Raw genomic sequence first — 144,179 nt, 5'->3', positions numbered from 1 at the left:
CGTAGGTGCGAACCTGCTAAGAGCAAAATTATTATAACAAGACGTCTTTACATACAGTCGAATCCCGTTATAACGAACTCCAAGAGACCGGAGAAATCACTTTGTTATAACGAAATTTCGTTATAAAGGAATTCCTGGTTTCTCGCATTGTTCCTTATGTAAGCTTGTTCCTTCCGCATGTAAACTTATCTGGGGGATTAGAAAAGTGTTCGTTAAAACGGGATTTTCCCTATAATAGTATTCGTTAAAACGGGATTCGATCATTTTGATCATTTTCGTCGCACCACGGTCATTTTCTGCACACGAGGGCTAATTAGACCGGGACCTACAATTTATTGCCGAATCCGAACGGCAGGCTTGTTTTTTATACTCATCGAGAGGTTGGTGCGTTAACCCACTCGATGGGGACTCCCTGCGGTAGAGCAGGATTCGACTGTATACGTGTATACATACAGGGTGATTCCAAACTCAACATACAAACTTTTGGAGGAGGTAGAAAACAAAACAGAATCACATCGGAATGTAAAACCGGAAACCAGGCCCGTAGCCAGAAATTTCATTCGGGGAAAGGCCCTCGATATGGCCTTGGCGGAAACCTCAACCTGATCAGCTGGAGGATAAAGCAAGGTTTTCCTAGGAGTAGGTTTTTACAGCGCGTGCAGCGGGAAAACGCTGATTGGTAAAAATCATGATTTTCGGGGAGTTTTTCTCCGATAGGGTTGTGATTAAATGAAATAGCTTACCTCTGGGAGTCGGGAATTCTAACACGATTGACGCGTTTAAAAAATATACGATAAACATATTGGGATAAATTGAGAAGCTATCCGCACTAAGATGAGACAACCATAACCTTTTAAAGTAAGTATGTTTATATTTTATCATAATTATTGGTTTTGTTATTAGGTTACTGTATTTTTGATACAGTGTAGATATATATTCAACATGAAAATTTTTAATGGACATTTTTTTATTCAGCCACCTTGTTAGCCCTTTGTATGTCTGCTGTGTCCTTTGTAATGTTTCCAATACAATGGATGCGTATGACTCACAGATGAGCTATTCGAGCTGATACAGCGTTTGAAGACTCTTGATCCAAAGAGTGACCTTCAAATGACCTCACATAAAAAAGTCATTAGATGAAACAACTTTGGATGCCACCTATAAGTTGAAATTGCAACAAATTCGTACAAACTTTTGTAGTTAAATTTCCAGACCTGCCCATCAAGCTCACCACTTCTATCTTATTTAAAATTTAGGGTGTTCTTTCTAAAACACACCGAAGTAATATAGAGAATTTTTTTATAAATACACTTTTGAAAAAAATCCATCAATATATCGGAATCGTGAAATCATCAACATATGTTTCATGAATAAAATTTAATGTCCATTCAAAGCTTATATAAAACAATACATATTTATACTCTTGTAACATATAGTAACTTTTTATTATTACTTTCATTATTTTCTGACGAAGTCTGTATATTAGCGTAACCTATTTAAAAATATCAACTATCATATAAAGTTGGTTTTTTTTCAATTTTTATAATTTATTGGTTCTTAATAATCAAATCAATTTAATAAAAATGTAAAAAATGAATGTGTACAAGAAATTTAAATTTGTCCTATTGTTATAAGTCCTATAATTTCCATTATAAATAACCTAGGTGAAAAAGAAATTAAAAAGACTGATCTAGAAAAATGTAAATTTTCCCTATTGAAAAGTTTCATTATAGATATGACCAGGGTAAAAAATTACTGCATTCATTCATTAGTGTTCAAAACTTTAATAAGCATGACGAATAAGAAATTATCAATAATGACACACACGAAAGGGTTTCCATGTATTTTTTAATTATAATTATACAATAAAAAAAAATACATAGTCAGTAGAAAAAAATTCTTTGAATGTAATTAGTTTGTACATGTATCGCGATCGATATAGTTAGTTATATTCGTACTTAATTAATTAAGTGGTTATATACGTATGTGTATCAATTAAGAAAGTTTTCGATGAACTAGAGGGAAAAAAACACTTATTTATCAGTGTTTCTTTCTGAATTTGCCACTATTGAACCATTTTGAATCAATAGATCGGAGAAAAAAATCAGTTATTCTCCGATGAGGAGAATTCGTTAGAACTTTATCAGCGATTAATCAATTACACATTTTTTTTTTGTTTTTGCATTAGATTAAATAATCGCTGAATCAAGGTGAAAAGCCAAAAAGGAGCAAATAATCATCGTATTAAATTAACCGGAAAGAGCAAAAACAAATAAAAGTAAAAATAAGTAAGTAGTATATAGAGAAAATTGGATGTGAGTGAGAAAGAACAAGAGCTAAATTAAGTGGATGTAGGAAACAGGATATTCGGATCAGGAGTTCTGATTAGGGAATAAAAAGACATAAAACGGGAGTAAGCAAAGATAATGATGCCGAACGTGTCTTTTGATGCAACATTTTCTATACAACATGCTCTTGGAACTATTACTAATTGCGATTCAAACAACATAAATAGCTTTTACGGTAAAAATAAAATAAGTTTACTGCTTTATTGGGAAAGTTCTAAAAATACAATTATTTGAAAAAAATACATATAAATGTTGGAAGAATAATTAGAGACGATTTTACAGTGAATACTGAAATATTTATTTCGATTCGGATGTGTTTAGAAATTTCTAGGATTACATTCTGGCTAACAAATTTTATTGAATTAAATTTTTTGAAACAATTTTTCTATTCAAAGTGAGTTTCATGTATGTTATCTCTAAACGGATGTTCCTTAGTAAAACATTTTCTATGCAACAAGCTGTTAGAACTATTACAAATTACAATTCAAACATCATAAATAGCTTTTTACGGTAAAAAAATAAATTATAATTACAGTTATATTGAGAAAATTCTAGAGATGCAATTCATTTTGGGGAAAAAATTGTCGATAGAATTAGCTTTCCGATGAAATTTTAAAAAAATATTTATTTCTATAAAAGAAAGAAATCGGACTTTTCAGAAATTTATATTATTCTGGCTAACACAAATTTAATAAATTAAATTGAACTTTTTATAGAAACAAATTTTCAATTCGCAGTGAGATTTATTCATATTTTCTGATTGAATGTTGCATTTTTGTCTTCGGATATTAGTTCGGATATAATTAGTTTATAAAGATATTGTAAAAAACAAATTATAATTCCCGTTACTTTAAGAAAGACATAGAGATACAATATTGAAAGAAACTCACGAAAGAGTTGTTGATGGAATAATTGAAGACAATTTTTTCGGGGAATCGAGCAAAATATTTAATTGTAAGACAAATAAATTCTTTACAAGTTCGGATATACGTACATGGAAAAAATTCTATGATATCATTATCGCTAACTCTCTCTCTCTTAAAATTTTATATAATTAAATTAAACATTGTTTATGATAAATGCATTATAAGTTATGTATATTTCTATACATATGAAATTTTTCCTACTTTTTTATGCAATATACAGTACTTTATGTACATTTCTTTATGTGCATATAGTATAACCTGTCGCTTTAGACATCTCTATATCCTTTACACCCTCCTATACAAATACAAATACAACGCCACAACAGGCAAATTGCCCAACGAGGTGGCTGACTTAAGAACATCATGGATCCCCGAGCCATTATATAGGACAGTTTTTAGTAAGAATAGCTGTAATAGTATCTTCAAGGCACGAATGCGAGCCGATTTCCCCGTTAAAAAGTGACGCATTTATAGATCACTCAAATAACACGCGACACAGTTACAGTGCATTTAAGTGGCCCATGGCGCAGTTCCACATCACTCTTGTTATCCGAGGCACAGTTCCAGGTCACAGAAACAGCTGGCGACACATTTCCAGATCACTCAAGTGATCCGCGGCACATTTGAAGATCACTTAAGTGACGTGCGGCACATGTTAAGATCACTCAAATGACACGCCGCATATTTACAGATAACTTAATTATTGTCATCCGCGGCACAGTTCCAGGTTACTGAAACAGCTGGCGACTCATTTACAGATTTCGAAGTGGCCTGCGGGACATTTGAAGATCACTTACACGACCCGTGTCGTTTTTACAGATGGCTAGTGACCTGCGGCACAGTTTCAAAGCATTTACGTGGCCCTCGGCGCAGTTTCACATCATCATCACCAGCACATTCTCAGATTATGTAACGAACTTTCGGTGCTTCTTCAGATCACCAAGTGGCCCGCGACACGCTTTTCAAACCAACGAAGTTTCCCGGGGAACGTTATTTTCAAACCAACGGGAGTGGCTCGCGACACGTTTTCCAAACTAATCTCTCATAAATCTTGAGAGCACCCTTTCTCTATCTCAAAAGACATATAGAGTTTAAAAAGTACGTAAGAAGTTCTTTCATTTTCCCCCATGAATGAATTCAATTCCCTACGCGTTCAAAGCCCGGAAAAACTCGTAACAAGGCGTCCCGGGCATTATTTTCCCTCTCGTCCGTGGATTTTTAAAACTTTTTAAACCGACGGTGAAACGACGATCGAGTTTTCTAATAAAACTTCGAAAGAAGTCGCATTAGTTTCACTCCAGAATCCGAATGTAAATTTGCGCGATCAATTTCTCGTCCGTTTTTTGAGGGTTTGAGGGAGGGAAAAATCGGGAAAAGTCTGTGTGCGCTGTTTGGCGAGAGCCAAGATTCATCTCGTGAAAAGAACCCGGAAATTTTTTTCCCCCAAAGGGGGTAAAGAAAAATAATAATAAAAAAATAAGGGACATCTCCATCTTATTACCTTTTCCCGTACGGTGGGATATAAGAAAAACGGGACTTTTCTTTGATTCTTTGTTTGATGTCTCTGAAATACGGTTGGTTCTCCAGCAAACGATACTGAGGAACGACTGATTGCGTTCGTTCCCAATCTCCAGGCTGTTACATGAGTTACATGGAATATGTGTGTGTGTGCATGTGTGAGTCGCCAAAGGCATGTGTGCTCATTTGGACGAGATGAAAGCCGCAGACTTACCGGGAAAAAAACAGGCATATTGAAAAGCTTTTTTTTTCCCCCCACAGCATCGGGAAAGGTGGGATTCAGGATTTCACCTCAGGAACTTGTATTTTATCCTGTAAAAAGAAACGGAATTTTTTCTCGTCGTGATATTGTTATTACAGTAGAAAGATTTGTTTTGTTGCCAGTAGAACTTTTGAGAATAAATCGCTGAAATTGTAAAACGTGTTTATACAATCTTTTATACAGCAGTGATATTGTTGATAATCTAGAGCAGTGGTTCTCAACCTGGGGACATATACGGTCCGCTTGCGGTCCTGGGATATCCTTGGGGGGGGGGGGCACTGGAGAAAATCAGAAGAAAGGTGATCCACGACATCTGGTGGAGGGAGTCATAGTGAAGAGAAAAGCCTTAAAAGTGAAACACGATTGAAAAATATCACTACTTTCAGAATCCATCAGATCCGTCCCTAGAACCAGGGGCATCTTAACCTTTGGGTCTATGTGGGCATGACCCGGGTCTTCATATCTATAATGGAGGGACGGGGACACAGTACCATATGGGATCTGGTACTATGATTCTCATATGTAATCTGTTACTTCCAGCTAAGTATGGAGGGCCGCCAGAGCAACGGTTAGTGGGTTGGGAGGGTCGATTTATCGTGCAGGTTCGTTGGATCGCCCCGTATTTTACACAGACTGTTTTTACCATATAATTTAAATCCTGGGCATTGGCGATAGCAAAGAGTGGGGGGAGTTTGGGGTTCTAATCAGTGGCGTAGGAAGGCGGGTGCGGGGGGGGGGGCGTGACCCGCACCAGGTACCAGCTCAGAGGGGTGACGGATTTTAATTGAGCCGTAGGTGTCCAACTTAGACAAGCTTTATTGCAAATAGGAAACATATGAAAGGAAATAAGCATAGATGATGATGCTGAACGTGTCTTTTGATGTTACAGTTCCAATACAACATACTATTGGAACTATTATAAATTGCAATTCAAACATCATAAATAGTTTTTTTAAGGTAAAAAAACAAATTTACAGCTTTATCGGGAAAATTCCATACATACAATTCCTTGAAAAAAAATATATAAATGTTGAAAAAAGTTTTCTGCGGTCGAGACGATTTTATAGTGAGAGAATACTGCAATACTATAAGATTCATCGAAAGACTTGTTAATAGTGGAGATGAAGATTACAAGGAAAGAAATTCATCACTGCCCCCACGGGGACTCGAACCCCGGTCTCTCGCTTGCCGGACGTGTGCTCTACCATCTAAGCTATGGCAGCAGATAGAATATTTCAACCTTGGAGCGTACAAGTGGAGAGGACGTTTCTATATCCTATATAGTGCAATATTTGTTTTAACAAATAATGTTTTTTTTCTAAATTCTGATTTTTAGAAACTTTACGATATTATTCTGAGTAATTTAAATTTTACTGAATTCGAAGAGAAATACATAAAGAAATAGGAAATATATGTGAAAGCATAGATAATGGAAAAATAGATGTAGAATAGACATATGCGAATATAAAAATAAACATAGATAATGATGCTGAACGTGTCTTTTGATATAATATTTGCTGTGTAACATGCTATTGGAATTATCACTAGCTGCAATGAACTTCTATTTCCATCCTGTAAAAAATAAACGAATATTTTTCTCGTCGTAATACTGTTATTAGTGTAGAAAGATTTGTTTTGTTGCCAGTAGATTTTTTGAGAATAAATCGCTGAAATTATAAAACGTGTTTATGCAGTTTTTATACGGCAGTGATATTGTTGATAATCTAGAGAATATATGTTACTATGCGCAATCGCCAATCGTTTCGGTAAAGTTGATGTAAATGTATTACTTTTACTGGTGATTATGCACAATACCCTACTGTCGTTAGTAAATTTGATAAATTAATGCTAAAAAAATTATACATAATGATGATTTGATAAAATGGTACCTAAAATTGGGGAACGATCGCTACATTTGTTGAATAGGAGTTAATTATATCGGGGTACAAAAATAAAATTTGTTAAATAAGAGTTCATTGCATCGGGGTCCGATGTTTAGAATTCGCCAAATTAATGTAAATTATATCATGGTTCGATTGCAGAATTTGTTATATAGGAGTGTGACTGTATACTGGAGAACTGGAGAAACCTCGAGTCACGCAGGCTCTGTCGCAAGAAGCAACGTAAGCACTTCGCCCCCCCCCCCCAGAGAGGGGGGGAACAGGGCATCGCCGGTAAAACCAAAATTTATTAATACGTCAAAGATTACATATAGTGCAAGGAAATCAAAAATTATGTAAATCGAATAATCAAATTAATCAAGTTAAAGTGCAACGGGCACGGATAATAAATAATCATAGAAATAATAAAGTTGTATAAAATCGTATCGCAAAAGGCGCAATCAGAAATTTGTTTGATCAAGGATTGTATGACAGAAATTCAGAGCACCCAATTGCGCTCGGGCAGTTCAATACAGTTCAATACAGTTCTACAGTTCTACAGTTATACAGTTATACAGTTCAATACACTTATTTGTGACTGTATACTCACAAAAAGGTGTAAAAATTCGATTCGTTACATCAGAGGTGCGATCATAAATCTTATTAATTAAGAGTTAACTATATCGGAGTACGATTGCAAAATTTGTAAAATTAGAGACTACTTTATCGGGGTTCGATCGTAAAATTCGAACTGTGAAAAAGTCAATAATTAATAATAAGTTGCACTTCTCTTAAAAATGACATTCAAATTTAGATTATATTAATTTTGAATAAAAATCTATATTTTTTTAGCTATTTTACCTATAGGTATCATTTCAGTCAGTTTAAAAGGTATATTCATCGTCTTTCCTTCCTGGTTTAACAGGTGAGCGTAGGAGAATAGGAAAGGGTATCTCATGTTTGAACAACGTGTATTGCATGACAAACACTCTCTGATATCGATTGAGTTGGTGCTACATTTGCATACGTCTGTTTGCGTTTGTCTAGCGGAATTGGCTTTAAATCGCCGACAGAAGAAGAGAAATTCGAGTCTTTTTTTGAAACACTTCAAAAGAATACGGGCTTAATTCCTAAGGCTTAATTCCTAAGTCAATAATTTTTACTGTTAACGATACTTGCGTTGGTGAGTGTGAAAAATGTTGATGCTAAGGTTCATTACTATTCGTGTAAATATAAAAGTTTTTATCCTTGAATTTTTATGGTTTTTCAATTTATTCTTTATTCAGGAAATTCTCCGTCTTTCTTTAACGTGAATGTGTCATTGGGATGTTAGTTTGAAAAGTTGAATCTGAATATAAAAAACCCTCTTAACGGTCACCCCGTTTTAAAGTAAATGAGAATTTTAAAATTTAATTTTATATGAAAATAATGTATTTCGAACTCCGGTTTAACGGTCACTCTCAGATACGGTCGCGGGATAAGTTGCGGTTTTGGTTTGCATTATGCTCACTAGATGGCAGCGAGACTTTTAATATTTGATTAACTTTTTTTACATTTGGTTGCTTTTGACTGCAATTTTGGCATGAAGTTTACTAATGATTGACAACTCTGATGTCAGTTTACAATCTGAAACTAAGTGTTTCTGGTTGTTCTAGTATATTTTACGCATGTTCCAGGCTGTTCAACATGGCCAGCTCTAATAATCATGGCTCTCTATCACTTTCCCAACTTCAAGGCGCGAATGCGAGCCGATCTCCCCGTTAAAAAGTCTCGCCACAGAGAGCAACAGGCCTACAACGTTACAAATAATCAATCATTACACCTCACTCACAATTCGAAGTATAGATGGCAACACTGAAATATCCTACTCAACACTAGCTACACACTCAGACTGTTAGGTGTACACACTCACTTTGTTCCAGACTCTGCCTCGAAGCTGGGCTGGAAGAGATCTCGGCAACGGGATAAGTCCGGTGGCAGAGACCCTGACGTTCATCATGGCTCTCTATCACTGAGAAAAAAAAAATGTCTCGAATACAGTGTAAAAAAACGGAAAATTGGAGTTTGTGCTTTTGCAAATGAATTCAATGCATTGATTAAATACATTTTTTTCTGTAAACACAGTGACGGGAAGTCATTGGGTTTAGTCTCGTCACTTAAAATACATTTTGTAGAAGTTGAAAATAAAATCCACCATACAACGATTTGTCAATTTTTCCAAACGAGGTAAATTCAGCATATAAACTTTGTGTACCATTTCCATTTTTTTTCAATTTAAGTTACGTATCTATACAAATATTACGTATTTTCAGTGACTTTAAACGCACCTCATATTGTCAGTATTTCATTCATATTCAAATAAAGAACCATTTCATTTATTAATACTACAGTAAAACCTCTCTTTTGCGGACACCGGTGGGACAAAAAAAAATCATCCGTAAAAGAGGGGGTGACAATTAATCAGGGGTTTGAAATGCATACTTTTATTATATGAGGGGAAATTATTATTTGGCCGTAAAATAAGGGTGACCTCATCTGGGGAATGACCGTTATATATAACAAGGGTTTTACTGTATATAATACAATTTCAACAGGAACTCCTTCTGAAACGGGCACCCCTCTTTTACGGACAATTTTTTTTGTCTCGCATGTGTTCGAGAACGAGGAGGTTTCACTGTACATGCTAAAACAATGTTGAGGATCTCATTATACAAAAAAAAGAAGGCACGCGCGCACGTGCACACACGCAAATATACATATAATAACATAATTCTGACGCAATAACATCGTATTACGTCATCGGATGACACAATGGTGTCGCAAGCATGAAAAAATAAAATTTTCTTGTCACACACGTTGAAAATTAGTATGGCTTCCTGTCGTGCTATCACGTTAATGACGAGATAGTACGCCGGGGCACAGCACTATAAATCATTAACACGTGAAATCAGAGCCGGGACCAGAGGGGGCGGGGGGAGAAACTGCCCCGGGTGGTGGAAATTTTAGGTGGGAACAAAGAACACCCTCATAAAATTATCGAATTTTAAAGTTGTTGGGGGGGCGGCGACGGCGGCAAAGTAATGTTTACCCTAGGTGGCTGCGAATCATGGTTACTCCGGGCAGCAAAAATCCTAGTTATGGCCCTGCGTGAAAGTACTATACATCATTAACATGACGTTCTAAATTTATACAGAGTATGTTTTAAATTGTATCTTCGAATTCTGAATTATAATTTTTAATTTGCATTTTATTTCTGTATTTTAATTTTGTGTTTTAATTTTCATTTCGAATACCTTTTTTCGATTTGCATTTTAAATGGCGTTTCTCAATCTGAATTTTAATTTTATATTTTAATTTCTCGTTTTATTGTTCCATTTTAATTTTCTGTGTTAGTTTTGCATTTTAATTTCGCACCTTTTATATTGAATTCAAAATTTGAATTTTTTATTTGGATTTCAATTTTGCGATTTTAAATCTGCATTTTAATTTCGCATCTTTTAATTTGTATTCTAAATTTCCATTTCGATTTTGTACCTGAATTTGGCATTTTTAATTTTTTCCCCCTAACTCCAGTCTGTACATTTTAAATAAAAAAGTTAAACTAGCGTCGATAAGAATTTTAATCCCATGTATTTTCCGCAAAAATTTCATAATGCGAATTTCCTAATGTACGTACATCGTATTTATTCTGTAATTTATATTATTTTTTTTGAAACTGAGAAAAGAGGAGAAATGCTTCTCTCAAGAGACTCCGTTTAAAGAAGATTCCGATCACAAAGATGATAATTGCGCTTCAAAGATAATATAAAATGGTTCCTGATAATTTTTTAGCTCAAAAATTTTTTTAGACAAAAAAGACAAAGAAAATATTTCCCCGGAGTTATACTAAGATACTTCATTTTTTGAAGGTCACCATGAAGAACAAAAATACATAATTTGCTTAAAAAACGGTTAAAGCCATCACCGAACTTAATTTCGATTATATTAAACGGGTGTCTCCACCGAAGCTGATAATTATCTAAGAGTGCTTACTAATTAAGATCAGTGAGGTGAAGAGTAAAACGAAAATATTTTCCTTAGAGAATAACTCGATTTATATTCGAATTAAAGTAACGAGGGCAAAAGAAATAATATTCGTAAAATTGGAATATCAAGTTGCTTTAATGCCCAAACAAATTATTGTTATAAATGCAATTTATATTACAAAAGTTGTATTTTTATTCGTTATTTGCGGTCAAAATTGGTTATAACGATTTTCAAAATGAGAAATTTTGTCGTCGTAGTAGAGTTTCACGATTTCAAGACCTTTTGTAATTTAAAATATATTCATAAAATATTATGCACGGTTGTTGTGTTATGGTGATTATGATGGCAATATTCTACTGGGAAAATTTATGATCATAAATACAGGAAACTCGCTCGGAATATGTTATTCACTTATCGAAAAAAATCGCCAATTATTGCTTATTAATAACCTTTGAGAGGAATTAAAGTGTTACAGGTCGCTCACTTCAGGAAGCACTGCTGTAATACATTAAAATGATTATAGTATTACAATTCTGCAAGGAATTAAAATATAGTTTATGAAAAAAAAATGAACATGGGCAAAAATACAGGGTCCAAGAAAAATTCGTAAATAATTTTAAAAATCATAAAAATGGCAAAATGCGGCTGACGAAAGAATTATTCTCACTAAAGTAGATGTTTTTTTTTTTTCTGAATACAGTAAAAACTTAGTTCAAAATATTGTCGATAGAGGGTGCTGCACGAAAGTAAATCACTGTAAATATGCAGATCGCTATAAAATGCAGGGTGTACGATAAACAGCTCATTTTTGAATTTTACTACTTTATCGCACGGTTTGGTGTCCTCACCAATTCATATATCGCCATTCGGCAATTTTGAATTTTACTGACCAGTGTACTTCAAACTTTTTAAAACTACAGATCGGTGAAAGTCATTGAACAATTTCATGGACCGGTAGAAATAGAAAAAAGTTTTTTCACCTGCGGAAAAATCGCAGAAATAATTTGCTTATAAATTAACTAAATATTATAAAACTGAAGAGTTGAAGTGATCGTCCAAGATCCGGGACCTTCATTGTTCCTGGCGTTTAATTATAATATTTCCCACTTCGTCTGTACAACTACTACTTATATACGCGTTGATTATCTAAGTCATTGAAGATTTCCAATCCGCCTACGAATTGCGCAACTTGAACGGGACAGTCTTACAGAATCGACAGATCTATATCAACTACCAGTGCCCAAGAGTAAATCGTTCCTGATGAACATTGACACCAATAATCCTGTGAATGCAGCTATTCAATTTATACTTGTATCATAACCTCCTTGGATAAACATACGGAACTGTGGGTTTTCAGGTGGACCATAACTTGTCCACATCAGATTACGTTAGGGCCATCACAAGCAATGGAAATCCCGTCTCTTATTCGATAAGGAAGTGCTATAGGAGATGCGACGGTGAGACACTTATGTCAGCTTTTAATGCCATCATAGGGCACGCGTCGCCGGTATGATGTCCACACGTGGGCTTGTGACATCGATCTGTTTGAAAGTGCTCAGAGACGAATCAGGAACTTGCTTTATTTATACTTACGATTATATGATCGTTCATATTGTGACCGTCTGAGGATTTTGGGCGGACATTCTTTGGAATGTCACCGTCCCGTCATTAACTTATAAGCAAACGTCACTGACAAAATAAATGAATAGGGAAACTGATTTGTGGACCGGCGAAAAGTGAAAGGGAGGAAATAATTTGAAAACAAATGCTAAAAAAATAATAATAATTGGGCCACAAGTGAGGGAAAAGAAAAAGAGCAAGAAATAATTTGCGGACCGGCATAAAATAAAGACCGTAAATAGAGGAAATAAGTTTCAGACAAAGGAAAAAAATAGTTATAGATAATTTACGATCCAGAAAGGAAAAAGGAGAAATAATTCGCTTATCTGCTGACGGGCTAAGATTAAAATAAAACCAATATCCTCTTTGCCCGTACTCGTATGTTGTACCTCTAAAGCTGTACCGATATTGGTATTGACTATTTAATTGAAAGATTTTAAGTGGTTTTACTGATTCTTTTTTCAAGTCAAGGCGGAATGTACACATATTTGCACCTAACTCAAATGATCCGGATAAAAATATCGACCGAAATTAATTAATTAATTAACCCTTTAAGCAACAATTAGGAATCACCGAACCCCCTCTTCAAAATACCATATCTTTTTTAATGGAGTAGGCTTTCCCCTGATTTTCAGCAGGTGCAAACGCGGGGTATAGGGAAGAGTTTTTCATTGAGAAATCAATAATGCAAAATATCTAGGCCAGTGAATGTTGAAATAAGAGGCGTTTACGGAGGCGAGATATCTCGTCATTGCCACATAAAGGGTAATTTTAACATATAACAAAGACAAATCTCAATCAAAAAAAAAGTTTTTCAATAGTCAGTGTGAAGAGGCTCAGGCGTGAAGAGGAGATGCAGAAGGTTGAATACATTTGTATATATAAAACTTAAAATTATTTAGCCACTATATCAATTGGACGAAATGTCTCGTGCACCAACGAGAAATTAACGCCGGCCGGCATCAGTAGGCGGACCAGCGGTTGAAGAGAACACCGTTTTACATTATCTCATTTCCCTCAACGAGAACGCGTTACAGATGGTAAGAGAAATATTAGGATAATATTCGTTCCATCTTTCAAACACTTGAAAAAAAAATTTCATAAGATTTAATAAGAATTGGGTGAATATTTAGAGTAATGCACTATTTGAAAATTAGACGAAGAATGTGCATAGCTAATCGTATAAATTTAAGCTTTTTATGATCTGACGTTACTACAAGTTCTTAAATCTGTTTCCAAAGATGACGATATTCACGTAATGGATGCTTTGATAGACATATCCTGCATTTCAGTTCCGAAATTCCACAGAATGCGTAGTCTTTTTATTCCATTATGTGGTGAAATCGATATCTCCCGGAAACTCCGAATGTGCCGGTGCTAAAACGAGGAAAGTTTCTGAAATGTTGAAAATCGATATAGGTTTATAGGTCCGGAAAGATTTTCCTCTGACTGAAGTAAGCCATTAAATTTGGATATTTGAAGATTGAAATATTTAATAAAGACATATAAAGATATGTAATTTTCAAAATGAAACTTTTTTAGAGTTTCACTCCCTATAGTTTCTTAAGAAGATATCTCCACTGGAAATTTTTTATTCGTCGCTATGTATTGTGACGAAAAAGTTTTGCGTATGTAAAAATGATGGGACTGACTCACCTGCGGACTGGCGAAAATGGGAGAAATAATTTGCGGACCGGTGCAAAATTAATAACTAGGAGAAGTTATTGTGGAATAGTAAAAATTAAAAAAATAATTTGGGAACAGGTGAAAAATAATAGGAGAAATAATTTGCGGACGGCGAAAAATAAAATAAATAGGAAAGAGAACTTTTTTGGACTGACAAAAATGGAGAAAAAGGTTAAATAAAATTAGCGGGTATATTATAGGCAAAAAATAAATGGGGAAATAATTAGCGTACCGAAACAGAAGGGACAGTTTGCGGACGGTAAAAAATAAATGAAGAGGAAATAACATGCGGACCGCCGAGAAATAAATGAATTGTTGAAAGAATATATGGACTATCAAAAACTAAAAGGAAGTGAAATAATTACCAGTCCGGAAAAAAATATTTAGGATCAATAATTTACGGACAGTTCCTCCTTTTCCTACCCAGATCATGGCTCACCGATCTGTCTGAATGAGGAGAATGATCGAAGAAGACCTGGGTCATTCTGGTAGCTGTGAGTGTACGTGCTGCGTGAACTTAACATTTGTATCGGAGTTCTCATCGGTGCAATGCTTGTTATAGTGCTGCCATCTATACTGCGAAACATTAAGGAAGAGTGGTGATTGAAAATTGTACCGTTGTAGGCCTGCTGCTCTCTGTGGGTGCGACTTTTACCATGCAGATTGGCTCGCATAATTTTGCGGACTGGCAAAATACAAATTAAAAGGAGAAATATTTTGTGGATCGGGAAAAAGATGAAATAGAAGTAATTTGGCAAAAGATTAAACAAATTAGTGGAATAATTTGGGGTTTGGCAAAAAATAAATAAATAGGAGAAATAATTAGCAGACAGCTAAACCGCTAAGATGAGAAAACAAAATATAGATAGATGCCATTTTATTTAATCAATTTAAGGGGAGTTGATACCGTTAACATGGTGGAAAAACTAGGCTCTAATAGAAATATCATTAAAAATATTAGTTAACCATTGATTTATTTCAAATTTTTACATATATTCTTGACTGTATCTGCTATCCTATGCTTATGTAAAGTTCCACATATCTCTGATACTTAATTTTTTGTAAATTTTAAAATAAAATTCATAAAAAACACATTTCACGCATGATAAAATACCATGACATGAACGTAATTGAATAAAAATTGATTCAGAATACAAGGAACTGTTCAGTTTATTAAATAAATCAAAAGATTGACATGTCATTGACTCAATCTTATTTAAATCTTAAATTTCAAAACTTTAATTTCAAAAAAAAATTTAATTGAAAATTTAATTTTGAATAAGATTGAGCCAACGAAATCTCAATATTTTACTCCATCTCATGAAATGAACAGTTTCCTTTATTTTGAATAAATTTTTATTCAATTACGTTCATGTCATGATATTTTATCATGCGTGGAATGTGTTTTTAATGCATTTTGTTATAGAAAATTTACAAAGAATTAAGTATCAAAGATATGGAGAACTTTATGCCAGCATAGGATAGCTCATACAATCAAAAATATTTGTAAAACATTTGAAATAAATCGATGGTTAGATAGTATTTTTAATGATATTTATATTAGAACAGTTTTTCTATCGCGTTAAAGGTATCAACTCCCCTTAACATAATGTATTAATTACGTGCAGGACCGCCCTTACCAGACTCGGGGCCCGGTGCGAAAATAACGTGGGGGCAGAGGTGTTTTGACAATTTCAGGGCCCCCCCCCCCTTAGCCCAGAATGTTATACTCTGTAGGAAAAGGTAATCGAAAGTTCAGGAAATTAAAATCATGGAAGTTCAGAATGAATGCAAGAAATAGTTCCAGCACCAATAAATATTCAGAATATAGGCGAAAAATAATTCCAACGTCCACCAAAACTCAGAATTAATTTCAGCGTCCATAAAAAAATCAGAATAAATGCAAGAATTGACGGAAATTCCAAAAGATTTGATGAAATTGATGAAACTTCAGAATTCTATAAGTGAAATGATTGAAAATTCAAAATCAATGAGAAAAATATACGAATATTCAGGATAAATGAAAGAAATAATTCCAGAAATTGATGAAAGTTCAGAAAATTCCAGAATTATTTCTTTCTAGATGAAAGTACAGAATTCCTAAATTCATGAAAGGTATTATTATTACTGTAAGGGCGGAGTCCGGTTCTACCGCTCCTGTCGCACACCCACAAGGGCGGCTATGGTTACATGAATCGGGTGAAATCTTTCAGATTATAGAAGAACGCGGCAGTAATTAAAAAAAAAACATATCGACATTATTCTGACTCAAACAAAACAAAATAAACTATAAAATATTTTTTTTTAGATTTATAATAAAATTTCAGAAACAATTAAAAATACATTCTATAAACGCAATCATTAAAAGCACAGTTACAAAAAAATGTTATGCCAGTATATGCAATCAGACTGAATCAATAATAAGAATAAATAGAAATTAGTTCTGCTATTTTGGAATCTTTTTATAAAATTGATAAGAATGCAAAATAATTACCATTCTTATTTAAAGCATCGTAATCATAAAAATAAGAGAAGCAAGGATGTTTTTTTTTTTTTTTAAAAGATGCTAATTAATCTGATTTTAATGATTAAAAAGGAAAGTTTACCATAATGAGATTACGAATAATGTTGCAACTGCTCAATGGAATATATTAAATACGAATTAATTATAATTACAGCTATGAGAAAGTTAATTATAGCCTACTACGGTAATTAACAACTAGCTGATAATTTAGATAACATTGCCAAATTTATTTTAATTGCTGTAGCATTTATTTTCAGAATATAAAACATCCGTTAAATTTTTTAACTAGTAAACATATAATCTGAAAAAAAATAGAATATTAATATGAAAAACAGAATAGTTTATAAATACGTATTGCCGTAATTCTCAATGCGTATAATCCATGGATTTTATCGACGGAAAATAATTGGGTTTTTCTTCCATCTTTAATTTAGAAAACTTGAAGGATTCTAAATTTTTTCTTAGGAAAGGATTATTGGCAACTGTCCGTTACCTGCAGCTTTTTATCTGAGATTGTTGAATAGAAATAAATGTACAGGGTGTCCCATAATTTCGTACATATTTAAAAAAAAATCATAAAAATTTAAGGAAATCAATTCGGTTTGAGAAAAAGAATTATTCACACGAAAAGGGATTGGTTTTGATACAGGAAAAAAGTTATTTTAAATTTTTGTCACTAGAAATCACTGCAGGAAAGCAAATCACTTTAAATATGCAAATCAGACTCCAATGAAATGCAATGGAGCAGATCACTGCTCATTCTCGATTAACAGCTCATTTCTGTATTTGCCTGTTACTAGCGCTTGCATAAGGTTTTCATTGCGGTGTTGGCACTGGTGGATAGAAACACTATTGATGAAGTTGTTCTACCTCAGCTACGAATCACCGGCTGAAGCTTTCTGAATACTTCGGACACAAAGATGATTGAAAAAAGGTAAGAAATTCTGTGGTTTTCTTTTATGAAGCGTCCTCTATTGACGAAAAATTTAACTATTTTTTGTACCAAAAAAAAAGAACAATCTCCGTAGTAAGAATAGTTTTTTTTGCAAATCTCATTCACATATATTGACCAATTTCTTTAATATTTATGAATTTTTAAACTATTTTGAATTTATAGATACCCTGTATATATTCATGTTTGAAATAACCTACAAAAATTTATTTTAAAAATAACATTTGGAATTTGTAATAAAAATTTCCAAGCCGGCAAAAATAAGTCGCCAGGCAGTGCAATATGTTCCCATTTCTCCAATATGTATGTGCTTATTCATCCACACCATCAGTAGAGTTGGTGATGCAGATTAGTAACTTGCTTCCAGAGCCACCCGTACGGGCGTGTGACAGGTCCATCATCAGGATCCGCACAGATATTGATGGGAACTTAAAGAAATTGGCATGATTTGATTCTTTTTTTAGTAAAAATATCAAAATAGTATCAAGGTGGCTGCCCGTCAGCAATTAAAATGCTTATATGATAACCTAAGTGAGATAGCTAGAGTTATTCGTTTCACGTACTGAAGCGTATTAACGATTTCTGCGTCCCGGGGCCCCTTATGTTTTTTGAGGTCCCCGCCTGAGTGATATTTTTTGTGGGGGGGGGGGGGGTTGTTCATCCAAATACGTTGTTACAGAATGTAACCGTAATGCTGAAATATATGTACTCGCTATTAGATTCGATTCGCTCACGAAAGTTTGAATTAACACTAAAATCACTGAAATATTCCGAATCGTTGAAAATCTAATACGAGATATCGATGAAAGAACTCCGAAACTGATGAAAATTTTCAGATTTGAAAAAAGCAATAGCCTAAAACTGAGAAGAGAAATCTTCCAGAATTGAAGAAAAAAGTGAATTGATGAAAATTTACGGCCTCGAGTTTTTAACAAATTATAGAGATAAAGAAAATTTGAAAATAATGAAAACATTTCAGCACTAATGCAGCAACTAATTCAGAGCTTTTTGTATGTTCTAGTTAGAAGAAATGGCAACAAAAGATCAATCACTACAATAAGAATAATAATCAATTTAAATTCCATAATGTGAGTTAATAATTTCTTTTTTTCATTATTTTTCCTTGTTACTTTTATTTTGCGAAAATTTTCCTAAATATAATCACATTTCTACATAAATTTAACAACTATTTTCCTTTTTACAGATTTAAAATTGTAAAGCTAAATTGTTTTGTACGTTTTAAAGCATTGGAAAATAAAATTCTTGGTCATATAATTTGGGTTACGTTAATGTAAAATATATAATTTATTATTTTACATACGTAAATATCATAAATAAAAAATATTGACCGTCTATTGAATCATTGAAAGGAAGTTAGTTAATTTGTCATTGATACTTCCATTCTATAATTTGCACCATTTCTGCCCATAGATTCATGGAGATGAAATGCTATAAAAAATTTATTAATTTGAAAATGTGGATTTAGGTTTTTCTGGATAAATCTTCGAATGTAAAATAAATATATTTTCATGTTTTTAAATATTCTATTCAAATAACACCTATGTATGAAATAAAGACGGAAACATCAACGGGTTCTAGTATAAAAGTTATATTTTTCTCAGCACCATTGGCGCTTTTTTTGGATTTTAAAATATAGTGAAAACCATTTATGTATTCTTTTTCAGCTAAATATTTATCTACCGGGAAAAGTTTCACTGTTTTTTTTTCTTTTCTTTTGGATTTAATGCTTTGAGGATCAAAGAGGATTTTCTGATATACAGAAAGAAAACTCTCCAAGCTTCTCAAAAAGTTCCTCTAAGTCGGAGGATTATCAGACTTGCAACTGAATTCTAAATCACCCTAAAATACTTATTAGCATGAGCTTACCCGATGTGTTTGCATTAAAAATAGAAATAAATTATTCATCTACTTCTATCTGTCTCCATAATAATATCTTATAATAGAATTCGATTCGTTAAATGAGTGGCATGCTCGAAAAAAATGCAATATACAGCCAAAATAATTTTTATCTTGAAAATTCTTTTCGAATCTCTCATTTACGTGAATTTAGCCTTATCCAATTCAAATATCCAGTTCGCATAAATGTGATTTTTTGGTTTTTGAATTTATTCATTCCGAAATGAACAAGAACACGTGTCTGTTCCATTATATGTAATTTTTTGCTAACAATTCATACGAGACGTAAGTTTTAATATCAGTAATATATTTTAAATTACTTTTTTTTTTGTCCGTTTTAAGAATAACAGATTTTCTCACTATATATGAGAGAAAATGAATTAAATAAAAAAAATGTAAAGAACTCAAATGCGTTAACGTAGTTGAATTAGAATTGAAATTCAGTATATTGAAATTTCAATATTCATTTTATTTCAATCATTGGAAATGAAGCTCAGTATCGAATAGTGACTGTCTCTATCTATGCTGTGAAACACGCTACTGTATTCTCTTCAATAAATTTCCCATGAAATGGAATTGCCCATTCTTGAGACTCACAATCTGAAATCGAATTTTGAAATTCGACGGCTGAATAGCCATAAAGTTATTTTAAGAATTTTTTTTTCGAAATGGTGAAAATAATTTGCCATAAAAGCTAAATGCATGAATTTGCACTCTATTTACACGCAAATATTTATGCTATTTATTCGCGATATGCATGAGTTATTGGCTATTTATGTTTGATGTACGCTAATTTCTACACTATTCATATTCAAATTTGTACGCCATTTATTCGCAATGTATGAGGAATTTGTACGCTATTTATACGCAAATTTGTATACTATCTACGTACGATACATACAAATTTGTGCACTATTCATGCCTGACATAAGCACAATGCTACTTTAATTAAACGTGAATTTGTACGCAATTTATACGGAAATTCGTACGCTATTTATGTGAAAATTCGTACGCTATTTTTACCCGTTTTGTGCGCGAATTCGCATGAAATTTATATGCACTAGTGCATATTTATCTCAAAGGATTCACCGTAAATTTTGCAATTGATTTTTCAAAAGAAGCATGCATTTTAAAAATTTGAAATTTGGATTAGAATCAACGAATTTCATTCCGAATAAATTACTTATTCGTGGATAAGTGTGTGTGGATCAGAGTTTTTGAAATTTTTGGTTGTCGAGAATTCCATGAGCGATTTAAATTTGTAATTCTGCCTACCTTCCTAAATCGGCAGTCTGATACCTCACGCATTGCGCGTTTTCTATCACGTTAAAGACATGATCACGATCTATGTTTCTCGATGTGTGTGCTTCGCATCTCCCAGGGACGTTGCCAAACTTTGTGAAGAGTGTTGCATGAAGACAAGGATGTTAATGGTTGCCAACACACTGATAAGTGAAAATCAATCTTTACCCGGCACCTTGCACAATCATCATAAGAGCATGGCGAGTATAAATTACTATCAAAATTTACGACCAATGAAATGGCGATTAAAATATCAAAACTATATTGCATAAAAAATAATTAACTCATTGAATATCACAACGATATAAATAAATAAAAAATGCAAATTATGAAATATTTTAATAAAAAATGCTCGTGAATTTTCGCATAAAATTTCATGACGAGTTTGCTATATGCAAAAAATTGCAATAATGCTCAATTAATATTTATTTGTACATTAATTTAATAAGGTTTTTAAAACATGTGTTTTTAATCAGTGTCAATAAGTAAATTTTTCAATTCTAAAAATTATTAAAAATCGTCGAAATGAAGTTAAGAAATTTCCGTAACATGAAACAACATAAGAAATGTTGTCTCTCATGATTTCACTATTCGTTCATTTATATATTTTGTGAATGCTCGAGTATATAATTAAATACTTGTCTATTTTTTTTTCTTTCCAGGTGCCAAAAGTTTTGACATCCATCATTAATTAGTTAACGTTTTCTGTCGGATGGCGAATTTGTTGTGCTAACAGATGAAAATATTTTTCATTAGACACGGAGAAACATCTTTTGTGAAAATCTGTCGGAGAAACATCTTTTGTGAAAATTTGTCGGAGAAACATCTTTTGTGAAAATCTGTCGGAGAAACATCTTTTGTGAAATCTGTCGAACAAAAGACAAACGGTGAAAATGTCATTACGTATTAATGATCGACAAAGGCTTGGAAAGCACTTTGGAGATTAACTTACGAACGTGTCGAAAAGATGAATGATACATCCTACGTTACTTTTCGAGGAGCTTTTCCGTCGTATTCTTATCTTACGCTCAAACAAACTATTTTACGACCGAAAACTTTGACTTCAATGAGTTTGTTTCACTTTTTTCTCAATTTTCTATCGTCTAACAAACTTTTTCTTTTCTTTTTTTTGTTTTGGTTTTTAATAGCTTCTGTCAAAAAATAACAAATTTTCGTAAATTAAGAGAAACCTTTTTTTATTCTTCGTTTGTTACAAGCAAGTTGAAATTAATTGAGAAAGTTAATTTTATAGTTGTGATCGCACTCTACGAAGATGTTCGTTAAATAGTGTACTTCAACAAAAATTGTATATCAGATGTAATCCGAGCCAAAAAGAACGTTCATATTGCAATGTGATATGTTTATTTAACGCAAATTGTCATAAACATTAATTATGCCCTTTGTTTAAATTTAAGTCTTATGTCAATTTTTTCGTTATACATTACAGCGCTACCTGTTAGTAAAATTTTAACTTTTTTGAATTAACAAAACGAACAGAATAGAAAAACAAAAATACTCTATTCCATGACAAGTATTTCAGGACACACCGCGCATTTATTTGCCAATCGGTTGATGTGTTCTTAATTTTCAAAATGTGTCCAGGACTTTTCGTCCACCCTGTAAATTAAAAATCCATAGTATATAATAATATTTAAGAAATATCATAAGTGCTCTAAAATCCCCTTAATTATGAACAAGGAATTAAGAATAAGGAGTCCATAAATTTCTGGATCTGTACGAAAATCTTCTTACAATTTTGAGTTTTTGCTATAATTGCTATAATGTACTATCAATGAAATGGTGCTTAATATAATACAGCCAGATCACAGAAAAAAAGCATTTAAATGTATAATTTTATATTACAGCATTACAATTTTTAGAAAAAAAATGCAATTTCATGGATTTATATGTGAATAGCAATGGCTTGTAAAAAATTTTCGTATAAAAGTTTGTAACGAGTTTGCTTTATAACATTTGAATTGAACGTTAATGGCCATATTATAAAAAAATATGAGTAAACAAGAAAAAATTTAATACTCAAATGTTTATACAGTATATTACGAAATATGGGACGTATTAAAATACCTGAAATGATAAAATTCAAAAAATATAAATGATTCAAATATTCTTTCAGAATCAATCACGTGTAAAAACAACATTCTGTAAATTTCTCGAACAGTAGGAAAATTTCCATAACTTACAATAAAATTGCTACCAAAACTCAAGACCAATGAAATTATGTTAGAAATATTAAAACCATATTGAATAGAAAAATATCTAACTAAACCATTAAACATTACAACGTTATCAATAAACAAGAAAATACAAATTCTGGAATATGTTTGAAATTCTAGTGAATTTTCGCACCAAATTTCATGATGAGTTTGTTATTTAAGAAAACAAAATGCCAACAGTGCTCAGCTAATATTTATTTTTACATCAATTTAATAGCATTTATATAAACTCTCTCATGATTTAACTGTTCCTTCATTTATGTACATTGTTGAATGTTTGAAAACGCAATTAAATCCTTGTCTCTCTTTTTTTTCTCTCTTCAAGCGCCAAAAGTTACGACATCCATCATTTATTTAACGTTTTCGGTCGGATGGCGAATTTGTTGTGTTAACAGAACTTTCGAGACGGAGAAAGATGGAAATATTTTTCATTAGAGGACACGGGGAAACATCTTTTGTGAAAATCTGTCGAGCAAAAGACAAACGGTGAAAATGTCATTATGTATTAATGAGCGACAAAAGCTTGGAAAGCACTTTGGAGATTAACTTACGAACGTGTCGAAAAGATGAATGATACATCGCACGTTACTTTTCTCGAGGAGCTTTTCCATCTTATTCTTATCTTACGCTCAAACAAACTATTTTACGACCGAATACTTTGACTTTAATGAGTTTGTTTCATTCTTTCCCTCAATTTTCTATCTCCTAACAAACTTTTTCTTTTTTGGCTTTTAATAGCTTCTCTCTCAAGTAATAACAAATCTTCGTGAAGTAACAGGAGAGTTTTTATTCTTTTTTAGTAACAAAACAACTAGAAATAGTTGAAAAAAGTTCATTATAGTTGATCGTACTCTATATAGGAAGATGTTCGTTAAATAACGTACTTAAAAGAAAATTTTTACACTTTTTTCCTTTACGATGAATGATAAAGTTTTTGCTTTTACTGCTCGTAATTTATTTTAGATGAATTAATTCTCTTCGTTTTTATGCAGTGATTGCATCGTACATTTATAACGAGTATATACTTCCATGCAGAATATATTTTTAAGCAATTATAATCTCTTGTTGTAAATTTTTATTTGTAAGATCTTTTATGTGATTGTGTATCATCATAGGGATTTCATTTCCTTTATTTTATATACATTAGTTGTTATTGCTCTCGGGAATTGATGTAAATGGATGGATAAATACAATTTTATGTCTGTCATAAAATGCGTGAAAAACTTCTAAAAATTGTCTGAATTATTTTTCTACGGAATTTATAAAATTCTCTGAGGCATTCTTATCCGTGCGTTTAGAATAATTCCTAAAAGCACCTTATGTATATTTAAGAAAATTTTAAAAATAGTACTACATTTAAGTACTATACATATTTATTATTACTGTTATACAAAATAGTATTATTTATTATTTGGACTCGCCGAAAAATAGAGTCAAGCTTGATAAAAACTACACTAATATTCCAAGAAATTTTATCATTATACTCAATGTGTTATTAGAACCTAGTTTGGCGTTTCCAGTATATGGTGATATTGTAGCAAGAGCGTGATAGATATTATGATTATAAATTGACAATTCTCGCAAAACAGGTTACAAATTCTTGCCAAAATATTGCGAATTCTGAACGAAATGTTTTGAATATTTCGCAAACTGCTGGTAATTTTCTTGAAAATTTTGGTAACTGTTGGAAAAATTGTCAATAATTGCATATAAATAAACCCTTTCAAAGGAACGCCGCTGTTCAAAGGAACACTGCTACAACAAGTCTGCAGTGAATTAAAATACATGCCTTGAAGAAAAATAATTCAACATGACAAATACGTAAGATTAATTTTTATACTCTAATCACATGTAATTTATAAATTTTAGATATTATCTCCATCTGCAATTTCTGTAAAGATTATGATTTAAAGTAAGCTTCATTAAAAAACGGAAAATTTTCAAAAAAGGTTGTGTAAAATTACAGGAAGATAATGGACTGTCCCGTGTACGGGTCATAACAATCAGCAAGTCGGAGCGTCAAACATGCAATTAATGTTTTCATCGGAAGGTATCGACAGAGCGGTCAACAGAAGAACATTCCCTCAATGTAATGAGCTCTAATTTTAAGAATTTCTTGAAACAACTCCATAAAAAAATAAACAGAACCGTTTAAAAATTGTCGTTATATCCGAGGTTGTTCCGCTTGCATCGACGCATGGACCGACGCGGGAACGGCCAGATGCTTCAAGTGCTTGGGGGGCCTCATGCAGGACGCATGTACATTGCTAGGCAGTCATTTGGCCAGGTAGGGGTTCTCAGAAAAATCAATTCGCCCCAGGGCCCATTATGCTCTTTATACGGCCCTAGTAACAAGCTGAGGCTCCTTTTCATAATTTTCAATTTGAATCAGCCAGAATCGTCTATTGATGTTACAGCCGCGGTGCTGAAACAGCCGAAATCGTTATAACCGAGTTTGCCTAAATGTTAGCCCGTTCGGGTTTGAGACCGTTCTCGTAAGTGCGTAAGCGAATACCGTTCGCAGGTGTACATTGCGTTGTGTTTAAAAAAATATAAATAAAGTAAAACCCAGGCAAAGCTTACACAAAGTAGTCATACACGAGATGCTGGAAGTTAATTAGTTTATTTACAATGTAGTTAATTGAATTAATGCAAATTTTATATCTCCATATCATCATCCTTATTTAAAAATATATTAATACACATTCCATTCAAAAATACTTAACAAAATCTTCGGTTGGCCCCCAAAACAATTAAGCTCTTGGCCCTGAACATTATATGACCCGTGATTTTCCATTACACCTCAGTTCGCCCCCAAAACAATTAATTACTAGAACCTACACTATAATTCACATATGGGAGAGAGAGTATAATCCATGCATCACTCACCAGGTGAGACCCTTCTCCAGTCTTTAGCTTTAGCCCCTTAGACACTCATCGCAGCCAAGAAACCGATTCCTCTGATTACAACTCTCGTCTTCCCAAGTCATCTCCCTTTCAGTCTAGTTTCGTTACTCCATTCTCTCTCACTCTTCCATTCTAATACCCTCGTATCCAGATTTTCTCTTCCCTTTTAGATTTCATTTCGGACGTCCCCCGTCCCTTGGAAAACTCCACCCATTTATTTTGATTTGATATTTTACCCATCATCTCTAAGTTCCTATTCGTTTCTTGAAGGTTTATTCATAAGATTGGCCACTGCCGATCCATCCCTAATTTCTTTGTCCAAGCGACTCTCCCTTCAGGACCCCGAGAACCCCAACGGCCATGGCCTAACCTACATCGAAGCTTCCCATGACTTACACTCGGCATTTTAGATCCTCTGTCATACTTTAATTGCACCCCCTAAATAAGGGATTCTACTTCTACTTAAATGGCCGTCATCTATTCTCAATCTTGAAATTTGTCTATTCATTCGTTGGTCCCCTTTATTTTCTTCGATTCCCCGCTTTTTCTCCAAGAAAACACTCCTCGGACGATCCCTTTTGCCTAAGGCACCCCTGAAGTACAACCGACCAGATGCTTTGTGACGGTAACTAAAAGATTCCCTAATGAATGGCGATTGCCCCATCTACTTACATCGGCCTGTGATTGTATTTCATTTAATTGGGACTATGTTCCCACCGCTTGGACAAAGCTTCTTCCATCGACATGACGCCGCTTACTTTAAACCCTCAAGAAACATGTTTACCATCCATAGACAACCATTCTTATTTACGTTCATATTGTTCAATTATTTGTTTGCTGTACATATAGTATATCGGTTACTGTCGCCTGCTATCGGCGCCTGGAGACCTACAGCTCAAAATAGTTAAATCCAAAAACAAATTTAAAATACTCCAAACTATCAATTTTAAATATATCTGAAAATAATAATTTTAAATATTCCCTCTATTCTCTATTTCTATTTTAACTAGCACAAGCTAGTTAACATTCCTCCCCTTTTTCTAAAAAAAAAATCCATTTTTTTCCCCCCTTTCCATGGTGAGCGATGATGATGATGATACTCTCATTCCCTTACAATGTGTCAGCATATTAGCGAACTACCATTCATGTTGCTGGAAATGAACATTCAAACAATCTAATATTCTCTTCATGTCAACTCAACTTCTTTCTATTGCATACGTTAATAACGCATGTTGAACATTCCCAGAAAATGTAAACAAATATCATGATACTTCAATTGAAATGCACTAAGCAGTACCTGAACTAATAAAACAAAATAAATGCACCAAATCTGTAAGAAATAAATATAACATAATATATATAACACAGTAAGACATATAAACACACATATTTCAACCTATGCTACTTCTTAGTATATTATTCACTGTTTGCTATCAGAAAGATGTAGCTTATACAGTATATCGTATATAGGCACTTGAAGAACACCTGATGTGTTATTCGGAAATTCTTGCTGAATTTTCTACTCGCAAAAGTATTTATCTTCTTCATATGATTCCAAATCTGAAAACCGTCCTGAACGAAGCACTAGAATGTCACTATTTCGACGTTCAGTGTCTCTTAGCGTCACACAGTCACACGCGAAATAGTTCGTTATTTTCTTTCATGATGAAATGTACCAAATGGACAACACTCCAATTAGGGAACAACTGTCAGCCGGCATGGCTCCAGCTGAAAACCCAATTGAAAATTGAGATGCTGCTTTTCCCAGTGCACCACTGTTATTGGAAACTACACGTTACAGTTTGTCTTTTCTCCGAGGTGAGGTAAACTTTGAACACACCTGTTGGCTTCATCCACTACAACCCACGATAATCGCAGATTTCTAAGGTATATGAAGATTCACTGCTCACTGGATTCGATTATAAAAGTTCGGAACACATTTTAGGCTGGGCGCTCTCAATAATCTCCCAGCTGCTGGTCTGGTCGCATTCATCGAATACAGTTCATATTGGCCGCGTAAAACGTAGGACTCCATGCAAATTCGTGATGGAATTACCCATCTGATGTATGTCCCTGCTATTAGGTTTTACCTAGCAGTGAACTAGGCACCGTGTACACAGGTTATCCACTGCATACCTTCTAAACCCGTGCATCGTGATCCTTTAGACGATAGGCATCAATACCGAATGAGCCACCGCTGACCAATGGAAGGCTTGGATGATCTGGAATCTTTGCGCTTCCCATCATGACGAGTAGCTGCCCATCTGCTGATGCAGTTGCAATGATAATGAGAGTTTATTCATCGAACTACGCTCTTATTTTCGGCTACTGTTCATTGTCACGTGTGGCGCACACCCAAATGTGGCACCAGGTGAATATAGATGGAGATACTTCGGTCTCTTCCGGTCCCTCGTGAAAAGCATCAGTGCTCTGGTCGGCACTATTACACTGTTTACAGTACTGCATGTAACTTATAGACAAAGTGATTAACATGATATATCTCTCTCCCAATTGTTAATATGTTACTTATACTAGGTACACAATTACACATTAGTTTATACAATTGCTCTTTTTTTTTTTTTTTTTTAATCTATATACAAGTGATATATATCTCATATTTTCCATATTTACATCTTTCTTCGAACTCTCGCCTTGAGTGTTTAAATTTATACTTAGCTAATCACATTAACTAATTTCTCAGCTAACCTATCTGCTAATCGATCAAATAACGTTTTCTCAGATTCAGGTATGTTTACTGGTTTAATCATCCATGAATATATTCTGTCAGCTAAATTCTGCTCTGTTCTATCGTCAGTGGTCTCTGCATGACTACTCTCTGGTAAATTTTGCCGCACCGGAACACTTGAATTTTCGGCGGTCCCATCTACAGTATTTAATTTCTGTACTTGCCCTCGTTCATTTCGGGTTCTTAAATTATATCGAGCTTGGGGTAAATTTTGACCTTCCCTATTTTCACTTTCGGATTCATCCTTATCAGTAACAATGTCATTAGGTTCGGAATGAGCATCATCCTGGAGCAACGATGTATTTACGACATCGGTATCTTCTGTACTTGTCACTTGGCTATTGCTATTATTCTGCTGGACAAAGGGACATAGAAGGTAGGGTGGCAACACAAAACTTTCTTCTTCTTCCTCCTCCTCTGCTCCGAAACTGTCGGCTACGACTTCTTCTCCCTCACTTTCAACGTCTATTTGTGCACCCTCCGGGGTTTCTTTTTCCCTCGAATTTTCACCTCCTCCCCTTTGTGGTGGGAAAGGCTCGTACGGTCTTTCAAGAGAAACTTTTGCTAACCTATCTGAATGAACTAACTGTGAATCCTTTGGATGCGCTACATTCCGTATGCGAAACAAAACCGGAGATTTTCTTTCAATTACCCTGTAAGGACCTGTGGAAGGCCTATTCAACTTCGCACTCTGACCTCTCTTTTGCCTTCCGGGGTTATATAGGTATACCAAATCGCCTAGCAATATGTTCTTATCCGTAGCTGTTTTCTCCCTATATTTCTCTTGTTTCTCCGCTGCCTCTACCATACTATGTTTCACATACTCATGGGCTTTCTCCAACTTGGGTAACAACGATTCAACGTAATTCTCATGGGTATAGTAATTAAATACAAGGGGTTCTTTTAAGAGATCACCCGCTGTTGACATGTCTCTACCGAATAAAATGAAATGAGGAGTTTCTTTCAAGACCGCATGAATGGCACTTCGGTACGACATCAAGACATGCGGTAGCATTTCATCCCACTCATCTGAGTCAGTGACCATACACGATAAGGTGTGCGTAATAGTCGCATGGCTACGCTCGTTCATGCTGTTGGTTTGAGGATGAAGTGCTGATGTCGCCAGGGCTTTTATCTTTAATTTGTCCAACATAGCCCTAAATACTGATTTATGCAAGTTTGACCCTCTATCCGATAAACAAAATTCGGGAAGTCCATATCTCGCTATAATTTCTCTAAAGAATGTCTTCGCTAGTGTTTCGGATTTTACGTCTGGTAATGCTACTGCCTCTATAAATTTTGAAAAGTTGTCCATTAATACGAATATATACCTGTTTCCATTTACAGTGATATTTAAGGGTCCCATAATGTCCACACTAACTAACTGAAACGGTCTAACGGGAATAAAATTTCGTTGCAATGGGGCCTTGCTCTTCGGGTTATGACTTCTGCGTTCGAGACACACCTTGCATGATTGGACATGTATTTGGCAATCCCGATAATATCCAGGCCAGAAATATTTGGTGCGCAACCTCTCGAACGTTTTATCAAAGCCCATATGACTACTGAGGGTGTCGTGGACTAATTCCAAAATTTTCCCTCTCAATACTGATGGTACTACCACTTGTTCAATGTAATCATCTCTAGAGGGGCGGATATCCTTAGAAGCGTAGTGGCATAATAACTCATTTTTCATAAAATACGCATCTGCTACCTTCCTAGTTGGTTCTGGTTGATCTAGAGTTAATAGATCAATTATCAGCTTTAACTGAGGATCTTTCCTTTGAAATTCTCTCATGGATTCTTCAAGATCATTGGTCTCTATATCTATTGAGCTTATCTGTCGGCTAAGACAATCCGCTACCACATTATCCTTCCCTGGTTTATGAACCACTTCGAAATCGTATTCAGATAGATTTAGAAGCCACCGAGTTAATCTCGGATTCTGAGTTTTTAATGAAATTAGATATTTTAGAGGCTTATGATCGCTCTCAACAGTAAATCGCCGTCCTACAAGATATGGTCGAAAATAACTTATACCCTCCATGATAGCCAATAGCTCTTGCTCAATGGCCGGGTACCGTTGCTCTGTTGGCTTAAATTTACGGGACATGTATCCTATAGGTTGATTTCCATCGTCGTTTTTCTGATACAAACAACAGCCCAGTCCGACCTTACTCGCATCTGCGGACATAATAAAATCTCTATCAAACCTTGGATAAACCAACACAGGGGGGTTAATTAGAGCATTTTTAAGATATTGAAATGCTTGTTCTTGCTCTGGACCCCAATTGAATATAACATCTTTTCTAGTCAGGTCTGTTATGGGTTTTGCGTAGTCTGAATAAAAATGTATAAATCTCTTGAAGAAATTACACATCCCCAAGAATCGGCGGCAATCCTTTAAGGATTTCGGCTGGGGAAAAGTTTGTATAGCTCTAACATTGTCCGGATGTGGACGCACTCCCTTTTCCCCAATTATGTGTCCTAGGTATTTTATTTCTTTCTTCAAAAAGTCACATTTCTTGGGTGCCAATTTCAAATTGTACTTTTCTAACAAAATGAAAACCTTTTCCAATTTACGCAAGTGCGTGTCTATGTCAGGGCTAGCAATGAGTATGTCATCAATAAAACAATGTATTTTGTCATCATGTAATTCCGATAATAAGGTATCGGCCAACCTTTGAAACGCTGCCGGAGCAGTCTTCAACCCCATCGGTACTACATTATAAGAGAAACACCCTTCTTCATTCACAAAGGATAATTTAGAGCGGTCCTCTTCTGCCACTTCTAACTGATAGTAGGCACTACATAAATCTAAACTACTAAAATATTTCGCACCATCCAATTGTGCTAGAATATCTTGGATCAAAGGCAATGCATACGAATCAGATTGAATGGTGTCATTAGTCTTTCTAAGATCAACACACATCCTATACCCTCCATTTTTCTTACGAACCATTAATGTAGGTGCTGGGTTACTGCTCATACTAGGAGATATGATTCCACTCTCTACCATGTCTGCCACTTGTTTCTTTAACTCAGTTCTTAAATGGTACGGGGTGCGATATCTGGGCGACCTTTGTATTTCCTTCCCATTCCAAGGTATTTTATGTTTTGCTACGTTCGTCCGACCAATTTCAGATATGTCTCGAGCAAAAACATGATCATATCGCATCAAAAGAGATAATAATCTCCTTTTCAAATGTGCAGGCATACCTTGAAGATCAAAATCATCTGCTTGCAACGGCTCCAAATTTTTCTTTTCAAGGGGTATCGGTTCCTCCCTCAATTCTGAGTCATCTGAAACTGTGACTGTACCCAATTTCGTACCCTTTGCTAAATATCTATTAGACTCAGACATGTTTGCTATTAAAACTTTAACCTTTCCTTGTTCGTCGATCTTCCCCACTGAATGAGCCAACCATACAACACTATTTCGATTCCCTTCTTTAGGAGTAATTAGAACCTCACTTCCACGTTCAATATATGGTACTTCTACTGTCAATAACTTTTGTGTTCTAGGAGGAATTCTCAATTTACCTGGTAACACCAAATTCACCATACACTGCTGATCATTCCCACGGTTGTCTTCCCGCCTGACCAATGGCACCGACATATCCTTATTCCTTAGACAACCACTCTCAGCATCCAATACAAAATTACCAGCCTTAATAAAATCATAGCCCAATATAATATCATACTCAGGACTCAGCTGCTGTTCCGCAACATATACCTTTTGCAATGCCTCTCTAAAACCCAAATGTATTGGCACGAAGTACACAGCGGAGTGGCTCAAAATTTTCCCGGTCACCCCTCGAATTTGGATGTTGTCATCATCGGCTCTAGTACAAGAAATTTGTTTCATGATGTCTTGCATTGAAACTGAATCAATCACACTAATGCACGCACCTGAGTCTATAAGTGCACGAAACTGTAAATTAGCTATCTTAATCTTTACAATCGGTAGGAGAAATCCATTGGCTTCCCTCTGTTGTAATATACATATGTTCTTTTTCTTATTTACAAGATTTCCCCCACCTTTTGATTGTCAATTTCCTGTCTGTTGGGTTGGGACCCCTGGAGCTGTTGTCACCTCCATAGTTTGCCTTTCCTTTCCCTCTTGCCTGAATCCATTCACCGATCTTTTCTGTGGGCACCACCGCCGAATATGGCCCTTTCCCCCACACCCATAGCAAACAAAAGAATTCTTGTGGTTTTGAGACGTTCTCCACTGCGGGAAGGTGCTTTGTTGAGACTGAGAAGCACCCTGTAATTGTTGCTGCGGACAGGCATTATATCCCGTGAACTTAACTTGCGTATTGTTATTATTATTATTACCTGCCGGATTAGCGGAGCTAAGTTTCAAACCTTGTACCTCCCGAGCTAGTTCTTCGAATGAAGCCCTTTGTTGCCTGGCTTCTGTCATTAGTTGAGTAACCAAAGTCTCTAATATTTTAATTTCTGTGTTTCTAGATTCATTTCTTTCATCTGCGACCAATGCTGCATTAACTGATGAAAACTTTGTTACATTTTCATTACTCTCAATCAAAGAGGCTATTTTAATAGCAGTAGCCAAGTCTTGCGGGTTCTGATTGAGGACATGTTTTTGAATGTTGGGCTTTAACCCTGCCAAAAATTGGGACAAACGCGTCCTATCAGCCAAATTTTCAACATCGGGGCTCTCAAAATTTGCACCTTGGAGGAATCCGAAAGCTACATTTTTTAATCTACTCGCAAATTCTTTCACGGACTCATTCAACTTTTGTTTACAGTTTGTAAACTGTTGCAGGTGATACGTTAATGGATATTCATTTCTGAAATAATTTACGAATTCTTCTTTAAATTCTTTATAATTAGCTTGGCTCCTCAACTCCGGACTGTTGGCCAAGAATTCCGCAGCTTTACCTTTCAATTTCGATTTTAGAACAATCAATTTCTCCGCATCATTCCAATCTGCTAATTTTGAAATTTCTTCTAATTGAGATAAGAAAAACTCTGCCGGATACGATGGCTCAGAACCCGAAAATGAATTCAGCAACCCTAAATACCCTGCTATTGTATTTAACCTTACAGGATGGCCTTCTCCTACCATGTTCACTTGATGATTCATTTTTGATACAGACTATTTTTACACCAAAAAAATTCCCAATTTTGAAGTTAATATCTAAAGATTCGTAATTTAGTATCGAATCCTGGTCACGGCACCAAATGTTAGCCCGTTCGGGTTTGAGACCGTTCTCGTAAGTGCGTAAGCGAATACCGTTCGCAGGTGTACATTGCGTTGTGTTTAAAAAAATATAAATAAAGTAAAACCCAGGCAAAGCTTACACAAAGTAGTCATACACGAGATGCTGGAAGTTAATTAGTTTATTTACAATGTAGTTAATTGAATTAATGCAAATTTTATATCTCCATATCATCATCCTTATTTAAAAATATATTAATACACATTCCATTCAAAAATACTTAACAAAATCTTCGGTTGGCCCCCAAAACAATTAAGCTCTTGGCCCTGAACATTATATGACCCGTGATTTTCCATTACACCTCAGTTCGCCCCCAAAACAATTAATTACTAGAACCTACACTATAATTCACATATGGGAGAGAGAGTATAATCCATGCATCACTCACCAGGTGAGACCCTTCTCCAGTCTTTAGCTTTAGCCCCTTAGACACTCATCGCAGCCAAGAAACCGATTCCTCTGATTACAACTCTCGTCTTCCCAAGTCATCTCCCTTTCAGTCTAGTTTCGTTACTCCATTCTCTCTCACTCTTCCATTCTAATACCCTCGTATCCAGATTTTCTCTTCCCTTTTAGATTTCATTTCGGACGTCCCCCGTCCCTTGGAAAACTCCACCCATTTATTTTGATTTGATATTTTACCCATCATCTCTAAGTTCCTATTCGTTTCTTGAAGGTTTATTCATAAGATTGGCCACTGCCGATCCATCCCTAATTTCTTTGTCCAAGCGACTCTCCCTTCAGGACCCCGAGAACCCCAACGGCCATGGCCTAACCTACATCGAAGCTTCCCATGACTTACACTCGGCATTTTAGATCCTCTGTCATACTTTAATTGCACCCCCTAAATAAGGGATTCTACTTCTACTTAAATGGCCGTCATCTATTCTCAATCTTGAAATTTGTCTATTCATTCGTTGGTCCCCTTTATTTTCTTCGATTCCCCGCTTTTTCTCCAAGAAAACACTCCTCGGACGATCCCTTTTGCCTAAGGCACCCCTGAAGTACAACCGACCAGATGCTTTGTGACGGTAACTAAAAGATTCCCTAATGAATGGCGATTGCCCCATCTACTTACATCGGCCTGTGATTGTATTTCATTTAATTGGGACTATGTTCCCACCGCTTGGACAAAGCTTCTTCCATCGACATGACGCCGCTTACTTTAAACCCTCAAGAAACATGTTTACCATCCATAGACAACCATTCTTATTTACGTTCATATTGTTCAATTATTTGTTTGCTGTACATATAGTATATCGGTTACTGTCGCCTGCTATCGGCGCCTGGAGACCTACAGCTCAAAATAGTTAAATCCAAAAACAAATTTAAAATACTCCAAACTATCAATTTTAAATATATCTGAAAATAATAATTTTAAATATTCCCTCTATTCTCTATTTCTATTTTAACTAGCACAAGCTAGTTAACATAAAATAGCATTGGTTGGAGTCCGATTTTTATTCCCATAGTATTATGTAAATACCGTCACTTCGTGATGAATAGCAGAAATTTTGACCAAAAATTCTACGAAGTATAATGCAAATAAAAATATAGTTTTTATATTTATACTTTTACAATAATTGTAAATGTAGAGTGAAGTATAAGTTTATAATATTTATGGTTTACGACTCATTATATAACCAATAAGATTATACGACAAAAAAAAAACCAATATCTACTGATAGAACAATTCGATTTTTTTGATTTTTTTAAATGTTTTTTTGGAACCACAGGCGGTGCTTGCAAGACGTGACAGTTATGATTTATTGAATATCGGAAATAGTGAAAGAATAAGAGCAGCTATATCGACTATCGATTAAACTTGCAGGCTCCGTACGTGGATGGAAATCCTTCTTCGTGCTACAACAAAAGGGAACCTCGTGGAAACTTATAAAGACGGTAAAAATAAGAGTTGGTCTTTCGATAAATTTTTGCATTTTTGCTATAGATCTCTTCTTTTGTCATGAACCTATGAATTTTTATGCTTGTTGGATCTTTCTGGAACACCTTGTATATCTTTTGAAAAAATATGTAGATAACCGGCAGCTATATAGCCTATAACCATCTTTCTTACCCGTGCAAAATATCAAGGACTTTGTGCTACTTTCTCAACGCATAAATTTTCACACGTGCCACTCGTTTTCTATTATTTCTCTTCTTTTTAGGATATCATAATGTCTGTATTAAAAAAAATATATATCACACATCAAAATTGTACTCTTTAAAATATTTATTTATTGCCGTTTTTGTCTGTAGGAGATGGATGGCAGCACGTGAACACATACGTACATGAACCTGAAAAGCCCGTTCACACGAGTTCGCAAGCAGTTAACTAAATTTGAATTCATCAAGTACTCAAAAAAACTGTCGTAACGTAAGTAATCAAGTAGTGAATGCTCATTGGATAATAGGGGGACATGCCCACTGGCCCATAGTGTCTTCTCACCCGAAAAAAAACACTGATTCCTAATTGGCTACTTAACCACAAAATCACCAATCACTTACAAACTAAACTCGTGCGAGCGGCCCTTGACGTCTGCATAAATTTTTAGCTGGGATCCCAAGATGACTGGGTCCTGACGTAGGGTAAGATAATTAAGGTAAAAGATAATAAAAAGTCTTTGTTGTGTTGGACATGAACCGCAAAAACCAAAGACTTTTTATCATCTTTTACTTTAATTATCTTGCCCTTCGTCGCGTACCAAGTAATCGTAGGATTGGGGCTTAAACCACAGCTTACGCCAAGAAAAGCGATACCTTTTCGGAAATTTCAAATTAAGGGGCTGGGGGCGGGGAGAAAAACCTCCCGTTCCGTTATTAGTCTATGGCCTTTGTATTGAAAGCCATAAATTATTGCTTCCCCGAAGCCGATGCCTGGACCTAGTCAATGTGGGATCACAGCTTTTAAGTACTTGACGACTTCGAATTTAGTTAACTGCTAAATTGCTTAAAACCGTGTGTATACGGGCATTTACAATTAACCTTTTAACGGCCAATGTTCCCAATTGGGAACATACTTTTGATTAATTCAAAAAAAATATTTCTCTTTAACGAAAATAGCTGATTTTTTTTCCCTGAACATATAAGGTTCTGAACTTAATTTAGAAAAGACAAAATTTATTCGATTCAGCTCTTATCATATCAATTTATTATTCTAAAATCACCCATTTTCAAGGGAAATTATCTGTAAGTTTAAATTTTAATTATTAAAATAGTTTTTGTAAACATACATGCATCTCAATTTTTTTTTAATTGTAGAATATTGCCAAGAATGATAAGAAATGCTCAATGAGAGAGAAAAAAAATTTGTTTGAATTCCAGGGAACTTTTCCTACGATTGTTCCCAATTGGGAACATTGGCCACTACTGACTATTCTAAAGTGTAATGCAGGGAAGTGGCATTCCGAAAAAACAATTTATTGCTTTTTCCTTCTCTCTGGTGTGTCTCAAAAGGAAGGAAAAGTATCAAATTTCACATTCCGATGTTTACATGCAGCACCCCCTTTTTTCTGTGACTGACTTTGCCTCCCCCCCGCCCCCCTCCCCTTCAACCTTCGCTCTACGTTTTGAGTAATTTTGTTGGTACGTTGGTCTTTCAGTTCTCAGTTGATATCTGGTCTTGTGACTTTCTACACTTCTTTTTCCCATCTTTTTTGTTATACTAGTAGCTTATTAGACTGAGTTTGAGAGATTCTGATATATCACATCTCTCTAATGAAGAATTCGAAATGTGCCAGCTACTGCCTGATGAAAATGAGCGGGCTACAGATGAGGAAGATATCGATGACAACATGCTTGGCCCGGTCGTTCCTGCAGATGTTTGTGGATATCTGTGTTTTAAAATCACCACGTAGTTCATTTGTGGGTGAATTTGTAGATCCTATCAACATGCCTTCTGCATCAAAATTGCCTTTCAAAGATCAGATAATTACCCAGTCAAAAAATAAGAAAACATCATGTGTCAAGTGCCAAAAGACTAAAATTCATGCAACCGAAGTGGAAAAAAAGTACTGCATTCGACAAAAATATAAGTGAACGTACTGAAGCAATCAGTCATAAGTTTCCTGAGCTAAGTGCAAGCCGACTCGATTGATATTTTTTTCAAATTTTTACCGCAAGAGTACCTCAGTTACTTGGCTGAGATGACAAATATTTATGTCGCACAACATGGATCGAATTTGAAAATTGAGTGGAAAAAAATCGCAAAGTTTTTTGGATTGGTTTTGCTAAGTGGGTATCACAGAATACCAAGTGAAAATGATTACTGGGGTACTTTCAGTAGACACAGCAGTACCGATTGTCCCCACTGTTATGCCAAGAAATAACTTTAGAGACATAAAAAATAACTTCCATTTGATGGATAACTCTTTGTTACAACCCGGTGATAAGTTGGCTATCTATGATGAATTAAATGAAAAATTCACACACATTCGGTTTGGGTTGTTCCATGATAAACTAAGCATCGATGAATCAATAGTACCGTATTACGCTCATCATTCAAGTAAGATGTTTATATGGGGAAAACCGATTCTCTTTGGATTTAAAATTTGGATGATTTGCTCAAACAATGTGGTTTCCCATATAAAATGGAAGTATATGCTAGTAAGCAGTCATCGGAGCCTGTGCCTTTAGGTACCAGAGTTGTAAATTTCTCTCTCTTTATATTTTTAAATAATATCTTTTAACTTACCAAGGGATACATACAAAAACCTAAATCCGTATGTATGTATTCTTTTGTGAATTTTAGACCAGCATATCAGCTCATCATAAGCTCTTTATTATAATCCAGATATACATGCCTTTTGAGTGTATTCGAGAGAAATTTATTTCCATCATTTTTAAAATTCTATATGTATATTCTTTAATTTTTAAAATAAATTTATTAAATGATGACGAATTTTGCATCATCCTGTAAGATGGCTTCACTGTGAAAATTATGTTTAGTCAGATCCGGCCAATGTTCCCAATTGGGAACATTCAAGAAAACGCATAGGGAAATTTTTTTTCTTCAATTTCTCGATTGATATCTCTTAACTAAAAAATCAGAAGGAGAAATTAACAAAAAAAATAATGAAAATCACTTGGAATCTGAATTCGGCCGGTAAAAGGTTAAATGCCCAGTCAGCTTTCGCATTAGTTTATATTCTGTCAGCCAGCTGCCTATTTAGAGGTAAAATGACAGTAAATTGCCTCTCTGCGGCTATAAACCAGCCCTGTGCACGAATTTCAAAGTGAAACATTCTCTTATAGGGGGATATGGATACGCAATCCCCCCAGACTACTAGGGATATAATGCGTTGCCGCCATGCAAAAATATTATGATAATTAGCATCTATAGATTCTAGAGCAGGTGCTGCACAAACGTGTCGGTTTGCGAGCCAGACACCGCTTGAAAGGCCAGAAACTAATATAAATAGGATGTGATCATATGGCCTGTATTTTCCAGCAATTTTGGCCTGATATTTTAGTACAAAAAAATGAAATTAAAAAATAAATTGTTGAAAACAATATTTTTTCAATGGAGCTACTTGAATTTTTAGTTCCTTACTGGATAAATTATATTTACAACTAATTATCATGATTAAATTAAGATCATAAAAAAACCATTTGCCAAACTAAAAGTTTCTTTAACGAATGGCATTTCAATCCACTGAGATGGATTGTCCATCCTTTCCTGCGATTGGCGAGTTTCAGTGACGAATGAAAACCTCACTTACCTTTGAGTACTGAGTGAAATTTGAATTTTTCGTTTAATTTATCACACAAACTCTAGGACAAGATAAGTATTTTAGTAGAAACCAGGGCTAGCTTAAGCGAGGGTGCGGTATTGCCTGTACTCATAAATTTTTTAAAGTTCTGAACAATGAAAATTCACAATACACAAGCGCTGTCACTCTTTTGAGCCTTACCTTGATAACGAAGATGTTGAGGGGAACAGATAGGGTCCGGGGCCGTAATACCCGGAAAGAGTGGAAGCATACGGGCAAGTGTGCATGTTTTTAGTGCTCTCACCTAGTGATTTTTCAGGAACGGTCAAATACATACTGGGTAAGAAAGAAATCGGATTCTCACTTATCCAGAACGTGGAGCACCAGAATCTCCCTCCCTTGCACTTTGCACTCCCCCAGTTTCTGGAATAAGTTTTTCGGCGTTAACAAGTTCAACCTCTTTGTTGGAAATGCGTGATTTATTAATTAAAGAAGAAAACATGTGTTTCATAATTGAGTTGTCTCAACATCTTATACAAATACATGTATTTGTATTTGTATTTATGTAATTGAGTTGTCTCAACATCTTCATAAGAGTTGCAATGTGGGAAAAAGCTATCCGGCAAAATAAAAAAACATTGAAAATAACTCTGGACCAAAAACGGGAAAAGTCCAGGAAGGTTTTCTTGGGTAAATAGTTGTGTGCGGATTTGGACGGATTAAAAAAATCAGCTTTATCCCAGAGTGCCCAAGGATAAAGCACTTTCAGCCTTCCACCAGGGCTGTCTTTAGGGGCGGCACTTTTGCACCCGGGTGCCAGGTGAACTCAAGCAACAACGCCTATGGAAGACGTCAATACGTATTGTGATATACATATTGCGTTAGACGTATACGACGATATTATGACGTCACTGAAGAAGGTCATTTTACCTATAGCTACTGGATAAACTACATAAAAGGGTAAAGATGGCGCATGCGTCGGCCTGCTATATCCAATGGCAATGTGTGAAGTAGGGACGTCACGAGCTTCGTGCGGAGATGCCTTCTACTATAGGCGGCGTTGGCTCAAGCCGCCCCTGGTGCAAACCATGCCTTTTATATCAATTGTTTGATTTTTTATGATTTTCCAAAATGTGTCGAAGACTTCTCTTGCACCCTGCATTATAATATGTATTTGGATTTACGCCAATAAGGGATCGAATCATTTTTAAAAACATTGCTTTTGGGCATCAAGGACTAAAGGGTTTTTAAATTCAAAAAAATATAAGGACTTTCTTTCACGTACATACCCACAAGTTCATGTGGATTATTAAAATATACAAATGTTGTTCAAATTAATTTCACTGAACAGAAAGTGAAAAACACCAATCCAAAAAAAACTAGGGCAATTCTGGATTAACCAAATAAACAGAGCTTTTTCAAAACAGAAATTAATGACAGAAAAACTAATTCTATATATTTACAGGGACATGTTTTTTTTAAGAAAAAATACTTTTCCATATTTCTCGTTTTTTCTACCAAACACGCTCACTACACTTAATAATAATTAATTTCAATGCCGTTTCTTAATTAAACAGAGTCCAAATAATTGAAAAACAACAACAACAACAACACTGTAATTAAATATCTTTGAAAATAGCTACAAACACAGATGCTGAAAGAAAAATTAAACGAAGGTTTTTTTTTTTTAATATTTTTTGTGTTCGTGGAAAGATCTAGGAAAACTAATGAAATTGTATATTTCATGAAAGAAAAATTAAAGAAGTTTTCAATTTAGTTTTCGTTTCAAAGCTTTAACAAGTGTTGAAGAATCATTAACTTTGAAAAAGTTCGCCTCTCTCCAGGCTCCATCATCTCGATGTTTGGAAGAATAATATGGATATTCAAAAAAGAGGTTCTAGAGCACTTTAAATGACACGGGAAAATAAAAATAATTATTTTCATTAGGGACCGAAAATCCAGCTGCGTATATGTAAAAATACTGTACGGTATAATAAATTAGGAAAAACTTCACGAGTAGGTTTAACCAATGAGCTTTAGGATTGCTTATATGGTCATGCATATCCCTTTTAAAATTAAACGTGATTACCTGAGAATCTCAGCAAATTGAAAAATTGAGTTTTCGACTTAATTAGAAATTTTGAGATTGAAATTGAAGGAATTTAAAAATCAACCAGAATTTTTCGCGTAAAAATTTCATGCTACTCATACTCTGAGAATTATTTAAATCGGGGTACACAACCTTTTTCAGTCCGCGAGATAGATAAGCGGTATTTCTCCCGTTTACGGGCCAGAAACTTGTGCTATTTCAATGAGACACGTTTTATGCAGTAGCTCCGTAATTTTTGTAACTAATCTTGGCCGCCCCCAACATTAAAAAGATAATTTTTTTTTTCCTTATTTTCCCATATTTTTAACAAGGCTAACTTAAATTTTCGCAATCAAGATTATTTTATCACATTACAATAATTATGACTTGATAATCACGTGACTAATGATAGTAATTTAAATACATTCATATCTCATACATTTGTCAAAAATTTTCGTGTTTTTTTTTTTTTTTTTTGTGAATTATTACATTTTAACCCATTTTACGACTCGCAATAGCCCTTTATTTCTCGGCATTCGCTATTTTTCAGCAATTTCAGGGACAGATGATAACTTCACTTGCGTTAGAGAATTTTTCAGTAATTTTATTGATAGATTGCAATTTAACTTGCCTTTTACAATTTTTTTGGCCGTGTCTTTACTTGTTTTTGACAGTTATTTTGACGATAATTAGCTACTTCAACGGCATTTGATAAATTTTTTGGCTTTAATTGGCAACTTTACTTGTCTTCCACAATTTTCCTTGTGTATGTGTAATTTCCAACTTTATACTTGTATTTGACAAGATTTTGCGATAATTGTCCATATCCTTCGTGGATCCCAATTTCCCGTATTTTTATGAAAGAAATATGGTCAGCCTAAACATTCACCCTAAATTACAGAGTTTCCCAAACTTCTTGTTCCATCGAAGGATCCTATGTCAAGTCCGTAGCTTCTATCGCCCCTGGACCATTCCATCACCCACCAGGGGGACGATATTGCCACTTCGGGAAGCACTGGTATAGTGCCATCAGTATATATATCATGGTATTTTATACTTTATTAACGGAACACCTTTCACGAGCCAGATGGAACCTCTTGGAGGAACGCATTTAGTACGCTGGACGGAGGTTGTGCACCCCTGATCTAAATAATTTCAAATTTAAAAAAAATATGTTTCTGTGTGGTGTTTGTGAGACAAAAATTAAACACAAGATCCAAATTTGCGAAATAAGATTAAATTGAAAATTACTTGATTGAAATTTATTAGGTATTGGCAAAGTTTTCAATAAAGACCTCGATTATTGCATCTCCTCGGCTACAACGTCAGTAAATGGTACAGTCAAACCTCGTTAGTGCGTCACCCGGTTAACACGTCACTCCGCTTACCGGGTCACTTTTTGAAAGTCCCAATTGTCCTCAGACAGGACTTGGCACAGCTATGGCTTACTCCGTTTAACGAGTCACTCCACTTACGAAGTCATATTTTTGCTCTCCCAAGAGCGACTCATTAACGAGGTTTGACTGTATATATTTTCTGGTCTCTTTCTATGTTAACGAAACTTTCTTACAAATTCTTCAGATTTAACGACGCAATTTGTTTCATTTCTGTGATGTTTTATTGAGAAATATTCTAAAAAAAATTCACTTAACATATTGAAAGAAAGTTCACTTTTTTTTTTTCGTATTGATAATTACGGTGATGAAAAAATTTCCAATGAAACGCTGATAGAAAACGAAATTTACAAAAAACAATAAATAAAATATTGTAAATTCAATAAAGATAGATCGGTTCAGAAACATATGAATTTAATGAAATAGGCATTTTTAAATCGAAAACTAAAATTATTAATTCAATTTTTTCATTAAAAATATGAAATATTCATATTTTGTGAAGGGAAACATATTGAATTTAAATAATTGAACATTGTTAAAAATATTATAATATAAAAAATTGTTTCCTTATTTTAAAGTAATGAATATATTCTATAAACATTTGTTTTCGTTTTCTAATGAATTGAACATTAACGCAATGCTAAACAATCCTTAATTTTCACAATAAATAATGCTAGTCAATCCCAAATTTCCCCAGAAAATATTGTCACGCACAAAAAAGTCTTAATTTCCCTAAAAAATTTTACCAAACAATCATTAATTTCCTAAAAATATTGCCAAACAATCCCTAATTTTCTTAAAAATATCGTCAGAAAAAAATTATAAATTTCCCCAAAATATTACCAAACAATCCTTAATTCTCTACAAATATTGTCAATCAATCCATATACTTGAAGAAAAAAAATAGCTCTGGTAAGTTATCATTGATGTTTTTGTAGCGAACATATTTGAAAAATGAATAACTTAAATCCTCAAAAACGGGAAACAATTTGAAAATTAGGGGGAAAAAAATGTTTTATTTTCAACTCACGGAGCATCGAAATATTTGTGTATTTGATGTTACACACACATGAAATATTCATCTGTTTCTGTGGGACATTCGGTGACATGTTGCGAGAATATTCGACTTGACAGCTCTGCACTATATGCATATTTTATTATTTTCAACTTTGTTACACGTCAATTTTTCCTGACAGAAGATCGCGTCGTTGAAAATCTCACAAAAATTCTTGAGAAGAATCTGGAAAAAGTGGGAGAAGAAATATTAAATATATATTTCGAATTCCCATATATTTTTCATGTCAAATATAAAATACGGAAATATGAAAAATTGTAGACGTTTTTATTACTTATTCCAAAGGATTTATAAGTCAAAAAGAAAATCAATTTTATACCGGAATGTATAGAAAACGAATAATTCGATTTCGAATTGAATTGATGCTCAGAGAATAAGTGTTTATATATATAATATAAAATAGATAGAAGAGATAATTATCTATAAATTATAATATTGTTACAAAAATTATGTAAATAGTCCTTATTTGTCATTTGCCGGTAAACAGCCATTATCACATTCCTCTGCAAATCTAACCAAAATTAACCACAAACTTGGCGAGTTTGGCGAGAGTCCTGACTTGGATTTGGCGATATCATAGCGCCAAGAAAAGTGTAAAAATCTTGCGAGAATCGTGAAGATTGTTCCGGAAGGTTTTTTTTTGCCTGTAGTTGTGAGCTGTGGTGGTCGAGTGGTTATAGTGACGGACTCGAATCGCGAGGTCCCGGGTTTGAACGCCACAGTGGTAGTTGGCTGAAGTTTGTTTTCTGTGGTTCCCAAGTTCAAGGCGCGAATGCGAGCCGCTCTCCTCTTTAAAATGTCTCGCAACAGACCTACAAACAGTACCAATGTAATTCAATCGTAACAGATCACTCACTTCTGAAATATAGATGGCAGCACTACAAAGTCAAACACATACTACATACGCGCTTAGACCGTTAGGTCCACACACAGTTACACTTCCGACACGACTCACTAGGTAGTAAATCGCCCATAGATGGTGATAGACCTGAGTTGTGCTCGGTTTGAAAGAAAGTAGTGCCGCCAGGGCGGAACTATGAGTTTTCTTGATGGTGAGATCTCTTGTATGTTAGAGAAGTCGCTCTCTGATTTTAGCGTGTTTTGTAAAAAATCTCTGCTTGTAAATACGTGTAAATAGCTGTTATGTGTTGTCCCCCTTCGAATTACTTCGTGCTTCGTCATTTCGAGTACTTTTGAGAGACATTGTCCAGAACAATATCATATTTATATACTTATCGATATGATTCAAATTATAATCCCGTTAACCGAAATCCCAAAAAAAACATAATCTAAATTTCATTTAAAAATAAAATCAACAGCCAGAAATCCCGACAAGCAAAAATTCTGACAATAGCAAGAGCAAGCTCGACGAGCCGATATTCAGGCTCGACCGAAATCTTGAAATTGAAATCCAGACATTACCGAAATCATGACAAGAAAAATTCCAATTCCGAAATCCTGAAAAAAAAACACACAATTTCACCACCATATCCTGACAAGCCGAAACCGACTGAAATTTCGATTAGTCGAAATCGAAGCTCAATCGAAATCTCGATGAGATGAAATTCAGACTCAACAGAAATCTCGATATGTGTGATCCGGACAATAACGAAAGAAATCCTGACAAGACAACTTCAACGTCGAAATCATGACACGCTAAAATTCAGATTTCGATATCTCAGTAAGCAAAAATTTCTTCTCAGAAATTAACTTAGGACTTGAACAGAAATCTCGACACAACAAACCGAATTTTAAACTTTGCTGTCTCGATGAGACAGAAATCAGACTTCGATACCTCGATAAGCCGAAATTCTGATTCATCATAAATCTCGACTCCTGAATCCCAACAAGCCGAAATTCTGATTCATTATAAATCTCGACTCCTGAATCCCAACAAGCCGAAATTCATATCGTCATATGCAAAATTTTCTACTCAGCAGAAATCTGTGCAACCCGAACTTCAGACGTCTATATGCCAATAAGCCAGACCTCGTTATCTCGATAAGCGAAAATTCCACAGAAATCTCGACATCGGAATCCCGACAAGCAGAAATTAACAACTCGATATCTCAATAAAGCAAAATTCAGACCCTACACAAATCACGATGTTGGAGTCCGGACAGTACCAAAATCATAAACAAGCCACAAATCCAAAACCAAAATCCTGACGAAAGAAATTTCTACGCCGTAAAACTTTAACCGTTTGAGTCCCAGGGGGGTATTGAAAAAACACTGTCGAAGAATCCCAAACAGCGCAACCACGCTTTCTCTAAAGCCGGGTTTTCCTAGGAGCAGGTTACCTGCACCGTGTGCAGCGTGAAAACGCTGATTGGTTAAAAAACGTGAATTTCATGTTTTTTACCAATCAGCGATTTCACGCTGCACGCACCGTAGAAAACCTTTTCCTAGGAAAACCCGGCTTAAATGAGTACGAAAAGACCCAAGCAACGCGATAGCGCTTCTTGTATTAGTTAGGTAACGCGATTCTCGTCTTTTTCTCATCGCTCCGTCACATTTATTGCAGTTTGCAAAGCGATCGGACGTATTCTTGCGTAAGTGTTTCTCATTGTTAATAATTGTGTGTTTCAAAATGATTAGACGAAGCAACGCAAAAACTAAGTAAAAAATTAATCTAGATTTACTGTTTAACTTTTTTTAATTTAAAGGAGCTGTGTGATGTACTTGCTTCAGTAAATCTGAGCGCGCGACTTCAACAATCGGTAACGCACCGTCAGTTGTCCACAATGTTCGAAATGTACTGGGTTTTCTCGACATAAAATCTCAACAGCGCGATCGCGCTGCTTGGGACTCAAACGGTTAATCACCGAAATCTCGACAAGCCTATATTCAGACTCAACCAAAATCTCGACATCGCGATCCCGACAGTACCGAAACCATGACGAAACATAAGTTTCACGCCGAAATGCCGACGAGACAAAATTCAATGTCGAAATCCCAAAGACGAAATTCACGAAACTCTGGACATCAGAATCCCGACAGAACCGAAGTACCGACAATCCAAAATCCCGAGAGGCCGAAATTCTGATTCAACTGAAATTTCGGTATCAGTTTCCCGTCATGAATCTGGAAAATAAAAATAAAAAATCACGATATACTACTAAAAAATCCTAACAGCGAAATCTCGGCACGAAGAAATAATGACAATAATAGTGAAAATTTTGGCAACTCAAAAAGAAATTAAGACAACTACTTCACCAAACACAAACTCTAGCCATATCGCAATTTACTGTCATTAGTGAAAAGGGTTGGAAATGAAAGCGCTATCCGCCTCAAACTCCGTTAGGGAAAATACCATACCTATATCTTCTCTCGGGTTTGAACCTGGGACCGTGGCAGCAACCTTTTCACGGGGGTAGACGAGAATCTTATTCCCCATGCCACTCGGGCGCGAAGTTGCGACAACTGGCAAGTCAAAATACCGATATCCACAGAAATCCCGTTAAACTAAAAAATTCTCTTACACAATCGAAATCTTGACAAGTCATCTATTTCTTGAAATTCAGCTGTCAGGATATTGATGGGGGTCAAGATTTCAGCATCTTCAATATTGCGGTTTGTCAACATCTTCATAGTTTTTTTGGCCGCCACCCAAATCCACGGAATCTGGGTCGGCGCAGTATGTCGTCCACTTGAGCGCTATACAAGCAGTTACAAATTGTTTGCACAGCGGATGCCTCTACAACCGTTTGGATTTGGAAACATACTTTCAATCACAAAAAGTTTTCAAATGACGTGCAGTTACTCAAAATGTCTTAAATTCACAAAAGGAGTATACATTTAAAAAAAAATGGGGTAGGCCGCAAGTTTGAACGTGAATATGTTCTTTATGCCTTGAATCCTTACCTTGTGGTAAGGGGCCGTTCACGTATTACGTCAGCAGAATTTTAGCCATTTTTTTTATCCCCTCACCCCTCCCGTCAAAAAACAGTCAGCAAAACTCTGACTCCCCCCCCCCCCCACTCCACCCCCGTCAGAAAAATTTCGTCATCTCTGCCCCCTACCTCCTATCGCATAATGGGATCACAGACGTACGTGGGGGGAGGGGGGGGGGTAACCCCCCCAGTTAAATTCGTCCCAAATTTTGCGAGCATGTGTGCATCCACTGCTGCTGATATGCGTATCTTCAGTTCTGCTAACGTAGCTGGAAGTGGAGGTACATAAACGTAGTTTTTTATAAACCCCTCACAAGAAGAATTCGCACACTGTGAGGTCCGGCGATCTTTGAGGCCAGTGATGTTTAATTGAATCGTTAGGTGCCGTACGGCCGACCCATCGTTAAGGAATTCGATTGTTCAAAAATTCTCGAACGTCCAAGATCCAGTGTGTTGGTGCCCCGTCCTGCTGGAAAATGAAGTCATCCGAATCGGTTTCTAACTGTGGGAAAAGCCAATCTTGACAGACACTGAAGTGGCGGCCAAAGGAAGAGCGTTAGCGGTACCTGTCGGCAACCGCGTGAAACTCGAGATTTCTGATGCCAAGACGGGAAGCGATATTAAAACCAATGGGATATCACTGTCTGACAAATGCCCATACAGATGACACCATTGGTTTATATTTGTTTGCAAACTTTTCGAGGTAGAGCAGAAAACAATTTCGTTACGGAAGCGTGCCGCGAGCCTGGTGCACGGACCAGAAGAGATATTAAAATCAAAATGACATCATTGATATTGTGTTGACAAAATCTACTCGCAGATATCAAAAACATTGACATATTTTGAATATTTCCTAAGATATATGACCGTTTAAATTATTTCGCTACGCAACTGTTTTTGAGAATGTACTCAGTATCGTCAGATGATAAAAAAGACGTAATTTAACTTTTTATGTAGACCCTGTGTGTGAATACTTCCAATTAGTGAAATGCAACTGTTGTTCTGAAAAGTCATTTGCAAAAAACTGCATATTTTTAAGGCAACTGACTACGTTCAAACGACGATTTTTACGAAAATTGTCGAAAATGGTTCTGTAAATTCATTTGGAAGAATGTTTTACACAGAATCCAAAACTGTTTTATTGTTGTACATGCAATAAGTAACAACAAAGTTATGGCTGATTTAAATCATCTGCAACAATGGTTTCGAAAGCAACAAACAGTTTTCAAACGTGTTTTTTGTTTTTTTTTGAAGATTCATTTCTTTCGTTATTTCACGGAAAATCAAATTTCTCAAAAACTATACAAAAGATATTCATTCTTTCATTTCATTCATATGAAGGATATTGGCTACACATTCAGAATTTATCATTTTACAGCTGTTTCAATAGAAAAAATTGAGTTTTGTGAGATTGTGAATTTTGACAGTGAATTTTGTGAAAATTCACATATTGTTTCACGAAAACTACCATATCTCAGAATGTTTCATGTATCTTAAAATTTTTAGTTCATTGCACAGATAACACTCACAGAAACATACAGTATCGAAACTATTCAAATAAATTATGTTGTTATCAGTGTACAATGTCTATCGTAAGTACTGAAAATGAGCCAATTTTGAGGACGTAATTTAGAATTTCTCAAAAAGTCTTACAGATATTTCAGAAATTTCACTGAATTTTCTTATTTCATGTAGTTTTTCGTTCAAACCCCACTTGTTTTGGGAAAAAGGGGGCCGGGCCCCCGTACGTAATCAGTTGTTGCCTTGAATGTAATATTTATCGAGATATACAAAACCCCTATATTTTGGCATAACTATCATTGTATTAGCAAGTTTTCATTGACACGAAAATTGCCATTTGTAATGTACACAGAGATAGAATGAACTCAAAATTTAATTTTTTTATAAATTATATTTTTTTGCAATTACATAATTTTTGCAACTGTGAATTTAACCCTTTAAGAGGACTTTTCCCTGATCCGCATTACAACTGCCAGAGTGTAAACACAAACCTCTGTAAAAAAAAATTCCAACTTTCTTTTAAGAAAGATATATTTTCCTGATTTCCTCCCCACCATTGGGGGATAATCATAAAAGAAACCACGGAAGAGAAATGCTATATATATTTTGATTATTCATACTGTACGCATATTCCCATACTATCCCGAAAAGCTGACTCTGCCCTCTGGCAGTTGATCTGACGCGTTGAGGGAATGGGAAATATGGTATCAGAAGAAAGCTTACAACGGTATCTGGGCTCGGGGTTGCCAAATGAGAGGTTTTTAAGGATGCAAGATGTCTCAAAATTGCCGAAATACAAGGCATCAAGTTAGGTGAGAAATCTCGTCATGATTGTAAGGGTTGATTTACGTTTCGCAATTTCTTAACTCAATCATTAGCGACACATGCCAAAAAAACTACAAAGTTAACTATCTCCGTGAATATTAAATTTAAAAATATGCAAGTTTTACAAATCACTTCTCGGAGCCACATTTATTTTTCATTGATTGGATGATTCAGCACACGCCGGTTCTACATAGAAATTATTTTTTTCTATTTTTTTTTTTTTTATGTATGTGAACCCTTAGAAAATTTAAGGCATTCTGAGTAACCGCACGGAATTTGAAAATTTTTGTAATTGAAAGTTAGTTTCTCAAGTCAAAATGGTTAGTTGAACCAGTCAGTGTCCGAAATTCGGGCTTTGGTCGGGTCAACTGGGCTACCCATATCTATATATCCCTATATCGATCCCTATGATTCGGGGTCACTGTAGAGTTGGAGTTTTTTTTTGTTATAAATATGATATTTGTAATTAGCCATATAGCTAACTATAATAATTATGATTAGCAACATTAACGATCAAAGGAATCTAAATATAGATATATTAGCCATCCATATAAAGTGATGCATTGGCATCGACATAGAGGGGCCGGTCGATACCCGGCGATAGTCCGAATTTCGGTCATTGGCCAGATCAACCGGGCCGGCCAGATCGGAAATTGGCCAAATTGGTGGCTTTGGCATTAACATATACATAGAGTAGTGGTTCCCTAATCTCTTCAAACATCTTCTAATACTCAATAAAAATCGACACGATGAAAGAAAAATTTCATATGCATAATATGCGCAATTAGTTTATTATAGAAATATATTCTTTAGATAATTAAAAATCTTAATTTTTAAGACATAACCACATGCTCGCACGAGTGCCAAGTCTACGTTACGTGGCAATTAAAATTCCCGTTTCAGGCTGTCATCGGTCGCTAATTTGCTTCTTCAAGGGGAAAAAAATGGAGAACATTTTTCAAACTAGTGGATAGCGCAACAACATGGTTGATTTCAAGTCTCATTAGCTTTAATGATTTTTTTCCCCTTCAACTGCTAAACGAGATATCGTTTTCCATTGATTACAACTTGTGTTAATTAATAGTTTACGAATACTGGCATTGTCAATTATGGCAACTCGTAACAATGTCACCAAAATAGACGTAAATCCGATTTTCTCACCCAAAAAGAAACATTTTCTTTTGAAAACAGGTTAATTCATATTTCGAATAATCTTTTGCTTAACATTAGTTCAATATATTAATAAAATTAGTTCTCTATATGTATAGCATAATAATGTAAATCACTCTGGGTATTTCTTTTAGTTTAATTATTTATATGCATTCAAAACAATTATCAAGTTGTCATCATTATTTATTCAAACAATATCATTAAAACGGTTATCTATATTGTAGTATTGATGATTAGATTTTTCTCCGATTTAATTCAACTCCAAGGTTTATACAGGCTGTCCCAAATTGTTTGCTCAATGGATATCTATGTAAGCGTTAATTCTATTACAAAAAGTTTTCAAATGACACGCGGTTTTACTCAAAATTCCAAAGGGATTGTGTACATAAAAAAAGAGAAATAGTTTAAGATAACTTTTCGATGGACCATGCGTTTTAACGTAATCACTGAGTAATAGTGATATGTTGATACTATTTTGTCATTAAACATAAAACAATTATAATATTTATTGCCATTTCACAGACAGACAGAATTTAATCCTTCTCGTCGCTGCCCAGCCCAAAGGGGCTGCCTGGCGACTTACAGACTGCTCTTGCTAGCTATGAAGAGGGTTGTAGACAAGTTTGTGCGTGTTTGTGTAGATGTGAAGTGCTTGTAAGTTAATAGAGAGAAAAAAAAAAAAAAAAAAAACACATACAGTCCGATAAATGCTACCATCAGAATAGTAAAATACACAAAGATCAGACAAACTTCTCCAAAATGGCACTCTATGCAATAGAGCAGTTGATGAGAAAAATCAATAGTAGTAAAGAAAAAAAAAAAAAAATATATATATATATATATATAAATACATACACATATACACACACATATATACACATACATATTATGCGATAAATGTATATTATAATGGACACATAAATGAAATTACTTAGGTACAATTCACCAAAACGCTACATAATGCACTAATGAGAAAATAATAATAAAAAATAAATCTAACATACAAAAGAAGTCATAGAAAAACAAGTGAGTTAGCCGAAATTATACAAATTGGTGCAGTGCAAGATCAGTCATGTACATCAAACCACAATACCACTCTATGCAATAGAGTTGATCGATTATTTCGATAGCAAATTAAAAGTACAAAAATATTATGATAGACAAAGATTATACAGCTCAGTAGTTCAGACCCTAACGCACCGACCATGGCACGTGCAGCACGTTTTGAGGCCTAAGAAATTTTAGTCTTTCACGTGGGTTGTAATCGACCAGCTCTCTCAGATGCTCGTATTCTGAGTTCCTCATCCTTTCAAAGTGGTCCTCTGAGATTTGTTGGATGTAGCTGAGGATGGTTGGAATCTTCAGGTCTTTTCTAATGTCAGCCCCTCTGATGTACTTTGGTGCACGCACAAGAGTTCTCAGTATTTTATTCTGTTGACTTTGCAGACGCTGCATGTTGGTTTTTGAAACATGAGCCCATACTGGGGCAGCGTAGGTCATGATAGGTCTAATGATTGATTTAAACAATATTTCTTTGTTTTTAAGAGTTAGTCTTGCACTTGGAAATGTAATGCGTGACATCATTCCCATGGTTTGGGTAGCCTTAGTTCTTACGTGATTTATTTGCGGAACGAAGGATAATGATTGGTTTAGAATACATCCCAAATATTTCACTTCCTTCACAGGTCTTATGGCTTCTCTGCCCAGATAGATTGGTGCTCTAGTGAATTTGGTTCTTCTTGTTAACCAGATGAACTGACACTTGGCATGATTAAGCTCGACAGCATTATCCTCACACCAGTCTTCAACCTCCTCTAGAGTCTCCTGAAGATTTTCTCTGCATTTATCAGATTTTCTGTTGTTGGTGATAATAATTGCATCATCCGCAAAGAGTCCCAGTATGCCCATTTGGGGGGCAGGGAAGTCATTGATGTAGATGGAGAAGAGCTGAGGCCCAAGAACTGATCCTTGGGGAACCGAGGCTCTTATTGGACGAACAGAAGAACAAGCATTTCCATTTTTTACCAGAAAATGCCTGTCTTTAAGATAGCTGTTGAAGAACAACACGTAGTGGTCAGGAAAACCGTATTCAACAAGCTTGGCCAACAGAGTTACGTGATTCGTTTTGTCAAACGCCTTACTAATGTCCAAGCACATTGCGCAGGTGAAATCCTTGTGGTTGAAGGCTTGTATTGCGAATTCTACGACTCGATGCAGCTGTGTGACACAGGAGTGGTTTCTTCTGAATCCATGCTGCTCAGGACGAAGAAAATTAGAAGATTCGAGATAGTTATTGAATCGTATAAGAATAATACGCTCAAACAGCTTAGATATATTGCTCAGAAGGCTGATCGGTCGGAAATTTTTGGCTATGAGAGGGTTAGAGCCAGATTTGTGGATAGGTTTGATTACTGAAAGCTTCCATATCTTCGGGAAGTGACAAGTTTTTAACAAGCTATTAAAAATGTTGGTGAGAGTCATAAGGGCAGATAGGGGCAGATTTTTGAGAGCAAGATTGGAGATTTCATCCAGTCCAGAGGCTTTTTTGATCGTGAGCTTGTTAATAAGTTCTCTAACCTCCTCCATAGTTGTTAGCTCTGAATCTTGAAACCCACTAAGACTCTGATGACGTGGCCTGTTGAGAAATTCCTCAATTTTATGCAAGTGTTCCCGCTGAGTGCCAATCGGTTGATTCGTGTTAGGTTTGAACTGACCCTCATAAGTTTCGGCAAGCACTTCCGCTATCTCAGCATCAGTGAAAACCAGTTCACCTCGTTCGTTTTGAATTTTGGTAATTTTCTTGCTTTTCTTTTTACAGATCTTCCAAACTTTCCAAAGGGAACCTTCACTCGCAGTGGCCTCTTCAACGAAGTTCGAAAAGCGCTCGTTGACGAATCCTTTGATTTCTTTCCTGATTTCTTTTTCCAGTCGATTAAGTGCAACTTTATCCAAAGGGCGACGAAATCTTTGCCAGGATTTTCTTATTTTATTTTTGAGTCTAATTTTTTCCTTTAGCTCAAGAGAGATTCCAAATTTGTTTCCCGGATATTTGATTTTTCTAGTTGAATTGTGTAATGCGGCTTTAATACTGTCCGAAAAGATGACCGTTGCTGCATCAACTTCCTCCTTGTTTGCATGCCGAAGCTCGAGAGCTTCGTCAACATCTAGCAGATCCCTGAATTTATTCCAGTCAGTGGCAAGGCAGAAAGGAACATCTTGAGGCCTTGTTAGATCAATCGTGAATATGATTGGATTATGTGTTGAGTTGAGGCCAGTGAACGATTCTAAGTCAACATTATTCCGAAAGTTTTTAGAAAGACCATAGTCAAGTACATCCGGTGTACCCCGCCCTCCAGGGTGATGGGTTGGTGTGGAACTGGAGTGTATTTGTAGGCATTTGTTTCTACACCATCTTTCCAGAATTCTACCACAGGAATTTGATCTGTTACTGCAGAAGGCAGGACTTTTGCAATTCCAGTCCCCAGCCAGTAGAATTGGATTGTTGGTGTTGATCAGAAAATTAAGTAGATTCAGGTCAAGTCTTTTTCTAGGTGGCTTGTATATTGCACATAGAGATATTGGATGCCTATTAACCCTATCGACGGCTCAGGGTCGAACACAAAACCTCTTCAAAAAAAGCTACTTATTTTCACGAAATCTTTTCAAAATGACCACAGGGTCACGTGATTCTAGAATGCTTTCCCCCCAATATGTGACAATGGGTAATTGGCATGCATGATAAGCCGTCGAGAGGGGGCTGAACCGAAGTGACAGGCTGGTAACGCCCGGTGATTGACCCTTTCTTCCCAGAAATGTACTTTCTCCTTTCATTCTCCAAAGTTTTTCTATTTTCCGAACTAAATAAAAAACACATAAAGGCGGGATATACGCAAAATTTTGAACGAAATTATTGTAGCGTGTTTATAGATGCTCAGCATTCTATGGTAAATAACTCTACCAATATAGATTAGCTTTAACAGGCAATAAAATTTACATGCTTTCGCTTGTGAAATATTGATATTATTAACTTAGTAACGGAATGTCAGAACGTACTAAGAAGAAATTACTAACCCATCCACTAGGTATTTAAAAATGTCCCAATATGTTCAAGTTGAACACTCTAAGTATTCTGAATCTCGAGAAGCATTCTATATATATGCCCCTTAATATTTTAATTGTATTTTTTAAATTTGCAAGTGTTGCAGTATGTTCTCGCGATTTTGAGGTTCACCTAAAATGTAAATTTTTTTTGAAAATCGCAAAGCTTTTTCGTAAATAATGTGCGTTGATTAAATCAGTGTTGTTGGAATTACTACTATTCGAGGCAAGGCATTGTAACAACTGATATTTATCAGTTGATACAAATCTATTCGAGCAAAACTACAGCTACTTCCCAACCTTGGAACATCATTAAATAATTAATTTATCAAAACTTTCGGGTATAAAACTGCTTCTCAATGCTTTACTCACATTCTTTTTGAATATTCATTTATTTTTTTCATGATATCTTATGATCGTGGAGTTAATTTCAATAATGAGCGTAGGTTTAGTGAGATTGAATACGCATATTAGATATACAGTAATTTGCATCGGATTATAATGAAAGAATTCTCTCTGAAATATATAAATTTGGTGCATTAAATCATGTTACAAAAAAAAATACATGAAAACAAGTAACATACTGAGAAAATGTTTAAATACGCAAATACTAGAAGTAAATAAAGTCTCTGAAATTCAAAACGGGAAAGAAAGTTGTAACTAGAGCCCGGATTAGACGCTAAAACATGCACTAAAAATAAAGTTTAATCTGCATTTTTAAAAATGTCGAAATATACCATGAAATAAAAACATCCGATCTTTTTCAAAAAATTAGAACACCCTAGAAATTTACGAGAGCAGTTCATAAAGAGCTCAAGTTGGAAAGCTCAAATTAAGGGTATGGTTGTAATTTACATTTTCATCTTTCCACCTATGTGACTTGCTGCAGCAATTAAGTAATAGCTTAGAAAGAGTCAAAATCACGATAGAAAATGCAATTTCTTTCTCCATACCATACGTCTTCAACTTCTGGAATCAAAAGGTAGAGAGCCTAACGTTCACACCTCTATCAAGAAATGTCTTCTAATCCATTGGCCTCTATTTTTTGTTTCCTCTGAAGACTTCGTTTGAAGATGAAAAACGCAGATAGTATCAAGAATTCGCCAATGTGTATCAAACCTCATCGATATTTCGATGGTTTCGTGATATCTGATGATTGTACCTGATACTAGTCTTATCAAGAGATTGCGGACTCGAGCTAAAATAAATAAATTAATAAAAACTGATCAATTGCAAACCGCTATCGGGGAGCCGATAGCGAAGATGGGATTTATAGCTGAGGCCCGATTCGGGTCTGTGCCGGACACTCATAAATTGAATGTCTTGATGCATAAAATCCATGGCCAAGTCCAAAGATGGCCACAGCACAATGTATTCGTACGATATCAGCACGCGTCCCCCCCCCCCCCCCCCCACAGTCCTAGCAAATACATTCGTAATTTTCTGCGTTTTTCAGAAATTTCCCGTTTTTCTACCCGTATTGCGAACATTGAATGCTTGTAGGTTTGCATACATAACGAGGAAAGACATGAAACTCTTATTCGATCAAGTTGATGTAAATTTGCATGAAAAAATTCATGTAATACAGTAATAGATTTTAAGACAAATGTTCTAATTTTCTCAAACAGCATTCGGAGTGTTCCAATTTTTTGAAACAAAGAGGAAAAAATTAATTTGGTATTTTACGACGCGTTTAATCTACTTTATGCAAATTTTTTGACACCGATATGCTCAAGATATGAATGCTCATATGATATGATCATGATAGAAAAGGAAAATGCAAATTAAACTGTACTGCTACAACCTTGAACTGCGCTTTCCAACTTGAATATTTCATGAACTGCTCTCGTAAATTTCTGGGTGTTCTAATTTTTTTGGAAAGGATGTATATATGCGAAAAATTGAAACCATCGTTGAATATTCCCGAATTATGGCATCAAAAATGAAAAAAAAAATGCACGCAAAATTGAAAAAAAAATTATATATGCATTTGAAAGAGATAAAAAATGAATTGGAATGTTCCAATAAATCAAAAAAAGAAGCAAAAATACTCATATTATAATGCCGAAATATGCATAAAATATAAAAATATGTGCCTTACAAATGCATAAAATATAAAAATATGTGCCTTAAAAATGCGTTAATATGCCTGCCCTAAAGGCTCAGAATATGTAGGGGGGGGGGAGTATTGAAAAATATACGTATAATTAAAATATATATATATATATATTTATTTATATATATATTTATTTAAAGTGGGGAAATTTCCCTGAGAGGAAATACACCCAGGAAAAAAAGAAAAATCGTCCATTTCGGAATTCAGAAATAAGTCAGAAATGAAAAATATGCTAAAAAAAAGAAAACGCATTTATAGTGCAAAAATATGCATTTAAAAATTTCCAGAAATATGCCTCAAAATGAACAATAGTCAATGTTGGAATACTTTATTTAAAAAAAAATTGAGTTATCTGATTATATCGAGCGAAAAACTGAATGAGGGGAAGTCATTTTACTCGAGAATCGAGTAATAGTTTGGTATTTTTTATTTTTGTGAAAAATGGCATGGAATCCAAGGAAATGACTGAATTCGAATTCAAAAAGTAGCAGATCACATGGGCGGAGATACGGGGAGGTGGGATGAGGTGCACTGCGCGCCCCCCCCCCTTCCCCACCAACGTCAAAGGTTAAGTCGACTAGTCTAATGTATATGTGTATAGATATCATCATCACCTTGCTCCCACAGCAATACTGGCCGTGCCCCCCAGACTTCCAAGTTTATCTCCGCCTAAGGCAGATAATCTTATCGCAAGAGAGATTTCTGCACCTTTTCCAGGAAGTTTACATTCCTCAACTTTTTTTGGGGATCGCGAATCTTTACAAAGAAAACTATTAGTAACATCACAATAAAGGAGAAAAAACAGGACATTCCATCTTTGCATCAACCATTTTGACAAAAAAAAAAGGGTTTGCCAACTTGCCTCGGCATTTATTTGATACAATACAGGTTCCTTTTCTGAGAAAAAGCGTTCACTAGTTCTCTCTCTCTCTCTCTCTCTTTCATTTTCGATTTATTTTTGTTCCACCATGGTCATTTTGTGCACACTTATCTGTTGTACCTACTGTGGGTACTAGAAGAATAGCCAGTTTTAAGAAGTCCGATAAAACAGCTGTTGTATTGGCACACAATAGACAATTGAAAGTGCAACAGAGATGAGATTTTTTTTAACTCAAGCACCTGTTATTTTGCTGTATTTACAAGTCTGGATTTACTGGTTCGCAAGTAAAATGACATGCATTCTGTATAAGAATATCTTAATACTAGGCCGCTACTACCCCTGCCGCTTTTGGCGGCCAATCCCCCCTTCCCTTCTCTTCACAACATATTTTGTTTATCTAGTCCCACTTCATCAGAGTGCTATAGAAAGGGACACGTGAAAGCACCAGCTTACTGAAGAAGCGAATTTTACAATAATAAAGCAACAAAAAACAAATGTGATTCATCAAGTAACCCCACAAAACTTCTCCACGAGTGTCCCCAGACTGCAATTCGCTGAATTTTAGTGAGGGACCCAGACTGGATTCATCTCGGGCTTCTGCTGTTGCAAAATTCCACGGAAAAAAATGATATTCATCCATGGCCCGCCAAAATTAATCCTGTCAATTTCCACATGGGGCCCCCGACCTGGAAGCTTGTCGGTCATCCCCCGCTGCGAGTGCTATGAAATATTTTCATTTGTATTCATTTTACCAACGAATAAAACCAATAGCCCCCAACAAAATACGTTTACAAAATACATTTATTTCGGACTTCAGCTGTTGCAAGTTCCACAATGTTAAACAAAAGACAACAATGAGATTAATCCAAGGCCCCCAAAATGAAACCTATCAATTTCCACATCGGTCCCCGACAGGCTCGTCATTGGGGGGGGGGGGGGGGTTATATATATATACACATACATTGAGTACATGTTCTTTGCCCCCCCCCCCTGGAAAAAGCTAAATGACGGCCCTGGTCCCCGACCTCGAAGCTTTACCGACTTCCACAGCTGCGAGTGCCACGAAAATTTTTCATTTGTATTCATTTTACCAACGAATAAAACCCATCGCCCCCAACAAAATACGCCGGACCCAGAAAAGAATAAGATTCATCCAGGGCCCCCAAAATGAAACGGGGTCCCCGACTTGGAAGCTTATCGGGTATACCCCTGTGAGGGCCATGGCAAATTTTCATTTGTATTCATTTTACCAACGAATAAAATCCAGCGCCCCACGCAATCACTCTGGACCGAATTCGCAGATTTTTATGAGGTGGGGGGGGGGGGCTGGACTGGAAATATCTTGGGCTTCCGCTATCGGCAATTTTTCAGTTTTAAAGCAGCAAGAAAACAATGAGGTCCATCGAGGGCCTCTGGAAATTAAGCTTTTTAACTTCCCCATGAAGATATATGTGCAATGCCACCCCCAGGTACCAAGATCCCGTGTGTTGGGAGCACCGGTGATTTATGTATATTATACAATGTCGGCATGACCCCCACAAGGGCAGGGCTGACAGGGGCTGGAACGATTCTTATCACTTTTTGATTTTTCACACTATAAATTAACCACAGAGGGGCCCGTGAAAAAGCTGGTTTGGGGCCCCTACTGTAGGAAGTAGGAGCCTCTCGGTACTTACACATAACTTAGTCCCGATGGGGGATATGCAAGAGTTGGTCCCAATATGCAAGAGTTAAATGAAAACTTGAACCAAAATTGTAACCGTAAATGCATACGGAGCACCGGTTGAGAACCGCTGCCCTAACCAAGCTACTAACGAGTGAATTAGCTCAAATATAATTAGTAATAACTGGAGAAAGAACTAATAACTAGTTCTCTTAGCACAAGCTGTAGCTTTCTGCGTGGATGATGAATGAATTATTGGATTTGGAATAAACCTCAGAACAGTGGTTAAATTTCATAGGTTTGAATATATATTCAAACGAATATTCAGATACGAATAATAAATATTTTTGTCAAATAAATTAACAATCTCTAATTTACTGGTAAAAACTTTCCTTTTCTTTCCTTCTTTTTTTCAACTACAACGTGGGTATTTGTGCCCTTTTCAAACCAAGTAATCCTTCTTTTCTCAATAAGCTATTCTTCTTTTCAAACATTGATGAGTTTGGGGAGGAGAGGACTATATTGTTGCAGGAAGGGGCAGTTTGACGACACTGTGTACCTGTCACTTACCGTACAATGAGACGGGGGAAGGAACTGGTTCTTGGCGAACGCATTTATGAGTTCGAGCCGAAATGACGGTAGTTGTCTTCGGACTCATATATGAGTTCAGGCCGAAATGACGGTAGTTGTCTTCGAACTCATATATGAGTCTTCACCGTTTAGAAGGTTAATAAAGATGGTAACTGCCAGATATTCCATGGAGTCGGAGTCTGGTGTATCAAGTTCTTTAAATGGTATATCATTTTTGATGAAGACTGCTATTCCACCTCCTCTTTCGTTTAGTCTATCTTTTCTGAGGCAGGTGTAGTTAAATATGTTAGTGGTGTGTGAAGGCTTCAACCATGTTTCGCATACGAGGGCTACATCAATTTCCATGTCGTAGAGTGCCTGCACAAACTCTCTAAGGTCATTTCTCAGACTTGTGGCATTCCATGCCATAATACGCAGCGGTTTGCTGCTGGCAAGTCTTGGCGTGCTAATTGTTGGAGTGTGAGATTATAGTTATCAAAAATTGCAGTATGAATTCAATTTTGTCCCTGGATAGACCCAGTTCCCTCAAGAACGGTTCTAAGAGGTTCAGTAATTGTTCAATATTTTGAGCTGGGGAATGAGTTGCTGCTGTTGGATGGACTAAAACTTTATTTTGTGAGTTGTCATTATTTGGTAAGTCTCTGTCTATATTCTCTTCTATACTTTCGACTATGATGTAGGTTTGATCACATTTGGTGTCATTATAGTTCCGGAAAAGTGAAGGCCGTAGAAGGGAGAGGTTTGTTGAAGACACACCCTTACCCTGATTCGTCACTTCCAACTCCAGTTCAAGTTTGTCCTGTACAGCATGATGGGTCATGAAATCTTCTAAGACTTCTTTATATCTCATTCCTGTTTCGCTGGCTTTGAATTTAGTAAGTTTTTCACGCTCTGCCTCTAAAAATTTGTTGTGCAGCTCCGCTGATAATTTTTCCATGGAAAGCTGTGGCTTGCCTTGCCCCAAAATGTGTAATCCTTTCCTCGTTATTTCCACAGGGGGTTCTTGGTCTTGAGTCGGCTGCTTGTCATTATTGTTAGCTCCTATGTTCCAAGGATTTATTCGAGGTCTAGACGGTAGCCCACTTGTGGACGAAGGACTGAAGATGTGAAGGGGTTGACTTGTTTCAGACTTGTTAGAACTTTTTTCCAAAGAGGGAAAGTTCATTAAGCTGGGAGGTAGCTTGGGAAGAAAAGTTCTTGCCCCGTCACTTCTACTGGAAGGTCTTTGTGGACAGCCTGTGAAAGTTCCAGTGTGTGGACCACCACACATAATACATTTCATTTTAGATTGATTCCCTTTTGAGGGGCAATCTCTGGTGCTGTGTCCAAGGGCACAAAAAGCACAGTTTGGTGAATTAAAACAGTAGTATGATGAATGTCCAAATAATAAACAATTTCTACATTGTAGAGGGAATTTATTACCTCTGTAACGGTCTATTTCAATTGGTACGTCTTGAATATCAACTAAGTTGGCAATTTCTTTGCTGCTGATAGGTACTTCTATCAAGAACAGTGGTAGAATACGCCCAGTGGAATAATTTCTCATATTGGAGATTTTTTTTATCTCAAAACCCTTGTTGATCAAGTCTGATTTAATGTCATCAAAGCTGGTGTTCGCCGGAAGGCCTCTGATGACGAATTTTAGAGATCTCTCACTGTCTAGTTGGTATGTGTGGTATTCCAGATTCTTTTCATTTAAATACTTAGTAGCCGTTCTATGATCTTTTTCAGAAAAGACATTTAATAATATATTTCTCGATGTTGGTTTGGCTACCGGAGGGAATTCGCACATCCCCCTAATTCTTTTGAAGTCATTAATCCATTTTTCACCCCATTTGGTGATAACTATTTGGGGAATACCCGATTTCTTTCTTCTGTGGTTCACTTGCGTGAAGTAATCATTGTTGTGGTCACTGTCATCCTCTGATTCGTCAGAAAGTTCCCCATCCTCTTTAGCTACATCCGCAGGAACACCAGTAACCGTAGGGGGTCTTTGAGGACCAGGTTTGTTAATGAGTGCAGCCTTGGTAGCAAGCTGTGTTCTATCTTTGTCAAGCTGATGGGTCGCAGACACAACCTGTTTTTTGGAAGACTTAACCCGAGAGAGCTGGGTTGAGCTTGTCAGTTTATTCTTATTGTCATCTTTTTTAGAATTTATAAGTTCCATCTGTCCTTTCCTCTCTGCTGCTTTTAGCTCAGCTGCAGAAAGTCCACTAGTACCAGGGACCGCAGCATCATGAGTAGGGATCTTTTTCTTTTTATTCTTCCCTTTTTTCTTTTTATTTGCTTTGAATGTCGCATTATCACCAACAATGTCAGCGTTTACATCTTCATTGTTCATAAAATCAATAACAGATTCATTATCTAGATTTTTATCACAATAATTATTTTTCGCTTTCTTCCTAGATTTCTTGTTTTTTCTAGTTATACTCGTTTTATTTTTTAACACACTATTTTGCATCTCCGATAAGGAGTCAGATTTATACTCAACATCACTTATGATATTATTGACATTAGCATCAGAATTTTTTGGAGTGCCCATCATGTCATCATCGTTCTCTGTAGCATTCATGGGATCAGAAGTACTCAAAGGAGCAAAAACATTAGAAATTCTAATACCATAGGTTAAACAGTCCAAACCACAATCACTGCTCAGGGAATCAGAAGCATTAAGGTCATTACATACATTGAGAACGTCCATGACAGAGTGGTCACCCCTTTTCACAGTAGCTAACCTGTCATTAGCGCACGTATTCTCGCTCAAGAAACAGTTTGAAGTAGCAGACTCATTTGGGGCTTTGCTATAGCCACTAATACCCGAGTCAACTGACAGTTGTGTACCATCAACACGAGTTTTCCCTTCCAAAAGAACGTTACATTCAGACTGGGAGTTACAAACAATGTGAGAAAAAGTTTTATGAATTTTAGCATGATCAGCACCTCCAACGTTAGGAACGCAGTGCTTTAGAGCATTAGTGTGCGCAGTATCACGTTTATCATGTGCACAAGCATTACATTTCAACAAATATTTATTAGAAAGCACAGAATCATTAACAACATCAGTTTTATCTTGCAAAGTGATACCACCATTAAGCATAATTTCATTGGTTTGAGCATTACACTCTGAGAGACAATCAGTAGAGCAACCATACATATCAGAACCATTAGTAGTAAAGACACAATTTACATCCAAAATTTTTTTGTCATTCAGAGTGACACTATTATTAGGAACATCTTCTAAAGTTCGAGCATCACACACCAAATTATAATCACTTGCGCCACCATACCTGTCAGAATTATCACCATTCGGAACACCATTTTCATCAAAAAATGTTGTGACATTCAAGGTGTTACCATCACTAATTACACCTTCTGATATATGAGCATTACACACTACATGACAATCCTTAGCATCACTATATTTATCGGTGTCATTAACAGAAGAATTATCATGTTTATCCAAAGATTTAGTGTCCTCCACAGAGGTACAACCGTTAGTAAATACTGAGGTTTGAGCATGACATACCAAATGGCAACCATTAGTATCACTATTTGAATTTGGTACAAAGGAAACACTATTTTCATCTAAAAAATTTTGACCTTCCTTAACACATTTTGCTTTATGTGTAGGCCTAACTTTTTTGCTAATTACTGGCACTTTACCATCTGTTTCAAAGCGAAAGCTTTTTTTGAAAGCACTAGCCAGTTTATGTATACAATCAAAACCATCCAAATTGTTAAAAAATCTGACAGCTTCAATTACTAGTTTACGGCATATATCTCCATTCGATGGCTCTACCAGATACTCGACATACACTGAAATTACATCTAATAACTCTCTAATCACTTCACAGTCATCAACAAAACCATCATTGCCTGCATCATATTGAGCTCGAATCCAGGGAAAGAAACTTCCCGCAAAGGTTTCGAGATCTCTCTCTTTGTCATCGTGAGCATTTTCCGCAAGCCTTCGAAGCCCCAAAATTTGGGCCCTGTCAACGGGATTTCTATAGATACAGCAGAGTGGCATGACGCAGTCGAAAAAGTCGAGAACTTACCCCTGACGAGCCACATCTATGGTCAGGGCCAGGTTTTTACCCTGGGCAAGACCGTACGACCAAAACAAACCACGAGAAAAAGTTTCGGAAACCAACCGATGTCCGTTGAAATATCAAGACCGTTGATCCGTGTCCATACGCAAAAACCCGCAACTCTTAGGCGAAAACACACGTCATTATACTGACGATTCGAAATAACACTATTTCAGAGAGCAAAAACCGTTGCGACTAGTCGATCCGATGGCCAACGTAGTTCTAGATGAACCGAAAATAGCTTGTATTGCCATTTAAATCATAAGTAAAATTACCTTCAAAATTATGCCAAAAAAATTATAATTAATAAAAAAATTACACTATATTTATTACATAAATTATAACTATAATAAGTGAAACAAAAAATGAAAACTTAATGAATTATAATTTTAAGTTAAAAGACAAGCACGCTCGGGCTGACCTCTTTTGAACACTAGATGGCGCTACACAGGAAAGTTATTTAGATTGAAGTCTCAATGTCTATGTCATAAAATGAGTTTATAATCTAAATTGTCTATAATGCTTCAGTTTCACGAGACTTTTTTTTTTTAATTGAACATATTTCAACTTATTATTCTGATACGCAAATTTTTTAATTGAAAAATAACTGAATGTATGTGAAAATGTGGTGTAATATTGCAAGTGTATTTTCTGTATGTGATGTCTTGGAACAACGATTGAGCTGTGAATAAAGACTTGATCTCTTGAATATGTTCACAATAGAGGAACGCATGTGTCGGGGGAACATAATCGGAGTGTTCAAAATTTTCAATGGGATGGATATGATGTAATGTGAGTTATTAATACACCGTCAATCAACAAGGGGACACCAGAATCCTTTATTAGTAGGGTTGTGGTGTCACAGGAAGTTTTTCCCTAATAGGGTTGCTTATATAGCTTACCTCCGAGGGTCCTGAATTCTAACAAAATTGACAAGTTTAAAAAGAAATATAGTAAACATATTGGGATAAATCGAGAAGCTATCCATAAGGGGTCATTCAAGTATTACGTCAGCATCGAAGGGAGGGGTTTCGGATTTGCTGACTTTTGATAACAAAGGGGGGGGGGGGGGTTTGAAGGTCGCTTACGTCATCAACCACCCTTTCTTGAAGATATGAAATATTCTAAGCTGCGGACGAAATTTTGATGACAAGAGGGGGGGGGGGGGGGGGTTCAGTGTTTTGCTGATTTTCGCTGACAAGGGGTGGGGGGGGGGGGGTAAAAAAATTCTAAAAATCTGCTGACGTAATACTTGAATGGCTCCTAATTAGGTAAGGCAACTATAAACTTTTTTATTGGCAGTGTATCACATATTAATTATTAGTTTTTTTTCCCCATGGCATACTTTTATATTGAGGTTTTTTTTTTTTCAAACCGAGCACAACTCAGGTCTATCGCCATAGGCAATTTACTGCCTAGTGAATTGTGCCGGAAGTGTAAGTGTGTGTGTGTACCTAACAGTCTGAGTGCGTATCTAGTGTTGTGTATGATTTTTCAGTGCTGCCATCTATATCTCAGAAGTGAAGTGAGTGATGTGTAGTGACTGAATATTTGTACTGTTTGTAGGACTGTTGCTCTCTGTGGCGAGACTTTTTAATGGGGAGATCGGCTCGCATTTGCGCCTCGAAGTTGGGAACCACAGAAAACCAACTTCAGCCGACCACCACTGTGGTGACGGTGGGGCTCGAACCCGGGGATGCGAGTCCGTCACTATGACCACTCGACCACCACAGCGGCTTATATTGAGTTGCGATATATATTGGCTATATTTTACATCCGTATTTTTTGTAGTCATCTCTGTTCAGCCACCTCGTTGGGAAATTTGCCTGTTGTGCTTGTATTTGTATTTTTATTTAGACCCTGTATGCAAAAATCTTCAATTCCTGAAATATAAATGCGGTTCTGAGAAGTCATTTACAAAAAATTTAATATTTTTAAATGCAATTTTAACGGAGATATTTGACTTTGAAGTATTTAGAATTTCAAATGCGGCCAAATAACAATGTATGTTACATTTTTGTCAAATCGGCATTTTTTGTGACTAAATAACATCCTATGTAGCTTTCGTCACATGCTCCTCAAGTTAGTTTCCTCAGATGGATTGGAAACTAACTTGAGGAACGTATGATTAATTGGATTAGAAACTAACATATGTCGTAACTAACCATGCCAGTTTACACCGCCGCGTGACCCCTATAATTGGAAGAACGGTCCTTGTCACCGTTGTGTATGTGTGCGTTCACTGTTTTCTACGTTTACATTCGCAGAAGGATTAACGGTCTATGTTAATATCAGACAAAAAAGTTTTCTTTAATTCAGCGATAACATTCATTGCGCCTCCTCTTACGTTTAAAAAAAGGATTGTCTCATTTATCATCGATAATATAGAAAGGGGCTCAAAAATTGCACAGCGTATATTGAATCCAAAGGTGTAGAAACTTTATAATTGTCAAAAATAATTGCCTAAAATATCAATTGTGCTATTTGTTGTTAATAAAAAAAATGAAATGGTCGAGTTCATTCTATTTGTGTTCAATCTGAAAATAAAAGGCAACTTTCAAGCCAATGAAAACTTGATAGCATAGCGATAAGTTGCCAAAACGTAATGAATTTTCTTTTAATCTCCCGGTAAACGACTGAAAATTTTGAGTAACTCAATATTTTTCGTGAGAAATTCCTTGCGCTTCCCCCTACAATCTTTTTGTGTCCTCCCTAAATGTCGATCCTCCGTACGCCCCTCATTGGTCTTTTGCTGTTCGAGAACATACATAGTTATAATGTAATTACCTTTTTGGAAATGTAGCACGCAAAAATCCAACGTTGTTAGTTAAAAATATACTGAAATGAACACTATACATCTGTTTCGGAGATACTGTAGCCCTTTCGTCAGTGGAAAATGAATTAAAAGTGAAAAACACCTGTCATATAGTGCAGGTCACTCGCTAAAAATGAGAACACGTGGTATGGTGATGGCGAGAGAAAGATGGTGATAAAGGATGATGGGTTTTCATCACCGTCGTTCTTTCGCCATCATCATACCACGTGTGGCCACGATCGGTGTAATCACGTGTTCTCATTTTTAGCGAGAGTGACCTGCGCTCTCTCTATCACATGCTTTTTTCACTTTTAATTCATTTTTCACTGACAAAAGAGCTACAGTATCTCCGAAACAGCTGTATGGTGTTCATTTCCCCCATATTTTTAGCTAACAATGAATGGGGTAGTAAAGATTCCATTAAGAGCATTTCATATTTTCATAAAGGCTGATTGATGATGTATATAATCGTCATTCACCCCCGCCCCCTCCCGTTATCAAAGGTATGCAAATTCGAACCGCAACTCCGATGCTGTCGTAAAAAACACGGATGTTCACACTGCTCTACACTGATTTTCTTCTCAAAGATATTTCAGTGATTTTTTTAGAGTAATTTTGGGCGCTGATTCCGAATCTTGCATTGGTTTTGTCAAGTTAGCTGTAGTTTTTGAGATAAATTTAAAATTAAATTTCAATAGTAATACCATAAGCAGCATACAAATCACATGGAAACACTGCGTTAGAAATAAATGCAGTAAGTCATTGGCAAAGATATTTCCGTGATTTTATGGTTCTTTGGGGTGCTAAATCCGAATTTGGCATTGATTTTGTCCGATTGGATTTGGATAATGTGAATTTTTGACTTTTTTCGACTGAATTTTGACTAGTTTTTTGGATAAAGTGAATAAAAATGAGAAGCCGTTGATTAGTAGCTTTAGACTGCATTCAAATAGTGAAGAGTATGCATTATTCCAAAAACTCCAGCGATCTAAGCGAAACTAACACGAGTTTTGAAATCAGCAGCCGGAACACACCCTAAAACAATTGAAACGTCTTTTCTGAGAACAATACTTTTTTTTTTCTTTTGAGCATGAAGTAATTGGTATATTTTTTCAAAAGAAAATGTTCTTCATATACTGTGAATTCAGTAGAATACAGTAGAACCTCTCGATAACGGACACCCATGGGACCAAACATTTTGTCTGCTAACGGGGAGTGTCCGCTAATTGGGAGTTATGATATACAGTTGAATCTCGTTTGTACGACTCTTGCATTTCTACGACATTTGACTTCGGTCACAATTGATTCCCATACATTTTAGTTACTGTCAAAGTGATACAACGGTGGTTATGCATAATCATCAATCGTCTCCATAGAAAAAAGTTTCATTAATTTTTTTTTTTAATTTATTTATTTATTTATGACATAATTACACATCATCAAGTGTTCGAAACACCAAGGATCGCATGGACCATGTTGGCGCTTACAAAAAGTAATTCAATGTGGCATGTCAATATTAAAAATAAATAAATAAACCAAAAAATTACGAATTATACACGAACATGAAACACATATAATACAAAGTGTAGTATGATTCAATGTTAAGGTAGAGTGAATCAAGAAAAGAAACAAAAACAGAAAAAAAAGGAAAAGATTAATATTCGAATTTCGTAAATACATGTTGGTGGCGAACAGAAGTGTCAGATCGTAGTGTAAATAAATATTTTCAGTCGTCGAAGCGCTTATTTTGAGAGAAATCAATATACAATAATGCAATATCAATAATACATATGCATATATATACACACATACATATATGTATACATACACATATATGTATACATACACATATACAGGGTGATCAGCGAATAAGCCCTTATTTCAAAATTAAATATCTCTACAACAAAGATCAATAGAATTATGCGGTAAACGGTACGTTTATTAGCAAAACTGTAAGAATGTTGTACAGAAATTTCGAAAATTTAGTTTTTTTTTAATTTTTTAAAATTTAAAAAAACAAAACAAAATTGGAGATTTTGGGGTTCCGAAAATCCTCATTTGTGTGAAGAGAAACCACTGCATTCGCCTAAAGTTACTGCATGGGCTGCGGTATGCGCCACGTGTGCTGACAAATTGTTCCAAAATTGTAACGTAACGTTCAGTAGTAATCGTTTCTCGCACGAAGAAGGGGCCGATAATGCCTCTGGCGCATACCGCAGCCCATGCAGTAACTTTCGGCGAATGCAGTGGTTTCTCTTCACACAAATTAGGATTTTCGGAACCCCAAAATCTCCAGTTTTTTTTTTTTTTAAATTTTAAAAAATTAAAAAAAAACTAAATTTTCGAAATTTCTGTACAAGATTCTTACAGTTTTGCTAATATACGTACAGTTTACCGCATAATTCTATTGATCTTTGTTGTAGAGATATTTAATTTTGAAATAAGGGCTTATTCGCTGATCACCCTGTATATACATGCATGCAAAGAAAGAAAGAGAGGGGAAAAAATCACACACAAGTTTTCCTGGTACACATGAGTACGTATGCATAGAAAGTAGTGAATGAATTCCCTGGTTCAGTAGCAATTTTCTATATCAGATATTGAGAGTACAAACTTTTTCAAAGATTTTTTAAAAGTATACTCATTTTGAATGTTTTGTAGATTTACTGGTAAACTATTATATTGTGTGTGTGGTTAGGGGCTAGGTAAATGAAACTTTTACATAAAATGTTTTTATGAGGTTTGGGATTCACTAATATCTGGTTTGGTCTCCTTGGATTAATCACACTACGTTTTTCCCACAAGTTAAAATTTCTATAAACCGTCAGGCATACTTTATAGAAATATAAGTGTCTGATTGGTAAAATGTTTAAATTGTTATAAGGAGTCAAGTTAACACTTTCAGTCTGATTTGAAAGAATTTTCATAAATTTGTTTTGGTTCCGGCTTATATATCACTAATGTTAGTTAAATAATCTCCTCAATATGCTACAAGGCTGTAACTTATGTGCGGTTGGATCCATGCGTAATTGAGTTTCAATAGAAATCTGTGATTTACTTTATATTTTAGGTGATAAAATTTGCTTAGGGAAAACCTCAATTTTTTTTTAACGTTTTTGCTACATGGGTTTTCCATTTTAGATTTGAGTCGATATTTAGTCCTAGGTATTTTATGGAATTAACTTTTTCAAGGTTTGTACAATTACAGTTATGTGAAATTTGACAGTCGTTATTGTGATATATTAGTGGGAGATTATGTTCTGTACCATTGTATTTTTCTTTCAGTTTAAACTTCACATATCTGGTTTTCTCAACGTTGACTTCCATGTCATCGGCTGAATACCAGTTCCGAATTTTCAGGAGGTATTCGTTGTGATCATATTTTGCAGGTCATTTAGATTATTGTCTGAGTAAAGAACTGTATCATCTGCGTAACTTATCGATTTTCCATTTATTTTCAATTCACATAAATCATTTATATATATGAGGAACAGCAGTGGGCACAAGATTGATCCTTGGAAAACTCCACCTTTTATTGACATACTGTTGCTTAGTAAGCCATTTGTTTTTACATATTGATGTCGGTTTGCCAAGTACGATTTGAAAATGTTATATATATGCATATATATGTTATATAATTGCACTACCATTATCACTTTTACCGGCGATTATTCATAATTCCCAAATAAAGTTCAAAAGTCCGATAAATATGAAATAAATTATAACCTTTGTGCGTATGCTAAAAAATAATAACCTTTCTTCTCTTTATTAAACTAATTAATTACTTTTACCTGTACATGATACGTGCACCACACATATTTTTGCAATAAAAACTAAATCAAAATAAATGTGAAGAGGATAAAACGTTCATATCAACATTATTAGTCTCATAATGTTACATTATGTTAATTTTCACACGGTATCAACAAACAAAGCCATCACCTTCCTAGAAAACATTATTCAGTTGACCATAGACCATATTATTCGTTATGTTCAGTTTATTAAGTAATTAATTGACAATTTATCGTATTTAAAAACACTAGCTTGGGACTTAATCTTGTTGAATGTGATAAATACTTGGGGTTTACGATCAAAAATTGATAAATACTTGGGGTTTACGATCAAAAATTGATAAATTAGAGTTTGGAAAAGGAATTAGCATTTGCCTTATTTTACTGTCCGCTATCGAGAGTGTCCACTAATGGGGAAGTGAAATACATTAAAACCCTATTCCACGGGACCGGGATCAGAAAAGTTGCCGTTAACGGAAGGTGTCTGCTGACGGGGAGTGTCCTTTGAGAGAGGTTCTCTCCACTGTCATAGTAGATACTGAATCGTTGAAGGTATATCCATCAAATTCCTCATGTTAATTTCAGGTCAACGAACTTCAATAGCATTTCTTATCATGCAAGTCCAGAAGAAGTAAGAAAAAAAAGCATTAGCTCATGATGTGAGTGATTTCCATGATCCATTACCTTGGGATGATCATTCATCCAAAAGCATTCAATCGATTGTTATTTCCTCCCGAATGATTCCTACCAAAAGATCGATCAGTGAATATTACTACATATATATATGTATTGAGATTTCCTCCCTCCTATATTCCGTATCATCATCATTACTGACAATCAGAAAAGTACAGCCGTGAGCAAAAGAAAAGAAACAGCGTTTTCCTTCGAGAGAGGAAACCAAAGGTTTCCTTTCAGTCAAAATAATCGTTATCTTCACTGTTACTCAATAATAATAATAACAACAACAATACATTGTAACGTTCCCCCCTTCTTTTGTGTTTCTTGATATCTATTGATTTTTACGAGTTGTTTTCTTTTATTCTCTTCTTACTTCATCATGTTACGTTGTCATTTCCTTAATGGCGCTACTAGTGAAATAATCAACTGACATTGTACTTGGTGCAACAAAATAAAGCTTGATACACACACACACAGTATATATATCCTAAAAAAATGAAGAATATATTAATGAAAATTTCCAGAAATTGTCGTATGAATAGGATCATTATCCCGTATTTTCACGTCATTTTATTGATTATTTAATAAAAATTTATTTATCACTTAATACAGGATGTCCTGTAAGTGCTGATACGGCAGTTATATCATCAACTGGCCGTTGTAGAGGTATGACTCCAATTTAAAAAATGCTCAAAAGTCTTTCAAAAACTACCCTGTACCAGTTCCGAGAGTGAAAATACACAGTGAGTAACAAAATAAAAAAATCTATAATATTTATTGTAATCTTATAGTGCTGAGAGAGACTAAACTTTTCACTCCGAAGTTTCAGGTTAATTACTTTTTTTGCCCGCTATATATATATATATATTTTTGAGAACTTTTTTTCAAGGCTTTAGACTTAAAATCTACCAAATACTTGAAGCATAGAAAAAACATGAAAAATCTGTAATCTGTACTTTCACTTCGAATATGGAACTCCAGTGGCGGCAAATCTCAATGTAACGCATAACGCTGAAGTCATAAATACGTTAGGGCCACGCACAGCACACACCGATTTCAAGCGTCAATTTTTACTTGTAAATGTGGCAGCGAAGGTGTAGGTGGCTTGTGGTAGGGATTAATGTGATTGACCTTCGAGGTCTGGTCTCATTCTGCGTTTCAATGCCAGTTCACCAAGACTCAGTCCGAACAGCATTACACGGGAATCTGCGAGTGAGGACGTTGGTGCGGGCGATGAGGCAGAGGAGTTAACTCCTCGGCGGTTTCCGTGCGACTAATCGCACGGATTTATAGTGTTATGATGTAGAGGAGGTAGTTGACAGGGGATTGTCCTGGGAAAAAAAAAATTCGCTCCAATGGAACTTCGTTCCTTGAGTGGAAACTTTCACCCCAGGCCTCACATCGAAATCGCACTTGTGTGATCTCGATCATTCCACGAGTGCGATCTGTTACCAGAGCATAACTATGGATCGAAATGAAAAACGGAACTATTGTACGCACTTTCTTTAGGAGAGAAAGTGACGATATATCAGGTAAGCTCATGTATTAAGATTTATAACGTTTAACTTCGAAACAATTGATGTAATGCAGGTATTTAAATATAAATTTAATTGATTTTCTTTAATCGTCAACTGAAGTGTGTGTGTGTGTGTGTGGTTGTGCGCGCACGCTTTAAGTAGTTTTTAAAATTGTATTTATTTTTTAATAAATTGCTTATATTAAAGAAGAATGAGGGAAAAATATAGTACTCATATTTTTGATTCACTCGCAAACCATGTGAGGATGTGGACCATCCGGGTCATTACCACTAGGTGTCTCGCATATAAACACAACTTTAAAACCATACTTAATTTTGTTCAAAAACTGTTTGTTGCACTCACCAATTTGCAAATTTTTTATAGTATTGAAACCAAGGATCTGATTCAGCGTCAGCTATAATCGATCATCTAGCCACTTTCAAGCGGTAGATGGCCCTACTTATTTTGTACTAAAGGTAATCCTCATAGCCGTTGCTAGTTGGTGCGAAGTGCCGAGCTCTCGTCTTCTGCATTTGGTTTCTCTACTAAGGTAGAGATATTGATCAGTCAATGGCAAAATGATTGCTTGAAAACAACCATCAATGATTTTTTTGAAATATTATATGAAAACCCATTATACATAAAATATTCTCATTACCACAATACAATATTAGTACAGGTTGGACAAAAAGTCCGCAAAAACTTTAAAAATTCATAAAAACCGGAAAAGTACCGAAGTAAAAAACGGTAACCCTGCAAATCACGGGAATCAAAGACAGGGAAAAAAACTCGAAAACAGCCGATAGGTGGCACTGACATACACAAGTCAAATAAAGGATACTCAAGTAACGAACAGAATGCCTCCAAATCGTTTATTGCAACAGTATGTGTTCCATATGACCACCACCGGGGTGCAGGCGAGTCACAAATCTAGCAACGGCAGAGAGAGGTATTCCCCCCCCCCCAGAAGAGAAATTAAAGTGTAGTAATTGACACACATTACAGACGTATCAATTTAATAGCGGTGAGTTACCCCCCCCCCCCCCGCTCTAGTTCAGATCCTGGGTACGCCCTTGCCTCTCGGCGGATCGCATCTTTCAGTTCCGACAGATTGGATGGACCGGATCCATACACTTTTCTTTGACTTGTGTACGTTAGCGCCACCTATCGGCTGTTTATTATTTTTTCCTGTCAACGATGCTAACCCTGCAAACCGTTTTTTATTTGTTATTTTTCCGGTTTTTATTAATTTTTAACGTTTCTGCGGACTTTTTGCCCACCCTGTATATCGATTTACATTGTCAACAATATGCAAGGGTTGAAACATCTTTTACTACACCAGATTACACATATTTTCAAAAATAAATATCCAGAAGATTGCAAATATTCTCAATATCTACAATATTAAATAATACTCATAAGTGACGCGGCGGATTTGGATAATATATTAAATTTTCACGGCATTTCATCCATAAACAAAAAAACGTGCATCAAGTGATTATGCTGAGTTTTTAATGAGTGGGTCAATATGTACACACACTTTTACGCCGAATTATAATAACCCAGTTTAGAGAGAAACGATGTCATTCTCCGCTGTTCATACGAAGTACAAAAGCCTGGATAACCAAGCGGAGATTGAGATGCAGTTCGGAAAGAAAATTCACATTCCTCTGTGAGGAATCGAACCACTAATCTCTCACTGTCCGGGGGAGTGTTCTAACCATTGAACTACAGAGGACAGACATTTTCCTTCCTTAGGGCATATGTATGAATGCTGAACGGGACAGCCTCCTAGCTCAGCTAATAGCTCTTACGACGTTAGCCCCCAGATGGCTAATTCTATGGTTAGAACACTCGCCCGGACAGTGAGAGATTGGCGGTTCGTTTCCCCGCAGAGGAATGTGAATTTTCTTTCCGAACTGCATCTGGATCTCCTCTTGGTTATCCAGGCTTTCGTACTTCGTAATAGCTAAGTTTGTTTGATTTTTCGTGAGTCAGTTTCAATATCAAAAGAGAACACATAAAACGACGCTATGAGACGAAGCACGCGGATAATTTCGAACGCCATCACGGGCAGCTTCGCGTAAATATAATGAACCCTCTACAAATGGATTTGAAATGTGAGCAGGGAACATTCCGAAGGCTGAGGCATGAAAACCAAGCGTGTGTAGGGGAAGTTTTGGAATAGGGGCCGTTCAAGTATTACGTCATCATCGATGGGGGGGGGGGGGTTCCGATTTACTGACTTTTGATGACGAGGGGGGTTTGGATAATGCTTACGTCATCAACCACCCTTTATGAAAATATGAGTCAGGATTCAGAGGGGGCAGAGCTGATGACGAAATTTTGCTGGGGAGGGGGGTCAAAAATGGCAAAAAATTTGCTTACGAATAAAAAAAAGTTTACCAGACGTAACTGTGGTGCTGTCGTGAGAGCGTTTTCCCACTATTTAAGTATTTTTAATTCCTTTTAATGAATCATAGAATTGAACACATTTTTTTCTTTTGTCTCAGGCCTGCCTTTACTTCTTATTAGCCTTTAGAAGTTCATTTACTGACTTGTTGTATTTTTCACTTGATGACTGCCGTCACATTATAAACATTTTCTCTTCTGTCTCCTTCCCACGTTTGGATGAAATTCCAGAAGTAACGTGTGATCCCTATTGACCAATCAGAAAATAGCCTCTCTCTCTCTCTCTCTCTCTGTCAGATCGCTCTAAATCTAAGTGTATCACACACTTCTTCATATATAATATGAAACAGCTTCTCTTGAAATGTGTGATAGAAAAACGTCTACGTAACTAAGCTTTAAGGGAGCTATTCCGCCTAGACCAGTGGTGAGAAAACTGTGGGTCATGACCTCCCAGAAGGGGGTCGCGTGAGTGAACTGGGGGGATCGCAACAGATTCTCCAAAATAAAAACTTCCAAATAAGAAATTCATTTCTTAATATATCAAAACTAAAGAATGTTTTTATTCAGCTGAGCTAATTACCATGTATCATACAATGTGATTTAATCAAATTCTACTTGTACAATAATCAATATATCAGCTCCATCATGCCAGAATCACAAATGTGCAATGTCCTTGTAAGAAAAAGAACGTGGGAAATGTTTGAATGTTTACTCTACCCATGTTACTCTATGGAAGTTATTATCATAAAATGTTATGTAACGTGTTTCAATAGGGGATACACATTCGCGTTTCAGGAACAAGTTGGATAGTAAAGCAAGGTATCAAATCCAAACAGCTGATGGAAAAAGGAAAATGCTTACATTCGTGCTTCTGACATGCTGCGGATGATATCAAGTCAGCACTTTTACAGGGTGACTCAGAGTGATTCTCTCTGAGTCACCCTGTAAAAGCGCTACGATTTCAAAATTGAATATTTCTTAAAACCTAAAAACACAGAATATAGAAGGATAATATATGAACATACGGGGGAGGGGGGGGGGGGGGGGAATGTGTGTGTGTGTGTGTGTGTGGGGCTACGTTTTATTAACAATTTTTTAAAGGTCGATTTCAAGTGTTCAAGTGCTGAATCATTTGAAATCGGATGATTCATAATTAACCTGTATACGAAAATCAAGGACTATACACCTCTCGCTACACTATAAAGAAACACTATGTACATCAATAAACAAAAAAAATAAATACATGATGTTAAAAAAAATTGAATATCTTTGGAAGTCACTATCATCTAATTAAAATTGAGACAAACGTTCCAAAAAGTGCTTTCAAAACAGCACATTTACTGGCTAAAATTCGAAATGCCCCGGTATGGTCAGCCTATGTAGGGATCACCGATAAATTTTTTGGTCAAAAAGGGGTCACGCTTCAAAGCGTTTGTACACCACTGGTCTAGACTACTGTGAGGAAAGCGGTTCTTCAGACAATTTTGTGTGCATGCACAGATTCAGCCCACAGAAATTTCATCAAATACAGGTATGTCAGAACACCTTCTGCGATTGTTCTATTGAACCTTTCTGCCACTCCGATCATCTCCGGGGAGTAAATGTTCGTACTCTCAATCCTGATACTTTGCTCTCTTAAATGCTTTTCAAAATTATAAGTACAGTAAACTCTAATCCATTATCACTACGAATGCATTTTATTTTCTTACTATGCAGTCTTTCAGCCCTACAGTTTGAAACTCTTTAAAACACTCAAAGGCCCCATTTTTATGTTTCGATCTCCCCTTTAAAAAGTCTTCACATACCTACAAACGGGGTACAAATGTAATTCAATCATTACACTTCACTTCTGAAATATAGATGGCAACACTGACACTGGATACACACTCAAACTGTTAGGTGCACACACACTTCCTTCACAACTCACTAGGTAGTAAATTGCCCGTAGATGGTGATAGACCTGAGTCATGCTTGGTTTGAAAGAAAGCAAGCTTTCAGTTTGTGAATCTGCATTTTCTGCAGTCAAAACATAACAATTGTCTATTAAGGGTATTTCCAGAAATAATCTGTCATTTGGCTTTCTGATCACAGTTTTACCCATATGAAAAAAGAAACGCAAAAGAATATTTTATGCCATAGCTTTTCTTCTTTCGAGATACATTTATTTTATTTTATTTTTTTGGAGGAAATCGAAGTGATGGTTTTTTGGAGATCATTGTACACCAAGTATCTGAAACCCTCCAGGGATTTTCCTACTCATTCTTAAAAATAACAAAAAAATAACTCTGAAATTCTTCTGATTTGAACTCTTTTTTTTGTTTACCTAATATTTTATTTTCTAAATCCTTTGCAAAAATGAACGCGTATAAAGCAATAATCAGTTGCAGCATCTGGAAGTATATTTAATATTTACGTAATTTTTTCGCAATTTATTTCCCAAAAGAACGGCAAAGAATAACTATTGAAAGACGGGGGGAGTTTACAGGATTTTAAGCTGATGAATTAGTGAATATGAAGTTCATATACGCATTAATGGTCTTCAACTACTCAATTTCGAAGACCCACATGAGACCATCAAGCTACCTATTGGCAACCGACAGACAGACATCAACCAAATACCAACTTTTGCTTGTTTAATATAGGCATTTGTGAATATTCTGAAAGTAAGTTTCTGTAGATCTTTGAAGTTCAGGACGTGTGCTGATTTTTGGTAAACACACACGGTAGGGGCGAATGTGTATCCTTTTTAAATTAGTGTTTACAGCAGAACGTCTCGACCTACAGTGGAACTGCGTTTGTATGATTTCACATTTATACTACGTTTGGTTTCGGTCGCAATTAGTTCCTATAAATGTATATGCTATTGTGGCTGTGTAAAAGTCAACACTGATGTGGTGGTTATGCATAATCACATTGTCTCAATAAAGAAAGCTGGCTTTTAAATTTCACTACACTTTTACCTGCTATTATGCATAATTCCCAAATAAAAATGAGAAGTGTGATAAATGTGAAAAAGTTTATAACCCATCTTCTTTTCATTAAACCGATTAATTATTTGTATCAGTACATGATACGTGCGCTACACGTATTTTACAATAAAAATTGAATTAAAATAAGTGTGGAGAAGATAAAAACATTCATAACATTATCAGTCTTATAATGTTGGCTTTCTTCCCATGTATAAACAAACAAAACCAACACTATTATTCGCATTCACCATCCTGAACCATAGTTATGTTCAGTTAATTAATTAATTAATTGATGATTCATCATATTTACTACCACTAGCTTGGGATTGAATATAACCTTAGTTGAACATAATAAATATTCGGTTTATACGACCAAAGGTTAATAAATTAGAGTTTGAAAAATGGATCTGAATGGAAAGCTGTCAAAATGGCTGCTACAGTTATTATAGTGTTAAAAAAATATTCATGCCTTATTCATATTATGTGAAATAGTCAATTTATCTAAAAACACCCCAAACAGCAGACACCCAAACAGTTCTATTAGTACTACGGCATAGGCATTGCCACATTTTGATAACGCCAGGGCAGGCATTATGGCACCCCTCCTTCCATGGTGTTCAACGAGTGGTAAAAGAAATGCAAATTGTAAAATTTGTCGCCCTCAGACAACTGGTGCACAATGGGGCACGAGATCCGCCTGAAACTATCATTGTTAGGATAGACACATGATAGTTTAGACATCATGTGCTGATGATGAAGCTTGATTCCTTTGTACTTGCACAGGTATACTTGAATTGTGTGCAGGGCCGAACAAATTTCAGGAACCAGGTCACTATAACGACTAGAAAATCAGTATTGTGACATCTAAAATGTTCTAAACATAGTTGGTAAATTTGAGTCTAAGGGTCACAAAATTTCCTGATTTTGTTACGCTGTCTCTTTTAACATGGGAAAGTAAAATGAAACATTGTTTAGGACCATTTTTATTGAGCAGAATACCATGCTGGGCTCGTAAGAAATTGGGCTGGTGCTTAAACATTGTTTTGATTTGTCAAGCCCTGCAGAATTAAGAGGGATGCACGGAACTGTTCAGCAGCAAATCCAAACATGTGCAGAGGGCTTTAATGAAAAAATTGTTTCATGAGAGATAGTAAAATTAAAAAAAAAAGAGAAAAATGAGTATTGCAAAATAGAATAGCTTTTGTAAAATATACTATGGTCGATCCCGCTTATAACATTTTCCCGCTTAGTGCAACTTATTTTCGGGGTCTCTACTTTAAGTAATTCTCATAAAGATTTTCTGTTTAAAGCATTTTCCCACTTACAACGTTTCTTCATGGTGGTTTTTTGAAAAACGTTATAAGTGGGATCCACAGTATATAGTGTAAATAAAGATTTTCCATGAAGAAAATCAGTTTTCTGGAAATAAGTTACAAAAAAATAACATGAATTACACATACACTGGAAATGTTGAATTAATCGTGTATTTCAAAATTTCATCACATATTTACAATTTTAAAAAAATCACATTCACGAAGTTTTCTCGCAGCTTTCGAAGAACAATTTTACTATAAAAAAATTTAGAACCTAAACTTCTTCTTCAGATGCTTGTCTTGGTTGACTAAAGTTTCTAGACCTTGAACCACTATTGCCACCTTCATCATGTAGTCTTTCGATACGATTGCCTAAAAAGCAAATATCAAATATCTTTGAATATATATATTTCAAATATATTTTGAAAACTAACTAAAATAGCAAAACGTCATTGTTGCTGAATTCTTGAAAATCAAATAGTAGAAATTTGACATTGCGCAGATTATCAAAAGGATTAGATGAATCATCAGAAAGAAGGTTAGAATGTCTGATTGGATTCGACTAATCTTCTCTAAGTTGATAAGTATTCTAGCGATGGAAAAATAAAAATGCACAAAAAGTATCAAAGAACTCTGACATTTGACTTGAAGTGTCTTTCTCAGGAATAACATTCTTCTTTATAAAACAGGTTTGTATCAAAAACATAGCTTATATATTAGTTAACTCTCTACCTAAAATGTTACAATAAGGTGCTAAGCCACCCCTTCAAATATTCATTTTCATTCAAAGCTAATCCTCCAAAAAATCTTGAGAGGAAAAGTAGAGTATTAAGGCCTCAAAAGCCTTTATATATCTGCCAAGGGTAAAGGGCACAATCTCCACTTTCAGCAATATTGGGCTAATAACGCTGTTAATTTCCGGCTCTTTTGTTACAATACACTGAGGTACAAGACATTTTTCCAGCATGGTCCAGGCCTTCGACTCTATCTGCTTATATCTCTGCCTTGAGACATAGTGGCAGGCATTGTTCTAGTTAGGAAGAGGAGGTATAGAGGGCACTGTGTTTCTCAAGTCCTATTTTAACACAAACATATAGTCACTTTGTAAAGCAAACAAGCTCGAGAGAAAATCTTTAAACACATCTCCAGTAAAATTTCCCTTTTGTGACATAGTGCCCTTACCTCCGACATCAGATATACAGCATACATAGCTAACAGCATGCACCACAAATTACTGACAAACTTTGATTCTAGAGTCATACCTCAACCTATAAAAAATATCCAAATAGCGTGTAGACCTCAGATACATCATTCAAATTGCAAGGGGTTGTATATTTATAAAAATGCAAAAACTAACTTTACACAAACACAGTGTACTTAAAAACCCAATTAGAAAGTTGTTGCCAAGTCACTGCCGAGGTAAAAAAAAAAAGATTCAATGTTTCCAAGTGCAATATTTGCCTTCAAAAAACAGAAAGAAACAGGATAAATCTAATTGAATTTAAGTAATAAACTAACCAATTACGATTTTCTGTTAGGAACAAATACTTATAAGTGCATATTTTCTGGTGCTACTAAATAACACCTATCTAGAATAGATGTTGATAACTGCATCAATTTGATAATTCTAGTTGATATTACTGCCTCTCGATACAATGGCAATCTCTTTGAAACAATTGTTTTCATAATTCACACACAGTACCATTATATCAATATTCACTGCAGTTATAACTCCTTTTTAATGATAACATTTGGGAGAAAAACTATCCTACTCCCACACAGCTCTATTCAGATTTTCAGTTTTCCACAAATACTCGGCAGATACGGCCAAATTATATTCAGATAGTTTTCAGTTACAAGCCCATTACAGAAAAGGATATCTGCATATATTTAGGGAGTCAGTCTTTTATCCAATAACAGCCTTTGTGGTTACCTACTCAGTGAAAGGTCATCAATACTGATAAGAAGGGAAAATGTTCAGGCCATAATACATTGAAATTCAATAAGAAAAAAAATCTACTTTTTCACTTGGATGGACGTTTCAAAAACTTCTCCAATTTTATAACTGCATATTGCAGAGTTATTATAGGAAAGTATGACATTAAAAATAAATGCAAAAAACTTAGAAACAATTATTTGAAGTTTTATTTTGAATACAGTAATACCCAGACTTAGCCCTTGCACAATTTCAGTTACACAATTAAAAAAAAAAACATTTCTGAAATTGGAGCATGATCATGGGATTATTGCTGAAATAGCAGAGATCATTAAGTAAATTGTTGAGTTAATCAGAACAGCATATGAAATGACACAAGTAATTTTTAGGAGGCCACGGTGTATAAAGATGGAAAATTCAATGATTTAGAAATTGAATCTCAAGGCTTGTATGGTATCTGCTATTATTGTAGAGGAAGTCACAATTTTGTACTCAAAGCCCAACATTATTGCCAGAAATTAAGAAAAAAAAGATTTGTGCAGCAGTCATTGATGACTACTCATCTGGTCTGAAACTCTCTATTAATTGCAACCTATGTGTGAAAGTTGTTTCTTTGCCATCGTGCACAAGCAAACTTATTTCTTTCAATCTAATCAAGGTATTATAAAAACAAATTAAAAGCATTCAACATGACTTTTATTTGCACAGATTTCATTGGACAAATGCCTTTTTAAGGACCAGGTTTCTGTCACAAGGCCTCAATTTATATTTTATGAAGTCATAAGAAAGTACCATAGTGGTACTGTACACTCATAGTAAAAAGAAAAATGATCTGTTTTTCATAAACTTTGATCCCAATCGGCTCTAATATTCATATGTATTTGCATGCAAAATCATACCTATGACTTGTAGAAATTCAACTACAGCCGAATACGATCAGTCCCTATCATTTAATTTTGGGGGTATTGCTGCATTCATTTAAAAGTTTCTTTGGACCCATAATTTTAATCCCATTACCCATTACCCAATTACCCATTTTAATCCCATAATTTCCTGAATAGCATTAATGAAGAAAGGACATAAATCAATCATTTTACATTTTAATGAAGAAATATTTTGAAAAATACTTTTAAGAAACAGAATCAAGAATGACTAGCAATTTTCTTACAAGAAAAAGCATAATTTTTGCTATGAACATTTTTATACAAGTTTTAAAAAAATAAAAGAAAGGTGGTACCAATATTTTCATTATGCACTTTTAATACCAAGACAACTCACCATCTCTAAAAGGTGATGCACCAGGGTTAAAATCTCTTCTGTGCATGAGATGTGGAGGTGGTGGTCCACCAACAAATCGCATATGTGGGGGCGGAGGAGGCATATCAGGTCTCCCCATGCGTGGTGGAGTATTATGAAAGTCTGGTAAAGGTACAGAGGGTGAGGAGCTTCTCGAACGAGAATTGAACTCAGTTGGGGATACAGATCTCCTGGAACTCTCATTATGGGGAGGAGTCTGGTTCCTTCTAGAAGATGAAGAATCAAAGTCGGAAGACATTTTCCTTCTTTCTAGTTCAAAACGTTTCTCTGACATTGTACTCCAGGGTACAGGTCTGTGTGGATGCATACCGGATAGCACAGGATCAAAAGGGGGACGTGGAATAAAAGGTGGCATCATAGGGGGTGGAAGAGGGCGTGGAGAATGTGAAGGTGGTGGAAGGATTGGTCTTCCGGCTAAAGGCATAGGCAAATGAGTTGGAGGAGGGAAAGGCGGAATCATATCATCTGGATGTCTTGCTGGTGGAGGAATGTGCCTTGGAAGAAATTCCACGGGGATAGTACCATCATTGGAGCTCAAAACATCATGTCCTTGTTCTGATACGCCTAAAAATTGAAAAAAGAAAAATAAACATGCATTAAAAAGCTGGTGGTTCCTCTAATAATGGAAAAATTATTGAGTTGCTATTGAAAGAAATTTATACACAGCAGCAACAAAATAAAGAAAGTATGAAAATAATTCTCATTTGTACTTACGCTGAGGAACTGGGCGAACTACATCTCCTTGTGAAGAAGTAGACCATTTTTCTTGCTCCCTTTCCAGTAGAGTTAGCCTGAAAATTCAGGTTTGCGTATCAATCAGACTTATGCAAACAAAAAATATACACCAGAATTTTTAGCAATTATAAATTCCGGTAAAATTTGACAGGTGTCAAAGGGGGAGGGGATTTCTTTCACGCACACAGAAAAGTATGTGTGTAACCATTTGCACAATTAAAGGGTCAATGTACATAAAGGAAACCTTACTTTAAAACTCAGTTTTTTTTTTATAAATTTACATTTTTAAATATTTACAAAGATATTTCAACAAAATTGAAATTATATTATTAGCCAACTTAATAATATCACTTAATTCATCTGTGCGATTGAATCATTCATGATTATGAAAACAAAGGGAGGAAGTTATCAGACCCAAGAAAAATATTTATACAACTTCCGCAAAAAAAATAAAAACTATACCTTTGACGAAGCTGAGAATTTTCTTGCTTCATCTCTTCCATTTTTCTTTCTGCATTGCGAGCTGCCAACTGGGATATTAAATGAAAAAGTCTATTAACATGTGAATGAAGATGCCTAAATGCACACAGTACTTGTTATAAACCTCGCGCTCGAAAGAGTGAAGCACAATCACTAGAAAAAAAGAGCTATATCTTGACAGAACCATGGACTTCCCTGAGCTATGTGATGTTCCGAGGCCTCTACCTAGATGAAAAATTTTGCCAACCAATTCACATTTTTAATCTTGAAAATCATAGTAACAAATCTAATTATCACAAGATCCCTACACACTCTTTGAGAGGCCCTGCACTCATGGTAAATTATTGGAGGCTTTCACCAATTCTTAAATTATTTCTTGAATTAAGTCTGAATTTCACTGGTGATGAAATTAGTTCTTTTCAATTATTTTTAATTATATATATATGACATGATATCGCTCTCCACTTGTTAATGCAAGATATACAGAAAATTGGATGTTGAGAAGATATTTATTATTTGAGATGTTGATTTTTTTAAGGAAGGAAAAAACATCTCCCAGTAGAAGCAGAGATGAGTTTTTCCTTCTTTAAACACAATCAACATCTCAAATAATAAATATCTTCACAACATCCAGTTTTCTGTATATCTTGTATTTTTAATTAATCAGTTGAAAAATTTTCATTAATTAGTTTTCAGGATTTTTTTCGTTAGTCAAAAATTACCTTCAGTGGTGAATTTTCATCAATACTTGTGTTAATTTGCATTCAATTGTGGGCTCAAAATGTTTTCTACGCATATTTCTCAGCATTCCAGTATATTCTAAGATGATAGTTACTGATTATCCCCTTCTCCCCCCCCCCCCCCACCTCAAATATAAAATTGGACAAAGAAGGTCCTAAACATTTTGTGCTTCGAAATTGGGATGCACCTGAGCCTACTATTGTTTTCACACCGAGCCCCCCCCCCCCATCTGGTAGGGGCAGCCGTGGTTTTAGTAATAAAAGCCCATATGATTTTAGAAAGTTTTACAAATGGATGAGGCACTCATGAGTTTCATGAATTGAAATCTCAGACAAGGTATAGTCCTCAGATCACGAGAAGAGTTACAGGAACCCCCCTCTCTGGAGAGGGTCCATTTCGGAGTGGGGAAAGGATAAAAATTATCCTGGGTTGCCAGTAAAGGCCGCAAATTGGTTCTTTCTGTTATGAGGGTATTTTTCACGCTTCAGTGAACTCTGTCACGCTTGAGTGAGCTGCGATTTTTGTGTTGACGTTTGTTAAAAGATGTACTCGAAAATTATTGTTATAAATTTTGGAAGTAAATTAAATTTTTTAATTTAAAAAATTTGAATTTTTATTAAATTTAATATTTTGAACTAAAATATTTGATAAAGAAAAAAATTCGAAGGGAGTAGTGTTATCATTAAAGTAATTTTACTCCCTTTATTACTAAAATTAATAATTAAATTCCTAAAATAATGAAACAAATTAATTGTTAAATTACTTTAAATTAATAATTTAATACAAAAGGAGTATTATTAATATAATTTATTACTACTGTAAATTATATGGCATTTTCTTCGGTTTAATTTCTATACCGCAGCAAAAGAGAATGCCACCTGCTAGCAATTAGCCATTCTTCTTCTGTTTACCTTCTCTTATAGCCATATCGTTTTTTTTCCTTTTTTACTTCCTCGACAGAAGCGACTCATATGGGCCTTTTAAATAGGTGACAAATAAAAAGATTGAGCATGCCCGCTTGTCAAGTTTGCAGTTACGTCTGTAGCCACCTTAAGGGCATGTCCCCCCAAGGGCAGGGCTGACAGGGATCCAGCCCTGAGGCCTTGGATGATTCTAATCATTTTTTACAGCTATAAATTCATTTTAGAGTGACCCGTTGAAGATTCCAATCTGAGAGCCCGGCTGCAAGATGTGGGGGCCATGCTTAAGGGCATCGGAAGCATGGTCCTCTCATGCTGCAGCAGGGATCTCTCACCGGCCGTCAATTCTGAATTTACAGTGTGGGAAAAAAAGAACAAAATTATAAGAATTCTCCTATAGGCTGGATTTTGTCAGCCCATCCTTCGTCTACAGCTCTGCCACTACGAAGGTTACCATCAAGGTCCATGGGTTCGAATCCGGGCATAGAACATTCGAAGCAAGTTCTTTACCTACCGAGCCTAGGGTGACCACCGATGGATGGAGCCTACATTTCCCACCTAACTCCATTGGCTGGAAATTGCCGTATGACAATATATGACCGGAGTTGGTGTGCGGTGTAGTAGCCCATCCTTCTAGGGGCCATGGTCGAAAATGTTTTATACGAGCAGTGTTCGGCTTCAGCTTGATGCATGGAACTGATTATTAAAAAAAGGCTGGAGTTTTCGATCCCTTCTGCGGAATAAAAAATATATTTTTTTGTATCAAAATAATGTGCTGTAAGTGCTCGAGCAGCCGGGCCGTCTTAAGAGCATCACAGGCTTCCCCGGGCCAAGTTATTTTTCTGAGGCCCTACCACGTAAATTCTGGAAAATTTCGACCAGATCTTATTTTTGTGAATCAAATGCGACAATGCCTTAAGATGACACTGTCAAACAGACGGTGTTTACGCAACAAAAACACTGCGATGACGACGTTATCAAGAGCACTGCCGTGGCGCTTTTAGTGAAATTTCTAGGAGGCCAAAATAGCGCTAAAGACGCCAAACGGGAAAGCGCTGTTGCTAATGCTCTATTCTCGATGGGCAGTTGCTTTACCTAAAAGTAAATAATAGAATCGTCCTACATGACGTAGCCAGTGTTCTTCTCGTGATCGGTGGACTATACAAATAACAATAAAAAACCACACTCACCCAATTCTCATGAGCTTTCTTTTCTTGAGTAGCAATCTAAAAAAAGAAAAAAATATTGGGAAGATTAAGTTTTTGAGCTAAAAGATTACATATATTTAAGTAAAGTATAAATTCAGTGTTACAGTGGAAAGATTTCTGATTTCAGGCTATTTGGATAACATTAATGAGTACATAAGCTCAGTTTATGCTGCAAGAGTAATGGTTGGCTTCAGAAGTTATAATCACAAAACTTGTGAGCACAAAATATAAAGTTTATATGCTCATTCATAATGGCTAGTACAGGAATAATCAGGAATCTTTCCATCATAATACAATAAAACCAGTCACCTCTCAGATATAACCCCTCTTTTACAGTTAAATAATAATTTCCCATGTATAATAAAAGTATGCATTTCAAATCCCCTGATTAACTGTCCCCCCTCTTTTATGGATGATTTTTTTTCTCTTGCGATTGTCTACAAAAGAGAGGGTTTTACTGTATTAAAAATTGTCTGAGAAGCTTAATTCATGAAAAATGTATGGATCTAGTAGTTAATTTGTAGCTACTTCACTGCGCTTTTATCTTCTGCAATTAATTTTTATTGTATTGCCATACAGTTCTGTAGCAAAACCAATATTATTTCAGTCATTTGAATATCATATTCTAGATCAGTTTCACAACCCATGGTCCACAGGTCGATTTTAAAATTTAATTAAATAGATATTATTATACTTCATGCCACAGAAGATATTAATAATCAATAAGATTCAAATAAAAAGTTAAACTCACATAAAGTACTACTACTGAATAATACATGAATCTGCAGAACTTCTAATAAACTGATTTGTGTACTGTTTGCGGGCCCCAAACGTTTTTATGATGTCTCAATTAAGTGTGTTTCATGCCCCCAAAGTGCTGACAGCCGTCTTTCATATTAAAAGTTGAGGTTGCATGTGTCAAAATTTTTGCGTTTATACAAGTATTGCATCGAAGATCAGCCAGTGCCACTTTTTCAAGGCCTACATACTGGACATTAGAAGTCTGCTGAATCATTTCAGACATTTCAATGATCCTTGGATTTTACACAGCATAATTTCATGTGCACAGAAATATTTTTCACGTATGTTCCCAATGCTGACACACGCAACATGACAAAAACATTTTCAAAATAGTACATATCTATATACTGGTTAAGAATTTCCATTCAGATAGGAATTCAGATTATACAAAGAAAGAAATACCTGGTTTTTCAAATTTCTTTCTGTTTCTTCTATTTCCTGCTTGAGAGTTGCCACTTGAAACCTGAAATTAATGTAAGATTGTTATTAATCATATTACTCGCTGTACGTAATTTTATAAAACAGTCATAACAAAGGGGGGGGGGGGGAATAAGCTCTGAGCTCACATAATAATGCTTTTATTTTTCAATAAAAATAGAAATTTGACAATGAAAGTGCACACTTGACACATACTTGTATGATGAATTTTCTTCTTCAATTAGATGTATACGCCTTTCAGCTTGAGTAGCATCCTCTTCTTTTCGTTGTCGAAAGGCTTCTTGAACACCAAGTTCCCTGAATAAATAGTCAATGAAGTAAAATAATAAAACATCAGTACTAATACAGATTGTTCATTAAAGAGCATAAATAACCAAAAATCAGAGAGATATAAATTTGCTCAACCTTTTTGATAAAAATTCAGGGTTTTAAATTATTTTCTATTTAATTTTCATGACCATAAAACAAAAGACTAAAAAATGTATATATTATTGTACTGATAAAAGACACTACTTCTTGGAACTAAATTTGATAGCAGAATAATGTATGGCAATCAAAATGTAGTTATCTTACGTTATTGCAAAAAATAATTTTGTCATCTGTTAAAAGCAAGTTTTTTTTTTTTTAATTAATGTGACACCTACAAAATGTGTACCATTTAATTTCCAGAAAATAGCACATTACCCATACAGTTTTAAAGGTAAATTTTGGCTCTTGCAGCTGATATTGACATAGCATGAATCTGGTCAATGTTTTTTCTCAAACCCTCCTCTCAATAGTGTGAATAGAACATATGTAATTTTTTTTTTCTCTTCACTTTTCAAATATTGATCCAGTTAATGGCATTTAGACAAAATAATGGTCATGGTAAACAAACAAAAAAATCATGTGTGGTTATAGACTGTGACAAGGCACAGATTTGGTACTTCTTTTACTTAGCTTATTCATTCTAGGATTGAAGTTTATATTTAATATATGTAATTAAAATTTGACATGGTTCTACTTTCCTGTGATTGAATTTATGATGAACATAAGGGAGTTGGACTTGTGGGTGGAACTGACTTCGTGGATCCTAGCACTGCAACCAGAGGTCTATTTTACTATCATCCAAAAAGATAAAAGTCTTCAGTAGAGACCTGTAGTTGAAGCAAAGTTCAGCGAAGATCTAATAGAAATGTCTTGAAGCTCCCAGGGTTCAATCAAATGCTAGCCCAAGTGCTCAAACTTATGTGCTGAGTACAATTACCATTCACAAAGAGAGTGAGTAGCTGTTTCTTCCTTATACCAACACCCTCCACAGGTTGAGTCACTACTTACTCCTATGACATTAAGACGTGTTTCAATAGTACAATAACCAGTAAGTAGACCAACAGCTTTACAAATGTCTTTTTTTCTGCTGAACTTCATCAGCTCCTTCTGCTTAAAACTAGGGTAGTCACAATTTATCGCTTTTGCCTGTTGCTGACTATCAATGTTCAGCCAGTACTAGTACTGCTTTTTTTTGAATGAGTTGAAAACAGAATTTCTAATCGGTTTCTGAGAAATGTCAAAAGCTGGCTCAGAACCAATGAACAGAGTCCTAGAACCTCTTCTATTCAGCTTGTCAGCCAATTCATTACCTGAGATACCTGAATGACCAGGTACCCAGCCAGAAGCATGAATGTGCAAATTTTTGGGGGGAATACAGAATGTGGGAAATAATGTTTGAATGTTTATTTTTCCTGCATTACTTTATGAAAGTTATTTTCTTAACATGTTTTTTCACATGTTTTTCAATACGAATACACATTCACATTTCTGGGAAAACTTAAACAGCTGTATAAGGGATCCAACCAGGTGATTAAAAAAAAATTCTGCATTCGTGGTTTCTGGTTGGGGGGAGATAAGCAAAAGAAACCCAGATAAAAAGCTTATTGACGCACACACACTGAACATACTCTTTCTTCAAATAAATTACATAAAGAGCATTAGGTATAGCATCATTTGTCCTTGGTTAAAAATTGGACTACAAAAAATGCAGAACATTCCAGCAGGTACTTCTCCCCCCCCACTATTAACTGGCATTTTTCTAAGTTTGGCGGATGTTCTATTCTAGAAGTTACAATACACATAAAATTAAATAAATAAAATGCTAAAAAAAAGTAAAGCTAACTTCTGCAATTGCAATTCTTTATCCTTAAAGTATTTTGTCAGTACATCAAGTTTGGTTTGTGCCTCTGCTTTGTCTTGCAGTGCTTGATTATAATGAACTTTCAGTTTATCCACCTCAGATTTGGATTCCAGTAACTCAACTGTAAAACAGAATACACATTTTTATTGCATTTTTTATTTAGCATAACTTTAAAGATACATTAATAAATCTCAAAAATCATTATCTATAGATGTGACGAATTGTCTAGGGATCTCTCCGTTTAGGAAATATATTTACTAGACATACAATACTGATGCTCTTTTTTGGCTTAAATTGAGCTAACATTCTAATTTAATGAATGAAAATAATTAATAATTTTGGACAAGATTATTATGAATGTAGCAATCTCAATTATTGTGTAAAATTGAGTTTTTATGGTATAGCATTCCAGGACACTGGATTACAATTGCCACCAATGTAAAATAAAAAAAATCAAAACTACACTATATTGCATATTATTACACGATACTTAAAAACCCAAAATAGGAAACTGTTTATTGTCAAACTGAATTTTCCTGCTTACTTGAAAACACAGTACATTTTGGATTAGTTATAATATATCATGCTATGTGTTAGATAAACTATGATAAAAAAACTAGTGACAATTTCTATACTATCTGTACATTAGAAACCCTCTATTTTTTGGGACCCAATTTTTGGTAAAAAGGGGTTCCTCATGCATGTTAAAATATGGTACTTCTAAAGAGAACTAAGAATTGTCTTCAAAATTCATAAATTCAAATATGTGAATTTGCACTGATTCATTGGCAATTAATAAGATTCTCATGATGCAAATAAATATAAGAAGTTAATTAATAGTTTTGTTGATCAGCAGAACCATTCCTCTGAAACTGGGGTGTGGAACAAAATACTAACTTGCAAAATTTACCTTCCATCTCTAAAACTTTATTACGTTCTTGTTTCAACTTTTCAGACAAGGATTCACTCAGCTCTTCACTTTTCTTCAATTGAATTTGTATCTGAAAATAAGCAAGTAAGATGCAACAGAACAAATCTTTCAAACATGAAAGAAACAAGCTCAGGTACATAGAAAAAAAATAAATAATGATAAATAAATACACAAGATAAAAAGTTCATTTTTTTTTAAATCCACTATAATCAAACAGAACTACAAAAGAATCCAGTCGTACTTTTCCAGCATCCATTAGTAATTGCATGCTTTCCTCCAGAGCTAAAGGAAAGAGAAACAAGCAAACATGAATAAGGATATCAACATTTATTAAAAATTCCTTTCTATATATCCATTGATTTATTATTATTTACAATAAGTTACAGAACTTACACTTTTTGTCCCCATCTTCAGATTCTTTGGTACTTGTTAAAGCTTCCATGCTTGAAATAACTGTCTTCAGAGTCTACAATCGAAATGAATATTCATTTATTGCTGGATAGCAATTATTAAGAGATAGGTGCTAATTACAGACACAACATGTGAAAAGAAAAATCAGAAATCAGTTTGCTAAAAGCACATGGTGAAGTTACCATGCAAACAACTTAAAACAATAGTTTTAGAAGAAAAACACAAGACTTATGGCTTAATAAGTTAAAAAATCACTCATAAAAATTTCTGAGCTGCTCTGTAAATATTACCATCCCATAATATCTGCGGGCTATTCTTTGGGTGTTTCACCATTTCTTGGTGTCATTCTGAATAATTTTAAAATGTTTTAAAACTTTGTAACTGATATTTTTGTCATATCTGACTTTTTCATTGGGTCTGATTTAATAATTTCTTCATTTCCAACTAAAGCTGCAGCAATAATTCTCACTACAGATATGAAAATCCCAATCTTTATAGCGGGGAATCAGCAGGAAAAAAAGTTGATGCAGACTTTATTTTATACTGTTATACTTCTAAACATACCTCAATTTCACTATCTTTCGACTGGATTAAGTTTTCAGCTTCTTTCTTTGCTGCTGCTTCACTGTACACTTGCTCAGTAAGTTCACTGACTCTGTAAATAAAAAATATGATTAAGTTAGGTGGTATAGTATACTTCTTATGCATAGGTCTACTTTTATGTGAAAGGTGAGTATTTTGATCCAATTTCCTTCCAGATGTACCAGTAAGACATAGCTTCCATGCTTCTTCTCTAAGAATCAAAATGTAAGAAATGCAGTGACGTTTGATTTTATGAATCTCCGGTTTTTAAACTGCACATTTTTAGAACTAATCTTCTAGTCTCAAACAATATACTTCCCTTTAAATATCTTTCCAATTTACAAACTAGTTTTTCACATCCATTCAGGTTCACAAAAATTAGTGCGGCTATATATTGGTCAGAGAGAGTGACTCCTGGATTTCCATTTAATTAACAACCCTATTAGGGTAAAACTCCTGCGACACCACAACCTGTAATTATCCCAAACTAATTTTTTTTCAAACCGAGCACAACTCCGGTCTGTTGCAATGGGCAATTTACTACTTAGATGAGTTGTGCTGGAAGTGTAAGTGTGTGTGTGTACCTAACAGTCTGAGTGCATATCTAGTGTTGAGTCTGGTTTTTAGTGCTGCCATCTATATGCCAGAAGTGAAGTGTAAAGACCAAATATTTGTACAGTTTGTAGGCCATTGCACTCTCTCATGAGACGTTTTAACAGTGGGGTTGTTAACAGTTGAGGTCAGCTTGCATTTGAACCTCAAATTTGGGAAAAACAGAAAACCACCTTCAGTCAACCACCACTGTGGCAATGGTGGGGCTCGAACCCAGGTCTCTATGATGCAAGTCTATCACTATGACCACTCGACTACCACAGGGCTACTAAATGATGCTAGTCATGGGTGGACATGTGGGGGGAAATTGCCCCCCCCCCCCAGTGTCAAAGGTAGAGTAGACTGATCGAATGTATATATGTATATTACGAGTTGACATCACCACCACCGTGGCCCCCCCCCCCCAGCAATAATGACCATGCCCCCAGACTACCAAGTCTATCTCCGCCTATGATGCTAGTGTTTTTTTGTCGAAGCAGTTGATTGACAGTGTAATAATAACACATCGATCTTATCCATCCTGTGATCATATATATCCCCCAGCACACGCGTTCCTCCAATGTAAACATAACTTATTTAAGAAATCAAATTTTTCTTCATAGCTCAAAGAAACAAACTCTCTCTCTCAGTGGTCCATATTTATCTGAAACTCAAAACCAAACATAAAACATTTCTTTGCAAATATTTATTCATTATATTGCGTAAATGAATAAGATATAAGTTCAGCTATCAAGCACTAGATGTGTTGAAAAGGTTTACATGAATTTAAGCTAGTACCGGGTGAACAAAAAGTCATGAGACCCATTATAAAAAAATTAATTTCTCAAATTTCTACTGATTGTAAATGTAAAGTTTTTCATAGACAGCAGCACTATACTGTTCAAGATAGAAAGTTGTTTTTTCTTTTTAATTTTCCATGTGCACTGATACTCTCAGTCACTCTTTATTTGTAGCATAATCAAGATGGTTTTTTTGCCAGAAGCAAAGAATTTTTATGATTGAATAATAATTTTGAACTCATTCATAAGTGCCCTCAGAAGAATGACCAGAATCCTGGCAAAAAGAGCGCAAAAGGCTCACAATTTGAATACACGTAAAATTTTGAAACACTTTATTTTTGTATCCACAAATGTTGCCTTATTCGAACTACATAGTTCTTTTTAATTTATTTCTTGATAGAATTTTAGAAATAAAATATATTAGAACAAGTTGCATGGCTTTTGGATCACCCTGTATAATGTAGTTTTTGACTTAGCCCCCAATAACAAACTGATCAAACATCAAGCACACCCTCCCCCCCCCCTCCCCCACGTTACATGCACTTATTGTTGCTCTGAAATTATCATTTATTTTTCATTTCGAAAGCATCCCATGGTTTCCATATTCATCATTTCTTTAATATACTGGGTTGAGATAAAAAGTTGTTTGTCTCTCTCTACCGCCTCACCTAGGGACCATTTGCTTGAATTAGTAGAATCTACTAATGCCTATGCTTCAGCCCAAAGAGCTGGAAATAAGGAAGGCAGGGTCTGTGTCTCCAGTGGTGTAGATCAGGTCCGTTATTTTAGGTGGTGGAAAGGCTTTTAAAAATACAATAGAAATGAACAAGCAAGGTGAAATACATAAATATACACACATATATACTGAGTATATATCTTATATGTATATTCTTTGCCCCCCCCCCCACAGAAAAAAATGACTGGCCTGGTACACATGGTAGCATGCTTGCCCGGTTAGCAAGAGGGCCTGCGTTTGAGTCCCAGTAGAGACCAGGTGACTTTACTTTCCGAGTTCACCTCGGCATAATATCCAGAAAATATCTTTTCCTTAATACTTGGTTTTTCCTTCATTGACGGCTTGGGCTGAGAATAAAGCCGCCTCTCTTTATGGTATAATGTTTCTATTGTGTTTTTTTACCTCCCCCCCCCCTTTTTGATATGAAGGGACAAAATGAAAGATAATAAAAGGCTATAAGCTTTTGCCACCAGAGACAGTTATTTGGAATAAAAAGTCATTAACAACAATATTCAAAAACGAGTTTAAATTTTCTCATGAAAAGTACCTTGCATTCCAAATCTCAGCTTCCTGCAATAGCTGTTTGCAGCTTTGTTCCAAACTGGAAATTTTTTCCTTGTACAGTTCTTCTGATGCAAGGAGCTGCTGCTTCTCAGTAGACAGTTGATCGAGTTCATCTTGCATCTTTACCATGACAAGAAAAATAAAGAAAAATTCATATTACCATAAATATAACTGATGAAGTAAGTATAACTGAAGACATGTAAGGGGGAAAAGTGTTGTGTCATTGTGTATATCAGGGACTGATCACTGTTGAAAAAAATACTTGAAAAAATGAAATTAAGAAATAATTCTTTAGTAGGGGTGGATGACAGTTTCCTCAACCAATGATACATCAAAACAAAAGACTTTCTGGATGTTATACCGAAATGAACTTGGGAAAAAAAAGTTGGCTGTTTCACTTCGAAAACAAACCCAGGACCTCTTGTGAATCCAACAACATTATACATCGGAGGCAAATTATTGAAGTTAGAAGAGGTTGCAATGTCTTTACTCAGGAAGTTACGCTATTGTGTATGTTTTAAGATAAAGAAAGATCATGTCTCTGTGGTATAATGGTCTGTGCCCAATTTACAAGAGGTGCAGGGGTTGTTTCCTGGTAGGAAAAAACTAACTTTTCTTTCCCAAGTTCATTTTGGCATAACATCCAACAAGTCTTTCAATTTAAAGAATTTGCTAGTTTTAACATCTGGATGTTCAATTATATATCTAGGGTAGTTGAGAAATGTTTGAAATAAGTGAATCGTGGAGTTGAAGAAAGTAAAATACTGGTTTTGTTGATATATATTAGCAAATTTATGGAGTAATAATGAATAAGAATTTGCAGTAATGACCACATTCTTTTTTCTTTCAAAACATCTTTGAATTCTATTCATCTCATCCCTAAAATAGCTAATTATATGAAGTAAACAGTAAATAATTGTTTTGAGATTATTATTCAATGTTTATTGTTTGGTTATTTCAGATCAGCTAATATCACAGAGCTTTTTACATTAATAGCTCACATGTATCTTTTTATATTCAGAAATATTTTACAAAATTAATATTAGATAATGGATCAAGTGATCTTTGCAGTGTCCACAGACACTTATTTTTACTGTGATACATCAAAGTCAAAACAGTGGAACTTGCTCGGGGGAAATTTGGATGCATATTTCCTTACAATTTCAAAGAATTTTCATGCTATGAAATTTGTCAGCACTTCTTCAGCACTTCTACAACACTTCTTCAAATGAGCTTAAAAAAATTAAAAACTTAAATTTTTTTTTACTTGGAAAGAAATTGTTGCAAAATGGGAGAGAATTTCAGAAGAATCAACTCGATGTTTGGCGATTCAGCACACATTATCTGGCGAGATTGGCGATCTGACACTCGTTATTTGGCGAGATTGACGATTTAACGCTCGTTATTCTGCAAAGTTTCTCAACTAACATTCATAATTCGGCGGACATGTGCGTATTACTCCCGGAATGAAAATTTTTTTCACGAAACATCAGGATTTAATGCAATGACGATCTAATACAGTAATTTCTGCTGCTTCCAGTGGCGACTTTTTTTTTCAAACGGAAACACACGTATTTGCACTTTGAGGTGCCGATAGTTTAAGTATAGCGGAATAAAACACGCTCTTCTCGGAAAGAATCGTTTCGTGGCTAGCAGGAACAAAAATTGTTTGGCGTCCTTTTTGAAATTCCAGGCATACTGAAGCAAAATTCGCTATTTGGCGCAGAAAAATATGAAAATACACTATTGGAGCATGATGGTGCAAGATATTAGTTTTGGCACAGTGCGGCACAATTGGCGCAGAGTTCCCACCCCTGAAATGGTTGTAGGGTGAAATGGATCCTTATATTGAGTTTCGCTGTAGTGCGGTTTCACTGCATAAAAATTTTCATGACATTCAATGCCTGATTAGAAATTTTTTTACTCACAAGCTGTTAAAATAATATTTTGGTTTTTGTATTCCAAACGGTTTGATTCCTTTTTCTTTTCTTTTTTTTAAGAATTTTAATTGAATTGAAAAATGAAATGAGAAATGAACTTGTATCACTGATTGTGAAATTTGGAGTTTATTTATTAGTGAAAGATGAAGATTACACCTGTAACAAAACTTACTTTTTCATTAGCATCTGATAAAGAACTCATATCATTTTCTTGGGTTTTCAAACATTCTGATAAATGTTCATACTGTGGGGGGAAAAAACTTAATTCAGTTATTAAAAAATTATCATAAAAAAAATCACGAGACATACAACAAATATATCAGCTATGCGTAGCATAGAACACGAGTTTAAACACATTGATAAAAACATTTTATACTACAAATGTAATTTGAAAAAAAAAATTCGAAAAAATCTTTCCTGTTTCAGTGATCATTAACATCAAATCCAATGAAAATAACATTTTAATGGAAGTCAAAAAATAACCTAAAATATTACAAGTGGGGGAAAAAAAAGCTTAAAAGATTAAGAAATAAAACAAATGTATGACTTAACTTATAAATTATTGTGATTATTACCGTTTTACATACCTTATTGCAACTGTCAACTAATTTCTTTTGTAGATCTTCATTTTCCCGTGACAAACGCAATATTTTATCTTGGTGAGACTTGATTTCTAACTCTGCTTGCTTTAGAAATAGAATGAGTGAAATATTGAAAATCAATTTTAAATTAAATTATGGCAGTGTTTACAATAAACTAATATATCTCTTGAAAACACAAGGTATGTATGATTTAATTCAACATCTCATACCTTATATTCAGACTCCAATACTTCCACAGTGCCTTTCATTTCGGAACTGATTGACCTGTCTTCAACTAAACTCTTCTCGACGCTTTCAAACTGGGGAAAAAAATGTTTTTGACAACTTCATGCATAATTAATTGTCAAAAAGCCATAATTGAACAGTGCTCTAATCATTGTATTTCACATTTTTTAGTGAGATAAATAATAATCAACAATAAACACAGGGCTCAATAAACTTGAATTATGTAAGACATGACTTTGCTTTTTGATTCAATGAATTAAATGCACAAAAGCAAATAGCAAAATTTAATAAACACTTTTCTCCAATTTCAAAAATTTAGTTATTTGAGAAAATTCACAAAAAATTATGATTAAAAAAATTCAGTTTACAACTTGGTTGATATATTTTTTTTTAATTTCCTTTAAAATTATTTATTTATTCACTCTAATCTACAGAGAAGTGAATTTATTTTCCTCCAAAATCAAACCTACTTATGTGGGTTGCTTGAAAGAATCAATAATGCATATTTTTATAAATAAAATAAATTTTAGATTCGGGTGAACTGTGTTGGATTCAAGTGCATGGAGAATCGAATATCTTCTAAAATGTGTTTATAAATGTTATATACCTTCACATAATTAAATGTTATTTTTTTAATAATGAAATGAAAATATTTCAGGTCATGTCTGCAGAACGAGACAAAAGCTTCACACAGATTTAGTGGCTGAAATCCAGGAAAAAAAGTCATTACATAAATAAATTATGAACTTTGAAAGTTAGTTGCATGTTTACACACCTGCTCTCTCAGATTGTTATTTTCCTCTAATAAAGCATTTCTTTCCGCAGATGACTGATAAAGCTTTCTTTCAGCTTCACACAGCTGTGCTAAAAAGATATGAGAACCACTTATGAGGAACACAGATATAATGAAGTTTCACATAAGTTATAATGATCAACATAATTTTTCCACGTCTTTTGAGTTTTTTATTCCGCTTCTAACAATTAACTAATTTGGGAAAGTACATGTGTAATAGAATTTTCATCTGACCTCTGATCAAACATTGTTATTTTCTCAATGAGTTCTTTCAAATGTTAGATGCATATCTTCATCTGCAAATACCTTTTGATAATGCATTTCACCATTTGATAATCCCCTCTTTTTTTCTCAGAAAATGCAGACGAAAATATTTTTCAATCCGCTTAAACTTTTCATGATTCTCTTAGGGCATTTTGTGAATTTTTGTATGATCCTCTTTCCTTATTGTTTTCTTCATACTTTTCTCTGGCTCTCAAATCGTTTTTCACTGGCAAATAACCTGTTATAGTCAGGGTTCTTCCTTAGAATTCGACCACTGAAACACTCTTATATCATTACTGCATATTTGAAATTTGTTGTATTCAGAAATATGTTGTGGTGTCATCATGTACAGGAATGTCTAAGCTCAAAACTAAATGCATTGCTTAAAAATACTGAAGACATGTAGTTAGTTAAAATATCAACATGTAAAATACAGGGGAAGTTTGATATTCTGCAAAGTTCATTAACAAAAATTTCTTCACAGAGAGCAATCAGGCCCACAATATTTAAAATCCATGCACAGAAACAAACTACTTATTTATTGCACACAACATTCTGACATGCACCAATTTGTTAGATGCTTTCAGAGGAATATTTGTGCGATGCATGTGCGGTTCAGTAGTAGTAGAGTTGAATACCAATGACTTCAAGTTGTTTTGACAAGGTTTTTGATGATTAATATAAAGGGTACAAAAAAAGTATATACAAATTACATACTTTCAGTTATGTAGGATTTTGATCAAATTCCCACTCCCTCCATTTTTAAATGTTTTATTAGTTACTTTAATTTAAATTTGTGTGAAAGTTTCTACTAAACACATCCCTCTTCAAGATGGTATGGATATAATGAAGCTTGTGTATGACAAATATTTTTACTGCTTTATTCAACTTTGTTAGAAGTAGGTCTGACTGTATAAGAATGCCAACTGCATTTTGTGAAAACAAATTTCTAAAATTATCAAAAAAAAAGTCGATTTTTTTTCGTGCTTGGAATGAATGAATAGGGTGAATGAACTGAACAAAATAAGTTAGTAATGTAGTTGTATTTTCAAGTATCTTTTTCTGAATTAACATTTGTATCTATAAAATCTCTTCATTTGTTTTGTTTTTTTTAATTTTATAGAATGCATATGCTGCAACTCTAATTTTATAATTATTATGATATATTGCTATATTAACCCTATTCTTAAAATAATAATAATAAAACCAAATTCCTTTTCCCTCAGCTTGAACAACTAATCAATACATATTGTTTGAACATAAGCAATAATGGATATATATATATATATTATGATATTTTATTCGAAAAAACTATCCAACGACATACATAAAAAATTGCAGATACGAAAGAAAATTCACACCAGCTATGTAATCTTTTGACTTCCCAAGTTAATTCAGTTTGTACACAAAAATAAATTCACACATTTGAAATTCCCGATCAAAGCTTTGAACACTCACCAGTTATGCTACTTTCTTTTGAGTTCCTCTGAAACAAATAAAAACAAAAAAAATTAATTGAGATCAAGAGGAGTTTGCATGCAAAGAATACACGGCTTCATGTCATCAAATATTGCCCACTGCAATGTGTATGATTCCACATCAAGAAATGGATTTTAATATACAGTAGTACATCACACACAGTAAGGTGCTTGTTACCAACAAAAATTCCTGTTAAATCAAATCTAACTAAATTTTACTTAATCACTGAATGACATAATCATGTCATATACCGATTCCTTTCATATTGCAGATTCAGAAACATGCTAAACTGAAGAAAATAGAACAAACAATAAATACATGGGTAATTTGGTGATAGAAAAGTAAGTTTTGAGATGAAAATTATTAAACTTACCTGAATGTAAGTTACCAAGACAAACAGAAGGAAAGTTGGAACGATACTCAGTGCAGTGAAGACAACAGCTCGAGCTGACATACCATAAAAATTCATACTTTTCAGACTTGAGTGTAAAGGTTCAGGGGACTATGGGAAGAAATAATAACAACACTAGAATTGGAAAACAGTTTAAGCTCTAGCTCATAGTCATTTGGAAAATAATAAAAGGACAGGCTAAATCATGAGATGAAATTTTTGAAACGTAAAAAAGATTTACGACACTGTTATAAAGCATAATGCATATTCTAAAATATAAAAGACGAGAATCACAGAAGCCCCTTTAGATACATTTTTTTTTTGTGCATAAAAAATTCATATTTCATTCTCTGAATTGACAAACTTATTCAATGTCTCTTGATTTCATAGGAAATTGAAAACAATTAGGTAAACAAATTATGATAATTGCAATAATAGCTGCAGTCATATAATTTACCAAAAGGAGGAAACCATGTACATTAATTATGGATAGAAATGCCAGATTGTTCTTCTGATAGAAATCCATAAATAGACAACACATAACATTTTTAAAATTTTGATAATTCATCATTTGCTTTACGTAGGCTCATACCCTTGGAGGCAGTCAATGTTGTCATTATGAATGCAGTTGAATTTTTAACTCCTTGTCATGACATATTTTCTATAATAACAGTTCTATAACTTATCATTTTTGCAAACTCAAAGTGCTAAACATTTGCAGAATCATTTTATGATATTTAAGTTTCACTGTATTCACCGGTTACAGATACATAACTCTGTTTTTGGATTGGATTTGTAAATGATTCACAATTTTTTTTTATTTTCAAAAGATGCTCTTTTTCATTCGGTGTGACGGTGATGATACATGAACTCACATTGTATGCCGTCACGGGTAATTAACTATTAGTACTTAACTGTAGATGCATCTAGTACACATTCCTATGCAGAATTTCTAACAAATCAGTACATGCTGGAATGTGGGTTCTGATTGTATGTATAGCTCTAAGGTCTTTATATTGTCAGAATTTTCAGTGATGACTCTATAAAAGATTGAACAGAAATTTTATTTGGAATTCAAAACAGCTTAAAAGCAATTATTTTGTTGGCACAGTGGGTCATAAAAAGAAAATTTCCCAAAAGCAGAATGTTTTGCATTGTTCTACAACGAGCCCTTGGCTGACTGGAAATGCTCTGCGGTAAAAGTTCCCATAATAGTGTTTTCTACATTTTTCTTAAAATTCTTCCAGATTGTTCGGCATATTCTGCTTTGGGGGATTAGTTTAGCATTTTTGTGGTTTATATTTCATGGATTCCTGACCTAAACTCCAGAAAAGAGCAACATAATTTGAAATCTTAACCTCACAAATTTTTTTTTCAAACTTTAGTTTTTCCTCTTCACAGATATATACAGTAAAACCTTGTTAAGTCATCACCCTAATAAGTTGTCACTCCGCTTAAGTCATAATTTTTCTATAGGCTCTTTCAGCTTTCACAGATAACATGTTATTAAACCCTCATTTACTTGTCGCTAATTTTGGTTAAATAGTCACTATGGAAAAGTTTGAGAGAGAGGAACAGATTATTTTCATGGCTTTCCTTTAAAAAAAAGAGCTTGTTAACAGCATTGCCATAAGCTTTAAAGTCACCGTAAAAGCCTATATACCAAAACGGAACAGTTTAAGTAACCAAAGTTATACTGGGGAAGTTCATTTGGCAAGCAAGGTTTTTGAAATGTAAGGGACTGTTTGAGTTAGACCTGATTTCTGCTTGGGCCCCACTAATTTATGGCTTTAAAGTTAAACAAAATATCTTTGGCTGCTGAAAAACCAGACATTCTTTCCAAAGTAGAGGTCGTCTAATGCTTATTTTTCCCTGCCCAAGGCCCCACCAAGATAAAAGTTGATAATATGTTCAAGATTACCTTGTAGTTGTATCATCAACTTCTGATGAAGAATTGAAACACCAAAATGAAATTTAATGTATTTGTAAAATTAATGTGCAATAATTCTGTTGTGAAGAAAAGCTAACCATTCTAACAGTTGCTCTGATTAGTCCAAATTAAAATTTACTATTATAAATCAAAAAGAGAAAGTGTATCAGTATATTTTACCTTCTCTCTGAGATGGGAAGCGAGGTGTGTCTGGTCTTCAAAGGTCAAAGTATATTTTATCACAATAAGTTAAGAGTAATAAGAAAAAGTTGCAATCTATAAATTTTGTTAATATTGTAATTTAGATTCATATTTTAAAAAATGTTATATTTTAAATTTATACAATTTTCACAATATTGCACATTGAATCTAATGGCACTTCACTTAAGTCATCACCCCGCTTAAGCCATCATAATTTTTTGATAACTTATTGAGGTTTTACTGTATATATATTTCCCCCCCCCCTATCAAATACTTGTATATTTCTTTGTGACTTTTGCTAAATATATTACATTTTCCCTGACCACATTTTTCATTTCCCTGACTTTTCAGATAGCCAGGAACCCTGAATCATTAGATACGAATATTGTTATATAACAAGGAACATACCCATGCAATGATCAGGTCAAGAAAGGCTTTCAATCCATAAGCAAGATTTGTTGATGTATTCCAAAATGATCCAGCAGCCCAGTCAAGAGTTTCAACAGAAAAATAACCAGGATGATGTTCACCTCCAGCTCCAGATTCTAAATTAGCAGCATTAGCATAACTTTCATCTGCGGTGGAAATTGATACATCATCATCTCCACTGCCATCTTCCAGAATATGACGCAATGTATGAGTTGAAGAATCAGAAGCTCTACGGCTAGCATCACTGATTGCATTTGTTAGAGAGTCTTCTTCGGTGTGTGTTTGGTTGTCAGAGAGCTCATTTGCATCAGATGACAAATTATAATGCTGATCTGGTGTATCTCCATGCGCTGAAAATGTATTTGAGGAAGATTTTATCTCAGTGGTTTGTGGAACTGTCATAGAGGAACCTGCCTCATTTTCTGAATACGGAGTCTTAATGCTATCAAAATTAGTTTCATCAGAAAACTTTTCTTTTTCAAACTTTTTACTAACTGTGATTGAGTCTGAACTGCTGGGAAACCGTGATTCATCATGCCCATCTTGCTTATAGCTTGCATGGGAAGTCAGCTGATTTGAAGCTAAAGTTTTAGATATAGACTCCATCACAGTAGAAAGCAAAAGATTATTTTTATTTTCATTAACTTCGTCGAAGAGCTCACTTTCATTTTCAATATCTCCATAATCATAATCATCATCATCAGGTAGATCTAGTTTTTTGTGTGGCACAGCATCGATATTTCCATTAACATCATTTCTCTCATTGTCGACTTCAGTTTTCTCACTACGTATATCACCTGCTGAAAGCTCTGGGGTAGGAGTCTGACTCTGGTGATCAGCTAAAACAGGATTTTTTTTACTAGCTATTTGTTCATTGTCACTTGAATCTGAGGGTTTTGAATAACTCGGTGAATGGGAAGGAAATAATACAGTTTCAGTTGGTGAAACATTTTCATCACTGGTAGCAGATTTTTTATTGAATGATGAAGATGAGGCAGCTTCTGCCGACTCGGTTGTCGTTGCAGGTAAATTAGAGAGCTGAGACTGAAAATCTGTAGAATTCAAATCATTCTCATTAATATTTACACCATATTCCCGCAGCATTTTCATTGTTTCCTCATAATCTTGATCACCCTGATGCGTATTTTGATCATGAACAGATGATTCCGTGGGTTTAATAACGGCTGAAGAATCCACATGTTGACTTTTTTGGTTTTCCACCATAGTATTCAATGTTTTATTAATTTGAATGGTTAATATGTCAGTAAACTGACTAATGATAGATTTAGGTAAGTGATCTTTTTTTAATTTGGCCTGGGATACACTAGTTTGATGAGAACTACTAATGTGAGCCTGATTGCTAGAGCTTGCAGGGATACTATTATCATTATTTTGGTGGGAAACCTGTGGTTTTACGGTTGGAGAAACACTGTTTTCTAAAGGTGAGGCTGAAGGAATTTTATGGCTTTGGCTTGCTTCTGTAGTTTCTGAGAGAGAGAAAATTAAAATTCAAACAAATATGAAAAGGATAAATATGTGTATAACTGTACAAACATTTCCTATTATATGAGAGAAACATTACTAATACATCACTGCACATACTATGATAATTATGAACACAAATGATGGGAAATGAAATCCCCCCTACTACCAGAAGGACTCGAGTTGAATAAGATTCAGACAGTGTGTGGGCATCCCTTGCTTTGTGATTAACTGGTTCCACAAAATGATAATGTAAGAAGAAATCACATAAAGTAAGTGGAATTTAACATGGGTAAGATATGCGCTGGACGCTTTCTCCAGAATGATAAGAAAAAAAAACAACTTCGAGCAGCAATATAATTTTTTTTAATAAAATTAATTGCTCATACTTATAAATAAGTCTAGTCAATTTAAGCTAAATTAATAAATTTAATTAATACTTTCACTTTTATGTATTCACTACTTCTGATCGATTCTACTAAACCAGAAATGCACCTCGTCCATATTCCTCTGCGGAACTCCTAACGAATTGGTACATGTTGGAGTGTGTGAGTGCGGTGAACTTTCCCTGAAGTTTGTTTCTATGTAATGTTTGTTGTGTGTAGTGCTGCCATCTGCCATAAATTTTTCTAACTATGCCATTATAGGCCTGTTGCTATCTAGGCCTGTTCTGAATGATTCTCGTGAATATGGATGTTTTCCTTGCTGAAGAGTTTGGTATAATTAACTAACTTTTTTAAATGAAAGCAGTCAAAGTTCAGCTGACAAGCAGTATTCTTCATTTCTTTATAAACACTCAAGGAGCAAAGCTAGAGAATTCTGAATATTCTTCACAAATATGACAATTATAGATTCATTAGGATCGTTTTCTTCTATTAAAAAGGCTGATGGCATTGTCAATGTGTTACCAAAAGATGCTCATTAGTGAGATCTGGTGAGATGGATTGGAGCATTTCTTCCATGTCTCATTTATATAATCTATTTATATAATCTCTTTCTATATAATAAAAATATCAGATTTTATTTTAATTAGGTCATATTTTAAATCTGCAAGCCCATTTTCAGGACTAAAATCAAACTTCAGACTAAATTTTGCAGGGGAAATTTCTAAAATCAACATTTTAAAATTGTGTTATAGGGAAATTGCATAAAGTGAGAGATACCTGTACTCTGAATAGACAGTGGTCTCTTTGCATGCTCCCAAAGTGATCCTTCTACTTTTGTGGGGCTCAGTTTGTCTGGGGTTGGAGTATGCAATTAGGTTTCAGAGACCATACATACAGAGGAACACTGACTTGGTTGAGAGAGTGCAAAGAAGAGTTATGCATGCTCTTGTTGGCACGCAGGGATTGAGCCATGGAGAGAGACTTCATTTTTTGAATATGTTTGCATTGGAAGAATGCAGGGGATATGATTAAATGTTCAAAATTTTCAATGAGATCAATAAAATAGACCATGAGTTATTAATACATCGTCAATCAACTGCTTCGACAAGGATTTGCCAGTATGGTTTGGTAAGGGACAACTCCAGGTTGTGGTGTTGCAGTTATTGTTCTCTAATAGGGTTGCAAATAAATGAAATAGTTTACCTCTGGAGGTCATAAATTCCAATACAACTGATACGTTTAAAAATAAATATAATGCTCATAACAGGATGAATCAAGAAGCTACCCATATTTAGACAATGGAGCCATAACTTTTTATGGTTAGTTTATTATATTAGTCAAATCCTGTTTTAACTTATATCATTATAGCAAAAAAAAAAAATCTTGTTTTAGTGAACATTTTTCTGATACCCCAAATAAGTTTGCATAAGAACAATGCAAAAACCTGGAATTCCTATATAACAAAATTTTGTGATAATGGAGTGATTCCTCTGCTTTCTTGGAATTTGTTATAACAGGATTCGACTATCTCATCATTTTTAGTTTTTTTTAAATAATTGTTGTTTTTTTGGGCGGGGTTGCTTTGTTTTTGTTATATTGGGCATTCATATTTTTCACGGGGCATCTCCTTTCAGCCACCTCATTTGGCGTTTTGTCTATTGTGGCCTTTGTGTTTGTATATAATATAATTCATTGAGTTCATATATCTGTGTCAGAGGACCATGGTAGACTATTTCTTGGGACCCCCTTCAAGGGTAATCCTTAGGAAAAGGAAGGCTTGTCGCTTGCTCCTCCTCTCATTTTGCAAATTTCAAGCAAAAGAACTGTACCAATTTCTAAGGAACATTCGAATAAGTGTACTTTTTTTTGTGGGGGTCTCAGTTGCCCTAGCCTAATTATGGGTCTGCATGACACTAAAGATCTGCTAACAGCTATTTCTTGAAAATAAAATACAGTAAGAAACAGAAACAAACAATATATTATTGTGCTGGGGCTCCCCGAGCTTCTGTCACCAGATCATCCCGTTGTGCAGATCTCTCTGGTTCTTCGCCAGGGACTTGAAGATGGGTAAAAATTCACAGAAATAAGGATTTGAGAACAATGAAACACCTTGACAGTAGAATTTGTCTTGCTAAAACTACAGCAGCCTTCCAAACGTATGTCTTCTCACTTCAAATTCTACTATGCCCGAGTCCATAGAACTTTGTTCTTCTGTTCTAACAATCGAATGCCATTCATACCTTGCATGCGTTCACTAGCATCTTCAAATTCCTACCCTTCGTAACAGTATGTACAGACAGGTCTGAGCATCCATTATCATAACAGGGAAAAAACAACGTGGGGGGTTACTCTAGCTTTACACCACTGAAGCGCGTATGTGCATGTTGGATAATTCAAGATACCACCTATTGCAAACAATGATATTTGACTCTGTTTTATAGGTCGAGGAGGCAATCTAATCAGCCAAAAACTTATGCTGTTACTTAACTAGCACATAATTTAAAAAAGAAAGTAACGATAAGCTCGAATAGATCAACACTAAACTAAAAATTTACATTTTGGTCTCATCTACATAAACAGCTTACGATTCATTTCTAGACCCACAAACACTGCAGTTCACAATGTAGACGTTAATAATATAAAGGGCTCACCTCCACTTGTTGCCGTAGTATGACTTTCTGGCAGACTAGATTGACTTTGTGGTTCATCACTTGCAGCAACTGTAGGTGATGCAGTGATTTGAGTACTTGTATCAGGAACATCATTCCTTTTGATTGGAACAAACTAAAAACAAATAACAATGGAAAAATAATTGAACTCTAATGTACCACAATATTTCACCTGTAAATTTTAAACATTGAAATGGCAAGATATTTCTATAACACATGATAAAAATATATATATTTTATCCACAGTGATGATTTCAAGAATGAAATTATCAGTATCAGGAAGCTTCTACAATAAAAACTATGTATAACAATATTGTCTATAATAATAAACCTGCCTATAACAATATTTTCTCTGGTCCTGGTGGAATTCTTATTCGATAGGAAATAGCGCAAATGTTCAAACTGTCTGCAATGATAACCAATCTACAGCAATATTTTTTAAGGTCCCTACAGTATTGTTATAGGCAGGTTTCACTGAATTTATAAAAAATCTGGAAGCCTTTAGAGCCAATCTGACTTCCATATAAAAAACTTGCCGACACTGATATTGAATAGATTTCTGAAACATTGATTTTCCATACATTATAATTAAACAGAGGGATCCTTTCTCCTTCGAATCAAATGTATTCCACCTCCCACTCATAATTAATGCAATGTCATTAAATACCACTTTCAGAAAAGTATGTAAATTAACTACGTAGTACGTGATTTTTGGTCAAAAGATAACCCTCAAGAAATGTAAAACTTTTTATTTAATAAGAAAAATGAATATAAATAAATAAGAAAAATAAATTTATTTAATGCAGAAAAATTATAGAAAATGAAAACCGGATTGATCATCGATTCATCAAATACTTTATCACTTCTCAACACTCGTGATCAAAATTATGCACAACGACACAATAAATAGTTTTTCGAAATAAAGCAGCTTCTGTTTCTCCAGTACCACCATAAGGTTCACACCCTAAAACTCAAAAGAAAAATTACTCCATTAATGTCAAGCAATTGACATAATTTGAAAGGGAAGGGGGGGGGGGGTGTGAGACCCAGGCACATAATTTTTTTTTCTTCAGGGAAATTAACGGACTTCCTTTCTTTTGACATGGTAAAAACTTTCTCGTATATAATATTTAAATATTATTTATCCATTGATTTATTTCCAATTTTTACATTTGATTGTGTGTATGCTATTCTATGCCAGTATGAAATTTCACATATTTCTGAAACTAAATGTTTTACAGAGAAATTGAATTTTCTGAATGTCATGCCGAAACTGATATTTGGAAAGAAAAGTAATTTGTCTCCTCCGTGAATCGAACTTGGGTCCCTTCGCATACCGGACAAGTGTGCTAACCAATAAATACACCAGACACACACTTTTCAATTCCTTCCTTATGTGTAGGTTAGCTCACTTGCCCGGTATGCGAGGGGACCCCGGTTCAAGTACCAGAGGAGACAAATCACTTTCCCCCCCCCCCTCAAATATCAGTTTCGGCATAACATCCAGAAAATTCAATTTCTCAGTACATTTCAGGCTGAAAAAATACCATCTCTTCATACAAAAAGCCTACTGGGCCGAAAATTGCTGTGGTTCAGGGAGGCTGCTATGACTTCACTTAGCACTTCACATTACTAATGTGTGTTATAAGGAATTGAAAAGTGTATTGGTGTATTGGTTAGTGCACTTGCCTAGTAAGCAAAGGGGACCTAGGTTTCATTCCCAGAGGAGACAAATCACTTGCCAAATATCAGTTTCGGCATAACATCCAATTCAATTTCTCTGTAAAACATGTAGTTTTAGAAATATGTGAAATTTCATACTGGCATAGAATAGCATACATAATCAAATGTATGTGGTAAAAAATTTAAATAAAATCAATGGATAAATAATATTTTTAATAATATTTCTACATAAGAAAGTTAAAAAGTAAAAGAGACCCTTTAAAGTTGTTTTTCCTCGAAAGAAGGGCAGGGTAGGAATCTTCCCTACAGTGACAATCAGGTCCACTGGAAATTCAGGAGATTTGAGAAAATTTTGGGACTTCAGGAAATGACTTTTGGTATAACTCCAGCATATTATTGCTAACACAGTGCAGGAGAAAAACTATGATCTTAGCCCAACGTCATCTAACTAGAATGCATCTGGTCTTTAAGCTACAGAGTTGCCACAAAGGGAAAACTACATTTTTTGTACATTTTGAAAATAGGAGAAAATAGACTTGGTTAAAAACCCTTATTATTTTACGTTCTTTTTGTTAAATTATTTCCGGGAAGAATGATTGATGACAATGATTAGTTAATGAAAGAATCTCCTGTATGTTTGCAAGCACCCTGAGGTTTTCAACTCTCCTGTCTAAAACACTTTTTTTTATTTCAAATTTTCAGACAGATATTATTGATTTTTCTCAAAAATGTGTATAAGAAAAAAATTAAACCATTAAGTGGTTGAAGCTCTTCCTCAGACATGAGGAACAGTATGCAAATAATTTCTACATGAAGTGGCAAAACACAACCACCAAACTTACAAAATTGACAAGATCTATTCCAGTTTGGGTGGCCATTGATAACCAGCATCTTCCAGAGTCGTAGCAATGATGCATAAATATGACTAGAGATAACACTGAAGGATTGCCAAAATAAACAAGTGATACCCCAAAAAGCTGTTTGAGATGCACATGTTATAACTACTTTCTTCCGATACAAAGAGAAACATGTTGAACTTTAGTTGAAGTCGCAAGAAAAACCACTTAACCATCAAACACACCATACTTATTTAATAAATTTCAGTGAAACCTCGAAATATACTCTAAGGACCAAGAAAAATATTGCTATAAGGAAGCTATTGTTATATTGAGAGGTAGCATTATCATCATGCGGCGCCAAATCTACACTGTTGTTGGCAGAAAGATTGTTGGAATTGAAAGATTCAACTTTCGATATCAAGCTGGAAACTTGTGAATAAGCTGCCTAGTCGTCTTTCAAAATGGTTATGAATGGCTTTTTTTAAGCAATAGAAAGGATTACAACTATGTTTCCATAGTGAGTGATTTGTTAGGGAACAACAAGAACATAGAATTCAAGACGATACTAAAAATTCACACTTTTACACTCCAATTTCTCTGAAAATTTGTGGTGCTTTTAGCAATGAACAACATGAATGCTTTTGCTAAAGCATCCTCACTACAGAACACTGTTATCAGAGACATTTGAACCCTTCAATGACAGGGTATTAATAACCAACATATTAATGTTGGTTTTTAATCAGGGAGATTGATGATGCACTTCACAAGAGGAAAAGCAGTCTCTCATCTCCAATTTCCCAAGTCAAATGCACCTAAAGCTTCAAAATATATTATTAATTTAAGTGCTTTTGCAGAAACATTAACTGGAAAGCATCAGTAAACTCTGCGTTTTTTTTTTTTTAATTTATTTAAAATCAGTCAATATTAGCAAATATCGTATTTTTATATTGTAGGGATAGCGTATCTCTCCGAAATGTGACGTGATAGAGAAAAACCTGATTTTCTACTGAATTCAAAATGAAAATTAATTAAATTCACCTATTTGTTAAGCACATGTATGAAAAAAAGTTTTACTTTGTTGAATAGTGTAATCAAGCATTGCCACAATTTACTAGAACTACCTACTGGGTTTTTGGCAGGAAATAGCGCTTTCTTAAACACCTTCACTTCTTTCACAATGTTTTTTGGTACATATCCTTTTCTCCCATTAAGCTGTAAAGAAAAAATTCAATGAGTAAATTGCATTTGTTTACAAAAATAATGATACACAGTAAGATTTGAGATAATCATAATCACATAGCTTAGGGGTGTGCAACCTTTCCATCTCAATGGCCAAATCTCCCCAGGATTACTTTTGGAATATTTGGTGGGGGGGGGGGGCACTACCTTTCTTTTAATGCTTGTAGAGAATAATCTGAGAAACAAGGACCAATCAATGAATGAACACTAGAATGTTGCTACCGAACTTATCCCAGTGCCAACACCTCTCCCAGCCCAAGTTCATGGCAAAAACTGGAACGAGGACCAGTTCTCAATGATTGTTTCATGGATAATGATTGAAAAAATCATTATCCAATCATTACCAAAATGATTAAAATTCACGTTTTAATGCTTGAGATCCTGTGGCATGATAGGAAGAATATTGAGGAATAAATAATTTTTTGCTCTAGTACCTTCCATCTGGCCAATCATTTATCCTCATTTCCCCCCCCCCCCTTTTTGATGGCACTTGCATCACACTGTTATTATTTTTATTTGTCATACTGCATTTGAGCTGGGTTTAGGCCACGTACATAGTGAGACGACCAAGAGGTATGCGGATGTAGAATAGGCATTAGCTGTGAAAACAGTTGTATTGTTTTATACACTGCACATACGCAAGGAGAGAAACAAAGAAGAGAAAGAGGCAACTCTTTCCATTTTTTAAGAAATTATGCAAACATGCTTTGATTCCTGAAAAAGTGTGAAATAATTGTAATTATGTTTGCTTCCTCAAGGCTTCCATTATTCCCATATGTAAAGCAGATTTCGCATTGATCAGTTATATTTGGTTTTCTGAAATGGGATATTGATATTGAGATCAACAACTTCAAGAATTTATTGAATCATGTCTAATCTCATTCATATTTTTCTTCCGATGTAACACCTAGGCTATATACTATACAACCACCTGCATCAGTTTTACAACATTTATTCATGTCAGAACATTTTGATAAGTGAATTTGTTTCTTCCGCAAGAAAAATTATGTCCATGTAATAAAATAAAAATAATTGTTTGTTATTGTACTGACATTTAAAAAAAAAATCATTTTCCACAAATGTAATGCCATTGCGAGTGTGAAATACTGTGATCCAAATCTCAGCGAGTGGTTCAATTCACTCTACATCCTCCGTCCACACACAAAGTGAAAACACTGCTTATTCTTTGCTCCCCCTCCCCTTATCAGTATACAGCACTGGGACACTTTGGTGATCAAGTGGTCATCATGACAGACTCGCATTGCGAGTGGTGGCAAGCTAAAGTTGGCTTTCTGTGGTTCCCAACTTCGATAAGCGAATGAGAGCCGATCTACCCAATAAAATGTCTTGCCACAGAGAACAACGGGCCTACAACGATATAAATAGGCAATCATCACACATTCCACTGACAATTTGAAATGCAGATGGCAGCACAAAGAAATCAGATACGACACTAGATATGCCACTCACTGTTAAGTGCACAAGCTCACGCTTCTGGCACAACTCACTCAGTAGTAACTTGTCCATGGCAATAGACTGGAGTTGTGCTCAGTTTCAAAGAAAAAATATGCAGTGCAGATAAGCATCTCTCGGAATATTCTTCATGAGCATTAGAAGATGGTAGTTCCCCAGGTGTATAAGGGGTATATATAGGGATACCTACAGTATCAGGGCTAATTTACTTCAGGGGCCAAACAAAGAAAAAAAAACGATAAAATTCATTTGAACAGGTTTAATTGGCACAGGAGGCACTTCCTAAGTAGCAATAATTGCACGAATATCAATAGCAAGTTAGGCTATCTTGTGCATTCTATCAGTGTGTACAAGATTAAATTAAGCACGCACACACACACACACATATATTCAAGTTTTCGGCAAGAATAAAATATTTCTTATCCAACCTTCTTCACTTAAAAGAAAAATAGTTACTCACTTCAACACCCAAAAAACCTTTCTTCGCCCCACAGTCCCGAACAAACACCACCATTGCATCGCCAGGTTTGAATCTCAATGTATACGAGTTAACAGGATTATACAAACTAAAGGCTTTTGCATAAGCAATTGGCTCTGAAAAGAAAAAGAATTTTATATGTAATATTTTTCACATACAGTGATGCACTCTTCCCTTGACTTTTCCCATGAGAAAGAACCTTGCAGATGGCTTGGGGGGGGGGAGGGAGTTCAAGGTCACGATGGGAAACCAGAGAACGGGGATATGGAGGACAAAAAAGGAAGTGAGGGAAATGATCGATTGAGGTGGCTAGAGAAGGCAAAAAATAAACATGGGCTCAGCTAGAGACAGAGCCAGCACCAGCTCCTGAAAAACGTGTGGGGCATGCGACCCCTTTGAAAATTTCGGTTCTTCAAATGGATTTGATGGCAACTTAGGGCCACAAAAAAAAAAAATTTCGAATGAATTTGATAAATTAGAAAATAAATATTTTCGGAAATACTTATTAAAAAGAAAGTGTACTATAAAATATGGATCATATTGTCAACGTTCTGCAATGCGTTCCATGGAGAACTATGTGTTGTTCTTTTCTTTTTGGGCACTTTCTGTCATGTGCCAATACAGGGTACACTTAGTAGTTAGAGACACAAGAGAAGGGAGAAAGGGAAATAGTTAACACAAGTTATTATGCTCGTTTTAGTCGCGCTGAAAACTGCACCCCAGATACTGGAGCTGCCATCAACCTTCTATCTTTTCAATCATTTATATCTTCTAAATTAGAATATATTTGGATACAAAATATATATATATATATTTACTACACTTCATCATTAGAAATTACTTCAACATGAGAAATAATGTGAGGCTACATATTTTCACTGATAGATGGCAGTAAATTTTTCAAAATCTGCCCCCCAGAATAGCCAACCATGAGCCGCCACTGGAAAAAGAGCAGCTGCAAGATTCCTTCTCTTGGGAGAGAAGAGCCATGAAATGGGGAAAAGTGCATAACAGTACATGACAACATACAAGTTCAATGTATGAGTATAATATGCTGATGTTCAAAATCAGGGAATTTTCAATTTTGCTCGATTATCCCCCGAACTTCTGGACAGATTTTAATAAAATTTGGTATGTACATGAGTTGATATAATGTAAACAATATAGGCATACAACAGTCATTCTATACATGCATAGTCATGTGTTAGACTCATTAATGTCAGATGTCTAAGAGCCCTGAGTGCGCCTGAGTGGCGTCGTGGTAAGATGCTCATCTACCACTGTGAATGTTGCTGTCACAGTCCCGGGTTCGAACCCATGGGGATATAGATAAGATAGTATTTTTCCTAACTAACTTGAAGCAACCATCAATAGCCAGTGCCTTCATTTCCAACCCATCTCATCATGGCAGTAAGTTGCAATATAGCGATATAGCTAGAGTTGGTGTTTGTTGAAGTAGACTTCTAACACAAAGTGTACAATATAAAAAAAAAAGTTGATGGGGGTATGGTCCCCTTACTGTCATACCAGCCACACAACATTAACATTTAGGGATCTCCGCAGAAATCAGCCCCACTCCTCCAGCACCAGTGTTAACCTCCTGGATGGTTTTGGGAGAGAGGGGGTTGACACGCTGCAATTTCATGCCTGCCCAAACCTTAGCTACCGTAAGTCTCTTTCACTGATGTTGGGGGGACCGGTAGCGGGTCCCTGGTCCTCTTCAGATAAAAATACATTGAGAATCAGTGGTAAGGCTAAACCGGACCTGCTACCTGTCCCCAAACATCAGAAAAATATATCACTACTATGATGGTGACGGTTTGATGGTTTAGGCAGGCATGTTCAGTGACCAGTGACCACAGACCTTAATGTCTTTACCAGAGGATCTGTGACTCCTGTCAGGTATAGGAATGACATCTTGGAGCCCTATGTGTGCTTTCTTGGGGTGCAGTTGGCGCTGATTTCATTTTAATTTGATTCAATGCTCGTCCACATAGGAATGTGGCCAATGAATATCTGGAAATTGAAAATGATTGCCAGATGGCACCACATCTATAAACCTAAACCCTACTGAGTATGCCTGGGACATTCTTGGGAGGGCAAAATTGTAGTTTATCACCCTCCCTTGCCAGAACCATCCAGCGGCCGAAAACAGTGTTGCTAGAGGAGTGGGGCTGACTGTCACCGAGACCGCCTAAACAGCAGGATTCCTAATATGAATTAACATTTTGTGACCTGCATAATAGTGAGAGAGGACCATAATACCATACTCTTTTCTTTTTTTTTTTTGTTCAATATTGTAAGCTCTGTCCTAGACCATCCAGCACTGATCAGTCTAACACAGGGCCATGCATGCATAAAACACACACACACACACAACTGTTGTATATCTATTTCGTTTGTGTTATATCAACCTATGCACATAACCAAAATTTAATTTTAATTCACGTAGAAATTCCAGAGATAATCAACCAAAAGTGAAAATGCTCTTAGTTTTGAACACCAGTGTATAGACTGGTTTTCAAAACTGGTATGTATACAAGTTTTGTAATAAGCTGAAAATATCTTCGGAGCTGATCTAGCTGTGAGTGCAGTGGTCAATGCGACTGGTCAATATGTAAGCTGTTACTTCCAGCTAATCATGGGGACACCGGAACATAACTTTGTTCAAGGACTCATTATACTGAGATGGCCATGCATAGAATACCCAGACGAAGGAGGCAGAACTCTAGTCTAGTGTAGCCACTGACCTAGGATAGTGTCTCGGGAGAGGCCATTTATCCCTCCCAAGGTTTGTTCGACTCTCCTATACTTTTGACAGACCTATAATTTGGTGGAGGTTGATATCCCCCCCCCCCCCACCTTCCTTCTGAATCTGTGCCCAGCCTAAGGTTCCAGAGATCGATCTTATTTATAAAATTTTCCTATATATTTAGTTTTGACAAAATTTAATAAGTACAAAGAGCTCAGTCATGAATAAGAGCAATGGGAGTCCTCCCTCGAACAAGTCAGGGGGGACGAAGAGAAGAAAATATAGTCTAAAGAGGGCCATGGGCACCCAAGGTTGAGAAACACTGCTCTAAATTACAGCGTAGGCTAAAATCAGTGATCACAGAATTCAAAAGATCATTGAGGCGATTTCAAAGCATGAGGTTTTCCCGTCAAGATTTAACCATTGGAACCTTGTTTTAGAATAGACATGTAATTCCTGTGGGTGTGGATCCAGGACGATGTGCCAGGAGTAGTGACTTATGCGAGTTCATTAGATCATCCCATATTTTACAGGGCAGACAAATTTCCCCACATTATTCGGCTCTTGGGAGGTGTGATGGTTCCCGTTGACCACCACACCCATACCTGGATCAGCTCCGAAGCCATTTTCAGCTGCATGAGGAGCGGAGGCAGGCAACGATCAGATTCGAATAGAGTGAAAGCTGGCATCTCTTCAGCTGCAAATGAGTGGAAACAGCTATGCTCAGCTGCGAAAGAAGCTGTGATAGGCACCTTCAGCCATGAATGAAGGGGATGCAGATATCTTGAAGCTTCTAATATAACAGACACAGGCATGTTCGGCTGCAAATGAGCCAAAGCAGATATCTTCAGCTGTGAAAGAAACTGTGGCAGACACCTTCAGCTGTGGCAGACATCCTCAGCTGGAATTGAAGCAGGGCAGGGATCTTCAGCTGCAAATGAAGCTGTGGCAGAAATCTTCAGCTGCGAATGAAGCAGAGGAAGGCATCGTCAGCGGCAAATGAAATGAAGAATATATCTTCAGCTGCAAGTGGAGTGGTGACAGGCATCTTCATCTTCGAATGGAATGGTGGCAGGCACCTTCATCTTCGAATGGAATGGTGACAGGCACCTTCAGCTTCGAATGGAATGGTGGCAGGCACCTTCATCTTCGAATGGAATGGTGACAGGCACCTTCAGCTTTGAATGGAATGGTGACAGGCACCTTCAGCTTCGAATGGAATGGTGGCAGGCACCTTCATCTTCGAATGGAATGGTGACAGGCACCTTCAGCTTTGAATGGAATGGTGGCAGGCATCTTCAGTTTCGAATGGAATGGTGGCAGGCATCTTCAGCTTCGAATGGAATGGTAGCAGATGTATAAAGGGCGATGTGCCAGACAAGCGAGTTATTGTGTAGGTGCATAAGATTATCCCATATTTTACAGCACAGTCAATTTTTTTCTATATTATTCGGCTCTTGGGAGCGCCCCCTCCGGATCAGCACTTGATATCCTGTAACATGGACACACCAGGCCAGATTTTTCACCTCTATATGGTGAATTTAGTGTAAAAAAAACGAAATAAAATTAAGAATTGTCCCAGGACTTGGGGCCCTACCGGCCCTACAAATGTGAGGAGGCTACAACTAATTATTTTATTAAATAATTGAACTGATATTAAAATTAGGATTAGCCACCATCTATTGATTTCTCTCACCTGAGCAATCGGGGTCACCACACATGCCATTTTCATTGTCATCGGGTTGAGTTCGGATCAAATTAAAATTGAAACTAATAGTAATTAATACAATTAAAAGAGAGGAAGAGGAAAGAAAATTTAAAAGCCCCATAACATCAGGCCCCCAGCGGCAGCTACACGTAGTAGTAATCCGACATTAAACAAGTTGTCGGAAGGTATCGAGTCCGAGAGCCGTCCGTCTCACGTTAGAGCATGGGGGAGAATTTTTGTTCCCTATGACGTAAACAATGTCGCGACGTTGCCAGATTTTAAAACAAGGGACAGGTGTTTCTCGGAAAGTTGTTGAGTTGAAATTTAGATGGCAGCACTAACACACACACACCGTATGTAAAGTTACCAAATTCGTAAAATCTGAATTGAAGATACACTTGCATGCCCTTCTGACTGACTCAGTTATATCTATATCTAAGAGATGGCGCTACTATACTGGAAATGAAATAACGTTAGTTTATCAATGTGACCATGCATTCCGCGACTTTATTGTAAGCTTCTCAGCTGACATACGTATGTGTAAGGTGACCATACGTCCCGTATTTCCCGGGACAGTCCCGGTATTTTCTCTTTTTTTGGCCGTCCCGACTTTTTGGCAAAAGTGTCCCGGTTTTTCCCGTATTTCACACGACACCTACTTGAATTTTTATTCTTTATTGAAGTCGAAGATTGAGATTATTTTTCAACTCATAAATTATTTTATGATAGTTACAACTATATATGGGTTATTAATCTCGCACATTTGCTTTGGTGAACTTTTTTTTTTTTCGTGGAATACATTTTAATCCACTGCAATTTGCAGTAATGCATCATTTCCCGCCATTGTGATTTTTCCGTAATTTCAACAATATTTGGCAACTTTGTTTGGTTTTGGCCTCGTTTTTGGCGATAATTGGCGATGTCCCGTATTTTCCCGTATTTGGAATCCCGATGTCCCGTATTTCTCTCTAGGAAATATGGTCAGCCTACCGTATGTGATTTTTTTGGAAAATTCCCAAATTAAGTGGTGAAACACTAGGGTGACCATACGTCCCGTATTTCCCGGGACAGTCCCGGTATTTTCTGTTTTTTTTGGTTGTCCTGACTTTTTGAGTCCCGGTTTTTCCCGTATTTTACACGAAGCCTACATGAATATTTACCCCTTCATTGAAGTCAAAGATTGACATTATTTTTCAACTCATAAATTATTTTATGATAATTACAACTATAAATAAGAATATTAATCTCCCACATTCGTCTTGGTGAACGTTTTTCTTCGTGGAATTCATTTTAATCCACTTCAATTTGCAGTAATGGTTCACTTCCCATCATTTTGATTTTTCTGTAATTTCAACAATATTTGGCAACTTTGTTTGGTTTTGGCGTCATTTTTGGCAATAATTGGCGATGTCCCGTATTTGGAATCTTAATGTCCGTATTTCTCTCGAGGAAATATGGTCAGCCTATGGAACACCATCTAAAAGTTTCTTTTTTTCCGAAAAAAAATCACAAAATTAGACTCATCTGAGAAGATGGTTGCAAAGTATCAGAAATACTTTTTTTTGCTCATTTGAAAGCAATAACAGTTCATGTCAAATGTTCCCCACCAATTAAACTAAATAAAAAGATAAATAATAGTTCGTACGGTCTACCTCAAAACAAAGATTTGTTTTATTTTAAAACATATAATATGGTTTTTTCGAAACTATTTTTTACTATAAATTACGCAAGAAATCTTTCTTTTTTTTTTTTTGTGAAATTTGAAAGAAAATGAAGATGACCATATGTCGCGTATTCCCCGGGACAGTCCCGGTTTTCTTCCTTTTTCTAGCCGTCCCGCCTTTTTGGCAAAAGTGTCCTGGTTTTTCCCGTTTTCTGCATCACACCTACTTGATTTTTTATTCTTCTAAGTCAAAGATTGAATTATAAAACAAATAAATAAATAATTGAATTATTAAATTATATTATGATAAATGGAACTACAAATAACAACACATTAATCTGCCACATTTGTCTTGGTGAACGTTTTATTTCGTGAAATCCACTGCAATTTGCAGTAGTGCTTCGTTTCCCGCCATTGCGATTTTTCCGTAATTTCAGCAATATTTGGCAACATTGTTCACTTTTGGCGTCGTTCTTGGCGATGTCCCGTATTTTACTGTATTTGGAATCTCAATTTCCCGTATTTCTCTCGAGGAAATATGGTCAGCCTAAAGAAAATAAATCATACCGATAGATGTTGGTTTGTCAAAAATAATATCGAAATTTCAGAATTGATATTTTTCACTTACAGGAGTAACAAAAACTTTGCTACTCTTGTACAAGAGTAGCAAAACACTCATCAGAACTATTCCCTCATACAAATTTGAACTTGAATTATAGAACCAAAGTTACAGCCCGCCAGAAAATCCTGTAGCAAAATGCTGAAGCAGTTAAATCTATATATATGAAATTTATTTCTGCCTGTTTGTGTATGTTCTCTATACAAATCTACAATTTTTTATCCATCGTCGCCAAATTTTTCGCGTATATACCAAATGGGACCTGACATGAACTACTTTAAAAGTTCGTCAGAGCTGGGCAAATGCCTGAAATGGGCAAAAAAACTGTCGGGCAACAATGATTACTGGATCTCAATTTCGGAATGTTTAATTTGATTACGGTGGTTCTCAAACAATGTGTTTCAGAGAAAAATATGCCTTTATGATGGAACGGCGGTTGCGGTTATACATCATATAGACTAATATGATTTGAAAACATGCTGAAATGGAGTCTTCTTATGCGAGCATTAATACTTGGGGGAGAATTTATTTATTTATTTACAATAACCCCAGAAGGAATGAAATGTACTTACTCGGAAAAAGTAATAAATAATAAAATAATGAATAAAAAATAATCAGAAATGATAGAACTGAAAACATTTCGCATACGGAGCGAGGTCGATATCCTCAATAGCGGAAGCAAATCTTGCATAGGAGACGCATACAAGTTTTGAGGGCAGACTGTACCATATTCTCACCACACGGCATCGGAATCCATGGAAAAAGCAATCTCTTCTTGCCGTTGATATTCTTATTTGGAAGCTATATCTCCGCAGGTTAACTTGTCTGTGCATGACCTCGACGAAAGGTTCTCGCGATGGCAGGACCGCAACTAGATGCTTGGTCCCCCGGGGCAAGTGCGCATTTTGGCGCCCCCTTGTAATGTTGAATGTAAGGTTTAAGAATGAAATTTGCGCCCACTGATACAGCGCCTGAGGCACGAGACCCGCCTGCTGCTCCCTAGTTGCGGCCCTGCGCGATGGTAGATAAACCATTTGGTCAACTAGTTTGTAGAAAATCTTCAGGTCTGCAGCGACTCTACGCCATTCCAGTGAATGTAAACCCAGAAGTTGAAGTCTCTCGAAATAATAATGCCGCTCGTGCCAGCTATACGTTTGATAAAGTACCTCTGTGGCTTTCCGAGGAGCTTTTATATCTTTAATTTTGTATAGGACTTCATACTTGCGTACAGAACTACAGAGTCGGGCGAACATACACACTGAAAGCATATGACAAAGTATGCTCATCACACTTGCGGTATGCCGCGCACATAACATGAATGAAATTCTCTTAGCTTTGTAGACTATGACATGATAATGATCAGTAAAATCCAGGACACGGCTCATTGCAAATACGTAAATCCATGCACGTGTATCTAATTGCTGTAACATTTCATTACCTACTTGATAATACCTTGAATACATGTTTTACGGTCGATGGTGTTTTCTTTGCTCTCTCTCCAGTATGCATTTTGTCCCATTAAAAGGCACACTTTTGAAAAAGCACTTCTTTGTATGTCAACTAGTTTAGGGTTTTATGGATGTTTGCGTTTCTACTGAATTGCATTCGCTGGTACAAGCTCGCACGATGGAAAGAATCTTCATTTTTCACTATTTCATCAATGGCAGGGCTCCAGCACAGGGCTAGATAATAAGGGTTATTTCATGATCGCTGTACTGCATTATTTCCAAAATTATCTTTTCGACTATTGCCATTAGTATCTATATATTTATTAGTTTGCTTTTCTTCAAACATTTTAAATACTTAAAAGAGACAAATTTCGGTTTGTGAGGTAACTTCCACTGAGAATATTTCTCTCGGATCCATTTCAGTTGATTTTTATTGGGTTGATTGAACGTCAACTCGAGAGAAATAATTTACCTTCCGAACTTTTTTATCACCCCCACACTTTGACATACACTGGATACGGGTGGGGGAGGGGGGTTGTCATTTATCGTTCGTGGTGAATATACGCATTTCAAAAGAATTCGCACTTCTGCTTGAGCAGCTTGTTGGGAGGAAGTAATATTGGTTTCGTCGAAGGCGGTGAGCCGAAAAAGTCTGAGGATTATCACGCAGACATGAAGGTAAAGTTTTGAAAATCTGGTTTGAAAGAGTAATGCTCATTTTTGATTCAGTTAACCTCATTACGACAAACACTATAGATGCCGTAAGAAGGCCTGGCCTGGGGGCCCATTAAAGATCCCAGTCCAGGGGCTCTTGCTGCTGTATGTTGGGGTCATTGCTCGCAACCTACGCACGGATAAAAAACCGAAATTGTCTTGACAAAAAACAGGATATCAACAACAGGTTGAAGTAAAAAAACGGAATAATGTGGATGACTCTCTCGTTAAATTGGAACTGCTACAGCCCGTGGATTATTATGAAATATTTAATTATACAGACCCGCAAGAAAAATAAAAAGCGGCAACACAACGGTAAGTTGTTCACAATTTGTTTCACGTTATAATTGGTAGCATATCCGGCCCAGGAAAATCATACGCCGTAAATTAGCTTAGAAATAAAATTCTAAAATTCTGAAGAGAAAAAAGCAATAAGAAAAAATGAGGATTTTTTCTCCCTCCATCTGCCGTAAAATAATAAACAACTCGCACAAACTTTTGTAACAACCATGGTCCCACATCATACCGCAAACCCCCCTCCCCCAGGCTGTGATCTTCGGCGGGCCCTTAGAGCAACCTTTCAACAGCACTTCCATATAGTAAACTTTTAGCATAAAAAATGATGAGAATTGTCGCAGGCAATGTCCGGGCTGGAGCCCTGTCATCCCAACTCTTGAGGAGTGTGCCATGATAACGACAGAATACCTTATCGATTTTTTTTTTTTTTGGGAGATCTCTCTATTTTTTAATTAGTGTTATCAACAGTTTTTATTTCAACAAAATTTGGAGAACAGTGAAAAAAATTTTCCAGGAAAATTCTTCATAACGAATTTACAATCTCACGTTTGAGGAAAAAACGCACGTGTTCGGAACACGTACGTAATGAAGGGGCGGGTAAAATTACAACCAATAGAGATAAAGGATGCGGAGTGATATCAAAAATTGGTACAGTGGTTTATTTACATCAGGACCCAAGTTAGAGCGAACCGGGTATAGGTCTATAACTTTTTGCAATGAGAGGATCAGTACCCGTTTTATGAATTGGTTTTATAATAGAAAGCTTCCATATGCACTTGGAAATTAGTTGATTCGTAGTATGCTATTGAAGAGATTTATGAGAATAGAGATAATTGGAGGAGGTAAGTTTTTAATAGCATAATTTGAGATTTCGTCATAACCAGGGGCTTTCTTAATGTTGAGTTTATTAATAAGTGTATTAACCTTGACCGAGGTGGTTAGCTCGGCTTCACTAAATCCACATAGAGCCGGTCTTGGTAAGCTCAGGAAATCTTGAAGTTTCCTCTGATGTTCAAGTTTGATGATAGATGGTTGATCGGAGAACTGCTCCTCGTAGTTCTTGGCCAGTACTTCGGCTATTTCACTTTCGGAGAAGACAAATTCATTCTTATGGGTTTTTGATATTGTTAATGTTGCCCCCTTTGACCTTGCAATTCTTCCAGGCGCCTCCAAAGCGATCCATCCGCTGCTGTGGCATCTTCTATAAAGTTGGGAAATCGTCCGTTGACGTAGGCTGAAGTCTCTTTCCGTACTTCTTTCCCCAGTCTGTTGAGAGCTACTTTGTCCATTCGCCTCCTGTGATGTTCCACATTTTCCTGATCTTGTTCTTGAGTTTAATCTTGTTTTGTAGCTCTTCGGGGATGCCAAATTTGTCGTCAGTTGCAAGAATTTTCTTTGTCGATTTATCAATTGCGTCTTTAATTTTGAAAGTGATATCACAGATTCCTTGTTTGACAGTATCAGGAGTATGTTGGTCGAGGGTTAGTTCTTCTTCGGTGCTGAGAATTTTACAATATTTAGACCAGTTAGTTACTAATTTATAAGGAATGTCTTTGGGTCTTAAAATATCCATGGCGAAGATTAGTGGATTATGGGTAGAATTTAGCACTGGCATTGAACCTAGTTGAATGTTATATGGAAAATTTTTAGAAATTGCAAATTCAAGTACATCAGGCCTACCTCTTCCCCCAGGGAAGTTAGTAGGAACAGCGCTGGAGTGTATACAAAGACATTTGTTTCTACAATATTCCTCCAGAATGCGTTCACATCGGTTATATCTGTTGCTATAGAAGGCCGGGCTTTTGCTATTCCAGTCTCCAGCAATGAATGTGGGATTAGTTGAATTGAATAAGAAATTAAGCAAGTTAATGTCCAGGTTATTATTCGGTGGTTTATAGATGACACTTATTACTATCGGTTGTCTGTTTATGTAGACAGATTATAGCTTGAGCCTCCATCTCAGTAGATGTTGGCAGATTCATTTCCAAAAAAGGAATGTCTTTGTGGCCGGAAACGACGACTCCCCCACCCCTTCCGTAGAGTCGATCTTTACGGATACATTTATAATTAAAATTTTTTTCAGAATGAGAAGGCTTAATCCAAATTTTACAGATCAGAGCTAGGTCGATTTCTAAGTCAATTAAGAACTGTTTAAATTCTTGGAAATCAGGTTTCAAACTAGTGGCATTCCACTCTAGAATTTTGAGTGGCTTGCATCTTGCTGATCTGGTGGTGTTAATCATTGGGCGTTGCTTGAAGGATGACAAAAGTAGAATTATGTTACAAATGTTTCCTTCAGGGATGCCCATGCTGCCTAGAACTGGTGTCAAAATGTTCACCAAGTCCATAGACAAATTATTATTTACGTGGACTCACTGGACGAACTCCCATTTTGGGTTTTGGTGTTGATGGTCCTATTTTTTCTTCAATTTTATACGTGTCACCACATATCTCCATATTGTCAGTAATTAGAGAGAGTTTCAACAGTTCAACCTCAAATATGTTGGTAAATTCATCTCGAACAATTTCGGTCTCTATCAGTTGCATCTGATATTCTTGAATTTCTTGGATGACTGCGTTATATTTCCTTCCCACATCACTATTTTGGAATTCAGTACGTTTGATTATTTCGGCCTCACAGTTGAGCCTATTTAGTTCGTTCAATAATTCATGCTTGGAGAACTGAACTTTTCCTCTGTCTAGTATATGTAGTCCTCTAACTTTCTCAACTGGTGTATCCTGTTCATTGTCGTGGGCATTATTATCAAGATGAAGGTAGGGGTTTGCTTCAGAAGAATAAGAAAGTAAGTCCCAACTTATAGAAGTAAAATAAATTTTTTTTGAATGGATTAATTACCAAGAATATATTATAAATAAATCCAGTCAGTTCGGGCTATATATGGATGAATTTGATTAATACTTTTTGCTTGTGTTTTCATATTTCTTCTAGTGTGAGTGTGGGTGTTTACTTTCCTGAATATCCTGATATGATATAGGCTGATAACATTTTTTAATGGAAGCAGTCGAGATTCAGCCGACAAGCAGCATTCTACGACTTTTTATGAAAACTTTAAAAGCAAAGCTAGAGAATTCTGAATATTCGTCGCAAATGTGACTGTTTTAAATTCATTAGGATCGTTTTCGATTAAAAGTTTGATGAAATTGTCTACATGTTACTAAAAGATGGATTTAGTGCTTCGTTTCATCTACATCCACAAATACAACGAATTTTATAATTTTAATTGCTTCATATTTCTAATTTGCATTGTCCATTTTTTTGGGATTAAAAGAAAACTACAGGCGAAGTACAAATATAAGGTCAGAACAGGCAAAATTCCCAACAAGGTGGACGAAAAAAAATGTCCATAACAAGTATGGATGTCATATATTACTAAAATACAGCAACCCAAATGAAAATGCAATCACAAAAATTATAAACAATATATATGCTTGTTTGCGGGTATCCAAAGTTTGCGGGTCGCAAATCTCTAAAATTAATTTTTCAAAATCATGTCATAGTGAAATCAGGTGAAGCGAGGGGTACCTCTATATTATTTGTTAAATAATTTCAAGTACCCACAGACTGAAAATAATCATGTAGTTAATCTGGGAAAATATCCATTCGTTCCCGGGAATCAAACGTATTTTACTGATTTAAGTTCATTTTTTTATTCGTGTCAATGAACCAGATTTGTATTTACGGGAGGAGTTTTAAGCGGGCAGCCTATTGCGGCAAATTCTGGGTATAGGGTGGTCAATAAAATTAGAAGAGAACGTCAAAACCATAAATAAATCCACCTCTGCATTGAACGTTCGAATGTGACCTCCGTGAACACGAACCAGTCCTTCGTAGAAAATTTTAATACTCTTTGGTCGGTTGTTTTCAATAGAGAATGAAAAGATCTTTTCATATCGGGATATCTCTCAGCAAGAGGCTCAAAACACATGTAGGCCATCTGAAAGTACAAAAAGGTCAGACCATAAAATGTTCAGCCGATTCTCCACAGAGCACCTTTCATACTTGGAACATTCGTGGAACTCGTAAATACTAAATAAGCAGTCCCCATGTTGAAATGTTACTCGGATCGAAGAAATGTTTTTCATTTTTTTTAAGAGGAAATCTCCAACAGAGAGAGTGCTTATCTTTCTCATACCTGCTGTTGAAAAGTTTTTTTTTTCTTCTCTTACATCCAGAATGACCCGGTTGTTTAAAAATTGACCTCCTTAATTAAAATCGATGAACTACACGGAGAGATTCAAATCCTCTTAGAAGAGCGTTCCGTAAGAAAACTTACGATTGAGAAATTCCTCTATTGAAAGAGAAATCGCCGTATACAAACATCACTCCTGCATAAATTAATGTCTGCTCGACTTGTTACACTCTGAAACATTCACCATACAATGAATAATATATTGCTATGTCATCAATATAGGCCAAACAACGGCTCTAAAGCTATTTGGAAGCTGGCACAAATGGAAAATTCGTTTTTTTTTAAAAAATTTTCTCGTATTGTATGGTAATTTTCAGTATTGAAATGCCATCTTGGATCGGTGTGATATATTCATCCTAACCTCTATTTCATGGATGAAAATATATCCTAATTTTGATTCAACGGTTTTTGGTTTGATTTTAATTGTAAAGCATATGTATTGCGAATATGCTGAAAATTTTAATCTGTGTTTTAAGAAAAGTCGCATAAATGGGCCACACTATTTGAATGTGAAAACTTGTCACGGAATTAATTTTTACGAATTTTTTCTAGAATCAGGGCCGTCTTAAGAGCACCATGGGCCTCCTAGGGATGAGTGATTTTTCTGAGGCCCTACCAGGCAAATTTACACGCATACTTCTCAAAGTTTTAACTATACCTCATTTTTGTGAAGGCCCCTTCTTCTCTTGAGGCTCCCGGGCCGTGCCCGATCCCTACGTTAAGACGGCACTGGCTGGAATTCATTATAATGTGTACGATAAGCACATTTTCATAACTGCAGTTCCACCACTTTTTGTTATTGAGATTTTTTAAAAATTAATATACGTATATTTTTTTCATTCTCGTCGGGCTCATAATTCTGTTACCGTGAATGCGGGGTCCGTTGCAGCCATACCTGTCGCACATTCCTAATGTTGGCTCTTTCTTTGTGATGTAAAATAATATTTCTTTTATATCTTCACTATCCATCTAAAGCACCCAAAAACACACTTTTAAATTCCTTTTATCACGCATTAGTAGCGTGAAGCACTGAGTGGAGTCAGAGCAGCCTCCCTTAACTACAGCAATTTTCGCCCCAGTTGGCGTTTTGTATGAAGAGATGGTATTTTTTCGGCCTGAAATATACTGAGATTGGTTATTGGTTAGCGTACTTGCCCCGTATGCAAGGGGACTCGGGTTCTATTCCCGGAGGAGGCAAACCGCTTTTCTTTCCAAATATGAGTTTCCAGAAAATTCAATTTCTCAGTATATTTCCGACCGAAAAAAATACCATCTCTTCATTCAATTTAACTAAAAATTAATCAGAACAGAATAAACCAAAACGGACAAGCTCATTATGCTGTTCTTTCTCTTCTTTTCAACTTTTTTTGAATTCGAATATCTCAACGAATAGACTGACCAAATAAGAAGTTAATATTTTATTCGTATTTTGATAACCATACATCCCCTTTCAACATGAATGACGCACCTGAGGTGTATGCGTAATTTGGATGATTTTCCAATTGGAAGAATGCTTCCAGGATTCGTGATGTATTCCAGAAGAAAGGGACTTTCCTATGCACCCTATATTTCGCGTCCCGTGGATATTAGATATGGATGGATATGGCTGTTATAGTCTCAAACCTAAGCGTAGTCAGCTAACTAGAGAGAGATGCATGTTGGACACAAGCCTTATCCAATAATATTCAACGTTTACACGGGCTGTATTTTATGAGCCAAAACAAAAAATGAAAAAAATCTCTAAAAGGCCTTTTTGTTGCCGTATGTTTGAGTTAACGACGGTGGACCTGCACGTCTCGATTTTGACCTGAGGTGACTCTAGACCAGGGGTTCTTAACCTTTTGTGTTCAACGGACCATTTTCCAAAAATTTATTATACAGTAGCTAACAATATGAAGAGAATGAACTGATTGTTTTCTAAAATAAAACTTACGTACCCTCTGGAGAATCTCTTCCAGAACCCCCAATGGGTCCGTGGACCCTGGTTAAGAGCCACCGCTCTAGACTAAGCAGAACTTAGAGATGAGGCTCGGATGTTCGTGATATTTGCATTTTTAAACACTTTTTTAATTTCAAGGCATATTTTCAAGTTTTACGGCGTATTTAGGATATCTCTTTTAGGTAGGCTAAAACTTTTTTTAAACAAAAAACATTAATTTCATCACTTCATTTGTATCTCCACTTATAGAAGATAGGCAAAGTTTAGTATCAATGCCACGTACATTTTTAGAGTAAAATAATTGGCGTTGGCTGCGTCATAGACACGGCAGCAAGTTCTGACGGGAATGCGTTTCTTGTGCCTGGTACTGACATTATCATCGGCTTTGGAATAGCTAACAAACGTTACAATGTCGTCTATTTTCTTAGTGAACTGCTCGAAATATAGCGGGGAAAATAATTTGTTACGAATCAGGCCCACGGACCTGGTGCCCAGACGGGAAAAGGTATTGAAACCGGAGTGATATCATTGAGTATTAACTGCAATTAGGATTTAGATTTTTCCCCTAAATATCTTCAATAACATTTGTAACATCTCTACCTCATTTCCATGGTGTGGAGAGAAATCTACCTCGGAAATTGTACTTGCAAAAATTTCTATTTTGTCATTCTTTAGATTTCCTAACCCACTCATAAATTGCAAATTGTTGATTTAAAGAAGAAATAAATTGGCAATTTTTGATGAAATCTAACGTCGAGAATAAAAATGTGGTTTTCAACCTCATCATTTTTTTTCAACTAACATAATCAGTTTTCGAGAAGAAATTTGTTTTGTTATTTTAGTAACTTTTTTGTCATTAAAAATTTTTGGGGAATTTTTTCTAATTTTTAAGGTACATTTTCGAGTTTTTTGGGCTGTTTTTTAGAATATTTTAGATGAATAACATCCGGGCACTGGTCATCATAATTCAAAATTCAGTAAATATACAGTAACAAGAAATTTCAAAAGCTAAATATGAAACTTTCGTTGGCCGTATCGGGTAAACGAGCCGCCCATTTGTGTGACTTCGAATCTTTAAAAGTGAAAGGTACCGGCGATCACGGAGCGAAAATATTTACGGAAATAAATTCATTGAAACTCTATCCATATTGTTATGAAAATCAGAAAATGCATACAATACGAAATCAATTCATTTTTTTCATTCAAATCAGCAGTTTTACCGATTTCCGATAGAGATGAAGAGTCTGCACGGAATTCCGAATACTTGTATGACTTCAATCTTGAAGATATTGATAAATATGTCACACACAAAAATGTTGAAAACCGTACTGAATCGATGGATTTCGTCAATAACTGACAATCGCATTGTTTTACTGAGAAAAGCGGAGAAACCGTAAATAAGTGCGCCAAAAAAGAATCGAAACTAATTTATTTATTTCAAATCATTCCCGTCTAATTTTTTTGAATACGTTAATGTAATTTAAATTTTTTTGGCTTTCACATCCATCCCTTTTTTTTAAATTTCAAATTATTTAAAAGTTTGAAATAAAATTAACCGAAAACAACCGAGTAATTTCTGATTAGGTCTACATCGGTCGCTATGATTTTTCCTTTAAAAGTATGGAAATCTTAACGTTTTTAATAAAGAACTTGTCGAGGAATTCATTTTTTTTTTTGGCAAAATGAAAAATATAGATTTTCTGACAAGATCAAATTAGGAAATTTTCTTCCTAATGTCAGACTATCGAATGGATCGTTGTTTCTCAGTAATTATTATCGGCTTTCTACAGAAATTTGACAGCCGACTTACAGCACAGCAATTGCAATCACGAAAATTTTGTCAATTTCACTCCGAATCGAAGGATAGATGGCAGGACGTACACGTAAAATCGAAATTCAATGCTTCCTATTAATTGATTTTCATGGTATTTTACAGCATTTTTTTGGATTGGAATCCCTTCTTCACGTATAACGCTATCGTCCGCACGGAAAAATGCCATACGGTATTTTTTTTCGGACGGCATGCAGAGCACTGAGTTGCGAGTTTTGATGTCTCACGAGGGTTATCAGATTCTCAAACTTGAAAACGAGGACGTATGTGTGACTCCTTGATATAACGTCACTTACATTTCTTAATAACTGATTTATTTTATTTATTTATACAATATTGTTGGCCCTTGGGCCTATACAAGAGGATGCGATTGAGAATGACAAAGATATTGTTTGATGTTGGATAAAAAACTAGTGATAGAGGGAGATTCAACAATAGAGCTTGGGAGTTTGTTCCATTCACCAATGGTATGAGGAAAGAAGCTGTATTTAAAGCAGTCAGTGGAAGCAAAAATAGGTTTTATTTTAAGGGAATGGTCGAGTCTTCTAGAGATGTAGGATGGTTTGGCTAAGATACCAGAAGTATTCATGTTGAACTGACCATGGAAAATTTTATAAAGCAATGTTAATCGAGAGATGAGACGAAGAGTAGAGAGAGGGAGGAGATGAAGTTCATTTTTAAGTTCGGACACAGAAATGAAAGATGACCAGCAGTCGTGAACAAATCGGGCGGATTTATTTTGAATAGATTCAAGTTTGTCTATATTACTGGAGGTGTAAGGGTCCCAGATTTCAGCGGCGTAGGAGAGGACGGGGGATATATAAGTTTGGTAACAGAGAAGTCTGATATCCCGAGTAGAGTGTTTAAGATTGCGGCGGAGGAAGAAAAGTTTGTTAAGACACTTCTGGTAAATGTAGTCGATGTGTTTGTTCCAACGTAGGTCGGCTGAAATAATGACACCAAGGTATTTGATATGTGAAACTTGGGATAACGGTAAATGATTGATGGAGTAGGAGTATTCAAGAGGAAGAAGTTTACGGGTAACTTTCATGTGAACCGTTTTTGAGATATTCATTGGCATTTGCCATAGGGAACACCAGTCGGCGATGGAAGCCAGGTTATGTTGGAGAAGTTCTTGATCAGATTGATGGTGAATGATACGGTAAATTACACAGTCATCAGCAAAAAGTCTAGTGGTGCAGTTGAGGGATTGAGGAAGGTCATTGATATAAAATAGGAAAAGTAACGGGGAGAGGACCGATCCTTGAGGGGTCCCAGACTTTACGGAGGCGGATGACGAGTTATGATCATTAAAATGAACAAACTGTTTACGGTGTTTTAGGAAAGCCTCCACCCAATTAAGTAATTGAACGTTAAGGCCAAGGCGGGAGAGTTTGAGAAGAAGTTTATCGTGGGGAACTTTATCAAAGGCTTTAGAGAAATCTAGGAATACGATATCAGTTTGTAGGTTTTTATCAATGGCTTCAGAGAGGTCGTGGATGAAGAGGGCCAGTTGAGAGGTAGTAGAGAGAGATTGTCTAAAGCCGTGTTGGTTGGGGAAAAAGAAGCTGATGGAGTCTAAGTGGATACGGATTTCTTTTGCTACAATATGCTCGAAGATTTTACAGCAGGAGGAAGTGATTGCTATTGGCCTGAAGTTAAGGGGATTGGAAAGTGAACCCGTTTTGTGGATAGGAATAATTTTATTGATTTTCCAGTCGTTCGGGAGGGTAGCAGAATTTAGTGAAACATTGAACAGGATTAAAAGATAGTCGGCGACTTCATCAGCACAGAATTTAAGAATAGAATTTGGGATGTCATCAGGGCCAACGGAATGGGGTTTCAGTTTTTTCAAAAGTTTTAGGATACCTTGTTTGGAGAAGGATATAGGGGGTGAGTTGTGGATAGAATCAAAAAAAGAGTATTGGGGAGGAGAGGGGTCTATTGAGAAAACCGAGCAGAAAGCTAAATTGAATTCGGTAGCCATCTCTGAAGGAGAAAATGTATATTTATTTGAACTTCTCAGGGAACTTCTAACTGATGGCGTGAATTGTACAAACAAAAGACCACAACACTTGTTTCTCTCTCAACCACAACAATTACTTTTTATAAGCGTCCAACATTTTCCATTGCAGCATGCTTTTTATTGTTGGGTACGAATCAAGAAATCGTGTATTGAGAGTGTTGTTCCACCCATTTTGTTTATTCCTAATAGAAGAAATACCAGCAGGTTCTGTCTGAACGCATAGGTCTGCCCGGGGAGAAGGAACTCGGGTGCATTGTAGGACTCCATAAAAATGAGATCCTGTGATTTGATTTAAAAAAAAAATTATGCAGATTGGCTTGTAGGTATTTCCAGCCAAGCAGAAAGAACTCCAGAATATTAATCTGCTCGGTATATCATGATGCAGCTGAGAGTACCCTGGGCAATCCTCAGTAGGGATGCTGTTGGCTTTTTTTCCTTTCTGTCTGTTTTCGTGTGGTCTTCTTCATTCTAGAATAATCGAGAACACGGGACCGCTGCTAGAAGAGCATTTATCCTGCTAGGAAGCAATGGTTTCTTGTTTTCTGCAAATTTTATTTTATTTCTGCTTTAGGCCGAAACCCGTGAGCAAACAAACACAAAATCACATTAAACAACAGAAAAATATACGATATCAAGTCTCAACAGTGAAACCTCGATACAACGCTGATGAAAAAAAAATATCGTTGCAGAGGGATTATCGTTATATCGAGAGGCAACATTATCATCACGTTTATCAAATTTATGTCTTTGTTGGTACCTTTTCTAAATCAGCGTTGTTAGTACCGCCAAAAAATGTGCTTTTTATCATTTATTCACCGCAAAATATTTTGTAATTGATTAGCCGTTAAACGAAATGCAGTTATAATAGAATCCATACCTTTCGAGTTGTTATGGGGCTGTCATTAATACAGTTACACATTCGGGCTGTTATTAATTTAGTTTGATGTATTGCCCCTGTGAAGAGGTTTATCACATTACACTTTAGTGCATTAGGGGCCGTTCAAGTATTACGCCATCATCGATGGGGCGGGGAGGGGGTTTCCGATTTGCTGACAAGGGGGGAGAGGGTTTTGGATAATGCTTACGTCATCAACCACCTTTTATGAAAATATGAGTTAGGATTCAGAGGGGCAGAGCTGATGACGAAATTTTGCTGACGGGGGGGGGGGGTCAGCGTTTTGCTGACTTTTGCTGACAAGGAGGGGCGGTCAAAAATGGCTGAAAATTTGCTTACGTAATACTTGAACTGTCCCTTAGTCCCATCGCCCCATTCTTCAGAAATTTTTTTCTCCCATCACCCCCCAACTCAATCTAATCCATAGAATCATATGCTATACCACCCCTTGGAACATTCTATCGCTCCCCAGGAGGCACCGAATACCCAGGGACTAACGCAGGTTCGACCTTTGGAGGGGGCACAAAAGGCTTGAAAGGGGAGGCACGAGAAGTTTTGAGTTGTCATCTTTCAAAAAAGGTGTAAATTAACAGAAATTGGGGTAATATAGCATACAAGGGGGTATTTTCTTTAGATATTTCAATTTTTTCACGGAAATATTAATTATTTTCTTCTAATTTTTGATCGGCTTTGTGAGAGGGCACGAGCTTCCTAAGCACCCCATGCTTTCGCCTCTGCAAATGCCGATATGATTGCACGTCCTCGGAAGAACTAAAGTATGTGACGAGTTTAAAAATATATTGCAGGATGTATCGAACGAAATATTGAAAAATATCGTTGCAGTGGTTTCAAAATCTCAAAGAAATATCGTTATAAAGAAGGTTTATCGTAGTGAAGGATATCGTTGTATCGAGAGGACTTTAACATTAGACTGTAGCGATTAGAAACAAGATTTGAAAAAAATATCGTTGTAGAGGGATTTATCGTTATATCGAGTATCATCGTATTGAGGTTTCACCGAATTACATTCCTAAAGAAACGCAAAAATTTTCCGAGTCCTTCAAACCAGGACATCTGATCACTGCTAATTATAGTCAATGTAAACATCGGTGCAAATGATGAATGTGTTTCAAATTACATATTGAATACAGCTTAAAGAAAAACGTCTTCATCATTCATATTTTCGGATACTATTATCCATTAAAAACACAAAATAACGATCTGCTTCCGATTGCAATTCTGTCTTGTGTGCCAAGAATGATAAAGCACCAAAAATGAGCCAAAAATGAAAATCGAGTTAAAAAAATACAACGTAATCTGATGCATCAGTTTGGAATTTCGGCAATTAAAGTAATCGATACACCATGATCCATTTTTCGTAGAAAAATATAAAAATAAAATAATAATAAAGATTTGTTTACCCTTTTGATCCTCTGGGTTTTCAATAACTTTGAAGACGAGAACCCTCTTGAGTGGGGGTTTTTAAGGAAAGTTATTAGATGAGAAATTGGTTTTGCCCTTCTCTGGTATCATTCCATCGATTTTTCAACTGGCAATTTTCATCGTGTAATAATAATATGGTCGGGAAAAGGTTATTGCCACTCAGGGTAAGAGGACACTTTCCGTCGAAGCGTGGACATCGCGTCGTATGTTAATTACTTTTTGAGTTCGATGACACTGAAAATTCATAAATCTCCCTTAATTCCAACGGAGTATTTTCCATGCTAAAAATCAATACATTTTGAATTATTTTCTTAAAGGAACGGTGTATTATAAGAAAATAAAAATCCAGCAATACCTTACATCAGGGGTCTTCAATGCACGGTCCTCGGACTATTTTGTCGTGGCCCGCGGACCATTTTTAGAAAATGGTTGGAAACATTGAAAACGATTCAATTCTAGAATTGATTAAAAAAATAATAATTTCGGAATCGATGAAAAGAAACAATTCTAGAATAATCTTATTGTTATAATTAATTATTTTTTGTCTCTGTTTCACTCGGGGGGGGGGGCATTTTCCCGTTCTGTTAAGAAATCACTAAATTACATGAGTTTGTGGCGCGCGAGCTTCGCGTGAAGTTCAAATCGGACCCGCTGTGTATGAAAGGTTGAAGACCACTGTCTAACACAGCCGTTTATAGTCAAGAGAATAGGTATGATGACAATTTAAGAGTCATCTCGCACCATTTCTGAGATGGCGAAAAATTTAGAGAAATGTGGAAGTACATCTTCGCCCCGGGAATTGACAGACACCTTCACAAGAACTAATGGATATCATATACTGATGGTAATTGATGCTAACTAATTATTTGTGATAATGTGATGTAATATCAATAATGATAACAAATGTCATCACATGCGATGAGTAAGATGCTGGAAATGCAACACATTAATAGTGATGTAATTAATGCTATTTATATGAATGTAATAATGGCGAATAATACTCATTTGAGGTTAAATAAGGAATATAATGTCTGTAAGTCATGAAGTATTAACAATGACATATGCAGTGTATCAATTCTAACAGTACCAGAAAGGAAAAATTATCTATATAATACAAGCACATGTCAGAGACCCGGAACATTGGGTCTGGACAGTTCGAGAAAGTTTTAAGGCTTTTTCAGTATAAAAGTATCGGTGCCATTTTACTTGGAGGTTTCACGAAGATGTTCTCTCGTAGCCAAAGTTGCAAAGGGAGTCACAGCAGTTTCTGGAGAGCATTTTGCCTTAAAATTAGGGTTGTCGTAGAGTGCTGTTTCCGGAAACCATGTTGTTTATCTCAAAGAAAGAATCGCCCTGGGCGTGAGCGGTCATCAATCAATCAAAGAATATTTCTATCTCCAGTGATATTTAACCAGTAGAATTGTTACAATCCTGCCAAAAACTTCCCGAGAGAGCTGAGCATAAAGATTGAACGCCAATTTTGTGAGTATAGTAGAACTGACCGCTGTGGTGGTCGAGTAGTCATAGTGGCGGACTCGCCTCGCGAGGAACCGAATCCCACTATTGCCACAGTGGTGGTCGGCTGAAGTTGGTTTTCTGCGGTTCCCAACTTCGAGCCGATCTCCCTGTTAAAAAGTCTCGCCGCAGAGAGCAACAGGCCTACAACGTTATACACGTTAACTACTATACACGTATTGTTTTTATTGAATGAAACATTTGAAATTAATGGATATGTTAATAATTGAGTATTATTAATATGCTATTAGGTTACTATTTAAAAAATACACATTTGAGAGTAGGTACTGGCCTCCAAATATTCAAGTTGTCTTTAATATGTGCATTTAATTAGTTTGTTTTTATTCCCTGCTGAGCCAGTAGGGGGCGCTAACATTCGTAATGAAGAGGTAATAAATTTGGAATGAAATATCTTGGGTATTGTGATCATTGTAATTAAACATAATTTTCATTACATTTTTTATGTCTGATTTATTCGGGAAGCTTTATTTATTTTGATCAATAATATGCCATCTATACTAACGTTGTAAAATGACAATTGAATTGTTCCCCGCATAATCGGATATTGTTTGCTGGAATCGGTTATATTCAGTTAAGCGGAGATGACCGTACAGGGTGTTTCGAAAAGAATCACCCAATTAAAAAATCATAACCATTCAGCTTTTAGTCTGTTTTGATCGAATAATGTATAGGTAGAAAGAGGGAAATCTCGAGTTTCACGCAGTTGCCGACAGGTAGCGCTAACGCTCTTCCTTCGGCCGTCACTTCAGTGTTTGTCGAGATGGCGATTTTCCCTCAGTTAGAAACCGATTCGGGTGACTTCGTTTTCCAGCAGGACGGGGCACCACCACACTGGAGCTTGGACGTCGAAAACTTTTAAACAATCGCATTCCTAAACGATGGATCGGCCGTACTGGACCTGACGATTCAGTTAAACATCACTGGCCTCCAAGATCGCCGGAACTCACAGTGTGCGATTTATTATTGTGAGGGTTTGTAAAAGACTACGTTCATGTGCCTCCCCTTCCAGCTACATTAGTCGAACTGAAGATACGCATAACAGCAGCAGTGGATGCAAACATGCTCGCAAAAGTTTGGAACGAATTTAAGTACCGTAAAAACATATGTGCCCTGCATCACAAGGAGGACATAATCAGCACCTTTAATTTGGTTTGTAAAAATCTATCATAAGCCATGTAATATAAAATTAATCTTAAGTTTCTATATTCAATATTTATCGTAATATACGCATTTAAAATCGGGTGATTCTTTTTGAAACACCCTGTACATCTGGACTTTGTCCATACTAGATGCGGACGTCTGGTAACTCCACAATAGTATACATAAAAATTGTTTCCCTGATAAAAGAACCTAACTCTGCGACTTCACACACACTTTCCTGACGGTATTGCGTGGGGGAAAAACTTATTCCAAGTTCCATCAAGAAACGGCCTGAAAGAAATGTCAAAAAATATAGCATTGAAGTGGTGGAGGAAGGAAACTTTATACATACAATAAAATAAAATTGGAATCGAACGCAAATACGATTTCGATAGGAAGATGATTCCCTGGATATTGTATACCGTCCAGAAGAAAAGAAAACATGTTTTTCCATTTCCGGATCAATTCTTTTCCTTTTACGATTATTTTCCAGGAGACGACATTCATGTGTCCGTTTCTTCTCAGGTTCATCCTCACGAAATACGAGAATATCTACCTCTTCGTGCACCAGAGGGAACTTTATTCCCCCAGGATCTTCACTCATAACCCCATGCGCACACACACTTTTTTTTACTAAATTTATATATTACGATATCCTTCTTTATTCTCCTTTCGTACATTTTCATTCAGTGCAAGAAGAAGAATGAACATTTCCCACGGGTCTTTAAAGATGTTTTTCATTTATATGATAACGGGAAACGTAGTTGCGCTTCCCAATTTCACGGTTTACGAATCGACGTGGTCGTTTCATACCGTTATTATTTGGTCTCCATTGGATCTATGGATTGCATTAAGACAACAGCGCGAATATCATTATTCCGTAAGGTCGTCCTCAACGTCCAAAGTACTTTTTGCAGTATAATGTGCTTGAGCAGCTGCTGTGTATTTTCATTTATCAACCCATTCCGGGAAAGTATAGATGGAATTTTCCCAATAATACTCAGAAATCACCAACGAATAAGGCAAATATACGGAAAATACAAAACCACTAATGCATTTCGACACGCAGTGGGCGTCGTCCTCTGAGAAAAAATATGTCACCACTGATCACGATGACCGAGGGTCTCACTTGGGTTGGATACAAAATCTGAACTCTCCGTTGCTCAGCGGAAAAAAAAAAGTACGTCTTTTTACTTCAAATGTCTTCGTCAGAACGAAGCTGGGAGACTGTGTGAAGTCTAATGCAATGTTCTAATTGGCTGCTTGTGAAATGGAGCTATCCGACTGGTCTATTCAAGTTTTAAGAAAATTTAAGAAAAGTCAAAATATTAGAAATATGGATGATTCCCGTTTTAACCAATACCGTTATAGCAAAAATCTCATTTTAACGGAAACTTTCTAATTCCCCCAGATAAGTTTACATAGAAACAATGTGAAAAAAAATCTGGAATTCCTTTATAACGAAATGTTATTACGACGTGATTTCTTCGGTCCCTTGGGGTTCGTTATAACGGGATTCTACAGTAGTAGAAAATAAGAAGAAAAAAAAAATTAAGAATTTCTCCGCCTCATAAAAGAACTCCGTCCCTCGTTTAGCGCACTGTCATCTCCGTTACTCGTAACGACCAATCAAACCATGCAATTTTTTTCCACTGCGTGACTAGGAGTAAGCAGTGTAAAAATTCTGCAGTATCGATGAGCAGAGCAGAAGGTAGGCACTGAGGCTATCGATTTTTTCTAAATTGATGTAATGTTAATTTACAGACTATTTACCAAGTCTCTGGAATAAGAGGTTCTGCAACATCGGTGTGGGAGTAAAACCATTGAAATCCAGCAATTTCCAACAAATATGAAATAAAAACCAAGTAATGTGATAAAAACCGGATCTTCAAGATCGTTTCGGAACACAGCGGCCTGCGTTCTCAAAAGGTAAAAAATTAATTAAAAACAGTCTTGGATGGAAATCACCATAACGCCAGCTATGACGGTGGACGCCAACGAAAGATTGTTGTTGTTGTTGTCTTTCTTCTCTTTAATTTACACAATTATTTATGTAATTATTAAATTATCCCTTGTATACATCTGAGACAAATAATTCTAAACAATACTAGATAAATTCATCAAATAGGAGAAAAACATAGACTAATAGCAAAATAATTAAAAACTGGGTAGAACAAAGACAAGGTAGATTAATTAATGGAGAAAAACATAACGAACGCGCATAGTTGATGATGATGCTTTCGCTGATCGTGTGAATTCTTTGATTGGGATATGGATTGGTGACGTATTGTAAATTATTTCTGTACAATAAATCACCACTCTTACGGAATCTTGTGGTTGACGAAATCTTGAAAGAGCCATGGCCATCAAATGCGAAAGTACAGACATATGCAGACGGTATTCTCCTGATGGTCTCGTACAACAAAGTGAAAGGCACTGTAAAAGTAGCTACGGAAGCCTTAGAAAAAGTGACGACGAAAAAAAATTACTTGATAGTCGCAGCAGATAGAACGAAGTTTCTGCGGATATCTTCAAAAAAAAAAAAAAACTGCCACCATCAGAATGCTTTGGAAAATCTATAAAAAGAACAGATGTATTAAAATACGTAGTACCTCGGCGTGTATATAGATTCTAGACTAACTTGGATTCCACACATAGAAAAAGAAACCGATAAAATCAATAAGCTTCTTCTCCAGCTTTCAAACATCGGCAGAGCGAAATGGGGAAATCAGATATTGAGACAGACGAGTGGACAATGGCAACAATAGTAATGGCTTACGCAACACCTATCTGGTACGTAGTCCCAACCAACTCCATACAACAGAATTTAGACGCAGCCCAACGTAATTTGTTATTGTATATCACAGGAGCATATCATACAAAGCACTATATGCCATTACAGGTTGTCCGCCTTGGTGCCTATGGATGAATTACGAAACACAAATGGGTCTATTGTTACGTCTACCGACCAGCAATGATTGGTGTATTATAATTTGCTCCAGAAGAGTATCAGCGACGGGAAAAACAAACAACTATCCACACATCGGAAGACCTGCATCAACACCAAGTATCTATCTATCAGGAGTAACTAAAACAAAGAAATAGGAGACCAAAGGACTCATATATACACAGCTGGCTCGAAAACTATCTCATGATAGCATCTGCATATGTAGTAGCGAAAGATGCTCAACTAGTGAGCTAGAAAACGACAATAGTATCTTCCAAGCTGAATTGCTAGCGTTATACAGTATATGACAACCACGAAAGCTCAAGAACTCCAACACGCAACTATAATCTATAGCGATACCCTTTCAAGTATATATGCAATACAGAACCCGATGACCATCCATGCCATGGCTAAGGATATTCGGCAGGTCCTCCATAAGAGCCCACAGATTCGCATATCTTGGATCAAAGCCCATGTGGGTGAGTGGGGGAAACGAAGAAGCAGACACAATAGCGAAAGCAGCGACAATCAATGGCACACAATTTAAAATCCAAATATTATTACCACCATCTATGGCAAAACAAAAGGCAAGGAAAAAAATACTCAATCTATGGCAAACCCGATGGAATGATGCGAAAACCGGTAGAAAGTGTCCACAAATTAGTACCAAAAGTTTCATAAAATTGGAGCAGAGAACTTGTATTTTTTGCGACGAATCACGAACCTTTTCCAAATTACCTTCATCACTTCAAAAAGGTCCGAATGGAAGCAACAAAATGGTAAATTGGTGGTTCGTCGAATGATTTCAGGTATTTTACTGGTCCTTGGGTTGAGAAAGGTTCAATAAACACTGGGACATACCATTTCGTCTGCCTTAATAAATCCTTTCAGCGGGTTTAATTTGATCGACTGTAATAAAGAATAATTATTTCTCCAATCAGCTGCGATATTTTAATAAATACTAATCAATAAGATTGATTAACATTTTAATTGTTGATATAAAATCTATTTCCCTGTGATATGAGACTACATTATCAGCGCATAATTTAAGCTCCAAGCGAAGGAAACTTTTGGCTTATCGAACAAGGTCCCGGAGCACGAATGACCATAAATTACGTAACGCTGTTCGAAGCACAAACGCTATTAGTTCATAAATTTATTAAAACCTTAACAAGAGTTTCACTATACACAGTCCGTGATTCAGGCTCATTTGTAAGAGATTAATAGAGTTCGTTGAATGCTCTCTAGAGATTCGACGCGATATATATACACACACACACTCTCTCTCACTTAGCAAAGAGTTATTAATACCCTCCATCAAATCCAACCCGCTTTATGGCTCGGACGGACGTCAATGGATAATTAACCGAAACCACTAGTAGGTGTTGCACCAGCGAGAAATTGAATACGGTACCTTCATGCATTATTCAATTTATTTTGCAGTTTCTTGAAACCACACACACAAACACGCTGTGTTGTTGTTGTTGTTTCCAAGAGGTGTAAAATTCTGAAGAGGGGCTGAAATTTAATTATCCGTTGCTGTTGAAAAGCTCCAAGTTAGTCTAATCTGACTAAGAAGGCTTAAAACTTGAGATGATTTTTAATCAAAATTTCAATACGAAGCATAATATTGACATTAGACAGATGCGTAATATCGAGATTTATCCTAACAAAAGACGTTCTAAGCAGTTGATTAGATTTTCGCGGCAGTCATTCAATGAATCAGATTTTTTTTTTCATGCTATGGGGCCAGCGGTAAGTTTCGGTATCGACTCGTAGTTTCTGTAGGAAGCTAGCGTACCATAAGATAAGTGTTTCTTAATCTGAAAAGGTTTAAGAACCTCTCAGAAATGCGAAAGAGGCTTTTGGACCCCTAGATATGCTTTGCGTGTTCCTAGAAATCAGTACGAGTATTCAGGACTCTTGCCAGAATATTGTTTCACAGGTGGGGGGGGGGGGGATAGATAGATAGAATCGCTCACAAAACCCCGGACTAATTCAAAGCACCTTACTTCCGTTACCTCAAAAGAGATTTATAGTGGTGGCTACCCTTGCCCCGTGCTCGCAAGTTTCGAATCACTCGCGTCGTTCTCCCCATGAAGACAGCCATCAACTCGAAGCAACGTACAAGCCATTTGACAAAAATGGGTGACAGAATCCAATTACTCGGGAGAAAAATTGCACGTGATTCCATATAAATCAGATATTTTTTCCACATTTTTCGAAACAAGGGGACAGGACCCAAGGTTTCCTCTCTCTAGCTACTGTTGTCTACGCCTTGAAAGTTGTTCACTCTTTCAATCACCTATTAAATTTGTGCAGGAGATTTGCGTATGCCTGAAAGTTCATAGGACAGTTTCGTTTACCCCCCGACCATGCATACAACTTAAAATTCGAAGGAGGTGAGAGTACACTTTGGAAAGTATAGGAGGATATT

General features: G+C 35.8%; 1 protein-coding gene across 1 annotated transcript; it reads right to left on the bottom strand.

The window, feature by feature from the left end:
* Positions 1-80,862: 80,862 nt before the first annotated feature.
* Positions 80,863-119,236, bottom strand: Tango1 (transport and golgi organization 1). The gene is made up of 24 exons (XM_089255456.1): positions 119,022-119,236; positions 114,556-114,689; positions 112,509-112,595; positions 108,844-108,976; positions 104,304-105,811; positions 101,747-101,875; positions 101,353-101,380; positions 99,613-99,701; positions 98,822-98,911; positions 98,598-98,696; positions 98,183-98,254; positions 96,054-96,190; positions 93,362-93,452; positions 92,780-92,852; positions 92,628-92,668; positions 92,366-92,456; positions 91,438-91,576; positions 89,481-89,582; positions 89,250-89,310; positions 88,029-88,064; positions 85,160-85,227; positions 84,677-84,753; positions 83,924-84,526; positions 80,863-81,081 (listed from the first exon to the last, which is right to left on the bottom strand). The coding sequence occupies exons 1-24, from the start codon at positions 119,152-119,154 to the stop codon at positions 80,984-80,986; spliced, it is 4,119 nt and encodes a 1,372-aa protein (XP_089111582.1). The 5' UTR covers positions 119,155-119,236; the 3' UTR covers positions 80,863-80,983.
* Between the last annotated feature and the right edge of the window lie 24,943 nt (positions 119,237-144,179).

This window comes from Pholcus phalangioides, unplaced genomic scaffold (genome assembly GCF_987345545.1).
Source record: "Pholcus phalangioides strain wild (caught in Gottingen) unplaced genomic scaffold, Ppha-v1.0 ptg000042l_1, whole genome shotgun sequence".
NCBI lineage: Eukaryota > Metazoa > Arthropoda > Arachnida > Araneae > Pholcidae > Pholcus > Pholcus phalangioides.
This window is presented reverse-complemented; position numbering and strand designations above follow the sequence as displayed.

Bases quoted from the DNA above. Each gene is read 5' to 3' on its own strand.
- Tango1 (XM_089255456.1), bottom strand. From the start codon at position 119,154: ATGGGGCTTTTAAATTTTCTTTCCTCTTCCTCTCTTTTAATTGTATTA. The intron at 112,596-114,555 runs GTGAGTAACTAT...TTTTCTTTACAG, and splicing joins AAGGTTTTTTGGGTGTTGAA to CTTAATGGGAGAAAAGGATA. The intron at 92,853-93,361 runs GTATGTTTAGAA...TTTCGATTGTAG, and splicing joins CGAAAGATAGTGAAATTGAG to ACTCTGAAGACAGTTATTTC.